The sequence below is a fragment of the Podarcis melisellensis genome (assembly GCF_964234715.1).
Source record: "Podarcis melisellensis genome assembly, chromosome: 6".
Classification (NCBI taxonomy): Eukaryota; Metazoa; Chordata; class Lepidosauria; order Squamata; family Lacertidae; genus Podarcis; species Podarcis melisellensis.
The window spans coordinates 93,178,018-93,299,913 of record NC_138538.1 but is presented as its reverse complement, the minus strand read 5'-3'; the positions used below and the strand labels follow the sequence as shown (position 1 = coordinate 93,299,913).

The following is a 121,896-nucleotide window of genomic DNA, read 5'->3' as shown; positions in this document are numbered from 1 at the left end:
GAGAGCAAGAACAACAAACAGACTGTGTTTTGTCCCTTGCAACCAAGAGACAGGTACTTTATACCTGCTTGGTTTTTATTCTGGAGCTGTGGACCAGTAAGGCAAGCACAGGAGATGACTATAGTTTGGCCTGCAACAGCATCAGTTAACCACACAGGTGCAGCTCAGGTAAGCTGTAGAAAAAGCTGGACAGGACTTGCAAAATAGCAAAAAGAAGAAAAGTAAAGGAAGCTGTTGGCACCTGTCTGTCTCAAGAGACAATACAGGTCACCTTTGGGGGTGAAGCATCAAAGTGACCTCCCTGGTGCAGAAGCATATGGAGGTCCTCCTGGGATGCCCAGACAACAAGACCTCTCGGCCTCACTGATGTGGTCCAACAGAAAGCAGAACAATAGGACTGGCACCATCTTGACTGCAGGAGTTGCAGGAAGTTGGCGTACAAGGCATCACTGAGCCATTTTAGGGACTCCACTCCAGACATGTGTTGTGTTTACTCCTTAGTATTTTCTTCTCCAGATATCCCACAAGGCAGCAGAGGTTTATGATCAGAGTTGTCCTTCTCCTAGATGGGCTGCCTTCCCAGGTGGAGCCCCACCTGCCCCCCACGTCCCTCTAGCAGCCAGATGTTTGGGGACTACAACTCCCATCACCCCTAGCTAGCAAGGCTAGAGCTCAGGGATGATGGAAGTTGTAGTCCAGCAACATCTGTGGACCCACAAGTTGAGAACCACTGCAAGGTCTACAGCATGTGCAGAAACTGCCCTCTTTACTGTTGAACCCTCTATTGGTCTTGCACACTCAATCTGCCCGGATCTGTCTTTGCATGCTGGTCAAGTCCATATCTCACGCTGGGTTTAATACCCATCGCTACCTACACCTACTTCATCTGGCCAGTTGAAGCTGTTTCCCAGTTCCTAGGAGCCACAGGAGCTGAGTGCAGGGTGGGGACCAAAGGTGGACAAAAACGACCCCACAAGGAGCCTAACGTGTCCCCCACTACCAGAGGAGCTACCCGTCCCATAAGTAATTGTTGTTGTTTAGTCGTGTCCGACTCTTCATGACGCCCTGGACCAGAGCACGCCAGGCACTCCTGTCTTCCACTGCCTCCCGCAGTTTGGTCAAACTCATGCTGGTAGCTTCGAGAACACTATCCAACCATCTCGTCCTCTGTCGTCCCCTTCTCCTTGTGCCCTCCATCTTTCCCAACATCAGGGTCTCTTCCAAGGAGTCTTCTCTTCTCATGAGGTGGCCAAAGTCTTGGAGCCTCAGCTTCAGGATCTGTCCTTCCAGTGAGCACTCAGGGCTGATTTCCTTCAGAATGGATAGGTTTGATCTTCTTGCAGTCCATGGGACTCTCAAGCGTCTCCTCCAGCACCATAATTCAAAACCCCATAAGTAATAGGGGGCCCTGAATTCTGCGTTTTCTCTCGTTTCTTCTCCAGCTCGCTTTCATTTCCCCTCCCCTCGCCAGTGCGATCACCCGCACGCTTTACGCGGGAGCCAGCCCGCTTTAGCCTATGGGATTTCTCTCCGCGCGCTTCGCCCCGGTCTCGCCTCGCAGGCGCGGAGAGGGAGGCGGCGCCGGAGGCCGGCCGTGCGCGCTGGGCCTCCGCACGTGCGCTGCGCCGGGGCGGTTCTCCGGGCGGTTGGGCGGCGCGGAGGCGGTGCTGGCTGGCCGTGCTCCGCCCGCGGCTCCTCCTCCTCCTGCGAGAGGCCGACGGACTTGTCGGCCGGGCGGCAGGCACTGGGCACTGGACGGGCTCCTGGCCGTGCGCCGCATCGTGCCCTTCGTCGCGTCTCGCTGCTCACCATGCCCAAGCGGCTCTCCCGGGCCCGGCCGGGGCTGCCCGCTGCCGGCGCCTTGTTCGCCGCCTCCTCCTTCCGGCTGCTCCTGCTCCTGCTGCTGCCCGTGCCCGGGGCGCTCGGCGTCGGCCTCTACACTCCCGACGACCCGCTGGTGGTGCTCTCGGCGGAGACCCTGGAGCGCAGCATCTTCAACTCCAGCAGCGCCTGGGTGGTGGAGTTTTACGCGTCCTGGTGCGGCCACTGCATCCACTTCGCCCCCACCTGGAAAGCGCTGGCCAACGACATCCAAGGTAAGGACCCGGAAGGGTGGTGGGACACCTGTCGGTGATGGCTGAGTGGGAAGGAAGGGCACTCTGCACGAGCTCAGAGGCGCGCTGTCTCTTGATGCGCGCTGCCCGGTGATGGTTCTTGGAGAGGACTTGGAGACGCCAAGAAGCTGCTTGCGGATGCCCCTCTCCCTGGGGGCGCCGGCCCGTCTCCCTGTGACGTGGGAACTTTTTATTTGCCTTTTTATTTGCATTAAAGCCTCCCCTGTTTGGGCAGTTAGCCCTCGAATCGGCTTGCGCCTCTTTGCAGCGCGCGCGCGCAAACCTCGCGGTGCCCAAGAGCGCCGACTTCCTGGTGCGCTTTTCCCCTTCCAGCGTTTCTGCCTCCCTGCTCACTTCTGATTCTCCCCTTCTGCGCCCACCCAGGATCGAACTGGCAACGTTGACTGGAGAGACACGGCTCTTCCAAAATATTCAAGGCTTCTCTCTTCTCTACCCCTGACGTGCTTGATAAAACTTTTTTTTAAAATATTTTTTTATTAGTTTTTTTTTAACATATCATTTTCAACAGTAATTAAACATACTTTTACATCTTATTCAAATTTTTGACTTCCATCAATCCTATCTGGAAATTTTCCAATCTAATCTCTTAGTATGCATTTCTTATTTTCCCTATTACATTTCAAACTCATAACCACTATCTCTATCTTTTTCTACTTTGTAACACTTTGTATATTTCTCCTTACAAAACTTCTTGTAGTCCTACTAGCGTAATTTGTTGGTTACAGTTGCTCTTCAAATAATTCATATACTTCTTCCAGTCTTCTGTAAATCTCTGGTCCTGCAGGTTTCGAATCCTTCCTGTCATTTTGTCCAATTCTGCATAGTCCATTAATTTAATCTGCCGTTCTTCTTTTGTTGGAATTTCTTCTTGTTCCCATTTCTGGGCTAACAATACTCTTGCCGTGCTTGATAAAACTTAAGCAAAGTAGAAACCCATAAGCCGTGGGGAGGGAAGTCGAGATTCACTTTTGGAGGGGAGCAAGGGAGAGCGAATGGTGAGGGCAGGCAGCCTTTTAATACGAATTGGGTCCCTCCACTTCCCCCAGCAGTTGGGGCAAAGCAGCTGTGGCAAAGGCCCTGTGTGTGTCCAGCTTTTCCCCTTTCTCTCTTTCCTGCTCCCTTGTTGTTCAGCAACTGTCCAGGCTAGCTCAGTTGGCAGAGAATGCGACTCTTAATCCCAGGGTTGTGGGTTTGAGCCCCACGTTCCTTGAAATATTCCCGCATTGCAGGGGGTTGGACTGGATCACCCTCGAGGTCCCTTGCAACTCTACAATTCTGTGAACATCTGGAAGGCCCAAGGTCCTGAGGAATAATCAGTAGAGGGCCTGAAACACATGGAGGAAGCAACTGCCCTGGGTCCCCACAATTACACCCTTGGCGTTACAGTGGTACCTCGGGTTACATACGCTTCAGGTTACAGACTCCACTAACCCAGAAATAGTGCTTCAGGTTAAGAACTTTGCTTCAGGATAAGAACAGAAATTGTGCTCCGGCGGCAGCAGCAGCAGCAGGAGGCCCCATTAGCTAAAGTGGTGCTTCAGGTTAAGAACAGTTTCAGGTTAAGTACGGACCTCCAGAACGAATTAAGTACTTAACACGAGGTACCACTGTATTCTGTATCGTGGGCTTGGGTGCTTTTATATCTAAGGCAGGGAGTTTGAGAGAGAGAAAGAGGATGTCACACGTTTTTTTCTTGCCTGTCAAGCGGGTTTCCTGTGCAAATGCTCTCTTCCTCTGTCTGCTCTTAGGAAGACTTTTTTGGGGGGGTCAACAGCTGTATCCCCACACCTCCCTCTGTTGTGTAGATTTCTGCCCTTGTGGGCATATGTCCCCACATAGGTGCCGACTCCATGGGCCCGAGCCCCCTCAAAAATTCGTTTGGGGGGGCTCTGCCCCCCCAATAATTTAAGAAAATTAATAGTTATATTATGCTTTGTAAAATCACAAAATTATGTTGGCATTTTTTATTTTCCTTGTTTGACGATAGTTACCTTTTAAAATACATTCAGTAATGAGTTAAAACAAAGCCACTCCCGATCTAGAGAGGGGGTGGGGTTGCGAGAAGCGGGGATACCCCCTAGCTCATTAATATTCACCACCCACGGCGGCAGCCAATCGGCTGCCGCAAAGGGCGGGCCCTCACAGGTTCACTTAAGGTTGGGGCAGCCCGGGGCTCGCCCCTTTCGTTCCCCCAGCAGCAGCGGTTTGGAGGTCTTGGGCCCCCCCAATATTTTTTATAAGTCGGCGCCCCTGTGTCCCCATGAACTTTGTGTTGCTATGCGGTACACTTCTGTTTTCCTTGGGGCTGATTCTGCTCTCCTCCTGGTGGCAGATAAGCTGCTTAGGTATTTCAGTGTTTCCTCCTCCTCCCATTGTCATGTCAGTTTCTGTGTATCTTTTTACATCTCTACAGAAAGCACAGGAGGAGGATGCGTTTAATTACCAGGATCTTATCAAAACTACCGCAAGGCCTCTTGCCGGCTGCTAGCCTAGCTTAGATGGCTTTCAACGGGTGTGAGACTAAATGTAGGGAGGACCAATGTGTCATGGGCTACATGGAGCGCCAAGGTTCCGGGTTCAAGTTCTGCTTGTGGACTTCCTGGAAGCGGCTGGTTGGCTTGCTGTAGGAAACAGGATGCTGAACCAGGTAGACCTTGGATCCAGCAGAGCTGTTTCTGCCCTGCCAGGGCTTACAGTTCATTTCTCTGCATCCCAGAACCGCTCTTGCTGTTCCTGTGTGCAACTAATGGCAACTGGGTCCTTCAGCAATAGCAGATTCAAGTCAGGCAGCTGTGAACATGTACCGGTGCTGGTGCTATTACTAGAAGTAAATATAAAGTTAAAGTTAAAGATGATGATGGACTTCAACTCCTAGCATCTCTTGTGCTTGTTCATGCTGGTTGGGCCTGGTGGGAGTTGGAGTTCTTTTAATTATTTTTTTAATATTTTTTTAAAAAAAATAAAAACTTTTTTTTTAATAATAAAAAGGTTTAACTGAACAACATACAATTAAAATAAAAAGTAGAAAACCCCCTAAAAGGTTTGTTATAACATTGTAAGAGTTAACAATTCCAATTCCATATATACTTATCTAATACATAGGTGTTATTCTTTTCCAAATACATATATATTTATAATCTATTGTATTTTGTATAAATACATTCCAGATATCATTATTTTTCTCCACGCAAAGTCTACGTTATCTACAAGCAATCCGTTCATAAGTTGCAAGTGTGGTCAGATCCATTGATTAAATGGAGCTGTGCCCATATCCCCCCAATCTTCATTATTATTTTATTTATGATTTTCAGTTTTATACATTTCAATGATTTTGCAATCATGTTAACATTTCAAAACTCAACTTCCTTCCTCCTTTCTGCGGTTCCTTTAAAAAAAAACCACTTTCTGCATATTCCAATTTAACTTAATTTATTCATCTACTTTAAATATATATGCTCTTATGAAACTGCAGGTTATTACAATAATCCTGCCAATGTTCTTATCTGTTTACAGTTTATTCGTAAATATTCAACAAACCATTTCCATTCTTTTATAAAAAGTTTATCTTGATTTCTATTTTTTTCGGTAAGTTTCGCCATTTCTGCATATTCCACAAGTTTTTGTATGCATTCTTCTTTCACCGGGACTTTTTCTTTCCATTTTTGGATAACGTTCTTGTCGCTATAGTTGCATACATGAATAAATTTCTATGCAGTTTGTGTAGTTCTGTCCCTATAATTCCCAAACGGAAAGCTTCAAGGTTGTTGTTTTTACAAACGTTACTTTAAACATCTTTTTCAATTCATTATATATCATTACCCAGTAAGTTTTAAGCTTACTACAAGACCACCACACATGATAAAAAGAACCTTCTTTCTCTTTACATTGGAGCTGTACCCTTATCTTTCCATCATTATCCGTCTAAGAAACCAGTTATGTTGTCAGCTTCCAAATAGTAGGTGTACAGTTCAAAAGAATTCTTCCCTCTGAAAAGACTCTTTTGAACTCTGAAAATACTCTGTTGAAAATATATCCCTCTGAAAACACTGACATGCAACATCTGGAGTTTAAAGTGAAAAGAAGCTATTAGAACCCTAACAAGGAGTGAATAAAAGCAATGCAGCTACCTGAATTTGGCAATTACCGTATTTTTCACCCCATAGGGCGCACCAAGTGTTTTTTCGGGGGGGGGGGGGGGAATAAAGAAAAAAAATTTTTTCCCCCCCAGGTGCGGGGCTGGGGGAAGCCCGAGCTTCCCCCGACCCCAGCCCCCAGAACAGGCTGCTATCCGCAAGCCTTGGGAGCCTGGCGGGAATTCCCATGGGCTCCCAAGGCTTGCGGATAGCTTCCTGAAGCATGGAGAAGGAGAGGGGTCGGTGCGCACCGACGCCTCTCGCTCTCCAGGCTTCAGCGAAAGCCTGCATTCGCCCCATAGGACGCACACACATTTCCTCTTCATTGGAGGGGGTAAAGTGCATCCTATAGGGCGAAAAATACGGTACCTTCTAGGTCAGGGGCCAGCAGCACCAATCGCGTGGTGGGCTGGAGGGTGGGGGAGCGCATGTCCATACACACTATTTCCTGTGCACTTCTGGGTCGGTGGAGCACCAGAAATAGCTTGTGCGCATGTGCACAGGCCTCCTCCAACCCGGCTGTGCACCGGAAATAACGCTTGCGCATGTACAAATAACGCATGCGCACAGGCTATTTCCGGTGCTCCTCCAACCCAGAAGTGGGCAGCCGCGCAGTGCCGGTAAGAGTGGGTGGCGGCAGTACTTTATTGGCAGGAGAAAAATAATCATTTCCTTAATAACAATTTAACTAAAGCAAATAACATTGTAGCATATGTATCAATGTTTGTTAACTGATGTGGTTAAACTTTTTTTTTTAAAAAAAACTACTTAGACTGAGTTTTAGCACACATGAAAAACTTAGAACAAATCCTTATCTCCTGATGAATAGCCTTTGGACTATAATGTAACTTAAATAGAAAACTATCTTTAGAAAGATTTTTCCTCCGAAAGCATTTTATTTTAAAAATCTGATTTAAAAAAACCCAAAAAACGATTTAAATCAAAAGAATCTGTTGGGGTTTTGTTTTTTTAAATCATTGATTTTTATCCACCCTTCTTTCCACAAACGATTCTCCTGAGCTGCTTGTACAGTGGTGCCCCGCAAGACGAATGCCTCGCAAGATGGAAAACCCGCTAGACGAAAGGGTTTGGGTTTTGGAGGTGCTTCGCAAAACGAATTTCCTATGGGCTTGCTTTGCAAGACGAAAATGTCTTGCGAGTTCCTGCGGGTTTTTTTTCCTCCCCCCCTTTTTCCCAAGCCGCTAAGCCGCTTAACAGCTGATCCGCTAAGCCGCTTATCAACTGATCCGCTAAGCCACTTATCAGCAGACCCGCTAAGCCGCTAATGGGCTTGCTTCGCAAGACGAAAAAACCGCAAGACGAAGAGACTCGCAGAACGGATTCTTTTCGTCTTGCGAGGCACCACTGTATAACATTTCTGCATCTAAAGAGATGTGGTATTTGTCTCAGGAAGCTGCAGCCAAGCAAGAGTTCCTGGGGAGGGGGGGAGCACATGCGTGTTTATTTATGATCAAGCACTGGCCATTGTCCACAAGCCCCATGGATATTCTCCAGTCTTGTGTTTCTTCCCTGCAGCTTCTTTGCCGTGCTTCTTGTGTTGTGTTGTGTTGTGTTGCTGTGTCCTTGTTCTGCTTTGCTGTGATTCAATATGGCTAGAGCAGGAGAGCTTTCAACATGTACATGTGTTTATTATTAGCATTATCCATATGCACAACTGCAATTTAAACCTAATGACGACACCTCATAACAAACGTAGCTAATTTAATTCATTCCAACAAATCAGAATATATACAGGCAACTCCCAGTTTACGTGGGGGTTACGTTCTGGGGCACCGTAAATTTACATTAAATCACATATATTTGAAACACGATCGGAGAAGCCTGTGAACACTCGCTAAAGCTCTGGAAACCCCTGAAAAGCCAGTTTAGGAAACCAGTGGCACAACAGTTAGTGCCGGGGGTCCTGGAGTTGCACTTGCAAAGGTTTGTGGGATTGCTAAGCACATTTTTCGCCTTTTCTGGGCTCTCTTAGGGCCGTTTTTGCTGTTTTAAAGGTCACTTCCAGGCTCGAGATGATGTGCGCATGTTCATCAGTTGGTCTTTGCCTCTTATATAGCCATAGCTATATTAAAATGGAAAGCGTAATGCTGGCGGTCAACAAAAGAGGTTTAAAGACTGTCTCAAGTCATATTTTTAAAAAATGTACTATAAGAACTGACAACTGGGAAACACTGGCCTGCGAGCGCTCCAATTGGAGAACAGCCTTTGCCAAAGGTGTCATGGGTTTTGAAGACACTTGAACTCAGGACACAAGGGAGAAACACACTTGGCAAACCCTCACCATGATCAACTCCCACCTGGAAACCTATGTCCCCACTGTGGAAGGACGTGTGGATCCAGAATTGGCCTCCACAGTCACTTACGGACTCACTGTTGAGACCGTGTTTATGGAAGACAATCTTACTTGGCAAAGAAAGAAGCAGATACATGTATATCAATGGACTGAGAACTTTTATAGTTGCCGTGCAATTATTTCTACAGGATAGGGCTAACTGCATCATAAATTCTCTTTGAGTTATGACTTCATTAATTTAATGCGCAACACTGGATCGTTCCTGCTGTACTATTTCTGTTTTTGACTGCCATTCCTTTCCCTAAACTAGTTGGGTGGTTCTTATTCGGTTTGCAGTCCATTGTGTCTCTTGTCATACCATATCAAGGTGTCTTCTCCACAATCCTTTTCCTCTTGTACTGAAATTCCTGTCTGGATTCAGCATGTATCTGGAGACAGTTGATGCTTGCAGGTTCTCTAGCGAATCGGTAGCCAAGGTGCAAGAAATGCATTTGGATGTGATTATATAATAATAATAATAATAATAATAATAATAATAATAATAATAATAATAATAATTTATTATTTGTACCCCGCCCATCTGGCTGGGTTTCCCCAGCCACTCTGGGCATCCGATAGTGATCTATGGAAGGGGTGTGCATTTCTGTCTATGTTAGTGTGCAAACCATTTTGGCTTCTGTGTGTCATTTGATTGAAACCGTGGTATCTGTTCATATCTCGAAACTTTTGGATCTAATGCCCTATGTGCCCTATACATTTAAAGCAGGATCCTACCTTTTTTCACGGGAACTGTAGTTTGTTCAGGATCTTAAACGTTGTTAGAAGACCCCTATTCAACTCGCAGAGCTACAATTCCCAGAGTTCCCTGTGAAGAGGGATTGATTCTTCAGCCACGCTGTTTAAAGTGGCATGATCCTGCCTTTAATGTATATTGCAGATGGGGCCCAATTGTCTTGTACAACGCCCAGAGAGGTATTGTTATTGGGCAGCTTGTGAACTGAATGAATGTGATCAGATCTTGAATTCGAATCTCTTCCCTGATATGATCTCACTCGCTGATCTCAGGCAAGCAGCTGTGTCTCAGCCTCAGTTTCCCCTCCACCACCCTGATTTCTGTATGGAGAAAATATTGACATACCATGCATTACTGAGATAAAAAAAATATGGCATATGCTTTGGACAAAAGCAATTGACTTCTCTGGTCAGTAGTGAGCGACCAGGGGCTAAAGTTTGCTATTGTTATGCACAAATTCTAAAAGTGAGAGGTGCAGGATTGTGTCTTGGGGCTGGGCTATTCCCTTATCTCTGCTAATCTGAGCTAGCAGAGATTCCAAACTAAAAGCAAATGGGAGATTATAGCCCCCCCAAAAAAGAGGGCAGTAGAAGGATGAAGGTTGAAAATAATAATGTAAGGCTGAGCAGAATTACCCCCCTCCCATTTTTAAATGGGGCTCCTTCTTCAGACTACAGATAGGTAGCCGTGTTGGTTTGCCATAGTCAAAACAAAAAAAATTCCTTCCAGTAGCACCTTAAAGACCAACTAAGTTAGTTCTTGGTATGAGCTTTCGTGTGCATGCACACTTCTTCAGATACAGAAGAAGTGTGCATGCACACGAAAGCTCATACCAAGAACTAACTTAGTTGGTCTTTAAGGTGCTACTGGAAGGAATTTTTTTTTGTTTTTTCTTCTTCAGACTGTTGAATGAAATAGATTGGTTGGTGTGACTTCTTGTTCAATCCCTTCCCATATGAAAATTAAAGGCCATATGATCGCATCTACTGTAAAGTCATATACATAGTTGCATGAAACGTATTATTGTTGCTTTAGGCTATCACAAAAAAAGACAACCACATTTCCTGTGGGATTTTTCTTGCTCTGTCTAAAGTGATTAACTGCTGTCATAAGACAGATGCGTCAACTCTTGCCAAAAAAACACCTATCTGGAAGTTTGTGAAATGTTTACAGTGACGATAGAAGTTAGATCAGCTGTTCTAACCTTACAGGTTAGATGATAGATCATCCACTGTTAACACGTAGTAAAGGTCAGAGCTGGACTTCTAGGAGCAACCTGTTCTTCTTGTTTGAGTAAAGTAAGCAGAAGATTCAGGTTCTCTAGAACACTGATTATTTAGGGCCAGTTTGCGCATTCACCCCTATCAAATGGGAATGGACTTCCTGAATTGAATTTCAGGCTGCAGATTAGGACATTTGATGTTTAACACACACACACACACGCACACGTGGGGGTTACCTTTGAAGGTGACCCGGAAACTACAACTAATCCAGAATGTGGCAGCTAGACTGGTGACTGGGAGCGGCCGCCAAGACCATATAACACCGGTCTTGAAAGACCTACATTGGCTCCCAGTACGTTTCCGAGCACAATTCAAAGTGTTGGTGTTGACCTTTAAAGCCCTAAACGGCCTCGGCCCAGTATACCTGAAGGAGCATCTCCACCCCCATTGTCCACTGAGGTCCTGCTCCGAGGGCCTTCTGGCGGTTCCCTCATTTCGAGAAGCTAAGCTATAGGGAACCAGGCAGAGGGCCTTCTCGGTGGTGGCACCTGCCCTGTGGAACGCCCTCCCATCAGATGTCAGGGAAATACAGTGGTACCTCGGGTTACATACGCTTCAGGTTACAGACTCCGCTAACCCAGAAATAGTGCTTCAGGTTAAGAACTTTGCTTCAGGATGAGAACAGAAATTGCGGCGCGGCAGCAGCAGGAGGCCCCATTAGCTAAAGTGGTGCTTCAGGTTAAGAACAGTTTCAGGTTAAGAACGGACCTCCGGAACGAATTAAGTACTTAACCTGAGGTACCACTGTAAACAACTATCTGACATTTAGAAGACATCTGAAGGCAACCTTGTTTAATGTGTGACATTTTAATGTATTTTTAATCTTTGTTGGAAGCCGCCCAGAGTGGCTGGGGAAACCCAGCCAGATGGGTGTGGCACAAATAATAAATTACTAGTACTAGTACTCTCTTCACATAAGGCTGCCTCCATATGTGATGTTTACTATACGCAGGCTGAATAGATCATATTTTCTAAAGGGGAACTAGGACGCTCACCAGAGGCCTGAATTGCTATAGTCCCCAAAAAACGTTTTTACTGTTGGACTCTGCAGAATGTATGAACCAGCTGGTGAAGGCCCTCTAAGGAGGCCTGGGAAGACTCCAGGACTAGAGGATTATTACTTCTGTATGATGCCGCCTTGTGTAGGGACCAGCAGGGTGGCTCCCATATTTCCCAGCGCCCCATTTAACTAGCCTATGAGGGCCAGTTTGTGTAGTGGCCTGGTGTGTTCAGTTCTGCCCATACTGTGTGTGCTAAACCTCTCTCTAACAAAATGGGCTTTGGCACACGGAAGTTTATGTTTCGATAAATGCATTAGCTTTCGCAATGTTGTGCAGCTCTCCTCGGGCTGACCTTAAAGGTTATTTAAGAGGGTCGACAGTTCTGAGCTAGGTGGCTCAATGGTCTGATTCGGTATAAGGCAGAATCTTAAGATGGAAGATTGGATGCATACACATTTCAAACCAAATTTAAGCTGAATTGGCAAACTTCCACCAGATTTCTACCCCAGTCTTGCAAATACCGGTAATTATTCCTAATGGTTCCCCTCCCTGCTCTCTTTGACGGTGCTGTTCTCTTGCTGCATTGACAGTAGCCATCCATACTATATTCCCAATTCCATCTGTACTGGTATAGCTGCTACCTTGGTTCTGTCTTTATTTGTGGTTTAAATAAACCACAATCAACCTCTCTGCCTTGTGGCCTAGAAGTCTTCCCTTGAACCACGATACTCTCATATAAATCAGTCTACTGTACTTGTGCTTCTAAGCTGAAAGTCCTGATTCAGTTCATTAATTTTAATCAATTCGACTTGTACCGCACTTAAATCTGAGCAGAACGACTCCGTCATGGACCGATGCTGCAATTAAAACACGTGCCATTAAAAACGTTGTATCCAGGCTGTTTCTTTTTACAAGGCCGCACTGCAACCACATTACTTTTTATCTGTGCAATCTCATAGCCTTCGGTTCTCTGCTTTATGATTAGTTATGTGTTTTTGGTATGCTGCAGCTAGCAGTTTTATGCACTCTTGGGATTAAAAAAAAAACCTTTTATAGAATTCCCTTGAAATTCTTACTTCCCTCTTCTCTATGCTCTCAGCAGGCCTCGAATCTGGTGGTGTTGCTGCCACCCAGGATATAGTTTGGAGTGTATTTCCAGGGTAAATGCATAAGTTTTTACTCTTTTCATGTTTGTTGTGTTTCAAAATGGAAGCAACCACCATGGCTATGAATTCCTGCAGCCAGGGAATATGTTGTGTGTGCAACATTAACACACCCTGTGTGCCCAGGACAGTCTCACACCCTTAATGCCTACATCCCCACTTCTTATCCTGCCATTCTTTGGTTTGGATATGTGCACAGAATACTTTCCACCCATATATACTTTTCTTACGGATTCGACTCTATTTCCAAGATTCGAATACATATATATTTTGGCTTTTAAATTCTTGTCAACTTGGTTTAAAGCAGTGATGACTGCGGTGCAGCCAAGTTTCAGTCATTTATCTTTATGCATTTTTACACACACACACACACACACACACACACACACACACACACACACACACACCGCTTTGCACAACAAGGATCTACCAATAAAAGAAATGGGATAGATTATTCATTGTGGACGAAAGAGAGCCTTTTCCTCTTGGACAATGAACATGCGTTTGAATGTTGCAGGCGGAGCCATTGTACTTTGCCGGTCAAAAACCACTTGCTCTCGGACGCATCTTTCCCCACTCTTCCTGTCCTTTATCTGTAACATCTGTGAAGTGTGGTGAACTTTTACCAGATGTTCAGAAACTCTCCATTTACACAGAAGCTACGCTGCCCATTTAAAAATGGCAAGCAGGCCTGTTTCCAAGGACATACCCACCCTGTGCCTGGAGACGGTTGTGGATTCCCTGTTTGAGACTTCAAGGTGATATGATGACACCTTTGCATTTGAGCGACAATGTCTCCACCCTGCTATTTTCAGCTTTCCTCAACTAATGCCTGATTCCACCCAGAGAGACAGTGAATCAAGACACACGTTTGCCCCAGTGCAGACATATCTCCTCCCTCTGCCAGCTGCAATTTGATTAGGGACCTACACAGAACAAGGTGCTGTAGCTTTTTTTCTCTTCCCGCAGCACCCACTCTTAGAAACTTCACACCTGAGCAGCATACCTGATATCGAGCTTATTCTTTGGGTGAATAAATGGCATTGTGGAGTCAAGGTGGTAGAGGGGCAACAAAAGGATTCTGTAATTATTATTTACGGGACCGCTTCTCCTGGTATGCCCTGCAGAGGACCTTAAGGTCCATGGATAACCATAGTTTAGAGGTCCTGGGCCTAAGGAAGTCAGATTATCCTCCACCAGGGCCAGGGCCTTCTCAGTGATGGCTCCGACCTGGTGGAATGCTCTGTCCCATGAGACTAGGACCCTGCAGGATTTACCATAAGCTCCTTCCATCGGACCTGTAAGACAGAGCTATTCCGCCTGGCCTTTAATTTGAATTCAGCCTGATCTTTTATTTCCCTTCCCTTCCCTTCTCTTCCCTCCCCCTCCCCTTTTATGAAGATTACCCGCTCTGTAAAAAATTTAATGAAAGGGAATTAAATAGATTATTGATCAGAGGAGTTGCTAAAGAATTGTAAAATAAGGATGCAGTGAAAGGGAAGTATGGGGAAGTCAGGGGAAAGAAGGTGCATGAAAATAAGATTATGAAACTATACATGTTTAAATGTTTTGTATGTTTTTGTTTTGTGTTTTGTTTGTCTCTTATTATGTATTTGGAAAATGAATAAAAATTATTTTAAAAAATAAATAAATAAAGGAAAAACTCAGACCATCTGTCTACTGGCAGAAAAAAAAAAATGAAGATTACCCGCTCTGAGACCCCAAAGCTAATTCTCCCTTGGCCTCTTCACTGGCCCAAGTAGGACTAATTCAGCTAGCTAGCCTTCGGGATTATTCATCTCGCTTTACTGGCCAAGGGAGCTGGCGTACAGCTTCCGGGTCATGTGGCCAGCATGACTAAGCCGCTTCTGGCGAACCAGAGCAGCGCACGGAAACGCTGTTTATCTTCCCACCAGAGTGGTACCTATTTATCTACTTGCACTTTGACGTGCTTTTGAACTGCTAGGTTGGCAGGAGCAGGGACCGAGCAACGGGAGCTCACCCCGTCACAGGGATTCGAACCACCGACCTTCTGATCAGTAAGTCCTAGGCTCTGCGGTTTAACCCACAGTGCCACCTGCGTCCCTTGCCATAGAGTATAGTTTGCTATTTTTCACCCTGCATGCAATGAGGCACCTGGTGCCCTGCTCTTTAGGAATATATTGTAAGCGTATGTCTTCTCTTTTGTTTATTTCTATGTAAGTGGGTGTAGCTTTCTTGCATTTCCCCTCTTCCATACTACAGGTTTGTTTCCCCAAAGGAGGAACGCATCTGTCCAAAACATGGTGGAGGAATTTGGGTTGCTGATGTATGGCTACATTATCATTTACCTCTTCCATTATTGTCTAAATTAAGAGATGGCCTGGTGTGGCCTCAAATCTCGAGGCTCCTTGCTTTATGGCCTAATAGCAGGGGTCAGCAAACTTTTTCAGCAGGGGGCCGGTCCACTGTCCCTCAGACCTTCTGGGAGGCCAGACTATATTTTGGAGGAAAAAATGAACGAATTCCTATGCCCCACAAATAACCCAGAGATGCATTTTAAATAAAAGGACACATTCTACTTATGTAAAAACACACTGTCTGCGGGCCAGATTTGGAAAGCAGTTGGGCTGGATCCGGCCCCCGGGCCTTAGTTTGCCTACCCATGCCTAATAGGTCTGTGCGTCCTCCAGAAATGTGTTGCCAATCACTTTGTTATTTGATTGCCTCAATTAGGGCTGTCTGAACCACTTTGCAGCCGTGGACGTTTCGCCATCTCTGGGGTGGAGTGCATCGGCTGATCAAAAAGGTCCACTTCATTGCTGCTGTGCTGGGTCAGGGCAGGAAGTGAAGAATATTTCCATCCCTTTGAGGTGGCGAGAGGAAATTGTAAACACGGTGACTTGATTCTGCCTTCGAGTGGACTGAGTCAGCCCTCTTCCCTTTACGGGAAGAGATCCTGCAGCTTGGCAGTACAGTGGCACCTCAGGTTACATACACTTCAGGCTACAGACTCCGCTAACCCAGAAATATTACCTCGGGTTAAGAACTTTGCTTCAGGATGAGAACAGAAATCGTGCTCCGGCAGTGAAGCGGCAGCTGGAAACCCCATTAGCTAAATTGGTGCTTCAGGTTAAGAACGGACCTCCGGAACGAATTAAGTACTTAACCTGACTCTTGTCTCGATCAGGTTTGTAATGCTGATTCTAAAGCCAGTGCTGGCCAGAACGTGGGTTTTACAGAGGCCTCCTCTGCTGTCCCTTCTGCATAAACCAGGGGTCAGCAACCTTTTTCAGCCGTGGGCCGGTCCACCATGTGGTGGGCCGGACTATATTTTGGAAAAAAATAATGAACAAATTCCTGTGCTCCACAAATAACCCAGAGATGTATTTTACATAAAAGCACACATTCTACTCATATAAAAACACCAGGCAGGCCCCACAAATAACCCAGAGATGCATTTTAAATAAAAGGACACCTTCTACTCAAGTAAAAACACAATGATTCCCGGATCGTCCACAGGCTGAATTGAGAGGGTGATTGGGTCGCATCTGGCCCACGGACCTTAGGTTGCCTCTCCTTGGCATAAACCATGATCAAAACTCAACATAGATTAGCACCCAGTGGTACGTTGGGAAAAGGTGTTAATTATCACAATTCCTGCTGCCTACTTTAAGGAAGTGTCTGCTGTGTTGACTTCCTGCTAAAACAGGTGTGTGTGTGTGTGTGTGTGTGTGTGTGTGTGTGTGTGTGTAATATGCCAGCTTCTTTCAGTCCCAGCCAGCATGGCTCATGGTCAAGAATGGTGGAAGTTGTAGTCCAATCACATCTTGAGGGCAACAGCAAGATGCCCCCCCCCCCCAGTGCTAAAGGACTTAGCTTATCCCGTCTTTACAAAGCCCCTGAGGGGATTGTATGAGTGAATGGGTTGCCTCAAAGAAGGGAAACAAAAAAAATTCCTTCCAGTAGCACCTTAAAGACCAACTAAGTTAGTTCTTGGTATGAGCTTTCGTGTGCATGCACACTTCTTCAGATACACACGAAAGCTCATACCAAGAACTAACTTAGTTGGTCTTTAAGGTGCTACTGGAAGGAATTTTTTTTGTTTTGACTATGACAGACCAACACGGCTACCTATCTGTAATTCAAAGAAGGGAGACAGGTTTTTCTCCCATTTTGCAGAACCGAGGGAGAATTAGGCATGGCCAACCCCCAGACTTTGAGGAAGACATATCTCTCTGCTCAGCATTCCTTGTTCCACAGGGAGATGGGAAATTGCTGCTTGAGGTTAGCATAGCTGTGGGTAAATGCAAATGAGTGTTGCTCTGGGCACCAGGAAGTTTGTTGTCTTTGGTAAGAGATAGTTAACCTGCGGAACTTGCTGCCAGGGGATGTTGTGATGGCTGTAATTATACTGTATGGCTGGGTTTCTTTTCTGTTTCTTTGCAATGTTGACATACATTTGTACGTTAATGGTTTTGAAAGCCAGGATGACCAGGGACTAGATTTCTGCTTTATGGTGTTCCTGAGGGTTAGAATATGAGGAGAAGACATTCACCCTAGAGCAGGCTTCCTCAACCTCGGCCCTCCAGATGTTTTCAGCCTACAACTCCCATGATCCCTAGCTAGCAGGACCAGTGGTCAGGGATGATGGGAATTGTAGTCTCAAAAACATCTAGAGGGCCGAGGTTGAGGAAGCCTTTCCTAGAACGCTGAATCTGTATTTTACAGCTGGAGAATTGTGCCAGTGCTTGTCTTAAGATGATGAGCCCAAACATTTCCCAAACATTTCCTTTTAGGCTTAGACCTCCTAATCTCACCCATCAGGAGTCTACACAGTAGTTTTTGTAGCCTATACATTTCTGCTTCCAGTTGGCTTGTCAGTCAGCATAGATGGTCATGTCTCTTTCCTCCCACACTCTAATAACCAGTTTTAAATGTTATCTGCCAGACGTACCATGATTTTGGACTTCAGGAGTCCACATCGTTACAGACACAGGCTGCTGGGAGCCTGCTGTGATAAGGCAGGAATGGGATTGTCTCAGCAGCTTGGAACTGCTTTGCAGTGTTTTGGAATGATGAGATAAATTAGTTATGAGTGTTGTCAGCTTCAGCCAATTTATAATCGGGCAGCAGATTTTTAAGAATAAAAGTTAATTGCATTTAAGTATTCAATGTATGACCAGTGGCAATTGTATTCATCCAGGGGGCAATGCTTGCTTTAAGATCATGGATGTTTTAGGACAGAATTCCGCATTGCAGGGGGTTGTGTTAAATGACCCTAATGAATAGCCTTCCAACTCTGCTATTCCTGTTATATGATTCTATAAATCATATTGACTAATATGTGGGTTCAATCAGTCAATCAAAACTCACAGTACGAATCTCCAGGTATAAGTTGTCGTGCACAAAAATGCTGCAATAAATGTGTTAGTCTCAAGACGTGGGTGGTGCCGTGGTCTAAACCACTGAGCCTCTTGGGCTTGCCGATCGGAAGGTTGGCGGTTTGAATCCCCGCGATGGAGTGAGCTCCCGTTGCTGTGTCCCAGCTCCTGCCAACCTAGCAGTTCGAAAGCACACCGGTGCAAGTAGATAAATAGGTACCACTCTTGCAGGAAGGTAAACAGCGTTTCCGTGTGCTCTGGTTTCCATCATGGTGTCCCGTTGTGCCAGAAGCGGTTTAGTCATGCTGGCGACATGACCCGGAAAGCTGTCTGTGGACAAATGCTGGCTCCCTTGGCCTGAAAGCGAAATGAGCGGTGCAACTCCAGAGTCACCTTTGACTGGACTTAACCGTCCAGGGGTCCTTTACCTTTACCTTTTTACCTTTGCAAGACTCTTCATTGCTCCAGCTTTCCAAAGTTTCTGTGGCTTGGACTTTGAGATCACAAGGAGAGGGTGTTCTTCAACTACAGAGGAGTCTCTGGCCTGGTTCACACACCTCCCTAAGCCAAAGTTGAACCATAATTTAACTTTATTAAACCATAGTTTATTAAGCTAACCATGCTTAAGCCACAAGACAAACAGTTTTTCTTGTCCCCCTCCCACCCCAGAAGCCCTTTGCAGCGCCCCCCCCTTTGCCATGCCCCTTCCCATTGGCTGAATGAAAGAGCAAGGGGATAGGAATCTTCTCATATTTTCTTTTCCCATGGCCATTCGCAGTCCATTCCCTTCCTCCATTAAAGAAACACTCAAAAATCTTAGCAGTCTAGACCACAAAACATGATCCAACCAAAACTGAGCAAGGGGTCCCATTGATTCCAGTGATCTCACCCTCCCATTGAAATGAATGGGACCAGTGACTGCTTGTGCCTTTAGTTTTTAAGAGATAGATTTAAAAATCTCAGTGTTTTGGTAGCAGATTATGGTCCCCACAAGTGGCTTTAATTTCCTGACCTTTATCTCTCTCCATTGATGTCCTGGTGGTGTTCATTCTTATTCATGTGGGCCATACCTTTTCAGTCTTGCATTCATTAGTAACGATTTGTGCTACATAAACCTTTTATTTGCCTCAGGGATAACAGGTGGAGAAATAATCTTTTTTCTCTGCTCTATTGATGTGTGTCTCATCTGTGTTTTGGGGAAAGCATAATCTCTTGTCAAGGAAGTCAATCAATCGGTTCAGTGAAGACAAACAGGTACAATTAGTTGCCTTCCTTGTAGGGCAGGGGTCGGCAACCTAAGGCCGATGGGTCACAAGCAGCCCACAGAGGTCATTTAACCGGCCCACGAGCCACTCCCGAACTGAGCCGCCCACTCAGCGAGTCCCCCTGTGCTGCGCTAAACTGGCATGGGGACTCACTTCCGCGGTGCTGGAAATTGCATCTGCGCAGACGCAGACACCGAAAATTGCATCTATGCAGACGCCAGAAATTGCGGGCACGCACACTATCCGGCCCATGGAGGGATCTCCACTGGAGTGAACCGGTCCAGGCGAGGTAAACCTTGCCGCCCCCTGTTGTCGGGAATCCCCTTTTCAGTTTCCTTCCAACAGAGGGATTGGGGTGCTGCCGAAACACCCTGGACTTCTCCCCTGATCATGCCTTGCCCTACAGATTCGATTTCCACTCCGCGCTTCAGAATCTATGTTTCTGTGTGCGTGTTCCGAAAGAATCCATTGGTTAATTGCTTCTCCATTCAGGTCCCACAAATCTAACTCTTGCGAATGCTGACAACTGTTAGTTTTTAAGTGATACTGTAGTGGAAGAGGGGAGCTGCGCCTCTCAAGCTTCTCTCTCATCTGTGCATTTCATGGAGAAATGACTTTTAAAGTGACTTTAAAACCCAGAGTTTACTCAGAGTGCGCCTACTGCCAAACATCTCTGGTGTGAGCGGGCTGACCTGTAGTGTTTATTCTCCAACCCAGAATCTCTAAGGTCAGTTGGAGCTGGAGCTGGACTCGAGGTGCTAAGAGACTGGGGGCTCCATGTACATTTAAGGTTTGAAGCACACCATACTACTTTGAACAGTTGTGGCCTCCCCCAAAGAATCCTGGGAAATGGAGTTTTTTCAGGGTGCTGAGAGTTATTAGGAGACTCCCTGAGCTACAGTTTGCAGAGTGATTTAACACCCCAGGGAACTCTGGAAATGGTAGCTCTGTGAGGGGAGTTGAGGTCCCCTAAAACCTCTCAGCACCCTTTAAACAAACCACAGTTTCCAGGATCCCTTGGCGAAAGGCACGCCTGGTTAAAAGGGTATGACATTGTTTTCAATGCGTAGTGCAGATTGTGGCTGGTGTTTTACAGGCAGAATACGTATACTGCCTTGCCTAGACAAGGTTGTGCTCCTATTATTTACTCTTCATAACTCTTTCAGTGTGGCGTCAGCTGTTGACACAAGGCAGAGGGAACCTTCGCCGCCTTGTTTGCTTGCAGCAAACCTTTTTATTTCAGCAAGACTACACAGCCATAAAATTTAGTTATTTATGTTTGCGTTTAAAGTATTATCTATGTTTTTATTTAAAGTATTATCTATGTTTTTATGTCCCAGCTCCTGCCCACCTAGCAGTTAGAAAGCACCCTTAAGTGCAAGTAGATAAATAGGTACCACTTTATAGCGGGAAGGTAAACGGCATTTCCGTGTGCTTTGTCACGCTGGCCACGTGACCCGGAAGTGTCTGCGGACAGCGCTGGCTCCCGGCCTCTAGAGTGAGATGAGCGCACAACCCTAGAGTCTGGCAAGGGGTACGAGCAGGGGTACCTTTACCTTTACCTTTTATGTTTTTATTGATAATTATTTTACGTGTGTGCATTTTTCAGTTTTGGGGGATTAAAAATCTGCTTTATCAATAATTTTATTGTGTACAGTCATACCTCGGGTTACACACACTTCGAGTTGCGCGATTTCGGGTTGCGCACTGCACCGAACCTGGAAGTACCGGAACTGGTTACTTCTGGGTTTCGGTGCTTGCGCATGCGCAAAAGCACTAAATTGCACTTTGCGCAGAAGCGCCAAATTGCGGTGTGTGCACACGTGGCACGGCGGGTTGCAAACGCTGTGGGTTGCGAACGTGCTTCCGGGAAGGATCATGTTCGCAACCCGAGCATCCACTGTCCTCAGCTTAAAAGTGCTTTGTGATTTAGCATCCTCTCAGTCTTTCTAAATTGACAAATACAGTGGTGCCCCGCAAGACGAACGCCTCGCAAGACGGAAAACCCGCTAGACGAAAGGGTTTTCCGTTTTGGAGGCGCTTCGCAAAACGAATTTCCCTATGGGGTTGCTTCGCAAGACGAAAAAATCTTGCATCCCCCCGCGGGCTTTTTTCGCTTTTTTCGCCCTTTTCCTAAGCCGCTTATCAGCTGTTCCGCTGATAAGCCGTTTAACAGCTGATCGCTAGAAGCCGCTAGACAGCTGTAGCGCTAATCCGCTAAGCTGTCAATGGGCTTGCTTCGCAAGACGAAAAAACCGCTAGACAAAGAGAATCGCGGAACAGATTCTTTTCGTCTAGCGAGGCACCACTGTACCCAGTCTGTCCAATCCAGGGGCTTCATTTTGCCTTCCAGTTGTAGGGGACAATGTTGCATTCACCTATTTCAGGTAGCTGATCTGGACTTGACTGCTTCTTTGGAATTTCCCCAGCATTAATAAAGCTTCCGATTGCCTATGCACCCCTACATCCCCCTGCCAGCCGCCCCCCACACCAATTGGGCCCACCTAATTTCCACAGCTGCAGAGTATAAAATGTGCAGGTCTTGCTTCAAGGGGGAAGCTGGGACAAACCTTCCGGGTTTGTTTGTTTTTAAAGAGATGTTGCCTTATTAGGTAAATTATCTTTGTGGCCCTGAAGGTCTTCACGAAAGCACATTTGGCATTTTGCCACTTTCCTACAATTTCTCTTTTCCTGTACAGTGGTACCTCGGGTTAGGTACTTAATTCGTTCTGGAGGTCCATTCTTAACCTGAAACTGTTCTTAACCTGAAGCACCGCTTTAGCTAATGGGGCCTCCTGCTGCTGCTGCGCTGCCGGAGCACGATTTCTGTTCTCATCCTGAAGCAAAGTTCTTAACCCGAGGTAATATTTCTGGGTTAGCGGAGTCTGTAACCTGAAGCGGATGTAACCCAAGGTACCACTGTACCGCGCTGATGCTTTGCCTTTCTTCTCGCTTTCCTCGTTCTTGCGTTGTCCATCAGGAACTGCCTTGTTAAAATTAATACCGTAATCTCTGGGAACCCCTCAAGTTGGGGACGATTCGGGGAAGGCTGAGTAATGTGTTGTGTTCAGAATGGCGCACGTCCGTGGTATGTTTCAAAGTCCTTTTTTACCGGCATCAGGTCATTATGATTACCCCTATTAGGTTAAATGAGGAAATGGAGATCAAGAGAGTTGCCTAACGTCTTGCTGAGTCAGTGGCAGAGATGGAAACGCAAATACTTCTCCCGTAGGAAGTGATAATTGGCATGTTCTTAGTCCCAGGCTACAGCTCTCGTCATCTGTGGGAAGGACAGCTTGTATTCTGCATGGAATCTGAGGGAACAGAAGCGAAGCAAAATGACTCACGGTGGACGTTGCAATCTCCCTTGCCTCTCTGTTGTCTTGGTGTTCTGCCACTCTTGCCTTCTACTGCTCTCCTGGATGTTTCTCTCATCCCCTGGTCAAAATTTGGATTGTAAGCACCTGGAGAACAAACACCGTTCTTCCGTGTATGTTTATTGTGGACACCGAGGCTGTATAATAATAATAATAATAATAATAATAATAATAATAATAATAATAATAATAATAATAATTATTATTATTATTATTATTATTTATTTGTACTCTGCTCATCTGGTTGGGTTTCCCCAGCCACTCTGGGCGGCTTCCAACAAAGATTAATAATACATTAACATGTCACACATTCAAAACTTCCCTAAACAGGGCTGCCTTGAGATGTCTTCTAAATGTCAGGTAGTTGTTTGTCTCTTTGACATCTGGTGGGAGGGCATTCCACAGGGCGGGCGCCACCACCGAGAAGGCCCTCTGCCTGGTTCCCTGTAGCTTTGCTTCTTGCGGTGAGGGAACTGCCAGAAGGCCCTCGGCACTGGACCTCAGTGTCTGGGCTGAACGATGGGGGTAGAGACGCTCCTTCAGGTATACTGGGCCGAGGAGTGTGCCTTCAGGGCTGAAGTCAAATTGCTGCATGGCCGCACTGAAGTGACCACCCCAGGGCACAAGCCTGGGCAGCGTGTATGGAGGTCCTGGGCAGCCCAGGCAACAAGCCTCACTGTGGATGTGGTCCAGAGGAAAGCACTAGCTTGGCTGCAAGTGTACAAGGCACAATCTAACCATCTTAGGGATGCCATTCCGGAATTGTGTAGGGTTTACTGCTTAGCCTTCTCTTCTCCTGAAGATAACCCACAAGGCAGTGGAGATTTAGGATCAGAGTATTCCTTCTCCTAGATGGGCTCCTTTCCCAGGAGGACAAGCCCCATCTGCCCCTCACTTCCCTCTACAGCACATGCAGAAACCAACTTTTTGACCATTGGATCCGCCACTGGTCTTGTCCGCTCAACCACCAGAACTGCAGGAAGTCCCTAACTCACTGAGGGTTTGAGTTCCATCGGCTGCCTTCACCTGGTTTAGCAGACCAGGTTGGGTCAGGGCCAGGCCGCCTCATGTGTCACCACTGAGGGGGGTGACAAAATGCTTGGCGTCACTCACCACGGGGCCTGCAGCACGCCTGAGCCACATGTCTCTCCTGGGAGTGGCGTGGTGGCTTGGGCGTGCGCAGGCGCCACTCTGCCCCGAATGGTCTGCCCGCTGTCTGCCCCTCAGCTATAGGGCGGCTGAGTGGAGGAGGCAGGCAGACTCCTGGAGGTCCCACGGAGTGTCCTGCCCCGGCTTGCTCCGCCGCTGGGTCGGGTCCTGCACAGTAGCCGGCCCTGCTCCTGTCAAAGTTGGCAGAAGTAAAATATGCACATCAGAGGTGCTACAAGGAGAGGCTCCTGCTTCTCACAGTACCAAACAAGTCTGACCTGGCAGAATTAGTGGTATCGCTTGACCCTGCTCCATTGGCGCATGGAAACTTCCTTGACTGGGTGTGGCCAATCCCTTTCAGCAGTTCCTCTCAGTCCATCCAGAGCTTTGCTGGGGGAAAGGGGTAGAGTTCCTGCCTGAGGTCAAGGGTTTGAGAACTTTGGCTGCCTTTAGTTGGGCCACATGCCGAGTTAATTCCTCCTCCTCGTCCTCTGTGGCCAGGCTGTACTTCTGTACATTTCCGAGCACAATTCAAAGTGTTGGTGCTGACCTTTAAAGCCCTAAACGGCCTTGGTTCAGTATACCTGAAGGAGCGTCTCCACCCCCATTGTTCTGCCCGGACACTGAGGCCCAGCACCGAGGGCCTTCTGGTGGTTCCCTCACTGTGAGACGCCAAGCTACAGGGAACCAGGCAGAGGGCCTTCTTGGTAGTGGCACCCGCCCTGTGGAACACCCTCCCACCAGATGTCAAAGAGAACAACTACCAAACTTTTAGAAGACATCTGAAGGCAGCCCTGTTTAGGGAAGCTTTTGATGTTTGATTGCTGTATTTTAATATTTGGTTGGAAGCCGCCCAGAGTGGCTGGGGATGCCCAGCCAGATGTGCAGGTTATAAATAAATTATTATTATTATTATTATTATTATTATTATTATTATTATTATTATTTTCTTTAACTCTCTTTCCTCTGCTCTCCAGCTGCTGCTGCTTCCTTTCCCACCTGAACGCTCCAAATTACACAAAAACCTAAGTGGGGAGAGGGGGAATTGGCCTTTTTGCTTAGGGATAATGCAAAGCGAGCAGTTCTGTTTATTTACATTAGAGCACCAGTACCCTGCTCCTCAGCCAGAAAGGCTCCCGGGGCAGCAATAAATTAAAACAGCACAGTCCCTGCCCACAGGCTTGCAAACTGAAATGACACAGAAGGGAAAGCGGATATCAAACCCGGACACCAGTTCTTAAAACTGTTGGCAAACTGGCACGTTTAAGGGGGAAGGAGGAGCCTGACAAAGCTGATGGAGTGATCCCTCCTTCCCTTAGGACAGCTGAAGGGGCAGCCATCAACTTCTGTAATTTATTTTGGTTACAGTTTTGGACTGTACCTGAGTTGCCTTTCATTTCCTACACTCCTGGGCCTTTCCTGGAGACTGCCTGTTTGAAAATGAGCATGCCGCCAAAACAAGTAATTAGCGTAAAGACCCTTCACAAAATGCACAGTTTTGTATGAAGAGGAAAAATTTATCTAGGTCGCGAGGGTCGTCCAACCCCTTGTAATGCAGGAATCTCAACTTGGGAACCTTGAATGTGAGGTTCCAAAATCTCTGCACATACATTAGGTCATTTGATGGGTGTGGTAGGTAGGTAGGTAGGTAGATGGATAATTTATTATGGTCAGAGACCAGCTTATAAAACACACTTGGGGGTACAGTCACAGAAGGAAAACAAACAATTAAAACATTGTACAACAATGAATTTAAAAACAATGTACAGTGGTGCCTCACAAGACGAAATTAAGTCGTTCCGTGAGGCTCTTCGTGTAGTGGTTTTTTCGTCTTGCGAAGCAAGCCCATTGACAGCTTAGCGGATTAGCGCTATTAGCGGTTTAGCGGCTTTTAGCGATCAGCTGATAAGCGGCTTAGCGGCTTAGGAAAAGGGGGGGAAAGGGAAAAAACCCCGAAGGAACTCGCAAGACTTTTTCGTCTTGCGAAGCAAGCCCATGGGGAAATTCGTTTTGCGAAGCGCCTCCAAAACAGAAAACCCTTTCGTCTAGCGGGTTTTCCATCTGCGAGGTGTTCGTCTTGCGGGGCACCACTGTACAACAGTAAACTACCGGATCTGACCCAGAGTCACCCATAGAACCGAGTTTGGGGATTTTCTTAACAAACTAGTTTGAGTTGGGAGATGCTCTGCGCCTACAGATCTGTATACAGAATCTGGCGACCATGTGGGTTGCCTTCTGATCTTTGCCTAACAGGAAAACGTCGAATTTTTGCTTTTCTGGGAGGTCAGCAAGCCTCACCAGCAGGGGACCAATGGTCTTACTACAGGCCTCTTCATAAAAGGGACATCTAAAGAACAAGTGTTCTGGGCTCCCTACCTCCCCCAATAAACAGGCGCAAAGTCTCTGAGCGCATGGGACTTTTTAAAAGGCTCCTTCCAGGACTGGTGAGGGCAGGGCTGAGCTTCTGGCGAGTGTAAAGGCTCTTCTTGCATTTTTAGATACGAGGAAGAAGAGATATGCTGCCGGTGCAGCTATATATATCTCAATTTCTCCAATTTTATAGTCGGGGCCATAGCTGTCAACCGTCCCTTATTTGGTGGGAAAGTCCCTTATCCCAGCGCCGTGTCCCGCTGCTGTCCCTTATTGAGGATGTCCCTTAAATTTCCCGGGTTTCAAAGGAAGCAGCTCCTCTCCCTCCTTCCCTGCCAGCCAGGGAGGAGGGAGGCTCCAACCGTGTTGCTTGGCTGCGTTGCTCACCCAATAAGGAGTCTAAGAACGACTGGGGGGTGGAGCTTGCCTGGGGACTCGCCTTTGCTCAGCGCTTCCCAGCGGAGAGGTGACGGTGGTTTTCCTTGCTGCATCCCCTTTGCCGGGTTGCTGCGCTGTGGGAACCACCGCTTGAGGCTTCGTTTGGCTGCTGGTTGACTAAAATCCCTTATTTTGGCTGCTGATCCCTTATTTTTGAGACTGCTGGCCCCTTATTTTCAAATCTGTAAGTTGACAGCTATGGTCGGGGCACCTTGAGCAGTCCCATTGTCTCTCGGTGTCTATGATTCTTTGCCTGACCGTAGCTTTTGCCTGGCCCAACCCCAGGCTTAGAAAGGCTTGAGAGGCAATGGGTGTGGTAACTGAGGCCAAGTTCCGATGAGTTCAGCAAAGCAATTCCAGTAAATCTGTGCCTGAGCTGGGATTTGACCTCCGGCCTTGTAGGTCCACGTGCAGCCTCTGTCTTCAAGGTTGTCTGGGCCATGTAGTTTGGCCACGGATCAAGCATGTGGATGGGCGAGCATCTTTGCCACTCCCATGAAACAAGAGTAAGGCGTGGCAAGGAATGGGAATTTTAACAAGGGCTTCCTTAATCTCCAAGACAGTTGGGACCAAAAGCCTAGGGTGGAGCAGCTGGGATTTGGGCTGCTGTTGTGACTCCCTGCTAGGGTGGCGACTGAGAGTGTCTCCTGATGCAGAGGGTTCGCAATGTGCCATCTTGAAATAGCTCTCTTGGTTAACACCTTCTGCTGTTCCCTGTAGGAACATGTACTGAGCCTGAATTTGCGTTCCTTGGATTTGCTCAACACAATGTTTTGACTGATGTCGAGGGAATACAATGGTACCTCGGGTTACAGACGCTTCAGGTTGCATACGCTTCAGGTTACAGACTCCGCTAACCCAGAAATAGTACCTCGGGTTAAGAACTTTGCTTCAGGATGAGAACAGAAATCATGCAGCGGTGGCAGCGGGAGGCCCCATTAGCTAAAGTGGTGCTTCAGGTTAAGAACAGTTTCAGGTTAAGAACGGACCTCCAGAATGAATTAAGTACTTAACCCGAGGTACCACTGTATTGGAATGAGACTAAAGATGGTAAGGTCAAGACTGGAGGCCCAGAGCAAGCAAGATGTTGAGCAAACTTGTGGGGTTGTGGGGGGAAGCAGTTCAGTCTGTGCCTGAGGAACCAGCTCAGAGTCAGCTCTTCTGGTCAGGGGTACTCCTGGTAGATGCAATATGGCACATGTGGCTCCTACGATTTTATTCTTACAACATCCCTGCAAGGTAGGCAGATTATGACTGGTCTGAGGTTGCCCACTGGACTTCATGGTCCAAGCTGCAACTTGAATCCAGGTTTCCCTGGCCTTAGTCTAACATTTTAGTAACACATGAAATGAGCCTTATCTGGGTCATGCCAACTGTCTGTCTGGACCAATATTCTTCCTCTGTCAGGCCCAAATCCTGATACTTTAGGATTTTTTAAAGTGCTAAGCAGGTATGGAGCACCACTGTATTTCTTGCCGTTCTTCTTAAGCCTCTTGCAAGTATAAGATATGGGGACAGTGAAACCTCATGAAAATCCAGGTCAAATAATCCCTGCAGTAATGTCCAAATTAACATATTTTCTAACAGATCGAGAAAGAAGACAATTTCTTGGCAAAACAGCAGAAGCGTATTGATTATAGGAAGAGATATGGTTTTGAGCCGAATAAGATTTATGGATTTATGATGTGCTAATATTTGTGAAGGAGCGTTATGGAATATATATCATTTCTGACGAGGTAGATCAAGGGCCTTATGAGAATGCTGCTTTAGAATTATTTTAACATGGGATCACTGCCGGTAGGAAGATTGAAGCATATCTTTTGGGTAAGCGTTTGGTTAGTAACCTTATTGTTAAGTGGTTATTCAGAGATCATGGTTTTGTTGTCCAGTTATGATTAAGAATCTTATTCATTTTGTGTTATAATTACATATGCTGCTATGATAAGAAATAAATAAGAATAAATAAATAAATAAATAAATAAATAAATAAATAAATAAATAAGAAAATGGGAGGGACCCATTTGTTGGCAGAAGCCAACAAAGTTCCAATCCCCACAGATTTTTGTTCTTTTCAAAAAGTGTATTTATGTTGCCCTTCATCAGGGATTTTCTGGGTTGTTGGTACTTCCTAAAATGTGGTCTTTGATGGTTTGAAACTTTTCTATGCATTAGAATGGGGTTCTTGACCAACTTTATAAATAAGTTGATTCCATCTTACACAACTCCTTATTAAATTGCCACACACACAAACACACACGTCTGTTCATAGAGAGCGACAATCTCAATGTCTAGATAAATATATAGAGTTGTATAGTCTGTATGTGAACTTCAGCCTTTCCGGCCATTAAAAGTTCTCCAGTCGCCTCCCAGGTCATGGTCTCCTCCTCCTCTTTGATTTCATTCTTCTCCTTACTCCTCTTTCAACCTTCACCTCAGTTGGCCTGCAGGGCTCCTCCTCCTCTTCACTGCTTCTCCTCCTACCTTTTGTTCCCATGATCTTTCTTCCTATCCAACTCTCTGCCTCTCTGGGACATTAGGGAGGCTCAGCCAGTCTCCGTCATAAGCTAAAAACCACACGGAAGATAAAACTAGTCAACTTTGTTCTGGTAATTTTTCTGTACTGTGGAAGAATGTGCAGAGGAAAGGAAATAACGCCTGCTGTCTGTCTGTCTGTCTGTCTGTCTCTATCTATCTATCTATCTATCTATCTATCTATCTATCTATCTGTATCTATCTATCTATCATCTATCTATCTATCATCTATCTATCTATCTATCTATCTATCTATCTATCATCTATGTATCTATCATCTATCTATCTATCTATCATCTATCTATCTATCATCTACCTATCATCTATCAATCATCTATCCATCTATCTATATATCATCTACAACTAATCCAGAATACTACAACTAATCCAGAATGTGGCAGCTAGACTGGTGACTGGGAGCAGCTGCCGAGACCATATAACACCGGTCTTGAAAGACCTACATTGGCTCCCAGTACGTTTCCGAGCACAATTCAAAGTGTTGGTGCTGACCTTTAAAGCCCTAAACGGCCTCGGTCCAGTATATCTGAAAGAGCGTCTCCTCCCCCATCGTTCTGCCCGGACACTGAGGTCCAGCTCCGAGAGCCTTCTGGCGGTTCCCTCACTGCGAGAGGCCAAGTTACAGGGAACCAGGCAGAGGGCCTTCTCGGTAGTGGCCCCCGCCCTGTGGAACACCCTCCCACCAGATGTCAAAGCGATAAACCACTACCTGACATTCAGAAGACATCTGAAGGCAGCCCTGTTCAGGGAAGTTTTTAATATGTGACATCTTAGTGTATCTTTCATCTTTGTTGGAAGCCGCCCAGAGTGGCTGGGGAGACCCAGCCAGATGGGCAGGGTACAAATAATAAATTATTATTATTATTATCATCTATCTAAAATACAGTGGACGCTCGGGTTGCGAATGTGATCCGTGTGGGATGCACGTTTGCAACCCGCAGCCCCGTTGCAATTCGGCACTTCTGCGCATGTGCAAAGTGCGATTTAGCACTTGTGAGCATGCGTGACCACCAAAACACGGAAGTAACCCGTTCTGGTACTTCCGGGTTTCGGTGTGTCCATAACCTGAAAAAACGCAACCTGAAGCGTCTGTAACCTGAGATATGACTGTAATAATTTTTATTCTCCTGTCTGTATCTTATTCCCCCTCCAGATTGGAGACCTGCTGTGACTCTGGGGGTCCTAGACTGTGCTGAGGCCAGCAACCAGAAAATCTGCTCGGATTTCGGGATCACCGGCTACCCAACACTGAAGGTAAAGTTGCCTTTGGGGTAGGTGAGGGCAAGTTCAAGGGTGACGGCGCTGCAGCTAGTTCAGCTGGATCCTCCTATTGCGTTTAGGGTTGATGCTGAATGCCCTATGCCTTTGCAGAAGGGTAGCAGGAGAGCAGGAGCCCCCAAACTGAAGGAGAGGGCCCTTTCTGTAAAACCAGGCCTTTGTTCAGAAAGCAAAGCAGGAAAATCTGGTTTGCCTGTTTAAACGGAAAGATTTGATGGATCATAGTTCTATGCTGCTTTCTCAAATCGGCTTACAAACAGTAAATAACAGCCGCATAACAAAACACAAAAGAACACCTAAAATACAATGTAAATACAGTGGTAGCTTGGGTTACATACGCTTCAGGTTACACACTCCGCTAACCCAGAAATAGTGCTTCAGGTTAAGAACTTTGCTTCAGGATGAGAACAGAAATTGTGCTCCGGCGGTGCGGCAGCAGCAGGAGGCCCCATTAGCTAAAGTGGTGCTTCAGGTTAAGAACAGTTTCAGGTTAAGTACAGACCTCCGGAACGAATTAAGTACTTAACCTGAGGTACCACTGTAATACAAAACAATGAACAAATCATCAATAAAATAACTGCAATCTATAAAGCGAAACAGCAACTAAAAAATAAGCCAAACATCACAATTACAGCAAGTCATGTTATATGATTAACAAATCATTTTATAATCTATAAAACAATGTTAACAGCATCAACAAAATAGCAACCGGGGGCAAAAGCTAATTGCTGTTAAGTTCATACATACACTTCCCATGCCCCCATGCTTCATAATCTTTCACTCTGTTCAGTTCATTAAAATATGCGTAGAATACACACAACGGCCATTGCTAAGCCTTCTCAGTCTAGCGCTGCTCCTCCTGGGGTCCTCAGGCCATGGGGCAGACTGTGGGGCAGGGCTGGTGGGAGCCAGTGAGCTTGTAGGCACTGGGCGCTGGTTGAAGGTCCTGCTCACCTATCTCATCTCAGTAATAGAGATTACTGAGCAAGGATGGACGGAGCAAATAGAGTTACCTGTGCGTACCTGCAGGAACCCTTCCTAAACAAAAGATCTCCCTTGCACCGATGTCGTCAGAAGCGCCTATAAACTTTTACTAGCCTACCTGCCCTCACATACCTGTGTTAGCCAATTGTGGTGATGGTGGCAGGGAGGAGAACCGTGGCTCTTCTGGTTTCCAAAAGCTTCCCCACCTAGCTATCTGGAGAGGTTTCTGACTCACCTGCTTTGCCAGGCAAGCAGAGTGGATTTATTTTTATTTTTAGCAAGCATTTTTATTAAGAGGATAGAAGCTGAAAAACAGCCTTGTTTAATAGAAAGCAACTGAACTGATTTTGAAGTTTAAGCACTTTGCTTGTATGCAAAATATTTTTTGAAATTGTTGCTGCTTCCAAAAATTTTTTATTAGTTTTCCAGATTTAAAACAAACAAATAGAATCAAAAAACAAACAAACGTTTATCCTAATTGTAATAGTTCCACTTTTTTTAACATTGTTGGGTGACTTCCTCGAATCCCCCTGGCTGAGTTTCCTTATAGATCATTGTAGCAGTTTTCCGAAACTATTTTCACTAAAATTTACTTAGTCAATTAACATCTTTCTTTCTTTTCATTTTAACTTAACATAGTATTCTACAACATCACATATTTAAATCCTAGGCCTATCTGATACTCACAAGTAAGTCTATTTAATTTATTTTAACATATTTAGCTAAGTAGTCTTTGAATTTCTTCCATTCCTCTTGGTACTCCTCCTCCTTCCGGTTGTGGACTCTTCTGGTCAGGTCGTCTAGCTCCCAAAAGTCCATCACCTTCATCTGCCATTCTTCCACTGTTGGCACTTCTTGTGATTAAAATTGTTGTTGTTAATATACCGCCCTCCATCTGAAAATCACAGGGTGGTTTACAACATAAAAATGCAAAATGAAAACGCAAAATACATAACATAATAACAAAACAAAAAAATTACACACACACACCCAAAGTTGTTGCGTATAGGTAATCCTGTGTTTGCCTTCGTTCCCATGGTCTAGGAATGCAGTAAGCATCAGGGCTGGTTCATACGTGCAAATTGGCTTGTTTTCTGTTTCTTCCTCTGACCATAGCCTGACCATAGCACTGGGCTTGAGAAACTCCCCCATTCCCTTACTTCCACCTGCATAACAACAACAACAACAACAACAACAATTGGACTCACAGCTGTCCATGGAGGCACAGGTCAAATCTGTATCCAGGGCAGCTGTTTACCAGCTCCATCTGGTACGTAGGCTGAGACCCTATCTGCCTGCGGACTGTCTTGCCAGAGTGGTACATGCTCTGGTTATCTCCCGCTTGGACTACTGCAATGCGCTCTACGTGGGGCTACCTTTGAAGGTGACTCGGAAACTACAACTAATCCAGAATGCGGCAGCTAGACTGGTGACTGGGAGCGGCTGCCGAGACCATATAACACCGGTCTTGAAAGACCTACATTGGCTCCCAGTATGTTTCCAAGCACAATTCAAAGTGTTGGTGCTCACATTCAGAAGACATCTTAAGGCAGCCCTGTTCAGGGAAGTTTTTAACGTGCGATATTTTACTGTATTTTTTGTTTTTATGGAAGCCGCCCAGAGTGGCTGGGGAGGCCCAGCCAGATGGGCGGGGTATAAATAATAAATTATTATGATTATTATTATTATTTTATACCCCGCCCATCTGGCTGGGTTTCCCCAGCCACTTTGGGCGGCTTCCGACAAAATATTAAAATACAATGGTCTGTTAAACATTAAAAGCTTCCCTAAACAGGGCTGCCTTCAGATGACTTCTAAAAGTCTGGTAATTGTTTTTCTCTTTGACATCTGGTGGGAAGGCGTTCCACAGGGCGGGCGCCACAACCGAGAAGGCCCTCTGCCTGGTTCCCTGTAACCTCACTTCTCGCAGTGAGGGAACCGCCAGAAGGCCCTCGGAGCTGGACCTCAGTGTCCGGGCAGAACGATGGGGGTGGAGAAGCTCCTTCAGGTATACTGGACCGAGGCCGTTTAGGGCTTTAAAGGTCAGCACCAACACTGAATTGTGCTCAGAAACGTACTGAGAGCTGGGAGGAGGATTTGTCCTTCTAAATGGACATTCATTTGCTGCCCCTACTGCTTCCAGATAATGTACTCAGATGTAGGGAAGCTGCTACAGCAGTTCCACAGGAACGATTGTGCGAGTGTTTTGTGTGTTAGAAGTTAGAACTGGGAACCGGACACGGCCTTAAAAATCCTGATGCAATTGCACCAACAATGTCTGGTCTCCTTTTGTGCAGTACCTCGCCTCTGACCCTCTTTCTGTGTTTATTGTCAAGCCCCCATGACTGGTTTGTAGGAAGAAGCCAGGCCCATTCCTGTGGGGACCTTGGCTACACTGCTGGGTAGGAATAATTAGTGTCTTTAGAAAACCTTGGGATATGTGCCAAAACATCACCAGAAAATGGTTAGGCTTGAAATGAATTGTTCCCAGCTCTCCTAGGGGAAGAATGTTCCTCAGATGCACACTCATTAGCATTTATATGGTCCTTTTCCTCGGGGCATGAAGATTTTCACAGTATTTCAGCTGCTCTTGCAACATTATTGTAAGGTAAGGTAAGGTAAGCCGTAGCGCATTTGGAGTAAGCTTTCGGGAACAATGGCTTGCATAGTTAAAGCTGTTTTCAAGAATGAGGTGAGATTTGAACTGGGAACTTTCCAGTTCTGGACTCGTGCTCATAACTGCTATGATGATTTGATGGAGCTGTGTGATCTATCCCGGAGGCATGTACTGGAATCCGTTGAAAGGAAAGTTAGGGCAGCCCCAAGGAATTCAGGCACAGAGAAACCATGGCTAGTCTAATGGCATACTAAGATGGATGCATTGCATCAAGAAACAGATGCAATGCATCCATCTTAGTGCGCCATTAGAATAGCCATAGTTTCTCTCCGCCCAGAAACTCTCCTTTCTACATGGGCTGTGTGGGGTAGCAATTCCTTCCCTAACCTTCCGGCAACATTATATGACACACGCCAGGGATGTGTGTCAATAGGTAGGGTTGTTCTGTATTAAACCTGGACTGCATTGGTGCACAAAAACGCAACCGTTGGCCTTCAGAGAAGAACCCGAGAACCTCCATTTCCATCTACAGCATGTAAAATACAGTCATACCTTGGGTTGAAGTAACTTCAGGTTAAGCATTTTTGGGTTGCGCTCCGCGGTGACCCGGAAGTAACGGAGCGCGTTATTTCCGGGTTTCGCCGCTCATGCATGCGCAGACGCTCAAAATGATGTCACGCGCATGCGCAGAAGTGGCAAATCGCGACCCGTGGACGCAGGTTGCATTCGCTTCAGGATGCGAACGGGGCTCTGGAACGGATCCCGTTCGCAACCAGAGGTACCACTGTAAACCATGAGCCCTCAGCCCTCGCGATTACGGAACAGAACCTTAAAAATTCCTGGGAATTTCTGCTCCTCGACTCCAATGTAAAGCTCACCCCCTCCATTCCCACAGTGTGGGGTGCAACTTGCCGCATGTCTTGACATTATAAAGCTGCTTTGTTTTCTAGCCAGCAGGAGCCAATGTTTCTGTCTGGGGCCGCAGCAGTCAGTGAGAAAAGGGACCCATCGCCCAGTGTGACCTGGGAGGGTGATGGTGGGGGCTTGACAGGTCTTCTATAAACCTGCCACTTTAGCACGATTTTAATCTAATGACACATTACATTCCCTGGGAGAGGGTTAGGGCCAAACTAGATATAGCTCAGGACATAGGCGCCAATTCCTGGGGGCCAAGGCAGTCTCGCGCCCCCCCCCCAATGTATTTTTTTAGGGACCAGAGGCAAATGGCAATTTAGGAGGGTGGGGACTGATAATAAGAGGGGGGAAGACACTCGTCCCCCAGTGCTGGGACCTAGACCCATCAGAGGAGTGTTAAATGATTAAATTCAACATCTTTTAAGTTATATACATTTTTTTAAAGTGCAGGAGACCCTGTTCAGAGATCTCCAGCATTAGTTTTCCAGACATGCCTCCCTCCCTCTCTCCCACTTGGAAATGCTTTTATTCTGCCGCTTGCTAGAAGCCTTCTAAGATCTCCGGGGAAACCTGCTGATGTGGCACTGACCTCCGCTTTCCCTTTCGCTCACGCACTGTCTAATCCTGCAAACAGATTTCAGGGCCAGCCCATTAAACAAACATTGGCTTGGATACCTTGAGGCAGGTAGGAAGTAAACGCACAGCTGGCAGGGAAAGCTTGAGGATGGAGCGAAAGCTGAACGAACCACATAACAGACAGCAATCAGGGAGCAGAACAACCTGTCACCCAGGGAGGGCAGTCAAGGAGACCTCACTGAGCTGACAATATTTCCCACAAAACAAACCATTTTCTGTAAGGGAAGAGCTAGCAAATGTAACGATTACCTTCCTCGATCGGACCAAAGCATTTCGTTTCCAAGGTAATCGCTTGGAGCGTGGGCTGTAGCGTCTGCTTTCGATGCTGCAGGTAAGGTCCAGGTAGAACCTCTACCTGAAGCCCTGGAAAGAGCTGCTGCTTGTCAGTCTAGCCCAGAGGTCGCTAGCCTCCTGCTCTCCAAATGCTGTTGAACTACTACTCCCATCAGGCCCTGCCAGCATAGCCCAATGGCCAGGGTTGCTCGTCAGCAACACCTGGGAGGGCTGCAGGTTAGACCACAGTACTGGTCCAGACAGCAGTGAGATGGATGGGTTGGGAAGGAAGGATCTTCCTGTGTTCCTAGGCCTAATAGGGCAGGAGCAGATAACCTGTGGCCTCAGGCCTAAGTTAATGAGGCTGTGCTCATTAATGAGGCAGTTGCTCGTCAGCAACACCTGGGAGGGCTGCAGGTTAGACCACCGTACTGGTCCGGACAGCAGTGAGATGGATGGGTTGGGAAGGAAGGATCTTCCTGTGTTCCTAGGCCTAATAGGGCAGGAGCAGATAACCTGTGGCCTCAGGCCTAATTCAGTAGGGGCATGGAGGGAAGCCCAAATGCAAGCAAGCAGTTTGGGCAACTGCCAAGAGCAGCCGGCCCTTTCCCCGGAAGCCTGAGTATGAGAGAAGTGGGTTGCAGAAAAGGTTCTGGTCCTCTCTGCTGCTACCACCAGGCCCATCGATAGCTCGCCCCTCGACAGATAACATGCCCCACATCAGCACTTTACCCACTCGCAGCTCCCAGCAAATGTCACTAACTGCCTTCAGCAGTTTAGGCAGAAGGCTCAGGTTTGTGTGTAATCCTAGTACAGTGGTACCTCGGGTTACAGACTCTTCAGGTTACAGACTCCGCTAACCCAGAAATAGTACCTCGGGTTAAGAACTTTGCTTCAGGATGAGAACAGAAATTGTGCTCCGTTGGTGCAGCAGCAGCAGGAGGCCCCATTAGCTAAAGTGGTGCTTCAGGTTAAGAACAGTTTCAGGTTAAGAAAGGAGCTCCAGAACCAATTAAGTACTTAACCCGAGGTACCACTGTAATCCTGGAAGGGAGAAAAGCGAAGGCAAGCAGTATTGTTAAAATTCTTTATGTATGGTTTCAATATGTAGGGGCTGCAATATTCTGCCCCTTATTGTTGTTGTTGTTGTTGTTGTTGTTGTTATGCTTTAACAGAGTTCTTTGGATATTCTCTCCCCCCATTATTATTATTATTATTATTATTATTATTATTATTATTATGCTTTAACAGAGGTTCTTTGGAGATGAAGGTTTCTCAAAATGTGCTTTGTTTAAAAATTGGACTGGGGAGATGAATAGGCAAAGAAGCCCCCTTTCAAGCTTCTCTGTCTTTCTGGGGCTGCCACTGAGCACTCAGACAGGATCTGTGAGGGCTCCTCTCAGCTTGCGCTGCTGCTTAAATATGTGGGGAGAAAGGAACTCAGTTTTGGAGTTCATTCGATTGTGTGCCTCTAGACGTGCAGTGTTTGCAGCTACAAGCTCTGTTTGTTCACTGGGACCTTTGCCAGGAGTTAGACCGCCAAGCGGATTTATTTCCCTCCGCCTCCCTTTTGGCTCTGAGAGTTTTTGTTCTCTCTCTTTCTCTTTATTGTTTGTTTTCCCCCTTTTCCTGACGCCTAATCAGCCTGTGCCTAGAACCTCCCAGGCAGGATTCCTGCAGCGCTGGAGGAGTGTACAAAAAAAGAAAGGAAGATCTCCCTTATCTCGGACTGCTTGTTCCTTTCTGAAGGTCTGGGAGCACTGGCTGTCCTAGATTAGCCCCACTTGACAAAATTCCCACAGCGAGGCTGAGGGCAAAGGCTGGTCAACAGCCCATGCCTTTCGCATGAGGTTGCTTGCTCACAGCTCAGAGCTTGCAGGATTTTACTGTGGCCAAAGAGTGTGGCCCAGGCTACTTATTGCCTGTGGGCTTTGTTGGGCTTGGTCTCGGTCCAGTATACCTGAAGGAGCGTCTTGACCTCCATCGTTCTGCCCGGACACTGAGGTCCAGCTCTGAGGGCCTTTTGGCGGTTCCCTCACTGCGAGAAGCGAAGTTACAGGGAACTAGGCAGAGGGCCTTCTCGGTAGTGGCCCCCGCCCTGTGGAACGCCTTCCCACCAGATGTCAAAGAGAAAAATAACTACCAAACTTTTAGAAGACATCTGAAGGCAGCCCTGTTTAGGGAAGCTATTAATGTTTAACAGACCATTGTATTTTAATATTTTGTTGGAAGCTGCCCAGAGTGGCTGGGGAAACCCAGCCAGATAGGCGGGGTATAAATAATAAATTGTTGTTGTTGTTGTTGTTGTTGTTGTTGTTGTTGTTGTTCTTGTTGTGGTTGCCAGCCCTTCCACATTTAGGTAAAAAGGTAACCTCTGGATGGTTATGTTATAAGAAAAATACCTCTAATTCCCTTGTGGGGTATCCAGAGCTCCTATAGAGACCCTCAGGAGATCTCTGTCGGTCAGAGAGAAAGCAAAGGCCAACCAGAGTATATTGAAAGCAAAGTGGCTAGTAAGCTTGATCTTTATTAAAGGAAATAAACTGTTGCAACAGGGTCCCAGCTCATGTGATAGGAATTTTGAGGTCTTAGATATATGCTAAATGTTCATAAGTGTACCAACCAAGCACGTACATAGATCAGCACAGGAAGACCGAACTGAAACCATTTTGATTCCAAAAATGACCAAATGTTTTCTCTGCAAGGTCAAAGGAAAATGGAAAAGCCTCCCCATTGTCTTTTCCTTTACAAATCCTGTCTTAAGGGCACATTTAAGATATGAATAGGGTGTGAGCCTGTGACCTGGCTCAGGAACTAAGTATTTATCATTACAAAAGACTGGCCAGGCTCCCCAGGCAATCCAATCAAGCGACCATTAAATAGATAACCTGGCAGACAGGAGGTAAACAAAGCACTCAGATTTCTGCTGTAGACCGCCCTTTCTGTGATGTAGGTATGATGTATCTGGGGTGGTGGTCTTGAGATACACCCCTTCTGTGATGTAAGTATGATGTTTCTGGGGGTGGTCTTGGACTCCAGGGAGGGAATTTAAAATGTCTGTATAAGGGCAGGCACACTTTTGTTCTGGGTTCTTCCTCCCTCCTGCGTGTGAGGGGAGTACCTTGTTGCAACAGATCAATAAAGATCAGGCTTACTAGCTGCTTTGCTTCTCAATATACTCTGGTTGGCCTCTGTTATTTTCTCCTACCAATACGGAACCTACGTAAGGACTCTATATCGGCTCTTGGATACCCCATAAGGGAAAAGGGGCAGATTTATTTGTTTACAGCACTCACCACATGCAGGAGGGAGGAGAACACCTAACAATGGTGCACAAGCCCTTATAAAGACTTTTTAAATTGCCCACCCTGTAGCCCAAGGACCCCCCCTCCCCAAACATACGTCACAGAAGGAGAGGCCTCCAGCAGATTCTCCTGTCTGCCTGCTAATGCCTTACTTGATTGCATTTTCTGGGTAGGCTGGCCATTCCTTTGAGAAGGTAAATACTTTAGTTCCTGAATCTCTTACGCATATTGATAGTTTGCTCAGCTTAACATATACTTGCCAGACTGTATTTGAAAAGGGAGAAAAACTCTGTCCCAGCTCCTGCCACCCTAGGAAGTTTAAAAGCACGTCACTGCAAATAGATAAATAGGTACTGTTGCAGCGGGAAGGTACATGGCATTTCCATCGTAGTGTTCTGCTGTACCAGAAGCAGTTTAGTCCTGCTGGCCACATGACCCAGAAAGCTGTCTGTGGACAAACGCCGGCTCCCTCAGCCTGAAAGCGAGATGAGCGCCACAACCCATAGTCGCCTTTGACTGGACTTAACCATCCAGGGGTCCTTTACCTTTTTGAAAAGTGAGGTGTAAGATGTCAGCATTGCCCTTGAGCCAGTGCCACTAACTGGACTCATCTACTTCAACCCCGACTGGGCTAGGCGAGCTGGGTAGCACTTCCAGAGACCACCTTCTGCACAGGAACAGGTCAAAGTGCTGTGGACTCACAGCTTAGAGTTGTGAGCACCGGATTCACTCCCACAAGAAGACAGTCGTCGCACAGCCGAGTATAGCAGAGCATAAACGACTCGGAGAGCAGCTCTGTAGAATATCTTTATTCTATCTACAACTATAATATACAACTATATACAGAGCTAAATGAGGTCTAAACTAAAAAACTGAACTGAACTGAGTGTCTGCAGCTGCTCTTAGCAGCAACCTTATCTATACACACAATCTCTAACACTCAGTCTCTCTCTCTCCGACACACTGACTGACTGACTGATGTTAGGCTGGAGCGGAATAAGTAGAGAGCAGAACACCGTCCCTCCTCTCTGGAAAATCACCAGACTCATCAGCAGATTCTTGGATATGGGAGGGGTGAAATCTCCTCATAAGCCCCTACAGTCCAAAGACAATCAGAAAGCTTTTTCCCATTTCCTTCCTCCTTGCAGAGAAATATTTGAGGTCAATTTGGCAGAGTCAAAATGGCTTCAGGATTGTTCTGTACTATTTCAGACAGGTGGTTTATATACTTATGTATGAGTTTGCCTTGTACATTTATGAACATTTGTTCTATATTTGAGACCTTAGACTTATTATAAAAGTTAAGTCCCATCAAAGGTGACTATGGGGTTGTGGCGCTCATCTCACTTTTCGGGCCAAGGGAGCCGGCGTTTATTCGCAGACAGCTTTCCGGGTTGTGTAGCCAGCGTGACTAAACCGCTTCTGGCGCAACGGGACACCCTGACAAGTGTCAGAGCACACGGAAACGGCATTAGGTTTCCTGAGGCCCTGCTTGGCTTGGCGGGTTGAGCTGGTCTGCTTTAACGGATCCGCTGCAGCTGCAGAACAGGATGGGCTCAGTTCCTCGCACCCTTGCTCCTTCTCTTTCCCTTTGCCAATCCTTCCCTCCCATTTGCCAAAGCAAACTGTGTGCTCTTGCTCAGTGGCAGTTGGAGCAGGGTTTTGGAAAGCAGGAGTTTCACCATCTCATTTTGCAACGCTTGATATTTCGTTCTGTATTCAGTGGTTTTGCAAAACCAATCGCTAGCAGTCAAACGGCATACCACAAATTGCTATCTAAGCTCTACCCAACCCCAGCCACCAACCTACTGGCATGTACAAACAGCAGCATAATGTATCCACATTAAATACCGTATTTTTCGCTCTATAAGATGCACCAGACCACAAGACGCACCTAGTTTTTGGAGGAGGAAAACAAGGAAAAAAATATTCTGAATCTCAGAAGCCAGAACAGCAAGAGGGATCGCTGCGCAGTGAAAGCAGCAATCCCTCTTGCTGTTCTGGCTTCTGGGATAGCTGCGCAGCCTGCATTCGCTCCATAAGATGCACACACATTTCCCCTTACTTTTTAGGAGGGAAAAAGTGAGTCTTATAGAGCAAAAAATACGCTACTATACTCATACCGTACTCCAACATGCAGTGCTCTTGCAGAAAAAGTGAAATGGAGGCAGGCGAACTTGAGGAACTTCCCTTTTCTGGGGAAAAGGAATCGGGACCCAATTTGCTGTTCTCAGGGGTGGAATCTGATAGTCTTTCATAATACAGCTCCTTGTGCGAGGCCAAAATTTGGCGACCCCAAATGGATCTTCTCAATTACGGACCTTCTCCATTTTGCACCCCCTTGGCTTGGCACCCTGTGGGGGGCAAGGAACGCCTGCCCCACGTTGCTATTCTTCTCCAAAATGTCCAGGGATTGGCTGCACTCATCCTCTTTTTCCAGCTCCATATCTGCTTAAGAGGCGGGTGATCTCACCGGGTTTCAACCTTACAACTCAGCCGCTTAGGCAATTGGAGGCACAGTAACAGACTTGACAGAAGCGAGTCTTTAAAAGCAAAACCTAACCGTAGGGTCTCTTTCCTTCCAGTTTTTCAAGGCGTTCTCCACGAAGCCCGAGGATGGCGTCAGACTTCACCGTACGTATCCTGAAGTCAATTCCTACCTAAGCTAGAAGTTATGGCTGGAGTTTAGTTTACTAGGCTGGGCCTGCCTAGAGAGGGGTACCCACTTACCAGCCTCCAAGCTCATGAATCAGAATCAGGAATTATAGGGTAATCAAAGCTGGTGGTCACCCTCCATAAAATGTCCCCTAGGTCGTTGATGGGTGTGGCACAATCCCTTTGAACTTTCCCCCCTCCGCGATGTCTCTTAATTTGACCAGGAAATGTCAACATGTCCCTCATCTCACAATCAGCAGCGTGAGACCAATTCCACGCTTTCATTTTCATTCTCATTTTTGTCTCAGGATTCATATTCCCCCCCCCAAATCAAACGTGCCCCCCTATGTTTCTAGGAAGATTAATGGCTTTCCTGGAAGTCCTTCACTCTCGTACTGGGCCTGTGTGTCTGAAGGAACACACATAATCATAACCAAGAATCCCATAATCAAGAAAAGAAAAGCGCCCAATAGGCCTTGGCTGCTTCCATTTGAACCGAAGGGAGGGTCCTGCTCCTGTTCTTCCTCACCTGCAGAAGGTTCATTACTGCAGAGTTTGAGAAATTCTGCATGAGGAAAGTCTCCAAAATGATTCATGCTTTCCGAAAAGGGAATCCCCATTCAGGCATGAAGACTGAAGATTGGAGAAAAGATAGTATCTGTCTGACATGAACCACGTAGGAGTTAAGTTGGGAGTGGTTCCCTGGCTGTGTTTAGGTCTAAGCGTAGGGTTGTGTGTATGGGTGGCAGCCTGGCACAATGTTTATCTCATATCCAGGCAGCATTTATTTTGTCTCGAGATTCCCAGGCCCAGGTTGCTTCCTGCCACCGAAAGGTAGAGTAAGGAGAACGCCTGACTTTGAGTAACACCATCCCATAATGATCCCAAGGAATCCGACATGAGAGAAGCTGCTGTTGTGCATTTCCTAGGATGTGGCAGGTGCGGGGGCATGTAGGCTGGTGCAGAGCTCCTGGCCGGAATTGTGACCCTGATATGCTTTCTTCCTTGTACAGATAAAGGAGACGACATTCGGAGCCTCACAGAGTCCATCATCACCTCAATAGAGAGCCATAGAGACCTGTGGCCTCCCGCCTGCCCACCGCTAGAGCCAATTAGGTAATTTGGGTGGAGAATGCATCATAGCATGAGAAACAATTATAGCAATGCAAAGCCTAGCATGGGCTTTCCCAGACTTGTGAGTTCACTCACCCTTTGCAAAATTTCCATTGACTCCCTCTTAGAGGGGTAAACGGAATAAAGTCAAGAAATATCAGTATCCAATTGGCGTTTATTACCGTATTTTTCGCCCCATAGGACGCACCTAGTTTTTTGGGGGGGAGGGAATAAAGGGAAAAAAAATTATTTCCCCCCGAGGCGCGGGGGCTGGAGCGGGGGAAGCCTGAGCTTCCCCCAACCCCAGCCCCCAGAACAGGCTGCCGCCCCAAGCCTTGCGTGCCCGGCGGGAGTTCCCGCGGGCTGGCAAGGCTTTCGGACACCTGCGCAAAGCACGGGGCGCCCTCCGGAGGGTGCCCTGTGCTTCGGGCTGCAGGGTGCTGCCCGCAAGCCTTGCGAGCTTGGCAGCAACCCCCTTCCGCGCTTGCAAGGCTTGCGGATAGCTTCCTGAAGCCTGGAGAGAGAGGGGGGTCAGTGCGCACCAACACCTCTCGCTCTCCAGGCTTCAGCGAAAGCCTGCATTCGCCCCATAGGACGCACACACATTTCCCCTTCATTTTTTGGATGGGAAAAAGTGCGTCCTACAGGGCGAAAAATACGGTAAGCCCTATTATTAGGAATCATAAAATGTAAAAAGTAAGGGAGGCAGCTCTAATGATACCATGCTTCTTCACCTCTGTGCTGAGATGGCTGCACCTGATGCACTTTAACAAGTGTATAAGGACTGGGCTTGTGACTTTGAGAATATTGTTGTATTGTGGGATCTTAGGATCAAATACAGAGGTTCCTCATTGACAAGGGAGGTCCAGTCTGGACACCCATGCCCCTTAATTCTGAAGCTTATCGTTTCTATTTTTTTTTTACATGCTATACCTTGTAAACTTATTTCCACCCCAGGTACTTTTTACCCCCTTTCAGACCCCCTAGGTCTCCATTCACCCCCTGCACAGTCCCAGCGACCCCAGGGGGTCAATAAGCACGTTGGGAAACCTTGTCCTGGTATGTTTAACAGCAGCAGCAGCAGCAAGGCTCCACTATCTGGGATGCTTCTAACATTTCTATGTCAAGCAGGCTTTTATACCTTAAGAAGAAAGAGAATCAATTTCAGATTCAAGACTTTGAGGCAAGGGGATTACATCTGTTAAACCCGCCCCCCACAAAGCTCCCAAATTTCAACCCATTTATCTTGACTCACCCATGTGGGGAAAGAAGCAGTAACGGGAGCTATGACACAGATTTCTGTATATTTAGGTCCTTGAACTATACCTTTTCCCACATGAGGACAATAACTGTCTCAGAAACTGCTGTTTACCAGAGGCCTATGTGCCTTTTGAATACAGCTGGAAACGGGAGGTGTAGATTGGTGCGTATTCCACATGTGAGCTGAAGTAACAACTAGGAGGAGAGTTGTTGTTCTTTTCCATCCAAACTATTTCCCACCTTATTCCCAGACAGGGACTCAAAGCAGCTTGGCAGCTTGCAGCTATAAACATAGAAATAAAAAAATCTTTAAGAACCATAAGTGAAACACTTATGGAATCAAAATGCTATATGAATATATATGAGCTATTAGAAATATACAGATAATTGCAATAACAACAGTGCCAGCCCTTTCATTAAAAGGAGTTAGTTCTCAAAAGACTTCCTGCTTGGTGTGTGGGACTGAATGTTAGACATAGGTGTTGCTGCAATTTAGGGTTGGCTTCCGGGTAGATGGTGTTTTGAATTGCGCGCGCACACACACACACACACACACACACACAGAGGGATATGTAGATATAGATAGCTTACGTACCGTATATACTCGAGTATAAGCCGACTTTTTCAGCACATTTTTTATGCTGGAAAAGCCCCCCTCGGCTTATACTCAAGTGAGGGTCCCTGATGGTGGCGGCAGAGGAACGAGCAACCTGAAAGCAGCCCTTTCGGCAGCACCCTAGGTAAGCAGGGGGATGGGAGGGGCTGGGGGGGGAGAGAGAAACCCCCTCTGTCGTGTGCACATGTGCGCGCGCGCACACACACACACACACACACTCCAGCCCACCAGGAGGTTTGTGGTGTGGTGAACCAGCTTATATTCGAGTCAATAAGTTTCCCCAGTTTTTTGTGGTAAAATTACCGTATTTTTCGCACCATAGGACGCACTTTTTCCCCTCCAAAAATGAAGGGGAAATGTGTGTGCGTCCTATGGTGCGAATGCAGGCTTTCGCTGAAGCCTGGAGAGCGAGAGGGGTCGGTGTGCACTGACCCCTCTCGCTCTCCAGGCTTCAGGAGAGCCCCACCGCCAGCCCCACAAGCTCAGGGGACAGTGGGGAGGCGGAACGGCGCCATCCTGCTGTCCCCCAACTTGGTTAGAAGGCTGGCGGGGGAGAAGCCTGCTCCTCCCCGTCGCCAGCCCCGCAAACTCGGGGGACAGCGCTGGGCTCCCGCTGCTTGCGGAGAGTTGCCTGCATGCTGAAGCCTGCGCGCGCTGAGCTCTGCGCGTCCAGGCTTCGCGGACCTCTCCGCAAGCAGCGGGAGCGCTCCCACGGCTTGCGGAGACTTGCCTGTTTGGGGGCTGGGGTCAGGGGAAGCTTGAGCTTCCCCGTCCCAGCCCCGCGCCTGGGGGGGAAATAATTTCCCCCTCCTTTATTTCCCCCCCAAAAAACTGGGTGCGCCCTATGGCCCGGTGCGCCCTATGGTGCGAAAAATACGAAGAAACCGAAAACAACACACATAGCATATAAACAAGCAATTCAACGCTAAAACACTAATTGACTTCCCTCCATCTCGGTTTGGGCTATGTAAACACAATACCTTTCTGCAGTTTTATTTGACCAAATCTGTACGTCGCAGGTTTTATATTTCACCTACTGTGATTTTAATGTTTCCTAGATTTGCTTCGATGTATGTTACAAATTTATTCCAGTCATTAATAAACTTTATACCAGATAAAGGAAAGAGCAGGAAATATTTCAAAGCGGAATCAAGTGTCCACATACTGAAAGCCACACAGAACAGAAGTGGGCTTCACTGGCGTGGGAAAGTAAACGGCATTTGTTCATCCATGACTGTCAAGCCTTTGTTTAAGTGTTACCTGCTGGAGACTGTTGAACTGCAAATAGCAGCTGAGCAGTTCAGTTCCAGAATGCAGCAGCTTCCTGTTCCAGTCCTCCTTTGTGCATCTTAAGTGATTAGTCTTCAGTCCAAGTTTATGCGTTTGGTCTGGAGATACAATTATCCACTCAGCATACATGCGCTGATGTTCCATTCATCTCCTGCAAGGAAATGGGTGATTAGAGGAACTGACCTGTTAACAGAGCGGAGCTATGCATGTTTCAGAAGGCTTATGGCTCACAAACTCAGAGCATGATTCTAACTTGCCCAGGCTGTATAGAGCGTTTGGAGAGGCTGGCTTCTAACAATTATTTACCATTTACCGAAGCATCTAATAACTACCTGGTTTTCAGAAAATGGTCGGTTTCTTTTTTTAAAATTTTTTTAATTTTATTTATTTATTTATACAACAAAGAAAAAACACACAAAAAACACAAATACCAAATTACACACAGATTACAAAAATAACCATAGACACATAATTTTCTTGGCAAACAATAAAACATCTATTGGTCTTAACACTAAAGACCCAACTTCCCGTCTGTTCCATATTTCAAAATCATATTACATATTCCCAAAACACATTTTTTTCATAATTAAACTTATTCTCAATAAATCTAAGTTCTTCTATCTACCTAGCAACTATTACTGAAGTTCCTCAAATGCTGCAGCAGAATTTAAACTACTATATTTATTTTTCAGATATCCTTTGAAAACCTCCCATTTAGAAACAAATTCCTGTTTTGATTTATTCTTTATTTTTTCTGATAAACCATCTAATTCGGCATATTCTGTCAGCTTTTGGATCCAATCTTGTATAGAGGGGATTTCATTACTCTTCCATTTTGCTGCGATCAAAACTCTTGCTGCCGCCGTCGCATATAAAAAGATACCCTTCCTCTTTTGTGGAATATCCAAATCTGTTATTCCCAGGAGGTAGGCCTCTGGTTTTTTATTGAAGAAAATGTAAGCAGACCAGAATCGCCACCACCTGGGGCTAATTTTATTTATTTTAATAAAGTATTCGTAATCTGCCAATCTCATAAAAAGATCAGGGTGCCACAACACAACTCTCTCTCACACAAATACAGCGGTACCTTGGGTTACATACGCTTCAGGTTACATATGCTTCAGGTTACAGACTCCGCTAACCCAGAAATAGTACCTCGGGTTAAGAACTTTGCTTCAGGATGAGAACAGAAATCATGCTCCGGTGGCGCGGCAGCAGCAAGAGGCCCCATTAGCTAAAGTGGTGCTTCAGGTTAAGAACAGTTTCAGGTTAAGAACGGACCTCCGGAACAAATTAAGTACTTAATCTGCGGTACCACTGTAAAACATAAAGCACCATTAACAACAGTGCAAAGTAATCATTAAAAGGACTTAAATTATAAAAAATGTCCCCAAGAGATGCCCAAAAATCAGTATCAGGGGTACAATATCAGGGTCTTTTTGTGGCTTTAGAAATCAAAGCACTGACAGGCAATGGAGATGTAAGAGGGTGCATTCCTGCATTGCAGTGGGTTGGACAAGATGATCCTCAGGTTCCCTTCCAACTCTACGATTCGATGAATCTATGACATTATGGAGGAGGAGAATTCTGCACTATTTTGGGCTGCAGCTCCATATCTCTTGTAATGTATAATTCCACCCTGGCATGCACAGGGCAACAGCTGTGAAGCCTTTTGCACCGCTGATCTCCATGCCAAGAAAACAACAACGAACCACCTGCTAGATTTCTGTATTGGGCTGCTCTCCCAAGAACACAAAAATAGGATGGGTAAAGAAAAGGTGTCAACCCAACCATCCCATAATAATCCCTCACAGGGCCATAGATCCAGCTAGATTAAAGGATAGGTACTGTTCCATACTGTGCCCAAAGGGGAAAATATGAGAATCCGGGAGGATTTCCTCCAACGGCGGGGAAGTTGAGATGTCTGAATCTGTGTGAAATAATTGTTTGCCCTGTACTTAAAGCAGAGTTGCTCAGCGTGTGTGTTCCTCTTTGTCTTTTGCAGTACGGCAGAACTTCACGACTTCTTCCACACCAACAACGTGACTTATTTGGCCCTGATATTTGAAAAGGAGGACTCCTTTTTGGGCAGAGAGGTGACTCTTAATTGACTGGTTGACAATCTATGTATGCATTGCAGCAGCCTAGCTTTAGAGAAGAGGGTCCTTCGCTCTTTTCTGTTGCAAATGGGCCCCTGCAGGTCTGGGGTGACTTTTTCTCTTTAAAAAAGTTGTTTATTAATTATATGGAACTACACAAGATGTCCCTTATCGCAGAGCCTCTGGGAATGTTTCATGCCTTTTCCTGCACAGGCATCATTGGGAAGTGGAGCCAACGTAAAACCAACTGGATCTTCTCCCCCTTTTGTAACAGAATGGAAAAGTGGAGATAACTGCATTCAATGGGCATGCTTGGCACAAAATAGTCTAGGTGTCACTGTACCCCCAAAGCCCTGAATCTAACTCTCCTTTTTTGTTGAGCCTTCCCTTGTGGGTTTTCCACCTTTCCCCCATTATGTTTTCTGCCTCTTTGGGGTCCAGGTCCCTCACCTAGTTACACACACAAACACACACATTCCCTCCTTTACAATCAGAGGTATACCTAGTGGTTGGTGTTGCGGTAAAGTGGTGTGTGTGTGTGTGTGTGTGTGTGTGTGTGTGACAGTGTGTAACAAATGCACAAGGGACACCTTTGTCTGCAACTGACAAATGGGAAAGATACAAATGGGAAAAGAAACAATGCTTTCTTTTGGCCAGCATATTTCACTCCATGCTAGAAGGATGTGTTTTGGTTGCTTCACAATATTTCTTCTTTCTTCAAGAGCATTAAGAGTAATCCCCTTTGCAAACTGTACGATTAGCAAAAACAAACATGGATTAAGCAAAACAACAGGGTCTTGTGCTATCACAAGGAGCTGCTTCAGCATCCTTTTCCTGACAGGCTAAGCTAGAACTTCTGGCTTCAGGTCAGACCCAGGCAAGCCAAGTCACACAGGCCTTTTATACCAAAATAATATAAATATAGAACTATGCAGGTGGCACTGTGGTCTAAACCACTGAGCCTTGGGCTTGCAAACGGAAGGTCAGTGGTTCGAATCCCCACGACGGCGTGAGCTCCCACTGCTCGGTCCCTGCTCCTGCCAACCTAGCAGTTCGAAAGCACGTCAAAGTTCAAGTAGATAAATAGGTACCACTCTGGCAGGAAGGTAAACAGCTTTTCTGTGCTCTGCTCTGATTCGCTAGAAGCGGCTTAGTCATGCTGGCCACATGACCCAGTAAAACTGCCTGCGGACAAATGCCGGCTCCCTTGGCCAGTAAAGTTAGATGGCGCCGCAACCCCAGAGTCGTCCGTGACTGAACTTAACAGTCGGGTCCCTTTACCTTTTTAATATAAATACATGACAAAAGAACCTATCCTTCTACAACACTCCCAAGTGTGGTGGCCAGGACCATGATGTGAGACCTCTGCCTTTTGACTCAAGTCAGCAAGCAGAGAAAAGTACAGAAAATTCACCTGCGTGTGCGCACAACACACACAAATATGCACACACACACAGCCTCCACTCACCCTGGCTCACTTTCTGAGTCTGTTGATCTCTCCCTTATTTCTCTCTTTTGCAGCCAACATCCTTGAAGACTAGGGAACGCGGGTGGCGCTGTGGGTAAAACCTCAGCGCCTAGGGCTTGCCGATCGCATGGTCGGTGGTTCGAATCCCCGCAGCGGGGTGAGCTCCCATTGCTCAGTCCCAGCTCCTGCCCACCTAGCAGTTCGAAAGCACCCCTAAGTGCAAGTAGATAAATAGGTACCGCTTTATAGCGGGAAGGTAAACGGCGTTTCCGTGTGCTGCGCTGGTGCCGGCTTGCCAGAGCAGCTTCGTCACGCTGGCCACGTGACCCGGAAGTGTCTTCAGACAGCGCTGGCCCCCGGCCTCTTAAGTGAGATGGGTGCACAACCCTAGAGTCGGACACGACTGGCCCGCAAGGGCAGGGGTACCTTTACCTTCCCTGAAGACTTGGGAGTGGGGGAGGATGAGGAACAGATAAAGTTAGAAAAGAGATCAGTAAGGGGTGTTTGGAGAGACCCCCTTTCATTGTGCATGCACACGGTTTTCAGTGCATGCCAGCTTTCTCTGCCTGCTGGCAGGAGAGCCTTCCAAATTTTGCCCAGGCAGAGTTCTCGCAAGGTAGGTGTAACCTGTAGCCGGGCTGTCAACAGAGCAGTTTTCCATGACTAAGGCATTGGGAGTGTTGTACATACAGTACTGGTAAAGCCGGGCAAATCCCTGGAAAAGAGGTGGGAAGCAAGCATATGGCAAGGAGAATTTCTCATTCCTTTTGTGGATGTACTTAACATTGTTGACTCGCCAGTCCTTTTAGCAGTTTGAAATTCAGCAAAATTACTCACACTGGGCAACTGGTTTCGGAGGCAGCTGGAGTTCCACCCAGTTTGGTTCATGGTTCTGTTGGAGAAGGGCAGGGAAAAAGTGATTCTTCAGCTGGCATTCCTGCTTCACCTATACTGTATCAGGCATGTCACCTATACCGGTAGATCACTGGACATCTGTGGTAGATCACTGGCTTCCCCCCCCCCCAAGAAGCTCAACAATTTGGCTCCCCCCAAAAAAGTTCAACCACAACTGGACTTAACTGTCAGGGATCCCTTTACCTTTACTAATCTTGCAGTAATTGTATTAAGATGACTTCCAGTTAACAATGCCGTTGTAGAGCATGGGTGGAGGCCAGAGTATGGTAGCAGCCCTGCCCTTTTCCTTTTAAAAAAAAAAATTTATTGAAGTTTTAAAGGTTACAAAAAGAAAAGAAGGGAAAACACCAAATTAAACAAAAACAAGGCAACACTTCACAATAAAAAAACAGAAAAATAGAAACAATTAAAAAACAAATCGAACCTTCCCATACCTTATCTTTCATTTGCTTGTTTTCTTGACTTCCTCACACCTCCCTTTTTTGTATTCTAGTTCGGTTAGCTCTTTCAGCAAATCCTTCCCATCTTTTCCAATTTTTGTCCTGTAATTTATCTTAATATTAATGTAGCTTTACTTTCCCTCCTTTCATCAATTAACAGTCTGTTTTTTCCTAAACCTTTGTAACATTTCTGCTAAAATCACATAAATTCATTCCAACATCATTCTAACATTCATGCCCTTTTCCAAAGCCCTATTCAAATGGCACATCTCCTGCACATGCTCTCATTGCATGGTGGCAGGAGTGGGCCTGCAGCCCCTACTCGCCCCAACACTGGCAAGTTTGGCGGGGCATTTGCAAAATTGAGCCTTCGCGTATAGTCTCTCCACGCAATAGGAAGCCTTGTACGGTGAGGTTTCCCAAATGTTGAACGTGGACGTAGACTTCGCTTTGCAGATATCCTGCCAAGTGCTCAAGATCTGGGGTGGTGCAGGTCACAAGCGCCTCTGTTTCCCATTCCACATCTTCTGTGTGTGGAATGCCCTTCCATCAGATGTCAAGGAAATAAACAGCTATCTGACTTTTAGAAGACATCTAAAAGCAGCCCTGTTTAGGGAAGTTTTTAATGTTTGATGTTTTATCACTTTATTATTATTATTATTATTATTATTATTATTATTATTATTATTATTATTACGTTGGGTGCCGCCCAGAGTGGCGGGGGAAACACAGCCAGATGGGCAGGGTATAAATAAATTATTATTATTAGTAGTAGTAGTAGTAGTAGTATTTGTATGGGCGGGGCGCGAGAGGATGCCGTACAGCCAGGGTTTTGGTAAAATGTCAACAGCAGAGAAGAGTCCAGCAACACTTCTGGAAGAAACAGATTTTTGAGATGGAGGGTTTAGAGGCAGAGGAGAAAAATAGATTGTTGCGTCCCTCTATTAAAGTCCAACTCTATTCACAACACTAACTAAATGTGGTATCTGGTTTTAGGTCACACTGGACATGCTCCAGTTTGAGAACATTGCAGTGAGGCGAGTCGCAAAGAGCAACGAAGAGCTCGTGAGGAGCTTCAACATTACCACCTTCCCTTCTGGCCTCCTACTTGTCAAGAACGGCTCGTGTAACAGCATCCCTGTGTGAGTTGCCACTCTTACTGTACCTCCTTATCTGGCAACTCTCTTACGATCCCTATTCATTTTCTTTAAGACTCCTAATTTGACAACAACCTGGTTCACCATACAGTCGCGGATCTTGGGAGGGAGTCCAAAGAAATATGTACTTATTTGTACCAGTTGTACAACCTGGGAACGCTCTGCATTAATGGTTCTCAAAAGACCAGTGCAAAAGAGTCGGCTGCTCCACAAGCCCCATAGCAATGATTTTGGGTTCTGCTTTAGTAGGTTGAAAGTTTTGTGTCGGAGGGACTCGGGATTTCTGAACAGTTCTGAATTCAATCATCAGGGTAAGGCCCAGTTCTGCCATTGCAATCAATGATGCGTGCGGGACAAATTTGCATAAATGTGACTAACATGTTGTGAGCTGCACTGCTTGTTCGTTGGTGTGTGTTTTGAGGGCATGCAGTGATTATGGGGGGAGGGAGTGCAAGCACTGGAGATGATAGGAGATACAGTAGGGTTACTGGGCATGTTCTTGTGGTCCAGATGGTTGTGTGCTGCCTGTCCTGGCCTTAAAAAGGTAAAGGGACCCCCTGACCGTTAGGTCCAGTTGCGAATGACTCTGGCGTTGGAGCGCTCATCTTGCTTTACTGGCCGAGGAAGCTAACGTTTGTCCGCAGACAATTTTACTGGGTCATGTTGCCAACATGACTAAGCTGCTTCTGGCGTAACCAGAGCAGCGCATGGAAACGCCGTTTAGCTCCCTGCCAGAGCGGTACCTATTTATCTACTTGCACTTTGACGTGCTTTCAAACTGCCAGGTTGGCAGGAGCTGGGACTGAGCAACAGGAGCTCAATGGGATTCGAACCGCCGACCTTCCAATTGGCAAGCCCAAGAGGCTCAGTGGTTTAGACCAGAGCGCCACCCGCGTTCCCTGTCCTGGTCTTACCCTTCTGCAGTCAATGAAAGTACCAGCTTCTTTGATCGTGAGCCTCAGCTCTGGCTTTTATGCTTGGGACTAAAGTTGGTGTGGGTGGCTGTCCACGGAATGGATGACCCAGGCTTTCAAGGCATCCCAGTTAACCCCTCTGGGATATTTCCACTCAGTTGCTACCTAGTTTGAATTACGCTGGAGGAAAACTATTCCCTGTCAGGGCCATAGCTGGGGTGTGTGAGCAAAATCGGCTAAAATATGTCCATAAATTAAAAAATTGATTATTGCCTCATAAGAAAATTTTAAATAGAGGGCGAATTGAATGGGTGGGTGGGTGGGGGTTGGAGGAGAGGCAGAAATAATTTGTCCATGACTAGGGGGCGCAATCTGGACAGTTCTGCAAGGGGCGCAAGATCACCTAGCTATGGCTCTGTTCCCTGTCCTCCTAGGTTTTGCTCTGTAACAATGATGGTTAGAAATTTGCCAGAGTTCCCCCTGCCACAGGATTCTTTCCCCGGTTTTAATAACTTTCTTTGTGGGATGTCACATTTGGTCAACCCGCAAAACAAGAAAAGCTATCCAGATTCCTAGATATCCCCTCTTCTGGTCGATCTTTGTGGTAGGACATTGGTTCTGAAGCTCCATCTGTGCAGATGGGCAGGACTCTGGCAACTGCATTGTTCTTAGCCAGGTGCTTGGGCATGTGAGCGCTTGTTGGGAAAAACATGGGCCGTCCTGCGCTCTGCATGACAGACTCTCCACTGGAGGGAGGATCCTGTTGCATCTGAAGCCAGGAACGGGAATGTCTCTTTAGGTGTTTCTCAAGCATGGATGTCTCCTAGCGATGAAACCAATGAGCAAGGAGGCCTCTCGCTTTATGGAGGGTGTGGAATGTGTCTTGGAATGTTCCTATGGGAAGCACCAGTAGAGCAGCCATTATGGATAGGCAGTTGGACCAGATAATTGCATGCCTGTCCTTCTCTTGCTGTTTTGTCCCACAACCTCCTACACTAAAACCTACAGAGTCCTCTAAAGTATTTGTCTGCAAGCTTGAGACCTTAGAAAAGCTGGACTATTTGGGCGGAGGAAGCTGGCAGCACCTCACAAGGTTTTTCCAGCCCTACGCTGAGATACCAGTGATGGAACCTAGGACCTTCTGCATGCAAAATACACATTTTTGTCACTTAGCTATAGTCCCACCTGAACTGGAAGGCTCTGTGATAAGGCAGTATATTGTAATACGCTTGTTGTCCCAGTGGCCTTGGTAGCTGACACCTGTAGCCAAGGAACTCTCATTTTCTGTTGTGGATTTCTGTCTTTTTCTCCTTAATGAATTGCAGATTATAAGACTCCACCTAGACTGTGAAGAGGAGCTTTTACTTGATTTAGTTTTTGAAGCTTTGAATATAATCAAGCACGGTGTTCCAAGTCTGGCAAGCGACCGGCTCTCGTTTCCTGACCCTCCTCTCACCCAGCTGCTCTGCTCCTCTGCCTGCTTTTCTTGTTGCGGAAAAGTTCATTAGGAGCCACACAATGGCTGGTTCGGAGATGCTGGCGGAGAACAATAGGACCTGGGCTTGGACCCTCTAGTGGATTCTTGCTGCTGAATAGGGCATGAAAATAACAAGCAGATGGTCTCTCCCTCCCTCCCTCCCAGCCCCCCAACTTCCGTGCAGTTTGATTGATGTCCACCTGGCAGCGAAGGCATTAGTGCGGCAGGCAAAGGGGCACATGGGCACTGTGTCTTCCTCAGGAATGGGGCTCGGAGAGGAGACGGTTCTGCTCGCCCCCTTGCCAAAGAGGGGGGAGCCTCTTCCACGCTCGTTGTAGCTGGCTTCATAGCTGGTGCACATGGGATTTGCAAGAACGAATCAGGGAGGCGGTGAGCCATGCCGCAGGAGGCTGCCTTTGTTCTTCCATGCCAGCTTCACCCAACAGGAGAGCCATTGTTTTCCTTGCTGGTAGAGGAGAAAATTGTTTGCCTGATGTTGACGTCTCCTGACCATCTGCTTGCAGAGAGGCACGCGGCTGAGAAAGTAGAGTGGCTGCTGTTGCCTTCTGGGCTTTGTTGCCACTGTCATCGCCTCCCCCCACACGGGTGGGCAGCTTTCCTTTTTTTATAATAATAATTTTTTTAAAAAAATTTCTGAATATTTTTAAAACATGACACCCATCTTATATATAGTACATAAAAACCGATTGGCCATCTCGGCCTGTGACTTCCCTCTTCCTTGGCTCATGGTTTTCTTATTTATACTCTAATATTGCATTTTGTTATTATTATTATTATTACCTTTATATCCTATTCTTAAATAAATATTCAATTAAAAATCACCCTTAATAATAAGTGATAAATTTAACCTTACAAAACTTATTGTAACCCTACTAACATTATTATTATTATTATTATTATTATTATTATTATTATTATTATTATTTTATTTTATTATTTATTTGTACCCCGCTCCCATCTGGCTGGGTTTCCCCAGCCACTCTGGGTGGCTTCCAACAAAGATTAAAAATACATTAAAATGTCACACATTAAAAAATTCCCTGAACATGGCTGCCTTCAGATGTCTTCTAAATGTCAGGTACTTGTTTATCTCTTTGACATCTGATGGGAGGGCGTTTCACAGGGCAGGTGCCACTACCAAGAAGACCCTTTGCCGGGTTCCTTGTAGCTTTGCTTCTCACAGTGAGGGAACCTCCAGAAGGCTCTTGGCACTGGACCTCAGCGTCCGGGCTGAACGATGGGGGTGGAGATGCTCCTTCAGGTATACTGGACCGAGGCCGTTTAGGGCTTTCAAGGTCAGCACCAACACTTTGAATTGTGCTCGGAAATGTACTGGGAGCCAATGCAGGTCTTTCAAGACGATGTTAATTGTTTACAACTGTCTTTCAAAGAGAATGGGCGGGCAGCTTTCCTGCTCATTTTGTTCCACTTTCGGGCAGAGTCGGGTTTTCTCATCAGGATATTCAGAGCCACCTCCTGCTCTGTGCCACTTTGCCTGAAAATGGCTGGCTGGCTGACACGGAGCTTGCTCCCTCTTGCATCCTACAGGGAGGGTGAGATTTATTCCATGGGGAATTCAGTCATAGGGAGAGAGGCAGGGAGACACAGAAAACCTAAGACGGTGGGAAAGAAGTCTAGGCTACAGCTTCTATCGTCTCTGACCATTGGCCAGGGCTGATGTGAGCTAGAGTCAAACAATTCAGGGCCGGGGGGGGGGTGCACGCAGCTTTCAGCGCATAAGGGCACATGGGAGACAGCATGGGAGGTGAAAGTCAGGTTTGATGTTGCAGAACTGCACTATCACAACCACGGTTATTGTTCCAAGCTCATAGCAACAGCACCTTCTCCTTCTCTCTCTCTTTAAAATAATAATTGTTACTAGTTTTCAGTTACAATCCAATAATAGCCTCATTATAACAATACCAATTTATAATATAATTATTAAGACCAAATTATATAATTTAGACAAAGTGTGCTAGAATTTATGTTTGATGATATTCTTTACTTCTGCCTTCCAAAGTCTTATTAATTTCAATTATATTCCAGGCCTTATCCCTTATACAACAACTGCAATATTAGTAACTTCTATTTGTAGTGACACATTAAATGATTTATAAAACTACAAGTGAGGCACTCAGAATTATATCCTTGTTCTTCCTGTGTGTGGCAATTATTCTGTCTGTTGTGTTTCTTCCTGTCCTTGTGAAATGTTATGTCTGTCTTTTCCCTGGTTGTTGCTGTTACCCATCATGCCTTGGGCGGAGCTGATATCCCATTGTGGCTCCAGAAATTTCTCCCTCATTCTGTCCCAGATTCCTTGGCCCAACATCTGAAATTTACTTCTGGTAGTGATGTGGAAAAGTTGCAGCTGTGCATGTGTGTGGATTAATGATTCAAGGGGGAGCGGTCAGATTGGTTCGCCTTTGCGTGCAAGTTAAGCTGACTTTCTGAAACCCGGACGGCTGTGTGATGCCAGGTAGAAGGGTGAAAGTACCCAGGATCTCAGTTGGTCTCTCAAGGTCTGCCCTCCTTCCCACACATGACTATAAGTAACCAAACAATTAAACCCCTGTGTTGCAAACAATTATCAGTAATATCCAAAGCAACACGATGACCAAGTACAACAATGCAATATCAGTATAAACTCTTTATATAATCTATACGGAACAGAAATCTTATAAATCTCTGAAAGTCACAAAATGTGCACTCTTGGTGGATTCTCTTGAAAACATAGAACCAAATAAGTAAAGGTAAAGGGACCCCTGACCATTAGGTCCAGTCGTGGCCGACTCTGGGGTTGCAGTGCTCATCTCGCTTTATTGGCCGAGGGAGCTGGCGTACAGTGTCTGGGTCATGTGGCCAGCATGACTAAGCCGCTTCTGGTGAACCAGAGCAGTGCACGGAAACGCTGTTTACCTTCCTGCAGGAGTGGTACCTATTTATCTACTTGCACTTGACGTGCTTTCGAACTGCTAGGTTGGCAGGAGCAGGGACTGAGCAACGGGAGCTCACCCCATCACGGGGATTCGAACCGCCAACCTTCTGATCAGCAAGTCCTAGGCTCTGTGGTTTAACCCACAGCGCCACCCGCGTCCCTTGTGAGAACCAAATAAGTCTTATAAGTCTTTGTAGGCTATGCAAGTCTCTGAAAGAAGCAATGGGTCAGATACTTATCTGGTGAAAACAAGCCGTAAAACTTTGTTTTATGATGTCCAACGCTGCCAAAGTGGTCCGCAAACAGAGGTAGTGAACAGTGATTCTGGATATACCCACTGTTTCGTGGAATTCTTCTTCAGCACAACAGAAGGATACAGAAATGCTGCGTGATGCCAGGTGGAAGGGTGAAAGCACCCATGATCTCAGTTGGTATCTCAAGGTCTGCTTTCCTTTCCACGCAGGCATGTTGACTCGAGACCACTTTACACAGACTTCCTGAAGAAACTGCCTGGGGTTGTTAGAGGAGACACCTTCAAGCCCACTGTGCTGCCACCTGTACCACCTACTACACCTGCGCCCTGGAAGGTGATAGACAGGTGAGAACCACCTTTCATGCTTCCAGTTCTTCTGCTCTTTCTTCTCGCTCAGCACTGCTTTGTTTTTGCAGCACCTCCATCACTTCGTGGCTTATGAAGGCCCTGTCAGGGTTCGACATCACAAGCTCATTAGCCGAGGGCCCTTCCTTTACAACACTGTAGCTCTGCTGAATACAGTGGTGCCCCGCAAGACGAACGCCTCGCAAGACGAAAAACCCGCTAGACGAAAGGGTTTTCCGTTTTGGAGGCGCTTCGCAAAACGAATTCCCCTATGGGGTTGCTTCGCAAGACGAAAAAAATCTTGCATCCCCCTGCGGGTTTCCCCCCGCTTTTTCCGCCCTTTTCTTAAGCCGCTTATCAGCTGTTCCGCTGATAAGCCGCTTAACAGCTGATCGCTGGAAGCCGCTTGACAGCTGTAGCGCTAATCCGCTAAGCTGTCAATGGGCTTGCTTCGCAAGACAAAAAAACCGCTATACGAAGAGCTTCACGGAACGGATTAATTTCGTCTTGCGAGGCACCACTGTACAGTGGATGCTCAGGTTGCAAACGTAATCTGTGCGGGATGTACGTTCGCAACCCACACAATTCGCAACCTGCAGCATTCGCAACCCGCAGCTGCATGTCTGCGCACGTGCGGGTTGCGATTCGGTGCTTCTGCGCATGCGCGAAGTGCGATTTAGCGCTTCTGCGCATGTGTGACCCCCGAAACCCAGAGGTAACCCATTCCGGTACAGTGGTGCCCCGCAAGACGAACGCCTCGCAAGACGGAAAACCCGCTAGACGAAAGGGTTTTCCGTTTTGGAGGTGCTTCGCAAAACGAATTTCCCTATGGGGTTGCTTCGCAAGGCGAAAAAATTTTGCGACTTCCCGTGGTTTTTCCCGCTTTCCCCCCCTTTTCCTAAGCCGCTAAGCCGCTTATCAGCTGATCCGCTGATAAGCCACTTAACAGCTGATCGCGAAAAGCCGCTAGACCGCTAATAGCGCTAATCCGCTAAGCTGTCAATGGGCTTGCTTCGCAAGACGAAAAAACCGCTAGACGAAGAGAATCGCGGAACGGATTCTTTTCGTCTTCCGAGGCACCACTGTACTTCCGGGTTTCAGCAGTCCATAACCCGAAAAAAAATGCAACTTGAAGCATCTGTAACCCGAGGTATGACTGTACTACAAAACAGATAAAGTAGCCTTGCGGTGCCCCTAATTTTTGAAAACTCCCTTCAGAAAATGCTAATTAAGTTGGGAAAGGTGATCAAATTCATTCCTTTAAAATGAAAAAAGAAAAACAGAAAAACCAACCCTTTAGGCCAAGGGAAAAGAGCATTTTTCTTCACTCCGGACATGAGAGAATTGGGATAAGCTGCAAAGGCAACAAGCAAGTCTTGCGCCATTCTGAAAACCAAGAGATTCATTATGAATTCAGGCGTTTGTGTTCTAGGGCCAACTTTCTTGGGACGCAGGAGGCTTTTGATGAGCCCTGTCCCACAAAAATGCAAGCCGCAATACAGCTGCTAGTTGTTGAGGTGCTTCCTTCTTCGTTTTTGCTACAGCAAATGGATAGGGGCTGCCTCCTCTGCAGAGACTGTGGATGACTCTCTGGTGTCAGCCACCAGCTCTACTGAAGGCTCACTCCAAAGAGGTAATGGGAGATGTTGGGCAAAGTTCCCCATTTCCCCTTCTCCAAAGTGGATTGTTGCAAATCCTGTGGCTACAGCTGGGCTGAAGGAGGAGCTGGATTTAGCTTTAAGGTTGATGCTTCCTATGTAAGTTATGTACCTTGGTTTTCAAACAGCTTAGTTCTCAAATGTTTTGGCTTCCGAACGATCGAAACCCGGAAGTGACTGTTCCGGTTTTTGAATGTTCTTTTGGAAGCCGAACATCTGACGGGGTTTCTGCAGCTTCTGATTGGCTGCTGGAACTTCCCGCAGCCAATCGGAAGCCATACTTTGGTTTTTGAATGGTTTGGAAGTCGAACGGAATGGATTACTTTCAACTTCCAAGGTACGAATGTAGCTGCCATGTTGAACTCTTTCTTTCTTTCTTTCTTTCTTTCTTTCTTTCTTTCTTTCTTTCTTTCTTTCTTTCTTTCTTTCTTTCTTTCTTTCTTTCTTTCTTTCTTTCTCTCTCTCTCTCTCTCTCTCTCTCTCTCTCTCTCTCTCTCTCTCTGCCACAGGAGAAAATTGTACATGGCTGACGTGGAATCGGCAGTGCTTTACACGCTAAGGAGAGAGGCAACACGATACGATTTCCTCGAGAAAGAGCAACTCTCCGCAATGAAGCAGTATGTGGCTGTATTGGTCAAGGTGAGCTCTGATTAATTCTTTTCCTTCCTCTCCTCCTCCTTCCTCAAGAATCTTAGCTTCTGCATATATACAGACTTGCCTCCCTGTTATCTCGGTAGTGACTTTGTTTTTAAATGATATGTGAGAGCTACTAATCTTGTTCTGGGTTTCTTTCTTTTATTCTTTAAAAATCACATGTCAAATGTCCTCTTTTCTCAAAAACAATAACTTCTCAGTTATCATTATTATTTTGTAAAGTCTTTCTGAGGGGGGTGTGGACTTTGACCTGCGAGTTTGCTTAATATGTCGGTGGTGGTTGAACCTACAGAGCGGAAGCGAGGTAGAGGGGCGACAAAGGTCTTAAACCAGATTGGGTGAGTCTTACCAATCTAGTCTGTGGTTGAGGGAAATCTGAGACATGGGATGTGTATGTTTCTGTTGAAAACAAAACCACAAAAAAAGGAAAGTAGAAGTAATATGAAACGATTTCCTCAAGCCTCTGAGAATTTGTAAGGAATATTTTGAGGGTGGGATTAAGGCGAGGGAAATTCCTTGCCTATCCACAGAACTGCTTGCTATACAATATTTTTATAGCTATAACATCTTCAAATTTAGGGTTGGCAAACTTCTAGCGCATTACAGCACAGCAGAGGCAGCAGCATATAGCTGTGAGTTCTTTAACTCGTCCTCTTTCCTGAAACTCCCCCTTCAGGAGGCCTGAACTGGGAACAAGATGCACTGCAACATTTTGATGCAGATCCCATTTGTTTGTTTGTAGTCATGATTGTTCCATCTCCGTGGTTCCAAACACGGAGAGAATCGTATCAGCTTTGTTTTACAGCACAGAATCTGGAGTTTTGAAAACTTTAGCTTCCATTCCTTTTTAAAAAGAAAAAGAAAAAAGGCTTCTAGACCTTGTATTCCATGGGCTTCAACATTTAGAGAGTAGAGTTTCTGCTATACATTTTCTTCCCCGGCCTTCAGTCTTGTCGCGTTACCCAAAGTTCTCTACAGTCTCTCAGTTACCCTCTTTGCCACCGAAGCCTCTTCCATTGAGATTATCACACAGGGGGTTGCTCTGGTTGTGAGAAGAGTGGCGTAATAACAAAGCCACGGAAGAGTTAACATGGCTTCTGAAAGGCACTTTTTGGTTTTGTTTCTTTTGCTACAATAAATCTTTTAAACCCTGGTATCGAAAGGCCATAAAGCGCAAGAGGGTACAGTCTGTGACATTTATTTTGAAAGCTCTTAAGTTATAGCTCAGATACATATCATTTCTGTTTGACCTTTGCATATGAATGTTGCAGACTGCATGCTCTTTTGCTCTGAGTGCTTTCTTCAGTTTCTCTCTCTCTCTTTGTGCCTGTGTTATATGAGTATTTTGACATACTAGCCAGAGCCAGCCCACTGATGAGGCAGGGTGAAGCACCTGCCTCAGGCGGCAGAAGCACAAAGTCAAATCATTTATTGATTGATTTAAATAAGGCAATAATAATCTTAAGACTTGAGACAGAGAATCTACCTGCAGAGGAGGATAAGGGGTCCAAACACCAGAGGTGAGATGGTGAAAAAAAAGATGAGTTAAAGCCACACCCTGTGTCCCTGTTTTTGCCAACCCGAAATGTGATCTCATTCTCTCCTTCCCTCCGGAAGGGAAGGGAAATATCTTCTATCGGATATTTCTGGGATATCGCAGCGGTCTCCCTCTCTGCAATTTGGTGGCAATACATCGCCTGTGTCTGAAGTTGTGAGGTTTCAAAGCTGAAATCATAAATCACGCGAGGCCAAATAGTACACCGCATGCCTCTTTTCTGGTTACGAAGCAAAACGGGGAGAGGAGGGGAATTGGTGGCAAGGCTTTGGCTGGCTGGAGCCTTGTCCCAGAAGTTAAATGCCTGTCACCAGCCTAAGTAGTCTCTTACGGAAAACGTGGCGTACGTGTTGAGAGAAGGAGGGATGGTGCCAAGGGAATGGAGATGGGAAAGGATGGGGCTGGGATGCATTAAGAGACAGGTGGTGTTGGGAGGAAAAATAGGTGCAGAAAAAGAATTTACATCCATCATGTCAGGGAACTGCCATCGGAGCCAGAAGTGGAGGCAGGGCTCCCACGCGATGCCGGAGAAGGGCCCAGCAGGGAGAGAGGGGACTCATCGGCTGGGGAAGGAAATCAGCGTAACACCAGGGATAAAGGGGGGCGGATGGGGGAATCGGCGAGGGGGCTCCAGGACCAGCGGGGAGAGCACGGGTCCTCCGCTACCCACACCCACCCTGCGCAGAAGGCTTCCGCGCAGGGAAAGTAGGCGTAGACTTGGCGTCAAAGAACTTCTTTGCTGGAAGAAGTTCAAGAAACGCCCACTGACGGATTCTGCTAGCGACTGAGACAGCCACGAAGTGAAGGGCTGTCCAGCCAGGAAAAGGTTTAACCAGGCAACCTAGCCAGGGGTGGCGGCAACTTACGCACGAGCAACCCCATATAACCATTACACATCAAGTTATCTGTGTGTCCGTTCTCCCCTGCGCACACCATCTCTACAAATGAATGCCATTCTCTCTAACCCAAATAAAAGCAGGAATGGAAACAAGGGGCCTCTGTAGTGCCCTGCGCATCAGTGTGTCCCTCTCCCCCCCCCCCACCATCTGCAGAGTAAGGGGACAGAGGGTGAAAGATGGAAGGGAGGGCATGGAAGCAAAGTTGCAGGTGTTCACGATATGTGAGGCCGCAGCACACGGTTTGCTGCTTATTGTTATTTACTGAAGTTCTCACCCTGGGCCAGCAGGGGGTTACTGTAGATAGTTTCCACTCAGGTCCACATATGCAAATAAGGGATTGAAAGTGACGTTCATTGATTGGATAGTTACAGAAAGTTGTTACAGTTGCGTTGTAGTGGAGCTCTATATAAGCAGGCTGGTTGAACCCTTCAGTTCAGTTCTGTTCTGGCCTGTGAATAAACAAGAGCTGTTTGAAGAATCGCTGTGTCGTCTGATATGTTCACCCACAACTTAACACTTACCGTATTTTTCGCACCATAGGGCGCACCGGACCATAGGGTGCACCCAATTTTTTGGGGGGGAAATAAAGGGGGGGAAATTATTTTTCCCCCAGGCGCGGGGCTGGGGCGGGGGAAGCTCGAGCTTCCCCCGACCCCAGCCCCCAAACAGGCAAGTCTCTGCAAGCAGCGGGAGCGCTCCCGCTGCTTGCGGAGAGGTGTGCGAAGCCTGGAGAGCGTGAGGAGTCGGTGCGCACCGACCCCTCTCACTCTCCAGGCTTCAGCGAAAGCCTGCATTCGCACCATAGGACGCGCACACATTTCCCCTTCATTTTTGGAGGGGAAAAAGTGCGTCCTATGGTGCGAAAAATACGGTACGTTGTGTGGAAGGTGCAAGCAGGTGCCCTAGTGTATGACTTTGACGCTTTTTAGTGGGTGGGGGAAGTTGTAAGACTGTTAAGTCTTACCTTAAGCAAGGGATGGCAAACCTGTGGCTCTCTCTCCTGCTCTCCACATATTGCTAGACTTCCTTCCCCATCACCCCCGACCACTGACTGTTCTGGCTGGTGTCTGAAATCCATCGACAATTGGAAGGTAACAGATTCTGCATTCCCTGTCTTAAATTAAGGGGTTTTTTTGGCCCTAGAATGAAAATACGCCTGTGCACCTACCAGCTGTGGATTTATATCAACTTTGTTCTTCTGACAAGGAAAGCTGGAGTCCACCAAAGTTTATGCAGCAAACAGATCTTGTAGACAATAAAGTGCTACAAGATTCTTGCATGGATTTATGCACACACACACAGACACACACAACCTATATAAGATCACGTACAGATTGTTACCATAAAAACATCACGGCACCAGCCCTTTCCTTAAAAGTAACTGGCCCTAACAGGGAAGAAGGAAGTCCCAAAGGGCTGATTGCAGCAACATGCCGATTCTGTAGATTCCCCCTCTCCGTACTTGAAAACAGTCATAAATACAGGAAGAATAAAATTGCGAGAGAATAAAATAGCAACTATAATAATCTTAGGAAGCTTTTTTAAAAAATGAATGGCATAAAATAAATTCCATTGTGGAATACAAGGTTCATACCAAATAGTCACATATGCCGCCAAGTAAACTCATATTTAGTGGGCCATGAAATTGTCGGGTCATATAAATCGCAAAATAAATAAATATCTATTTATTTAGTAACAGGCTCTTTAGCTACCCTTCCGGAAAAGCGCAACAGGGATAAAAGCAACAGTTTTGTGCCCGATGCAACGTGTGCTGCAAGATCTGGCCACTAGATGGAGCAGTCTTACTAGGATCCAACTATTAAACTAATTATTGCTCTCGGATTTTCTCTCATCCAATAGTCGTGTTTCTCTCTCCCACCCGCCCCAATGCACCCAGCCACTGTACACGCTTGAAAAATCTAAAGCCATAGCTTTGCATCTATAACATCCTAGGTTCGGGCCCCAACATTGCTGCTTCAAAAGACTTTTGGGTAGCAGGGTGGGAAAGAGCCGAGCCTGAGACCCTAAGACAGCTGCTGCCCACATCTGGCCCCACTTCAGTCTGATTCTGCATGGGGCAACTTTGCATGAATGGAGGAAGCGCTGTAGCCCCACGGCAAGTGCTTGATCCTTCTATTCTTCCTGCAGACTACTTAGGAAAGGTAGGAATCAAGGGAAAAGGAGTATTTCCCTAGGTTGGTTGGTTGGTTTTTAAACCCACTGTAAAGGCAAAGGGACCCTTGACCATTAGGTCCAGTCATGGCCGACTCTGGGGTTGCGGCACTCATCTCGCTTTATTGGCCGAGGGAGCCAGCATACAGCTTCCGGGTCATGTGGCCAGCATGACTAAGCCGCTTCTGGCGAACCAGAGCAGCGCACGGAAACGCTGTTTACCTTCCCACCAGAGTGGTACCTATTTATCTACTTGCACTCTGATGTGCATTTGAACTGCTAGGTGGGGAGGAGCAGGGACCGAGCAACAGGAGCTCACCCCGTCGGGGGATTCGAACCGCCGACCTTCTGATCGGCAAGTCCTAGGCTCTGTGGTTTAACCCCCAGCGCCACCCTAAACCTACTGTATTTGGAAGTTAATGGCTGCTCTCCCATTTAGAGCAAGTTGCACCCCATGATTGGGTAGCAGAGCAGGTATATCGGCAGAGCTTTCATGAATAGCAACATAGGGTTCTTAATATCCTTTTATTCATCCTCCCAATCAATTTTCCTGGTTCCTTCCCTCCCCCCATCTCCTCCCCTGTTCAACCTGTCAATTTCCCACTTGTCTGTCTGCCTTCCTGTGACATGCCCCCCCAATCTCTCTCTCTCCCCCTCTCTATCGCCTCTTTGAACGTATGTAGCTCTTTGGCCCCCTCTCCCTGGAGTGCTTGTGGTTTTAAAGTGCTGATGCTAATCGGATTTGAGTTGACTTATTGTCAAAGTAGCTTTGCGTGTTCCTTGGAGACTATTTTGGAGTTACGAGCAAGATTTGGATCTTGGCCGTTGGCCCGCAGGGGCCGGCTTCTTTGCTTATTGCAGCATCTAAGGATACAGTATAAACAAAAGGATCTCTCGGTATTAGCAGTGGCTAAGATGAATTCGGACAGGGAATTCCCACATCGCCCACAGGAAAGCAGAAGGAGACCTGGATGCAAGCAGAGAGCAGCTCCATGCCTTCTGCCGCACCAAGTTTGAGGAATTCCAGCTTCCAACAGTCGGACAGGGAGGAAGGACTTGGAGCAGAGTGATCAGCAGGCAGGCAGAAGGGAAAACCCAAGGATAGGTTTGTGGCTTCCATTGGTTAAAGGTAAAGGGACCCCTGACCATTAGGTCCAGTCGTGGCCGACTCTGGGGTTGCGGCGCTCATCTTGCTTTATTTGCCGAGGGAGCTGGCGTACAGCTTCCGGGTCATGTGGCCAGCATGACTAAGCCGCTTCTGGTGAACCAGAGCAGTGCATGGAAACGCCGTTTACCTTCCCACCAAAGTGGTACCTATTTATCTACTTTCACTTTGAGGTGCTTTTGAACTGCTAGGTTGGCAGGAGCAGGGACTGAGCAATGGGAGCTCACCCCGTTGCGGGGATTCAAACCGCTGACCTTCTGATTGGCAAGTTTAACTCACAGCGCCACCCGCATCCTTGCCACTGGTAATAAGTTGCAGCAAATATTGGAACTATTCCAATTGGAAGGGTCTCCTTCGAGACAGAAGCGTAGGAAGGTCAGGTGGTACCCGGTGCGGAACATTTCTTGTCACCCATCCTCAGAAACATTGGTTATTATTATTTGCCTGCAAAAATGATTTTACGTTATTTCATATTTTCTTACAAAGGAATGTGGATTCTGAGCCTCTGATAACAAGAAGGCGGCTATGGACAGATACTTAAATCTACAGGATGGGTTATGTTTTGGCTTGTGTTATTTTATTTATATTTATTTAATAAAATTTATTTTTTTAAAAACCTGCCAAGTGGTTTACCAAAACAAAAACAACAACAACACAGCAGTAAAATCAAGAAACCCTACTTTAAAACATACAAAATCTAAAATGTTAAGATTAAAATGACTTCAACTTCCTAAGCATCTAGGTATGCTTAAAGAAGAATGCTTTTAGCAGGTGCCCAAAAAGTGTCTAGCAAAGGCACGTGCTTTGTTGAAATTTCAGCCTTCACGACAAAGGAAAACAGCTAAGTAAACAGCTGTTTTCGTGGAGGAGGGTCAAGATATTAACTGATATGCATGAAATTTCATATGTAGCTCTATAATCCCTAGTGTAGTAAGATAAGACCTTTGGAGCAGGCATTTTCTTTAAAAAGCTTTTTTTTAAGAACCGCCCTAGTAGGGCAGTATTTGTTCCTTGATAATTTGTCACCCCCCTCCATGATGGTTCGTGCCCCCACCCACCCTTTCCTGCACTCCTGCCTGGAGAGATGGTGGACTCTCCTTCTTTGGAGGCTTTTAAGCAGAGGTTGGATGGCTGTCCATCATGGATGCTTTAGCTGAGATTCCTGCTTTGCAGGGGGTTAGACTAGGTGACTCTTCACGCATGCACACAAGCGCCAAATCGCACTGTGCACCTGGGCAGATACGGTGCTTCATTTTATTTTATTTTTTTGAATAATATTTATTAAAGTTTCAAAGAAGTTACAAAAATAAAAAGAAGAAAAGAGAAGGGAAAAAAACAAAATACAGAAAAATAAAAAACAGTTAAAAACAAATCAGTCTTTCCATGTCTTGTCTTTCATTTGCTTGTTTCCCTGGCCTCCTCACACCTCCCTTTTTTGTATTCTAGTTCAGTAGTTGTTTCAGCAAGTCCTTACCCTTTTTGCTTTTATCTTTATATTTTATCTTAATATATTGTAATTTTACATTTTCACCTGTTAACAATCCATTTTTACATACCCCTTTATAACATTATTGCTAAAACCACATAACTTCATTCCAGCATCCCTCTAACATTCCTTAATTTTACAGTGTTTCTGTAGATAGTCTTTAAATTTCTTCCAATCTTCTTCTACCGACTCTTCTCCCTGGTCTCGGATTCTGCCAGTCATTTCCGCCACTTCCATGTAGTCCATCAACTTCATCTGCCATTCTTCCCGGGTGGGTAGATCTTGTGTCTTCCAATACTTTGCGATGAGTATTCTTGCTGCTGTTGTTGCATACATAAAAAAAGTTCTATCCTTCTTTGGCAGGCAGATACGGTACTTCAGGTTGCGGGCTTTTCATGTTGCAAACAGGCCTCTGGAACGGATCCTGTTCGCAACCAGATGTACCAGTGTAGAGACTTGCCCTGAGAGGAATTACCATCTTGAAGCAAACTACATGAATAATCCATTCCTCCTCTGTACCTGTGCATATAATTCTGTCAGTGGTGTAGCGTGGGGGGTGCAGGAGGGGCCGGGCACAACATCTGGGGGTTAGGGTGCGCAAATCCACAGGTTAGGGGGCACAAATCCACGGGCTAGGGGGCACAAATTACTTGCCTTGCCCCGGGTGCTGACAACCCACGCTACACCACTGAATTCTGTACCTGAGGATAGAGGAAGTTTGATCCAATTTTTTTTGTCTGTGAAAAAGAAGACTTCACAAGAGTTGAATTCTCTCCCCCATACTATTTATTCTGCACTACCACATGATTGGTATTATACACTTTTGGCCCCTGGAGTGTCATGGTCTGCGGCCACCCCCTTCGTAGACATTAGTTGGCTTCTGTTACTTATCCTTCCTGTTTCCTGTCTGCATTTTTCTTCTTCTTTACACCAGTACTTTCCTGGACGCCTGCCGATCATGAACTATCTTCGCAACCTGGACTATTGGCTGAGGACAAAGACAAACGTTTCCAAGAGCGAATGGGAGGAAGCGCTGAGGAATAAAAACGAGGTATATTTCACCGGCCTTCCTTCTGCCTCAAAAGCATGGGTGGTCTCTTCCATTTTCTGCTCAGGTGGTTTTGAAATGCTCTGTCTTTTGGGAACTTTGTCCACGCTAAGCTGTGGAAAAAACCCCGGGTCTGCCATGGAATACCCCGGGGGCAGGCTCTGAGGTGCCTTTAGTTCATGCTTGTGGGGGGGGGGGAGAGCTCAAATCCATTGGGCCTGGCCATTGCCCTGAGTGGCTTGAATGTGCATCTAGAATAGCCCCAATGCCTTTGGACCTGTGGGCACCACCACAAAATGGCTCAATTATTTTTTAAAATAATATATTATTATTTATACCCTGCCCATCTGGCTGGTTTTCCCCAGTCACTCTGGGCGACTTACAGCACATAAAAAATTGTAAAACATCAGAGATAAAAACTTCCCTAAACAGAGCTGCCTTCAGATGTCTTCTTAAAGTCAGAAAGTTGCTTATTTCCTTGACATCTGATGGAAGGGCATTCCACAGAGTGGGCACCACTACCGAGAAGGCCCTCTGCCTGGTTCCTTGAAACCACACTTCTCGCAGTGAGGGAACTGCCAGAAGGCCCTCGGCGCTGGACCTCAGTGTCCGGGCTGAACAATGGGGGTGGAGATGCTCCTTCAGGTATACTGGGCTGAGGCCGTTTAGGGCTTGAAGAACACTTTGAATTGTGCTCGGAAACATACTGGGAGCCAATGTAGGTCTTTCAGGACCGGTGTTACATAGTCTTGGTGGCCACTCCCAGTCACCAGTCTAGCTGCCACATTCTGGATTTAAGTCAACCTCTTTTTCTTATTATTTCTGGTTACAATCAAGGAGATTTAAATGTTTGGTTTTTTTTTTAATATCACTTTGATTTAAACTTAGCTGCTGCCAAAGGTAAAAGAGAGAGGGAAATGTTATAGACAAATTGGGTGGGCGTCGAGGGAGATGCATTGGTGCCCACAGGCATCACTTTGGGGAACTCATATCTAGAAGCTTCCCAGAGATTTAGCTTTTTTTAAAAAAATGACCTACTGGTAGTGGTGCAGCAGTAAAACTGCTGACACATTTGCAAAGCTAAGCAGGGTCCAATATGGTTTCTAATTGGATGGGAGACCACAGGTTGAGATTCCTGCATTGCGGAGGGTTGGACCAGATAACCCTCAGGGTCCCTTCTAACTACAATTCTGTGAGCACTAAGTGGTATCTCTTTCCTCATAGATTAGGCATAGGCAAACTCGGCCCTCCAGATGTTTTGGGACTACAGCTCCCATGATCCCTAGGACTAACAGGACCAGTGGTCAGGGATGATGGGAATTGTAGTCCCAAAACATTGGAGGGCTGAATTTGCCTATGCCTGTCAAAGATTAAAGTATACATACACTGTCAATGTAACTCATGTTTCTTTTTAGCACTTTTGGGGAGAGCAGGTCTTAGGATTAAAATTCATTGGGCAACTTTTTAAAATCTCAATGAATGTATGGCTAGCTTAGATATTCTCTGTGATCCATAGATTGTCCTATTTAAAAGGGGTTACTGAAACATTGGGTGTTAAATTAAGTTTGTTAGCCTCAAAATTAAACATAGCCTCCATTTGGACTGTCTGGGGCGGGCAAAGTTGGCTTTATTATTTTTGAAAAGTGTAGAAACTATGGAATATATCATTTATGGTGAAGATAAACATTGGTTTGTTTCCAGTTGTGTCCGTCTGCTGGTGGGGGGGGGGCTTTTTGATCCAGCAGAGGCACCTGTGATAGGGGAGAGATGGTTTGTGCCACTGCTGCTACCCCTCACTCGGGGTAGAGTAGAGGGAAGGGAGAATCTTCAGAAATTGTGCTTCTCCCAAAACCTGTGCTGGATCAAAGAGCCCTTCCATCAGGGGAGGGACAAAATTGGACGCATTATGTAAAACAGTCTCTAAATCCTGCATAGGGGATTAAATAACTAATATTTCTTTTCCAGGAGCTAGTCAGTGGTCAATAATGGGTTAGAATTAGAAGACAGGGATTGCCTTGTTCTGTATTAGTTTTGCATAATCTTAGTATGGGATATATTTTTTTACTGTGTGTGTGTATGTACACATGTGTACTCTCTCTCTCTCTCTCTCCTCTTCTTCTTCTTCTTGTTAGCCTCAAAATTAAACATAGCCTCCATTTGGACTGTCTGGGGCAGGCAAAGTTGGCTTTATTATTTTTGAAAAGTGTAGAAACTATGGAATATATCATTTATGGTGAAGATAAACATTGGTTCATAGATAATGAAGATATGTATGAAGATAATGAAGATAAGCATTGTTCGACAGTGGAATTTGCTGCCCAGGAGTGTGGTGGAGTCTCCTTCTTTGGAGGTCTTTAAGCAGAGGCTTGACAACCATATGTCAGGAGTGCTCTGATGGTGTTTCCTGCTTGGCAGGGGGTTGGACTCAATGGCCCTTGTGTGGTCTCTTCCAACTCTTCTATGATTCTATGATTCTTCATATGACACAAAACACATTAAGCATAGCAGAACAACATTGAAAACTTCCCTATACATATTCACACACACACACACACACACACACACACACACAGATGTCTAATATTCACCTTCTTTTTGCATTCTCTCTTTCAGCTTCCAAATGCCTGGCTGCCAGAGAATCCAACCTGGGTTGGGTGTCAAGGGAGCAAGAGAGGTTTCCCCTGTGGCCTCTGGACTCTCTTCCATCTTCTGACGGTGCAAGAAGCACTGCTTAGCCCTCAACATCACAGTGAGTAATGCAGCCCCTGCTCAGTGGTCTGTAGTAAACCCACAGCCCAAGTCATGTCCAGGGGAATTCAGGTACCGTTTTCTTCCCCCAAAGCACATACAACATGGCAGTTTATCATCTGTATTGCCCTCTAATCCCCAGCCAATGTGTTAGGCTAATGGACTTGGCAGTGGAAGGCCTGGATTCACACCCCGGCTTGGCTATCTTTGGTTTCTCTTGGGTCAGTCCATAGAATCATAGAAATCACAGGTGGAAGGGACCCAAGGATCATCTAGTCCAACCCGCTGAACTGCAGGGGTCTCAGCATCCATGATAGATAGCCATCCAAAGTCTGCTTAAAAAGCTCCAAGGAAGGAGAGTCTGCCACCTCTCGTGGGAGTCTCTTTATCCGCCCCATTGTTGGTTGGCTGGTCTTTTGCCAAAAATTACAGCAATGAAATGGGTATTTAAAATTGAGTGTCGTTGCCCATATTCAGTTATACAGTCATACCTTGGAAGTCGAACAGAATCCGTTCCAGAAGTCCGTTCGACTTCCAAAGCGTTCAACTTCCAAATCGCAGCTTCTGATTGGCTGCAAGAAGCTCCCTTCGGATGTTCAGGTTCCAAAAGAACATTCACAAACCGGAACACTCACTTCCGGGTTTTGATTGATCGGGAGCCAAAACGTCTGAGTTCCAGAGCATTCGACAACCAAGGTACAGCTGTACCTCGGGTTACAGACACTTCAGGTTGTGCGTTTTTGGGTGGCGCACTGCGCCAAATCCAGAATTACCGGAACAGGTTACTAAATTGCTCTTTGTGCATGCGCCGAATCGTGACCTGCCTGTGCACAGACGCGGTGCTGCGGGTTACGAACCCTGTGGGTTGTGAACGTGCCTCCCGCACGGATCACGTTCGCAACCCGAGCATCCACTGTATATATTTTAAGAACTTCAGAGGAAGAAATATGTACACATATGGGAAGCATTCAGAGAGGTCACACCAAAGTGAAAATAAATGTAACTAGGGATGCTGGTTCAGAACTGTATTTTTGTTACATCTGCGAATTTTAATTTAAAAAAACCACAGGATTTTCGCATTTACGCTCTGAAACCATGATAGTTGACTGAGTAAAGTGCATTCCTGTGCTATCTATGCTGCCAAATTTCTTTGCTCCCTACTTAATGCCAGAAATATGTGCAGAGTAGAAGGTAAAGGCATTGATTTAAGAATGTAAAAGGCTGGATGGATCAGAACCCGAGCAAAATCACATTTTCCCAACTTGTGATTCCCAGCAACTAGTATTCAGAGGTAGACTGCCCCTGACTCTGGAGGCAAAACATAGCCATCATGGTTGAGCCATTTTTAGCCTTATCCTCCATCACTTTGTCTAAACTGCAATACCTCAAGGTATCGAGAGGTCCAGAGGACGGCAACACGAGAAAGTGCCTTTTCTGCAGTGGCTCCCTGTTTGTGGAATGCTCTCCCCAGGGAAGCTCGCCTGGTGCCATCATTATATATCTTGTAAGCACCAGGCAAAAACATTCCTCTCCTCCCAGGCCTCTCCCAGGCCTCTTGCTGATTAAACAATGAATGGCCTTTTAAACTTTGTGGAGGGCATTGATTTTGTTTGTTACTGTACTGGAATGTATTTTTGTGTTTTTATATTGTAAACTGCCCTGTGGTCCTTGGATGAAGGGCAGTTAATAATAATAATTGTCAGGGAACTGCCGTCAGCTCAGAGGCGAGAGATGGAAGGGCAGTTGTGTTATAGGGAGCCTGTGAAAATCTTGCAAAGCAGTTCCTCTTCCGGCCAGGAGGGAAGCCCCATCTCCAGTGGAGAAGAGGGGCAGGGACCAGGGGATGCTAAGGGAGAGCCTCAACAGTGAGCCTGAGCAAACCGGAGAGGCGGGAAGTATGCCCCTACCAGTGCCCATTCTGCGCAGTAGGTTTCGGCGCAGGGAGGGGCGGCAAAGGTTGGGGGTGACGCGACTTTTATGCTGGGGGAGGTACAAAAAACGACCACTCCTGGATTCTGCTAGCGACTGAGCCAGACATGAACTTACGACGCTCTTCACTGTAAATAGTTTGCACCAAGAATAAAGCCTGGAAAAGACAGGTCGGAGTCTTGCCTGTTTACTCTCGAGCAACCACACCAGCACCTGACAACAACAACAACAACAACAACAACAACAACAACACTCTCATATAAGAACATAATATTTGCAGTAGAGAAGAACCTGGAGAGAAAGCTGTGCCAAATCCTTACCCCCACATTCTGCTTTTCTCCTATAGCACTCCCCCCAAAACGCCACTTTCCTTCTGGCAAAGGTTTGCCTAGAACCCCAGCGGCCGGGGGCTGGGGGGGAGAAGTAGTACACAAGTGAAATATTAAGCATCTCCTTATTTCGCCTTGAAAAAAATGGCCTTTCCTCCCAACACTTTGCAATTTGGCAACTGAGGTTTGCTTGCAAACATTTAGGTTTGACTTGAATTTACAGCGTGGACGGTATGGAAGTGAAGTACCGTATTTTTCGCTCTATAGGACGCACTTTCCGCCCTCCAAAAATTAAGGGGAAATGTGTGTGCATCCTATGGAGCGAATGCAGGCTCCTTGGCTTCAGCGATAGCAACGCAAAGCCTCCGGAGCGCAGAGGGAGTGCTTCCTCTGCGCTCCAGAGGCTTTGCGTTGCTTTTGCTGAAGCCTAGAGAGCGAGAGGGGTCAGTGCGCACCGACCCCTCTCACTCTCCAGGCTTCAGTGATAGCCGCCTGAAGGCTTTGGAGTGCAGTGGGACCTTGCGCTGCGCTCCAAAGGCTTCGGGGTCCTTTTGCGGAAGCTGGGAGAACAAGACTCTCCTGGCTTCAGCAGAGAGGGAGAGCTGCGCAGCACCCCTTCAGCGAAGCGGGAGAAGAAATGGAAGGGGCTCCGTTTCTCCTGCCGCTCGAGAGGGCTCAGGGTGCATGCGGTTGGTCTGGGTGTTTTGCCCATTCGCATTTTAACGGGTCTACCCTTCCCCTCCCTTCTCTCCCCCCCCAGCACCACCAGAAGTCCTCCCTACAATGAGAGGGTACATCCACTACTTCTTTGGCTGCCGGCAGTGCGCAGACCACTTCGAGGCCATGGCAGCAGAGTCCATGAACAAAGTGAGGAACAAAGATGGCAGTATTCTCTGGCTTTGGTCAAGACACAACAGAGTCAATGCTCGCTTGGCAGGTAAGGGGACTTCTGCTGGTTGGCTGCAGGTAGATGGCTGTCTGTCTGTCTCAGGGCAACATGGAAGAGTGCTCCCTATTGGCAGACTAACAGAAACCTGCTATTTCATTATTATCATTCTTTCTTCTTTGGCGATCCCTCGTAGCCAAGTAAAATTGTCTTCCATGAACACGGTCTTAACAGTGAGTCCGTAAGTGACTGTGGAGGCCAATTCTGGATCCACACGTCCTTCCACAGTGGGGACATAGGTTTCCGGGCGGAAGTTGATCATGGTGAGGGTTTGCCAAGTGTGCCTTCCTCTTAGCACATTTCTCCCTTGCGTCCTGAGTTCGAGTGTCTTCAAAGCCCATGACACCTTTGGTAAAAGCTGTTCTCCAATTGGAGCACTCGCAGGCCAGTGTTTCCCAATTGTCAGTGTTTAAACTAATTTTTTTAACATTTGCCTTGAGAGAGTCTTTAAACCTCTTTTGTTGACCACCAGCATTACGCTTTCCATTTTTAAGTTTGGAATAGAGTAGCTGCTTTGAAAGACGATACTCAGGCATCTGCACAACATGACCAGTCCAACGAAGTTGATGTTGAAGAATCATTGTTTCAACACTGGTGATCTGTGCTTCTTCCAGTACACTGGCATTACTTTGGCTGTCTTCCCAAGTGATGTGTAACATTTTTCAGAGACACCGTTGATGGAATCTTTTGAGGAGTTGGAGATGGCGTTTATAAGTGGGCCATGTTTCACAAGCATGGAAACCTGAAAATGAAATCGAAACCTGCTATTTCATTAAGTCACTCCTGAGTGGGCACTGAGAAACAGGAAGATGTGGCTGTCTGAAAATGCTCAACCTACGAATGTTCAGAATCTCGGTATTCTGGTTGAATTCCATCTTCCACAGCTTATCTCAGAGTAAATGAACTTGTCAACAGTTTGCAGGTTTCCTGCGTTACAGAAAAGCTGCTCTGTCTCCACATTTGATGAGTAGCTTTCCTTTACCGCAATACTTCAAGGACTGCATATGAACCTACTGGAACCCTTCTTTGTGTGCCTCCTCCATGAGAGGTCCAGAGGGTGGCAACATGAGGGTGGGCCTTCACTTGTGGTGGCTCCCCACTTGTGGAATGCTCTCCTCAGAGAGGTTCAGCTGGTGCCTTCATCACACACCTTTAGGCGCCAGTCGAAAACATTCCTTTTCAAGTAGGTCTCTGGTTATTTAATATCTAACACTTCTAAATAAGTTGGTGGGGGCATTTATTGGTTTGTTTTTGTTCTTATTTTTATTATGTACCCTGTATTTTTTATATTGTATTTTTATGTCATGAACTGCCCTGAGATCCATGGATAAAGGGTGGAATGCAGATATAATAAATAAAGTAAATAAAAATAATATACTTGGGAACCTTGAATGCAGCTGACAGGTTCAGAACTGTTGAAGGTGGAAACTTCCCATAAACAGATAGTGTATTAAGTAGCTTCTTTTTCAGAAAGAACATTTATGTTCAAAACTTGCTGATAAATTTGGACTGTAGCTTAGGTTTATAAACCTACCTTGCACCCACAGATTTGCCAGATTCTTTGCCTCAGAGAGCGGGGAGTGGTCAGCTGGAGAAAGTAAAAAGAAGGAGCCTTTTTTTTAAAATATAAGATACCCTCATCTTCTCTGTTGTGTTGCAGTCAGTGACTGATTGAGGGAGAAAGTGTTCCTGAATTAAGATAAATCGCCCCTCATTGATGGAAGCAAATTAGCCTTTCTTTCTCTCAGTAGTTTGCCCTGTACTCTGTCGTGCTTTGGAGACACCCAGCAATGTGCCATATTTCTGGTTCTGGTGTCCCTATAACTCCCTGCGTGTTAACCAGCCTGGAGGCCCTTGCAGTTTAGAGCCTTACCACCCTCCATTCTGGAGAGAGCTGCCCGCCCGCCTCCTGGAAAGGGAGGGATTGAAGCAATGTAATGCAGCCAAATGCATCACTAATACGGTAGTTAACCCCCTGCCGTACGCACAAGTTCAGTTGTGAGGCAGAAATGCGGGCCAACCGCAGCCCTTGAACAAGCAGCTGGTGGCGATGTACCTACTAAATCTTCTCTGCCTTTCCTGCTGCGGGGGGCTTCTAAAGGCCGACACGTGCCCTGGGAGGACCCTCCTCCCGAGACGGCTGCCCACATGTTCAGTTTTTTGCAGACAGATGCAATCCCTTGTTCCCCGGGCCTGTTTCCTTTGACATGGGGAGGAGGGGATGATTCCTGCTGACAGATGATTGTGGCAGAGGGGAGGGGCACATTGGCCCAGCCAAGGAATCAAAGGAATTATTCCTTCTTTGTCCCTCTTGGGCTTTCATACCTTCTCTTCCCTCCCCCTGGGACATAATCTCCCTTTTTCTAAAGCATGTACTCCAACTTCACAATGCCTCTGACGTTTGTTTATCCGATATGGTTCTCTCCTAACGCCCCTCCCAAACCTATTTATTTCTTCAAGCCCACGGTAGGTAACGGCCACTTGAAACGTGCTAAATCCTCTTCAGAATTTCGCCACGGCATTCGGTGGCTGCGTGTTTTGGTTAATCTTCTAAATGCTGGGACTGTCAACAAGTGCAAAGGCGCATCTGTCTAAAAATATAAAGACAACGCAGCGAACACGGGCAAATCGCCATTGTCAACATTCACTACTGCGGTAACACCGTAGTCTCAGACATTCCCTTCAGACTGCTGGCGTTCCTTTGTAGTTGTCAACGGATTCCACATTTAGGATACAACTTGTAACACAGCCATGCAATGCATGTAAAGCATACCAGCCTCCATACTTTCGCGCTAGCCTTCCACTTGGTTCAGAAAATTGGACGCACCTAGAAGGCAAATTCCCTGCCTCTCCTAGCGTAGTCTTGGCAGTGTTTGTGCTAAGGATTTAAATGCTGACTTGGTATACCTGGATGCACAGTCTGCTTATGAATATCAGCTGTGTGGGGACCAATGACAAGAGCTGGCCATCTCCTGCATGGCCTGGGCTTGTGATTTTTCAGAGGCATTTGACTGATTGGAAACAAAATACTGGGCTCAGTGGTCCTTGGTGATCAAGCAAACATGAGGTGCGTCATTCATAACTAAAACTGCAATCCAGTGCATAATTCCCTGGGAGTAAGACCTGATGAACTGAATAGTACCTAATTTTGAGTAGACACGGCTAGGAGTGCACTATGGGGTACTGCTCACATGCACATATAGAATTCTGGTCATTGTACTATGATTTGCTGAATAATTTCTGGCATTGTTTCCAATGAACTTTAAAAAACTGAGCTGAACCTTTTTTCCTCTTCTGCGGAGCCTAGGCAACTAATGATTTGATTTTCAAAAATTGCTGCCCTCCTTTTGCCCTAAGAGCAAAATTGCTTATAGATACTGCTAGTTTCCAATATAGTTTACTGGTAATATGCACAGATGGTAGTATCTAAGACTTCCCTTGTTATCTTCCTTGTTTAGGCACTGCAAGTGAGGACCCCAAATTCCCCAAGATCCAGTGGCCTCCCAAAAATTTGTGTTGGTCATGCCAGATCACCATCAACGGAAGGCTCATGTGGGACGAGAGGGCCATCCTGAGATTCTTCAAGAGTCATTTCTCGCGAGGCAACATTTACCTGGACTTCCTGAAAGTTGAGAAAGGGCTCCGGGTCAGACAGGGCCGAGATGTTGAGGAGAGAGACTATGAAGCTGACAGGAAGCTGGAAGGAGGAGGACAAGAGACTGGCAGAGGAGATGGAGAGGCCTCTGAGGAAGAGAAGAAGAGGACAGAAAGGAAGAAATCTGGCTTCGAACGGTCAGGCTCCCTGGAGGCACACAAACCCTCTATCGTCAAGATGAACACCAAGACCAAAGAGCTGGAGGAAAACATTGTCGATCTGGATACCTTCAGCGAGCAACACTTCAAGAGCAAGGCGCTGAAGATGGCAGGCCAGGCCGGCTTCAGGCACAGCCGCAGTAAGAGGGACGTTGGGCTGGTACGGATGGAGGACCGGGGCCACCAGTCTCTTGATTATGATGCCGCCTGGCGGCTCCTGCAGCAGAAGGGCTTGGGAGCCCAGCACATTGTGGGCATCATGGAGGAGTCTGAGAAGGAGGGAGGGGTCATCCAGAGGAGGAGCCAGTGGTTCTACATCCTGGGGGCGGGCTTCTCCAGGTTGGACGTCAGCTTGTGCATTGTCTTGTACTTCCTCTCCTCCATGTGCCTGTTGGGCATGTACACTTTCTTCCGCATGCGCATGAGGTACCGCAAGGGCCGCCCAGGCTTCCTCCAAGCCTGAGAGAGACAAGCAGAGCGTCAGCAGATAGCGGGTTGGAGAAGGGGTGTGTGTGTTTGTGCGCATGCGCTGCATGCCCACAATGCTTGTTCCTCGGCAACAATTCCTACTCTGGTTTATGGATGCACAAATGCAAAAAACATGCAGGTATCTCAGTTGTAAAAGCACATACATGTGGTGTGGTGTTTGACCCGACTGAGTGTGCAACAGTGGCAACAGGCAGGTAAGGAATCAGCAAGCCTGTGTGTGGAGGGAAGTAAGGGGTGGTATTCAATTGAAGTTTTTCTCAGACAAAACCTGTTGAAATGAATGGGCTTGACTTAGTTCTGTTCATTAATTTAAATGGGTCTGTTCTGAGTAAAACTTAGTTGAACGCCACCCACGGCAAGTGCTCATTATGCCACCATTTCCGCAGTGTGTCTGTGTGTGGGTGTTTCATTTCTGTATCTATTAACGGAGTACGAATTGTTGAGCAACATGTTGACTTTGTTGTTGAAAGGGGTGTTGGTTTCCATTTCAGACCACGTATGGATAGTGTGATTGTCTGGGGAGTGAATGGGCTTAAAAAATAAAAACGTCCTCGCCTTGTGGGATCTTTAGCTGAACACATTCTGACCCCACCATGGAAATGTAGCATATTCCTTCTTCAGAATATCAGAGTGTGTAACAAGGTTCTTGCAGAGCTTTTATGTGGATGGTTTGGGAGCAGCGGCAAAATGACTATTTTCAAATATGAATCGGAGACCTGTATAATTTGTAAAAGCTGGTTTGTTCCAGGTTAAAGTGACATGATGGACTTTGCGGATACGAAGCTGAACTTTTTGTGCCTGGTGTCTTGAGGTATATCTGAGCCCTTTCCTACCTGGAAGAAAACTCAGTCCTGATTTCTTGAATTTAGGCGTAGAAGCGCAGTTCCACGATAGCCCGCCGGAGATACTTTGATTTCTTTTTACTAAACTGGATTCCAAAGCTTCTGAGCCATTGTGAAATTACCTTCAATAAAGCCAATGTTTGCATCTGTTTTAAAAAAAAGAGAGAGTAAGAACTCTTATCTCCACCAACAACCTCACCTGTACTTTTGGGTATATGTGAGTGGCACAGGATTGGATTGGATTGATCTTTATTACAGCCATTGGCCCGTCACACGACAGTTTCCCATACCACCATAATGTACTTGAATCTCCAAATTTAAAACCGCCAAAACTTACAAAAAACAGACAAGAACCAAAGCAAAACAAAAACAAAAGACCAACATCATACATTACAATAAATTTCTAACATAAACATCGCCCTCTGCTCATAAATTAATAGAAGACATCAATGGTGATATCACCTAATTACATCCTAAAACATAGATCATGGTTTAAAGGGATTATCCGAGCCACACAGGAGTCCGTTTCTCTTCTTTAGGGATAGGACGCTGATCAAGAATCTGGCAACCATGAGTGATCTTAGGGGGTCATCATCATTTAATAGATATCTCAGTTTGGCTTCAGTCGTATCATAGTGGCACAGGCATTTTAAAGGTTTGTCTCCTTCTTCTGCAGTCCTTGCTATGAGCCTGGCGGTAGGGCATAGTCAGGCCTTGTTGCCTGCCTCACCCACGTGGCACCACCTCCTGCTCCCTAAATTAGGAGATCAAAGGCTAAAAACTGCCCCATACGGTCTTGGACTTGAACGATGTTGTAAAGAAATGGAAGGGTGCTGGGGATGGAAACAGACACAAATGCTATTCCTAACAGTCATGGCTGAGCAATGGAGAATGCAGATCCCACGCCAAAGAACCTCACAGCAAGCATTTGCCTGTTTTCCCACCAGCCAGCCTGCCCGCTACCTCCCTTTCCTCTTCTTTCCAAGCCAGCTTGTGACGTGCAACCCTCACCTTCACCCCAAAGGGACACCCCATCTTCCATGCTGCCCTTGTCACTATCAACACCCAGCGGCCTACGATTTCCTTGCCAATAAAAGAGAAAAGATTTGCATGTGCAAATCTGGTCCTGAGACGCAGGTTAACTATCTCCATTTGTTCAGAAGGGAAGAGACTTCAAACATAGGAGGGCTGTTGACTGAACAGACCATTCCTGAACTCAGGAGCCCACCAGTTCTGGTCCACGTCATCCCTTTTGGGTAACTAGCATGCCTTAGCTGCTTAGGCTTCTGAACGCAGAGGAAAACAGCTAGGTTTCAGTTTTAGAGACTGGAAGAGATCCCTGACACGTATATTATTGGTGGTTTTAACACCTAGAGTGGAAGCGTAACAAGTGAATGAGCCTAGCTCTTCACTAAGAATACGAAGCAAAGTTAATGATAGCAGCTCTGTCATCCCTATAATGGAACCTATTTTTCAAATAGAACCTATTTTTCAAATAAGACATGGTAAATATGCAGTTTTTTAAAGGTGAGAATAGCAGGTAGCTGTGCTCTGGAGAAGTATGGAAATAGAGCCATGTTGAAATAAAGCACAGGCAGATAATTGAAGAAGACTCATTCCTCAAAAGATCCGCGATCCGCCAACCCCCCACCCCAGGTTGCATTACTGCCACCACTCCCTTTCATTGCTATCTCCCCGCTCTCCCTTGAAAGTTAAGCTGCTTGTTTTTTGCACAAGGGCCTTGCACGATCTCATCCTGCCTTTGAGTAGCCCCATTGGCCTGGGGTTAAATGGTGGCTTCAGTGGCAAGGGGTGAGCTTGGAAGTCCATGATTCACATCTTGCCTCTGTCCAGAACTTACAAGCTGGCCTTAAGCAAACCATCTTCTCAAAACCTCAACCCCACACCTGCAGCTAGGGAATGGTAATACTGTTTTACAAAACTAGTCAGGATTACTGAGGTGCTTAACGTATGTGAAATGCTTTGAACACTTGAAACCCACTTAGATAGATGTGCATTAATATGATTGGGACTGACCTATTTTTCCAGACGCATCTAAATGCTTTTGTTCATGGCTGGGAGACATCCTCCTGTTACCTGTTTGGCTTGGCCCCTTCTCCTTTGTTCCTCTCTTGACTCCAGAGAGATGCTGGCAATTTTATTCAGCCACATTGTGTTCAGTTATGGCATCTAAATGCTTTGGAAAAAGTTAGGAAAGGAGGGATATTCTGACAAAACACCTGAAGGGGGTAAATCACCACTAGCTTTCCCTAGATGTGGGGACTGGACTGGTCTAACCCCTTTCTGGATAATACGTTAGCTAAAATTATACGAAACCTTTGGAGCAGTGAGTGTGCATCTCAAGGAACAAATGTGCTTCTTTCAAACTCCCTTGAAAAAGGCTGGCCATTCCTGCAGTCATTTGCCTTTCCAGAGGATGCTTGAGATCATAGAATCATAGAGTTGGAAGAGACCACAAGGGCCATCGAGTCCAACCCCCTGCCAAGCAGGAAACACCATCAGAGCACTCCTGACATATGGTTGTCAAGCCTCTGCTTAAAGACCTCCAAAGAAGGAGACTCCACCACACTCCTTGGCAGCAAATTCCACTGTCGAACAGCTCTTACTGTCAGGAAGTTCTTCCTAATGTTTAGGTGGAATCTTCTTTCTTGTAGTTTGGAACCATTGCTCCGTGTCCGCTTCTCTGGAGCAGCAGAAAACAACCTTTCTCCCTCCTCTATGTGACATCCTTTTATATATTTGAACATGGCTATCATATCACCCCTTGACCTCCTCTTCTCCAGGCTAAACATGCCCAACTCCCTTAGCCGTTCCTCATAAGGCATCGTTTCCAGGCCTTTGACCATTTTGGTTGCCCTCCTCTGGACACGTTCCAGTTTGTCAGTGTCCTTCTTGAACTGTGGTGCCCAGAACTGGACACAGTACTCCAGGTGAGGTCTGACCAGAGCAGAATACAGTGGCACTATTACTTCCCTTGATCTAGATGCTATACTCCTATTGATGCAGCCCAGAAATGCATTGGCTTTTTTAGCTTCCATGTCACACTGTTGGCTCATGTCAAGTTTGTGGTCAACCAAGACTCCTAGATCCTTTTCGCATGTACTGCTCTCAAGCCAGGTGTCACCCATCTTGTATTTGTGCCTCTCATTTTTTTTGCCCAGGTGCAATACTTTACATTTTTCCCTGTTAAAATTCATCTTGTTTGTTTTGGCCCAGTTAACAACATTGACCCAGATAACAACATAGCTGTCAACTTTTCCCTTTTCTTGCGAGGAATCCTATTTGGAATAAGGGAATTTCCCTTTTAAAAAGGGAAGCGACAGCTATGGATTACAATGCAGTAAAAAAAGAAAGAAAGGAAAAGGAGAGCTCTGTGGAACAAATAACCCTGTTGAGCGTTAACTGAATCATATTTAGTCACTAAGCAGAATGCGAACATAGGCCTTCTGGGCTGCAGATTGTTGAGAGAAGTTTTCTGTGTAGTTGGGAAAACAGCTACATTTGTGTGTAAAAGAACAGGATTGTCTATCCCTGCCTGTGGGCTGCTCTTAGGTTCTCTCACGTTTAAGTATGCTTATCGATGACCCTGAAAGCCTTAGATCAGTGTTTTTCAACCTTTTTTGGGCAAAGGCACTCTTGTTTCATGAAAAAAATCACGAGGCACCACCATTAGAAAATGTTAAAAAATTTAACTCTGTGCCTATATTGACTATATATAAAGTAATTCTCTTGAATAGGAATCAAACAAACACAAAGAAAGTATTTTATAGTTACTTTATTATGAAATAGTAAGTAAACAGAAATATGAAAAATTATAAAATACTTTATTTTTAAATCTTTCGAATTTTTCAATTTTTCCCACGGCACACCAGGCAACATCTTGCGGCACACTAGTGTGCCGCGGAACAGTGGTTGAAAAACACTGCCTTAGATTACTTTTTCTCTCTTCAAAAGGGCCTGGGGTTTTCTTTCATATGGTATGAATGTCTCTGTGTGCCCAAGCCCTATTGCTACAAGCATCTCTGCACCCCACCCCCCAAAATGTACTTGTATGTCTTTTAACAGCAATTGCAGGGCCTTAAGTATTAAGTTGCTTGTGTTTAAATGGCAGCTTTGAGAAGCTGTCGATCCTTCTCAGGTATCCCTATTGAGGAGACTATGGCATTAACAAGGAGTGTCTTTCGGCCATATTTTCTTAGTAGTAGTTTGCAAAGGAATTGCATGTGGGGTGTTCTGCTAAGAGACTAGAAATGTGTTTCACAGCACAAACTGACATCATAGTTGCTCGGATTCTGTAATAAAGTTGGCAGAATTTAGGAGACAGCTGCATATTCCTGCATTGTGAAGGATTGAGCTTGATGACCTCCAGGGTCCCTTTCCAGTTTGGCATGATTCGATTGTTACAATATGTACAAAATCTGATGATATAAAGTGTGGGACTTGCTTCCATCTCCCACTGAACTGCTTGAAGGTGGTGGGCTGGTTCTTGTCCTTACGAGTGAAACCGGAGGCATTTTCCCTCCAGATGAGTTTGAAATCTGGTTTAATGCCACTACAGGCCTGATAAATACTATTTCTTTTTTTATAATATTTCTTATTAATTTTAACATATGAATTATAAAATGTACCACAAAACTTATCACTTATACAATCTTTTTAGACTTCCATCAGCACCTCTGATGATCCACCGTTTTAATCACTGCTTTATGCATTTCTTAACTTTATATTGCCTTTACATCTCTTAACAAATCATCCTCCCCTTATCCATTTTTACAATACTTCTAATAATACTCCTCACAAAACTTCTTGCAACCCTACAAACGTCATCTGTTCTTCACAATTACTTTTCAAATAGTCCGTAAATTTACTCCAGTCTTCGGTGAATTTCTGGTCTCGCCGGTCTAATTCTGCATAGTTCATTAACTTCATCCTCCATTCTTCAATCGTCGGTAACTCTTCTTGCTTCCATTTTTGGGCCAATAATATTCTTGCTGCTGTTATTGCATATAAAAAGAGCTTACATTCCTTTCCATTTATGTCACCCCCCACAATGCCCAATAAAAATGCTTCTGGTTTCTTTATAAATGTATATTTCAACATTTCAACAATACTCTGGTTTCTCTTCAGATTGTATAAATATTTCGCCTGGTAAATACTATTTCAGTGGACCTTCCAGTTGGCCATCCTTGAGGGAGGAGATTCGTGCCTTTTCGACCCCATCATGAAGAAAAATAATTTAGTTAAGAGTAGGAACGTAGTCCCATCTCCACGCTCAATCTTCTTTTGCCATATCTGCCCAAACGACTGGCTAGTAACTCCACAATTCATTTGGGGCAAGTCTGACCCACTTCGTTACCATAATACTACATGAGAGAAACAGGCCTGTTGGTGATCTCCTTTGGACATACTGTTCATGTGCAGACTTCTAACAAAAAGTGTGGGGTGGGGGGGAGAAGGAGAAAACCCAGACCTATATACTGTATTTGGACCACACTCTGAACTGGGGAAAGGGAGGGTATGAACTGGTGACTTGTAGCTAGAGCAGGTCACCGGTAAGTATGTGGTTTGTGTTTCTCAAAACCCTGTTTTTACAGCAGTTTACCTGGAAGCGATTTTGGAAACAGGCCACCCCTCCTTGTTTTACACCAGACTAATAAATGCATATGCTACTTATTCTGTACCCCCCTTCTCTCTGCACTCCCAGACCCCTGAAGCATTTTATAATGGAAGAGTGAAGAACCAGCTTCTTTAAATAAATGAAAGGAAAGTTTGCTGTCACTTCTTTAGATCCAAATGAGTTTGGCACACTGCCTTTCCTCCATCTTTCTCCATTTCTGCTGCTGCACAGGAATGATCCAAGGAGCACCTGATCTCTCCTGCTGTCATTGTGTCTAACTACATTAGTGGAATAAATTTATTTTTGCTAATAAATATTGGTGTGCGTCTGACCAAAGTTTTTGTTTCTAAGTATGCATTGCAGAGGTGGCGGGGGCAGGGGGGGCAGCTCACAAAACTGTTCAAATAAATTTGGAATAGCCTTGGAATTTCTCCTAAAATGAATTTGCTCCTATGAAACCTTTGTAGGAATTTTGGGGAACACAAAGAGGATTCCAGCAAGATTGGTAAAATATATTGGAAGCGTTCTTGCGGGGGGGGGGGGCATGTCACATCCTGTTTCGAATATTTTTGCCTTTCTCATAGCAGGCTTCAACTGCCAAGTGTTGGTTTGCTTTCTGGACCCTTTTTGGGGAAATTCCTCACCACTAAAGCCATTTTTCAGCCAATACTCTAGGCACTCCTGAAATATCTTTGCCATATTTCCAGCAGCAGGAGAACACTTTGCCCCCTTTTCTTGACATGTTAAGAATTGGGGTTGTTTGTTTGTTTTTTATAATTATATTTTATTAATTTTTCCATACAATCGTACCACATTACAATTTCTGTTAAACTTTTCGATTTTTTGACTTCCTTCGGCTTCTCTGCCCATCATTCGAAATTTAATTTCTTTAAATACACATTTCCAAATTTTGATATTGCCTTTATATCTACCCCCTCTTATATTTTACTTTTTTACTATATTTCTTATTTTATCACAGAGCTTCTCTAAATGCCACTAACGTTGTTTCGTTATCACTTATACATTCCCAGTAATCTGTTAATTTCCCCCAGTCCTCGATGAATTTTTGATCTCGTTGATATCTAATCTTCCCAGTCAGTTTATCAAGTTCTGCATAGTCCATCAGCTTCGTTCTCCATTCCTCCAACGTTGGTAATTGTTCTTGTTTCCATTTCTGAGCCAGTAATATTCTTGCCGCTGTTACTGCATATTGGAAAATTTTATGATCCTTTCTATTTATTTCATTGCCAACAATTCCTAAGAGAAAAGCCTCTGGTTTCTTAACAAATGTATATTTCAACATTTTTTTCCCCAATTCATTGTATATCAACTCCCAGAAGCTTTTCACTTTCTTGCATTCCCACCACATATGAAAAAATGTAAAACAAGTGGCCAGGGGGACGGACCATTTCAGTTTGTGCCACGTGGCGCTTCTGACCACAGGATTAGACAATGGGGATGAAGGAGGTGAGGACAGGTGACCCCATCTAGGCCCGAAGTCACCCCCCCAACCAGGCCTCAAAACTGTCCGAAATTCATTTTGTCTTCTAAAAATCCAAAACAGCTTTTCTCTGCTCTTCTCTGCTTTTCTCACAAGTTGCTGTGGCAAGGGCAAACCGTTACTTTTTATCATTAGCTTCGAAAAGCTAATGAATAGACTCTGTCAGAGCAGGCCTGAGAACTGAATCTTATCTCATTTGGTTGCAACATTATTATTTTTAATAAATATTTATTAAACTTTTTCAAAAGAAATACATTGTAAAACAAAAAGAAAAAACAACAAAAATATACATAAAGTACAAAAACAGAAAAAATAAAAACACATAAAATTTCCATTTACTTATTTTCTTTTAACTTCTTTTCCAGACCTCCTCATACCTCCCTTCCTTATATTCCAGTTCAAATTATTAACTCATCAAATTATTAGTCCTCACCTTTAATTTTGCTTATTTCAAAATCTTATTTTTCATATCTCTTAAAACATTACAGCTGGAAACCACTTAATTTCTATCCAACATCATTCTAGCATTCCTTAATTTTGCAATATTTCTGAAGATAATCTTTAAATTTCTTCCAATCTTCTTCCGCCGACTCTTTTCCCTGGTCTCGGATTCTGCCGGTCATTTCTGCCAGTCCCATATAGTCTATCACCTTCATCTGCCATTCTTCCAGAGTGGGTAGATCTTGTTTCTTCCAATACTTTGTAATGAGTATTCTTGCTGCTGTTGTAGCATACATAAAAAAAGTTCTGTCCTTCTTTAGCACCAATTGGCCGACCATGCCCAGGAGAAAGGCCTCTGGTTTCTTCAGGAAGGTATATTTAAATACCTTTTTCATTTCATTATAGATCATTTCCCAGAAAGCCTTAATCCTTGGGCACGTCCACCAAAGGTGAAAGAATGTACCCTCAGTTTCTTTACATTTCCATGGTTGCAACATCTTGGACATGCTGAACCACCAGGGCTCCTCGACCCCTTGGCTCTCACCCCCCTTTCCTGGGAAGGGCGCCAAGAGTCCAAAAGAGTCCCAAGACAGGGGAGCTTTCTGTTCATGCTCAGGGGAACTCAAGGCAGGATTCCTGAGGGAGGAGAAAGGGGGAGGGAACTGGAAGGGGAATATATGCTCTGCGCACATGACTGTGAACCCGTGCATGTTTTTTGTGAGTTATCACACTTGCTCCTTCTACCAGTTCATGGATGGGAGAAAAAAAAGCCTTTTCTCCGAAACTATTCCTTGAGTGTCTGTTGACTCCCACTTCCCTTTCCCGGGCGCAATATTTTTCCCACCCGAGGGCAAAGCCTCATAAGGCTACAGGGACGTTACTCCCTTGTATTTAAAAAGCTTGCCTCACCCGTTTTAAGACCAAATTTACGGTATATTCCCCCCCCACACCACACCACCACCATTAGGAAAAAACAAATTCCTAATAAGGTGAAAAATAACAGCAGCAGTTGACATGCCTTGGAACATTTCTCCCTCATAGGATGGTTCTTTTGCTTGCACTGTGCATTTCACTCAGAGGATTATATTCACAAATGCCGACTTCCACTACTGGTTCAGGATTGTGCCAGCTCCGTTTGCTATATTTTGTGCGCCAAACTCAAGGTACAAATGCAGGTTCTTCCACGGGCATTCAGATTCTTGGCGACAAGCAACCTTTTCTCCACCTTTTCTTGTGTTCGGCCGGGCCCTTCTCCCTTCAGGCTATTGCAAAGCCAAGCATGAACCCTGTCCATTGCCCTCAAACTTCTGACAGGAATATGACCGACTTCCAGGGGGTGCACCCATGTCCAGGTCTTTGCACCCCCTGGAAGTAGGCCATATTCCTATCAAATGGAAGGCCCAAAATAATTTTATCCATAGAGAGAGGTAGAATATTAAGGAAGATCAGGGCCTGCCCAAGACATTTTGGCACCTGAGGCAGACCCCAAAATGGCACGCGCACACACCCCACACTCCACCAGGGAAGAAGGGGTTAGGGGTGATCTACATCAGGAATAGGGGCGAATAGGGATCTACATCAGGATCTGCTGCCCCTGTGGATCCTGCCGCCTGAGGCATATGCCTCACTTTGCCTTTTGTGAATGGGTGAGCCAGCTGTGGGGAATAATAATAATAATAATAATAATAATAATAATAATAATAATAATTGTTGTTGTTGTTGTTATTATTATTATTATTATTATTATTATTATTATTATTATTATTATTATTATTTTATTTATACCCCGCCCATCTGGCTGGGTTTCCCCAGCCACTCTGGGCAGCTTCCAAATGAATATTAAAAACAGTACAGCATCAGACCTTAAAACGTAGCACTGAGCTCTTCTCCCTAACCAGTTTTGTGTGGGTGGATTTTCTCTCTCCCCAGTGGCGTAGCGTGGGTTGTCAGCACCCGGGGCAAGGCAAGTAATTTGCACCCCCTAACCCGTGGATTTGCGCCCCCTAACCCGTGGATTTGCGCCCCCTAACCCGTGGATTTGCGCCCCCTAACCCTAACCCCCAGATGTTGCGCCCGGTGCGGCCGGCCCCCCCTGCACCCCCCACGCTACGCCACTGTCTCTCCCCAGCCCCAGCAAAGGCACTTTGGATCATAAGAACCCCCCACACTTACAAGGGGGCAGGAGTGGCATATGTTTGATGCCAGGGTGAGAAGTACAGTAGACCAAAATCCCATTTTACAAGAACGATGCAAAGGTTAGAACCTGCGAGGCTTCCATTCTGAGTGTCAAGGGTTGCTTTTTATTTTACTTTTTCCTCTTTTTATTTTTTTTGAGGATATGGCAAAAGCTTGCTTCCTTTCATTCAATCCCCCACGCCCCCCCAAAACAAAATCCAGAACCGCTGCTCCCATTTCTCTTGTCCTTTTATCCTTGTTACAAATCATTAAAGAAAATGGTTGTTTTCCATAGCTGGGACTTTGGCCATCTGCTCCCCTGGCACTAGCTAAATCCTCCTGTAACCAATTCATTGGGATTACATTGACCTCCCCTAATCCCAGCCCTTCCCCCGCTGCAGGGGATTTAAAGGGATTACAGACCGCTGATAATAAACTTTATTAAGGGGGGGAGTGGGTGTCAATCCGATTTGGACTCTTCCCCCCCCACCCCCACCTTACATCTTCACTTTACAGGATGGAGTTGGGGAGGGGGCCATCGGGAGACCCAGATGTACCAAGACAACAAGGGAGATCTCGCTGCCCCTGTTTAGAGGGATCTATTTTGATGCATTTCAGCCATCACATGCTAGAAAGAAAGAAAGAAAGAAAGAAAGAAAGAAAGAAAGAAAGAAAGAAAGAAAGAAAGAAAGAAAGAAAGAAAGAAAGAAAGAGAAAAGAAAACAAATGTGTCAATGAAAGGTTTAGATGTTTTCCCCATTCCCTTCCTTCTAAAAGCTGCCACCAAATTTCTCCTAAGGCAATTAAATTGGTTTCAGTAAAGTTTTGGCGCATCTCAGAGGGGTGCTATTATGTAATTATGCAACTGGGTTTTTATTTCTCTTTCCCTTGTTATATTTTCCTGCATCCTCCTCATCTCCTTTATGTTCTGTCTCTGACTCACCCTTATTTATTTATTTTTTTGACCTTTCTAACTAACATACTTAAAAATCCCACATAGCTCTCTGCCACAGACTTGTTTGTTTGGAGCGGGGAGGCATGACAAATTTCAGAATATGGCCTGACATAGGATAGGATACAAAGAGGATCTTACCATATATTTTGACCACACCCATGTACTACATCAAATCAAACGTGTGTGTGTGTATCAGGATTTAGTCAATTCCAGTTTATGCTATTCATAATCCTAAAAACAATTGCTTAACAGTGCTGTGGTTCAGACTCCTATCGGTAAAACCTTTCTAGGTATTAATGTAATTTCGATGTCTTCCTTTTCTCCATTTCACAGTGGGAATACTGACAGCAGCACTAAGAGGTAGCTTACACTAAGGAGTAACAGCAAAAAAAAAAAACAAAACCACATTTGTGGCTGAGCAGGCATTTGACCATAGGTCTCTCAAACCATGACAGAACCCAAAGCAGCACGGAAGAGAGACATTTCAACTCATCTGTTTGACAACAGGCCAACTCATCTGTTTGACAGGGGCAGTATTTTCTCCCTCTTGGTGACACTGAAAAACTATGCTGCTGTTGTGGCTTCCGTTTTTATCAGCAAGATGGCAACAAGGGCACACAAGAGATAATATTGGGATGGGGGAGCAGTTATTGAAAGCCAACATGTCTAAATCCAAGCCAGATGTGCGAGGAGGAAGGGGACAGCCCTGGGCCATGGAGAAGTTCATATCAAACATCTTAACTCCGACCTACCCATAGTGGTGACGCAGGTGGCGCTGTGGGTTAAACCACAGGGCCTAGGACTTGCCGATCAGAAGGTCGGCAGTTCGAATCCCCACGACGGGGTGAGCTCCCATTGCTCGGTCCCTGCTCCTGCCAACCTAGCAGTTCGAAAGCACGTCAAAGTGCAAGTAGATAAATAGGTACCGCTCTGGTAGGAAGGTAAACGGCGTTTCCGTGCGCTGCTCTGGTTCGCCAGAAGCGGCTTAGTCCTGCTGGCCACATGACCCAGAAGCTGTATGCCGGCTCCCTCGGCCAATAAAGCGAGATGAGCGCCGCAACCCCAGAGTCGGCCACTACTGGACCTAATGGTCAGGGGACCCTTTACCTTTTTTACCCAAAGTGGTAAGTAATAACTTAGGACTTTTGTGCATTTTGTAAGAGTTCTGTGTTCTGTAAGGTGATCTTTTATTTTTTTACAGCAATGTAAAGATTTGCACCATGGCTTTCCCCCCTAAGTCTCTGCAAAAGTAATCGCATTCTGTATCTCATTAATCACCCCTGCAACACTATGAGGGTAGGTGACATATTATTCACATTTTACAGGCTCGCAGAATGAGAGGTTGAGGGAGACAGCATCAAGCCGCTCCCTGAGTCTGTGGCCAATTTGGGATTTGAGTTTGCCCAACTCCAAAATATCAAGAGGTGATGATGCACACACTATCTTGAAATCAAATCGTTAAGGGCCTTATGGCAGCCTAAAACTATAAAAATTCATTAAAGCGTAGCTAAGCAGAAACCTTGAACACTCTGTGGAGATGTGTGATTTCCTCCCCTTACAACTTTGTCCCTTGCCTTAGATCTTGAAGGAGCTTTAAGAGAGAGACGAATTCTTGTGTAGGTGGCAGAAGGAGAAGCTTTGGCCAGGCTTTTGACCTGAGTTTATCTGTGCCAAAGAAGGGACTGTGTAATGATGGAAGCTTGTTGGAAGCCAACAGCTGAAATTCTGCACCAGTAGGAAGAAGCTGAGATGTACATTTTCCTTGCCCAGAACTGTTGCCACTGCCTCTTTCTCTGGAATAGATCCCTTCCATAATTTTGCCTCTTACAACCTGAAAATGTGCCTCCACCACAAACATACACCCTTTCTCACCCCCCTGCTTCCTCTGTAGTGTTATGACTTGGGTTACTCATATGGGATCATTTGATCTGATATCACCCTCTGCAATACCGAGGCCTGGCTTTTATAAACTGGACAGTTAAGTCCAGTCATAAGCAACTACAGTGGTACCTCGGGTTAAGTACTTAATTCGTTCCGGAGGTCCGTTCTTAACCTGAAACTGTTCTTAACCTGAAGCACCACTTTAGCTAATGGGGCCTCCTCCTGCTGCTGCGCCGCCGGAGCACGATTTCTGTTCTCATCCTGAAGCAAAGTTCTTAACCTGAAGCACTATTTCTGGGTTAGCAGAGTCTGTAACCTGAAGCGTATGTAACCTGAAGCGTATGTAACCCGAGGTACCACTGTACGGGGTGGTGCTCCTCTCGCTTTTCAGACCAAGGAAGCTAGTGTTTGTCCACAGACAGCTTTCCGGGTCATGTGGCCAGAATGACTAAACTGCTTCTGGCGCAACGGAACACCGTGACAGAAACCAGAGCGCATGGAAACACCGTTTACTTTCCCGCCACAGCAGTACCTATTTATCTACTCACGCTGGTGTGCTTTCAAACTGCTAGGTTGGCAGAAGCTGGGACAGAGCAACGGGAGCTCACCAACAGTCAAGCAGATCCGAACCGCTGACCTTCCAATCAGCAAGCCCAAGAGGCTCGGTGGTTTAAACCACAGTGCTACCTGCATCCCCCAAAAATAAACTGAGGAAAGTATAAACTGATGCTGTATGGGTCTGGGCATTTTGACAGTTGGGTTGGAAGGTCCCTTTTTGTACTTTCCAGCCCTATGATTCTATGAATTATTTCCAGCATCCCTTTTGATGTATTTTTCTAAAATGGGATGCATTGTGCTGCAGACTTACCAGGAAGCCTCATCTGTGGGTTTCCAGCTAGGGAGCAATTTGCCAAGTCTGGTGTTAAATGCCACAGCAGCTTTTGTTGTAGCTTGAGAATCTTCGAATCATAGAGATGGAAGGGCCCCCCAAAGGTCATCCAGTCTAGCTCGCTGCAGTGCAGGAATCCTGCCCATGGCCTGAGCAGCCTCAAACCACCAACCTTCCAGTTAACAGCCAGAGGCACTGACCCGTTGCGCCACAGTCTAGCCAGCTCTGCATATTTTCTCTCCAAGGCAGTGGCGTAGCGTGGGGGGTGCCGGGGTGCCGGCCGCACCAGGCGCAACATCGGGGGGGGGGCGCGCTCGCACTCAAGTGCTAAAATCCACGGGTTAGGGGGCGCAAATTACTTGCCTTGCCCCGGGTGTTGACAACCCACGCTACGCCACTGCTCCAAGGTTGCCTATACAGACACAGAGACTCTGGCTCACAAAAAATTAGCAGATGAAGGTGTCTGCTTTTTTCCCTGGCACAAAGGGTAAGTAGTGGGGAAAGCTTCACTTGCTTAATGTCTTGTGTTGACCTGACTAGTGGAAAGAAGGTACAGTGGCACCTCTAGTTACGAACTTAATTCATTCTGGAGGTCAGTTCTTAACCTGAAACTGTTCTTAACTTGTTGTTGTTGTTTAGTCATTTAGTCATGTCTGACTCTTTGTGACCCCATGGACCAGAGCATGCCAGGCACTCCTGTCTTCCACTGCCTCCCGCAGTTTGGTCAAAATCTTGTTGGTAGTTTCGAGAACACTGTCCAACCATCTGTCGTCCCCTTCTCCTCGTGCCCTCCATCTTTCCCAACATCAGGGTCTTTTCCAGGGAGTCTTCTCTTCTCATGAGGTGGCCAAAGTATTGGAGCCTCAGCTTCAGGATCTGTCCTTCCAGTGAGCACTCAGGGCTGATTTCCTTCAGAATGGATAGGTTGATCTTCTTGCAGTCCATGGGACTCTCAAGAGTCTTCTCCAGCACCATAATTCAAAAGCATCAATTCTTTGGCGATCAGCCTTCTTTATGGTCCAGCTCTCACTTCCATACATCACTACTGGGAAAACCATAGCTTTAACTATACGGACCTTTGTTGGCAAGGTTCTTAACTAGAGAGGTGCTTTCGCTAATGGGGCCTCTTGCTCCTGCTGCGCTGCCAGCACACAATTTCCGTTCTCATCCTGGGGCAAAGTTCTCAACTTGAGGTAACTCTTCCAGGTTAGTGGAGTTTGTAACCTGAAGCGTTTGTAACCTGAGGTGTTTGTAACTCGAGGTACCACTCTTGCTCCTGCTGCGCTGCCAGCACACAATTTCCGTTCTCATCCTGGGGCAAAGTTCTCAACTTGAGGTAACTCTTCCAGGTTAGTGGAGTTTGTAACCTGAAGCGTTTGTAACCTGAGGTGTTTGTAACTCGAGGTACCACTCTATTCCTTTTAAAAAAGAAAGCTGAGTTTGTGGCTGGCCGGTCCTAGTAATTTTGGCACTCAGAACTGCCCTCCCTTTAGACAAGTCCCTCCCCTGCCTGAGGGTATGTGGTGGGCGCCCAAAATCTTTGTGACAATTCCCATTGTACAACCGGTTGTTCTGCGGACTCTGAAGTGCCCTGTCCCCTCCTCAACCCTTAGATTGATAAATGGTGTGTGTTTGTTCCTCCTTCTCATTAGCAAAGCTCCGCTGCTGCCTTTCACCTTGATTTCCCTTGGGCACACGCTAGAAATTGTAATAATGAGCCTAAGGTTTTACATGCCCATCCAACTGTCCTCCTTTCAGCAAACTGGTCTCCTCCCCTACCCGACCCAGCTCTTCATAAAAAAAAAATGGGGCGGGGGGAGAATTCTCTCAATTATAATACCCCCACTTTAGCTGTATGTGGTTTTAGTTTCCTTATGTCCTACAAACTTACATTGTCTGCCACCAGCAGTGAAGTTTACAACAACAACAACAACAACAACAGCAACCCCTGGCAATGCAAAGGTGGAGAATATTTGCTAGAAAGTCTTTTTTTGCACAATCCACATCATAAAAGGGATTACACTGGCCTTTTTGACAACTGAGAGGCATATGATCAAATCTTTATTTATACAGCTATTAGTCCATAAAGACCAATACATCTAACAACTGAAGGTGAACACCACGATGCAAGGGTGGGTCATTGAGCAGTGACAAATACAGCTTGGGGCCCGGAAAGATCCAAGGGACGGTTCACAGAAAAAGGAGAACTGGAGACGAGATCCGTCATGCACTCTCATCGTAACTGTCCGATTAGTTTTTGTTGTTGTTGTTGTTGTTTTTTGGTGGTTTTTGTGTGTGAGACAACCGCATTCAGGAATCTCGCCACCTGCAGAGTTACAGAAGGATCTGTATCCTGCAAAAGCAGTGCGGCATGTGACTCAACAGGCCTGCCAACCAAGCGCAGTAAAGCAGTACCCAGGAATTTAGTCCTGGCTATGCTATGTAAGGGACAGTTGAACATTATATGTGAGTCCTACAAACTTACATTGTCTGCCACCAGCAGTGAAGTTTACAACAACAACAACAACAAACCCCACCCACCCCTGGCAATGCAAAGGTGGAGAATATTTGCTAGAAAGTCTTTTTTTTTGCACAATCCACATTCTAAAAGGGATTACACTGGTCTTTTTGACAACTGAGAGACGTATGTATTGTTTCTAATGCTGCATTTTAAATTGTTGTAATTTGCTCTGGGACTGAAGAGTGGGTAATAAAACAACAACATTTTTTTTAAAAAAACAACTAAATATAATAAATAATAATCAATTTTTATTTATACCCTGCCCTTCCCGGTTTAAAAACCTGGCTCAGGGCGGCTAACATTTTAATATTTTAATGTTTCAATATTTTAATGTTGTATTTTAATTTTGTTTTTAAGTTGTAATCATTTAACTTGTTTTTATTATTGCTTGTGAGCCGCTCTGAGCCCGGCCTTGGCTGGGGAGGGCGGAGTATAAATAAAAATTTTTATTATTATTATTAACAGCAAATATAAAACATTGATTAAAATGCGACTTGAAAACAGCATAAAATACAACAAAATGCAGCATCAATATCAATAAAGTTCAAAAATTCATGGGTCATTTTTTTGGGGGGGGGGGGGAGAAAGAAAGGAAAAGGAAAAAAGGAAAAGGAAAAACCCAGTCAGTAGACATCAAATGATCACCACGGCTAACTGGCCAACTTGGTCCTACTAGGGCCAGCAAGGAGACCAGGGAAGAATTTAAATAAAGAATGCTTGACTGCTATGGATTGAGATCCCAGAATTCCCTGGGAAGAGGAATTGGCTGTTAAAGCACTCTGAGCATTGCAGCCCTGTGAGGGGAACAGGGAGTCTCCTAAAAACTCCCAGCACACTTAGGTCATGAGTTGGTAGGACATCAGGGAAGGGGAGAAGGATCCTAGCAAGGGGGTAGCCGTGATTGGTACACTGGGACAAGTTCAAGATATGGGACTTGGGAGTTACAGGGGCAGGGGGCAGTTCATTGAGGCAGGCAAGGGAACACAGCCCAGCTCAGTAGCACACCAGATGAAGGTAATGAGGCTCATTAGGTCTTGGTGGAGATCATGAGGCTCAGGGCAGGTGAGGATCCCAGGCTTCATCAAGTAGAGAGGCACAGCTGGAGCAAACTCAGGTGCATCATTCCAGACTGGGAAGGGTAAAAGGGGAGCAAGACAGAGAGACACTCTCTCTGCTCCACTTCCTGCTTCAGGAACAGCCCTGGACGGTGACTTTAGGACTGGCCCCCAGGTGTTCCAACCCTGGATCTTCTGACCTTACAGATTGACTTTGGAACTTGCTCTTTGGATTAGACCTGAATTTGACCATTTGGACCGTCTGACTACAGGTAAAAACCGCTTTCCGTGGGGGTTGCTTTCCTGAGCCCCACACCTGTCGACAGAGGCCATGTAAGCCTGCCCCACTTCCTTTTCCAGCCACTTATTGGGTTGGCCCAATGCACACATGTATGGTCACATGTCAACTGGACGCGCCTAAAACAGTCGTTGCCTGTACCCTCTAGCGGTGCTCTTGGGACTGTGTATACCAGGCATCCCCAAACTCAGCCCTCCAGATGTTTTTTCCAGAATGCGGCAGCTAGACTGGTGGCTGAGAGTGGCTGCCGGGACCACATAACACCGGTCCTGAGAGATCTGCATTGGCTCCCAGTACATTTTCGAGCATAATTCAAAGTGTTGGTGCTGACATTTAAAGCCCTAAACAGCCTCGGTCCTGTATACCTGAAGGAGCATCTCCACCCCCGTCATCCAGCACAGACACTGAGGTCCAGCTCCGAGGGCCTTCTGGCGGTTCCCTCATTGCGAGAAGTGAGGTTACAGGGAACCAGACAGAGGGCCTTCTTGGTAGTGGCGCCCACCCTGTGGAACACCCTCCCTTCAGATGTGAAGGAAATAAGCAGCTATCCTATCTTTAAATGAAATCTGAAGGCAGCCCTGTTTAGGGAAGTTTTTAATATTTAATGCTGTATTGTTTTTAACACTCGATTGGGAGCCGCCCAGAGTGGCTGGGGAAATTCAGCCAGATGGGCGGGGTATAAATTTATTATTATTATTATTATTATTATTATTATTATTTGGCTTACAACTCTCATCATCCCTAGCTAACAGGACCAGTGGTCAGGGATGATGGGAATTGTAGTCCCAAAACATTTGGAGGGCTGAGTTCGGGGATGCCTGGTGTATACTAACAGGACTTACCTCTGGGTATGCTGGGATTCAGGACCCCTTTGCAGATTCCAGTTCTCAACACTCTGTGGGGAAGCAGGATACTGCTTTAAATGTGCAGTATAATGGGGCCTTAAGAGTATTGGTGGAGAACTTTTGGCCCTCCAGATATTGCTAGTCTGTAATTGCCATCCTCCCTGACAATTGGCTATACTGGGTGGGTCTGATAGAAGTTGGAACTCCAGCCACATCTAGAGGGCCACAGGTCAGCCACCCTTGGATTAGAGATTAAATGAGGAGAATATACCGTATTTTTCGCTCTATAGGATGTACCAGACCATAGGATGCACCTTGTTTTAGAGGGGGAGAACAAGAAAAAAAAATCTCCCCCTCTCTGCTCAGTGCCCCTTCAGTGAAGTGGCAGGAGAAACGGAGCCCCTTCCATTTCTCCTCCTGCTTGGCTGAAGGGGTGCTGCGCAGCTCTCCCTCTCTGCTGAAGCCAGGAGAGTCTTGCTCTTCCGGCTTCAGCAAAAGGAACCCGAAGCCTGCGGAGCACAGCGGGAACTCGCGCTGCACTTCGAAGGCTTCAGGTGGCTATACCTGAAGCCTGGAGAGCGAGAGGGCCTGGAGAGCCCTCCAGGCTTCAGCGAAAGCAACGCGAAGCCTCTGAAGCCAAGGAGCCTGCATTCACTCCATAGGACGCACACACATTTCCCCTTAATTTTTGGAGGGGGAAAAGTGCGTCCTATAGAGCGAAAAATACGGTAGATGTTGTCAGGTGCTTTCTGTTTATAAGCATCTGTGGGGGGGGGAAGGTCTGTGTATGTATGTGTTTCAGCTGGTAATGACTTCAGATAAAAGGTTAGGAAAAGAGAAAAGGTGGCATCGTGTAACTGGAGTAGCAATTTTAGTTTTAGATCGGAAAAGAGTATCTATCAAGAAAGCAGAGACAATACAAGCAACTTTGCAAATAAGAGGACGTAGTCCCTGAGGCTTGTCATGAACGCACAATAAATAAGAAAGATGTCTGACAATGGTCAGAATTATTGCAAAAAGGCTTTAGCCAAAGGAAGTAAAGAGCAACTGCTTTTAGTGCAGATATTTGGAGACCTTTGTAAAATAATTACAAAATATTCCTGCACACCTTCCCCCCCCCCCAATTATTGTTTAAGGCATGTTTCATTCTTATATCCCAAAAGGATTATCTACCCGCAATGGGTAATAAATCTGGGTGCATCACGTGAGCAGATGGAGACAAGCCTAGAGCAGAGATTCACAAAGAGGTGCAGTGACAGCCCCTTTTGAGGGTGAGTAATTCTGCTGCAACTCTGCATTGAGAGTGATTGAATGATCTGATCATTCCCAGTGGCTGATTCAGAGACTCAGCGCAATTTCCCCCTTGTGCAGAATCTGATTGGAAAGAGTCAAGGCCAGACTAATAAATCTTACAGAGACACAGTGGGCAATCTCCTCCGTGGGTGGGGAATTGGGCTGACAGAAGCCTTTAATTATTTCATTCATGGACACCTTACAGCATGCAGTTCTTCTACAGCCCACTAATGTTACCCTGCGTCATGTGATAATTCCGGAAATGTATTGCATATTACATGTATATCTTGCCGTTCCTCCAAGGAACTCCAAACAGTGTACATACCTCGCTCCTCCTTTCCATTTTAGCCTCGCAACAACCCTATATTGCTTCCATCAAGATAGAGCAACTGGCCTAGAGTCAGCTTGTGAGCTTCATGGCTGAGTTCTCGCCAGTAGCGGCCCAGTATGCCCAGTGGCGTAGCGTGGGTTGTCAGCACCCGGGGCAAGGCAAGTAATTTGCGCCCCCTAACCCGTGGATTTTAGCAAGGGGCAGAGAGCTGCGAGTGCGAGCACACGCCCCCAGATGTTGCGCCCGGTGCGGCTGGCCCCCCCTGCACCCCCCACGCTACTCCACTGAGTATGCCACACCGGCCCATAATCGCTTCGCTGCCCTCTTTCCTCCGAGGCCCTGCCCATCTTAACAGTGCTGCTTCATTCTTTCTGCTCAGTTATGCACTTTTTCACCCTTACAGAGCCCAACATCACACTGGTTCATGCAAAAAAGAAAGAAAGAAATTGAAAACCAGCTGCTACTTTTTTCTAGAAATGGAGTACAGTGGTACCTCGGGTTACAGACGCTTCAGGTTACATACGCTTCAGGTTACAGACTCCGCTAACCCAGAAATAGTACCTCGGGTTAAGAACTTTGCTTCAGGATGAGAACAAAAAATCGTGCTCTGGCGGCGCGGCGGCAGCAGGAGGCCCCATTAGCTAAAGTGGTGCTTCAGGTTAAGAACAGTTTCTGGTTAAGAACAGACCTCCGGAACGAATTAAGTACTTAACGCGAGGTACCACTGTAATCAATTGCATCATTGTAGGTTCACAGAATGTGGGTTTTTCTTCAACCCGCTCCCCTCTCTCTCTCTCTCTCTCTCTCTCTCTCTCTCTCTCTCTCTCTCTCTCTCTCTCTCTCTCTCTTTATCACACACACACACACACACACACACACACACAGACCCTCTGCTGCTGCCTTCACAAATAACTTTCTGAGGCCACAGTCCATGCCTGTCCCTGAGAAGTCTTACTGCCCTTTCAATGGTGTTCTTAATTGTCTTTTATTTTTTCTCTCCTTGTCACATTCACAGCACAGGCCCATACACAGTACAGTGGTACCTAGGGTTACATACGCTCCAGGTTACATACGCTTCAGGTTACAGACTCTGCTAACCCAGAAATAGTGCTTCAGGTTAAGAACTTTGCTTCAGGATAAGAACAGAAATTGTGCTCCAGCGGCGTGGCAGCAGCGGGAGGCCCCATTAGCTAAAGTGGTGCTTCAGGTTAAGAACAGTTTCAGGTTAAGTACGGACCTCCGGAACGAATTAAGTACTTAACCCGAGGTACCGCTGTACCCCATCACTCCCTTCTTGATCTCTTGACCCTAACATCCAGGTCCTCCTGAAAACCTGACTACCCCCCATCTCTCTCTCTCTCTCTCTCTCTCTCTCTCTCTCTCTCTCTCTCTCTCTCTCTCTCTCACACACACACACACACACACACACACACCCTTTTGTGGGCCAAATGCAACACATTCCCCCTGACTGAGTCCTGTGTTTTCCCCACAGCTGTCCTGCCATTTAACCCCCATCAATCTTTGTCCAGCTCTGCAACCCTACCCAACAGACTGCTGCTTTTACTTTGGCCTGTCCCTCTTGGACCCTTTCACAATTGCCTGCCCTGCTCTATATTTGCATCCTGCCCCTTGCCCTGCCCTGCCCCACCCCCAGACTGAACGCCTCTCACTTGCAGAAACCCAGAGAGGCATCTGCCCTTTTTGACCAAATATTAAAATGGATGTGCAAAGCAGAGAGGAAGGACCAGGAGGAACGCAGAAGGAAATGGTGAGAGCGACTGAGTTGGCAATACGCAGATGTCTCCTGTACCTTTAACAATTATTTAGAAGAGAGCGTTTTGGCAGGTACAGCTTGTCACGCAGGGATGAGAACAGCCATAGTTGCAGGAATGGCCTCTTTTGCCAAACTACTGAAAGTACAGGGTCCCTGCTCTCTTTTGCATCCTGTTTCTGGTTTTTGAGGATTGAGGGAGGGAGGGAGGGAGGGAGGGAGAGAACACACAGCACTGAGAATCCTGGGACATTTTGTCGATGGTGATCACCTTGTTGGATAAAGCATGCAATGTGTTTTCAGGTAGTAAGTAGAATTGTTGATTGGCAGGGTGTTGGCGGCTGACCTGAGTTGCTCATGTGCCTTCAACAGCATCTTGAAGGCAACAAGCAGCAGATGACGATTGTCTTGGCAAGGAGATAAAAACCACTGTCTCTTAAATGAGAGAGTGACCTATTCAAACGGCAACCCTGTTGATGGAAGTAGTAGATGAGGATCTTGTCCCTTTCATAGCTGGGTAGGAAATTTGGCAACTGCTGCTTAGGGAGAGAGAGGTTGGAAAAAACAAAACCTACACCTGCCAATATTATCTCTTCTGCACAACCATGAATTATCAATTGGGGGGGGTGCTATTGGTCCAAGTCAGTAAGTGTTATGTACTGAGTTGAATAGAATCCAAAATGCAGCAGTCTGATTGGCCCTAGAACAATAGGATCCAGAATGCAGCAGTCTGATTGGTCGTAGAACAATAGGATCCAGAATGTAGAATAGAATCATAGAATCATAGAGTTGGAAGAGACCACAAGGGCCATTGAGTCCAACCCCCTGCCAAGCAGGAAACACCATCAGAGCACTCCTGACATATGGTTGTCAAGCCTCTGCTTAAAGACCTCCAAAGAAGGAGACTCCACCACACTCCTTGGCAGCAAATTCCACTGTCGAACAGCTCTTACTGTCAGGAAGTTCTTCCTAATGTTTAGGTGGAATCTTCTTTCTTGTAGTTTGGATCCATTGCTCCGTGTCCGCTTCTCTGGAGCAGCAGAAAACAACCTTTCTCCCTCCTCTCTGTGACATCCTTTTATATATTTGAACATGGCTATCATATCACCCCTTAACCTCCTCTTCTCCAGGCTAAACATGCCCAGCTCCCTTAGCAGTCTGATTGGTCCTAGAACAATAGGATCCAGAATGCAGCAGTCTGATTGGTCCGCAGGAGCCACCCAATGCAGCTCCAGGTGGAAGTGAATCCACGACCTGATTGGCCTACAGGAGAATCCTGGAATTAGCCAATCACATGGGGCCCATTGTGTAAATAATGTATATAAAGCAGACATTCTGGGGGAACTTCCATTCCTCCTCACTACTATGAGCTGAATAAAGAGCATGAAACCCACACTTGACTCCAAGTATATTTCAGTAAGATAATCCAACTCCTCCCCCCTCTATCCCCAGATTCTTAAGCCTTTGCCAAGAGTTTGGCACACAAACATTTCTTCAGGAGATGGTTAAAAGCATGGAAACATGTAACCTGCTAAATTCATGTATGTTGGGTGGTTGGAAGCACATAGGGGAGCTGGTTTTTTAAAAAAAGTTTCATAACAGTGACATTATTGTCAAAGTATTGTTTCTACATTTTTGTGCTGGTGTGTAGGGTGGCTTGCGGGGGGGGAGAGAGGAGTGGGCAAGAGAGAAATAATGAATGGGCAAGTACCCCTTTTGCCCCACCCCCACCCGGCTACTTTTCTTAGGAGGTGCTGTGTGGATATAATTAAGAGCTACAAAATGGTACATAGAGTCATTTGTGCTCCCTAGGGCCCTCTCCACCAGTTCTCTCCCCTAGAGATAGAGAGGCTTATGGTACACAATTAGCACAGTGTAACCTGACCCAAGGGTGGCGCTGTGGGTTAAACCACAGAGCCTAGGACTTGCCGATCAGAAGGTCGGAGGTTTGAATCCCGGCGACGGGGTGAGCTCCTGTTGCTCGGTCCCAGCTCCTGCCAACCTAGCAGTTCAAAAGCACGTCAAAGTGCAAGTAGATAAATAGGTACCACTCCAGCGGAAAGGTAAACGGCGTTTCCGTGCGCTGCTCTGTTTTGCCAGAATTGGCTTAGTCATGCTGGCCACATGACCCAGAAGCTGTACGCCGGCTCCCTCGGCCAATAAAGCAAGATGAGTGTCGCAACCCCAGAGTCGGCCACAACTGGACCTAAAGGTCAGGGGTCCCTTTACCTTTTTAACCTGACCCAAGTCCTCAGGATGAGACAGGCTATGTAAAAAAAATAAAATTGAATAAGTTCATTCTATTGTTGAAATCCTTCTCAGAGTAAGTTTGGACTTGCATTTACTTCCAGGAAGTTTAAATGTGTACTTTCTGTTCTAACTTGCAGTGAGCAATTTCCCCTCCTCTTCCTTGCATTTTAAAAAAACTATTTTAATTATGTCAACATATCTCCCCCATGACCTTCCTTCCTCTAGCAAAGCATATTTCTTTCAGTTCTTTTCTTTGTGCTACATCTTTTAAAACCCCCTTCTTCTTACACCTCACATCTGAGCCTTTTTTTCCAGTGTTCCTGCAACCCCCTCGAAGTATGTGGTGCCCAGAACCAGACTTCGTATCTTCAGAATGAGGGTTTTCCAATTACTGTTCTGTTACAACAAGGCTGTGCTTCTAATCACACGTATCGGGGAGTAAGCCCCGTTAAATTAAATTGCCTTACTTCTGAGTAGATATGTACCGTATTTTTTGCTCTATAAGACTCCCTTTTTCCCTCCTAAAAAGTAAGGGGAAATGTGTGTGCGTCTTATGGAGCGAATGCAAGCTGCGCAGCTATCCCAGAAGCCAGAACAGCAAGAGGGATTGCTGTTTTCACTGCACAGCGATCCCTCTTGCTGTTCTGGCTTCTGAGATTCACAATATTTTTTTCTTGTTTTCCTCCTCCAAAAACTAGATGTGTCTTGTGGTCTGGTGCGTCTTATAGAGCGAAAAATACGGTATATATCTGTGCTGCATTAGGAATGATGATAGGAGGCTGCTGCCTATTTGGGGGGGGGCACATCCTGTGAAGATCTGGACACTTGTCAACTAGGAAATGACCAAATAACAAAAGACAACCTTCTTTTTTTATTATTTTCCCCATCTCCCTACCCCCAGACCATCAGACACCTGCCAAACGACAGTTTGCATTCAGTAATAACCCAGCTTGGCTCTCAGCCAGCAACCTAAAAGGTCCAGGAACTAGATCTCATTACCAAACCTCTCTGATCTATCCAGTCTATCCCCCTTTAACTCTGCCCCCCTCTCCAAATATTGAGCTGCTTCCCCCTTCTTTTCCTGTCACCAATGGCGGAGGACTGCAGATCCACACATTCCAGTCAGTGCAGTAAAACACTGGTGTTTCCTGCAGTAATAATAATAATAATAATAATAATAATAATAATAATAATAATAATTTATTATTATTTATACCCCGCCCATCTGGCTGAGTCTCCCCAGCCACTCTGGGCAGCTCCCAATCAAGTGTTAAAAACAGTACAGCATTAAATATTAAAAACTTCCCTAAACAGGGCTGCCTTCAGATGTCTTTTAAAGAGGATAGCTGCTTATTTCCTTCACATCTGAAGAGAGGGCGTTCCACAGGGCGGGCGCCACTACCAAGAAGGCCCTCTGCCTGGTTTCCTGTAACTTGGCTTCTCTCAGGGAACTGCCAGAACGCCCTCGGCACTGGATCTCAGTGTCCGGGCTGAACGATGGGGGTGGAGACGCTCCTTCAGGTATACAGGACCGAGGCAGTAAACTTGCAAAGTTTGTTCCCCACATGTGTGTGGATATTTATTTATATAAATTTTAAATCAAGCAAAAATTATTGGATTTAGTTGAGATGGCAAAGTTGAGAAAAATCATTGGTAATAGAGTGGTACCTCAGGTTAAGAACTTAATTCGTTCCGGAGGTCCGTTCTTAACCTGAAACTGTTCTTAACCTGAGGTACCACTTTAGCTAATAGGGCCTCCCACCGCCGCTGCCACACAATATCTGTTCTCATCCTGAAGCAAAGTTCTTAACCCGAGGTACTATTTCTGGGTTAGCGGAGTCTGTAACCTGAAGCGTCTGTAACCCGAGGTACCACTGTATTTTCTAAAGATTGGAAACGCCTTATAGACTTTTTGCTTAAAAAAGAAAATGAACTTAGAATGTCTGGGTTTGAGAATTGAAGGAAATACTGGTTTTATAGAAAGTGGAATTGTTGGGTGTTATTTTGGAGTGGATGTTTTGAAAAATTTTGTATATATAACTGACAAACGAAGAATCAGAAGTTCTGGGGAGGGTTGCTTTTTTTCTTCCTTTTGGTTTGTGTTTTTATTTATATTAGTTTCTTTTATCTTTGATTATATTTGATGTTAACCTTTCCTTTCAAACTTTAATTACTTTTTCCCAATAGATTTTAAGCGCAATCGCAAGACGATTTACACACAGGATAACTAAGAACAATTAAAAACGCTAAACCAGTACATTTAAAACATGACTTAGAACCCTAACAACAAGCTTGTAGAAAAAAACCATTTATCCAACTGGGAAAGCCTGTCGGAAAACAAAAACATCTTCAGCTGTTTCCGGAAAGTACAGATAGTGGACGCCTGTTGTTTTTCGACAGGAATTCTATTCCACCGAACAGAGGCAGCCACACCAAAAGCCCTGCTCTGAATTCCTTTGGAGCATCCATCCGAGATCTTTGGAACTTGAAGAAGATACTGTCCTTTCAGTCCACAGTGAATTTGGGTGTATTTGTGATGAGGTGTCTCTCAAATAACCTAGTCCTGAGCTGTATCAGGACTTATATTCTTTTGTGATCGCTCGTAGCCAAGTAAGATTGTCTTCCATGAACACGGTCTTAAAAGTGAGTCCATAAGTGACTGTGGAGGCCAATTCTGGATCCACACGTCCTTCCACAGTGGGGACATAGGTTTCCGGGCAGGAGTTGATCATGCCAATCAGAAGGTCAGCAGTTCGAATCCTCGTGACGGGGTGAGATCCTATTGTTCGGTCCCAGCTCCTGCCCACCTAGCAGTTCAAAAGCACATCAAGTGCAAGTAGATAAATAGGTACCACTCTGGCGGGAAGGTAAACGGTGTTTCCGTGTGCTGCTCTGGTTTGCCAGAAGTGGTTTAGTCATGCTGGCCACATGACCTGGAAGCTGTCTGCGGACAAACGCCGGCTCCCTTGGCCTATAGAGCGAGATGAGCATGCAACTCCAGAGTCGTCCGTGACTGGACCTAATGGTCAGGGGTACCTTTATCTTTACCTTTATTCTCCAATTGGAGTGCTCGCAGGCCATTGTTTTCCAATTATTTGTGCTTATACTGCATAGATTGGCCTTGAGGGTGTCTTTAAACTGGCATTTTGCTTTCCATTCTAAAGTTGGGAGTAGAGTAGTTTCTTAGTACTAGCACCTTGAACTAGGTCCAGTTGCAAACTGGCAGCCAGCACCAATGCTGCAAGCAAGGTGTTAAATGCTGGTGTTAGTTCTCCCCCCAACCCACCCCCAAGCAACCTAGTTTCCACGTTCTGCACCAGCTTCAGCCTCTGGATCAACCCTAAGGGCAGCGCCACATAAGATGCATTGCAGTTATCCAACCGTGCAGTTCCCACTGCATGAACCATTGCGGCCAAGCTATCCCAATCCAGATTAATAGAGGGGTGGCCCTGCTTAGCGAAAGGGTGGGGTGAGCCAAGCAGTGAGCAGCAGCAGGGCAAAGCAGCTAAGTTGAATCATCTGGCAAGGTGGCTTGGATTAGTATTTTACTATCAGGCAGAGTATAGAGATTTAACAGAGTGCGGGAGATGCAGCTGGCGGGAAAGGCAGGAGAAGGAGTGTCCCGTAAGTGGCCTTTCTGTAATCCTGTTTGGTACGTTCATTCCCAATCCTCTGGAACACCTGGTCTGCGTGGTAGGGGCTGGTCCAAGAACGTTTTCAGATCCAGCCACATGCATGTCTCTTCTCTTTGGTGCAGATCGTGCCCCCTGTGACCCTTTGCTGCCATAGCTCTATCGGTAAGGGCTGTTCCTCCCTGCCCCCCCCCCCCGCCAGCAGCGGGCTTTTCCTATGCCAGGCTCAAGAGCTGACCAGGATGTTGTTTTCCCATTTATTTTCATTTCAAACAACTGTTGTGTCTTTATTTCCAGCCCTCTAGGGTGGCGCTGTGGTCTAAACCACAGAGCCTAGGACTTGCCGATCAGAAGGTCGGCGGTTCAAATCCCCGTGACGGGGTGAGCTCCTGTTGCTCAGTCCCTGCTCCTGCCAAACTAGCAGTTCGAAAGCACATCAAGTGCAAGTAGATAAATAGGTACCACTCCGGCGGGAAGGTAAACGGCGTTTCCGTGTGCTGCTCTGGTTCGCCAGAAGCTGCTTAGTCATGCTGGCCACATGACCTGGAAAAACTGTCTGTGGACAAGCGCTGGCTCCCTCAGCCTGTAAAGCGAGATGAGCACCGCAACCCCAGAGTCGTCCGCAACTGGACTTAATTGTCAGGGGTCCCTTTACCTTTTTTGATAGGCTGCTCCAGTGGCGTAGCGTGGGTTGTCAGCACCCGGGGCAAGGCAAGTAATTTGCACCCCCTAACCCGTGGATTTGCGCCCCCTAACCCTAACCCCCAGATGTTGCTCCCGGTGCGGCCAGCCCCCCCTGCACCCCCCACGCTACGCCACTGGGCTGCTCATCTATGTCATGACAATCACTGCAGCCCCAGTTGGAATGCAGGGTGTATCCCTTCGCCCCCACCCCAAAATCTGCAAAGATGCTTCTGTGCACCTCCGCAAATTGTCTCTTTCCCCAGTACATCGGCCTAGGATTTTGCGGTTCCAGGTGATGGTGCTCTTTTGTTACCTTTATATGGCTGGGTTGGCTGTTGAAAAAATATGCTTTGATGTGATGTTTTAATTTTTTTAAGAAAGTGTCAAATGTGTGCCCTTCCAACACCCACCCACCCACCCACCATGAAGCATATTTTCCCATGTAACGTTTTGAGAGATCCTAATAACGGTGAGAATAAAAAATATCCAGTGCTGGGCAAGGGGAGCTCGTAAAAGCAGGAAGGATGCTTGCTGCTGCTTACTACAGCAGGAAGAATCGATACTATATTTAAAATAAAACAGGATGGAGTTCAAAGAAGTGGCCCCTCCCACCCAACACTCTCAGAGCTGTCATTCATTTTAATACTTCTTACATTAAAGAACAGCAAGCTCAGGCTCAGCATCACTGCCATGCCCATTTTGCAACTTGGGGGCATTGTATTATTATTATTATTATTTCTGTCAGGGTCTCTGCTCCCAGCATATTAGTGCACAAGCACTGACAGTCCCTTCTTTATTTTGCATATTAGTATTTCAATTATTATCCATGCTGCATTGAATCGGGCTCTGATGACCACAAACCACAGCTGTTCCGACTTCATTCCACCCACTAGTGGTGCTCTTCAGCGTGTAAAGCAGTGGTTTTCTAACATTCCGCCTTCAGGGAATATTTTTCATTGTTGAACTGTCTGCCAAGGAACCCTGGGACCTTTCGGGATTCAATCTCTCCTCTTCCGGATTCGGTCTTCACCTGTGATGGAGGATTGTAGCAGATCAGGAGGCTGTAGACAAACTTACTTCCGGAAAGCTTATCCAGAATTACTGATCTTCTCATTAAGACAACATCTATAAGGGTAGTCGAATTCAGCAAGGACAACAAAGTCTTATGGTAGCTTAAAAGGTAAAGGCACCCCTGACCATTAGGTCCAGTCATAGACGACTCTAGGGTTGCGGCGCTCATCTCGCTTTATTGGCCAAGGGAGCCGGCGTTCGTCCGCAGACAGTTTTTCCGGGTCATGTGGCCAGCATGACTAAGCCGCTTCTGGCGAAACCAGAGCAGTGCACAGAAACGCCATTTACCTCCCTCCTGGAGCGGTACCTATTTATCTACTTGCACTTTGACGTGCTTTCGAACTGCTAGGTGGGCAGGAGTTGGGACCGAACAATAGGAGCTCACCCTGTTGTGGGGATTCGAACTGCCAACCTTCCGATCGGCAAGCTCTAGGCTCTGTGGTTTAGACTACAGCGCCACCCTGCGTCCCTTAAACACACACAAACACACACACTGGGGAATATATATATACAGTGGTACCTCAGGTTACATACACTTCAGGTTACATAGGCTTCAGGTCACAGATTCCGCTAACCCAGAACTTTGCTTCAGGATGAGAACAGAAATCATGCTCAGGCGGCGTGGCAGCAGCAGGAGGTCCCATTAGCTAAAGTGGTGCTTCAGGTTAAGAACAGTTTCAGGCTAAGAACGAACCTCCAGAACTTAACCTGAGGAACTACTGTGTGTGTGTGTGTGTGTGTGTCTGTATACCTGTAACTCAATATAATTCTTAAAGCATCTGTTGAAGGGGACTGTATTCCATAAAGCCTCATGCCGTAATAAAAGTGTTAGTCTTTGAGGTACCACAATATCCCATTGTTTTTGTTTCATACTGAAGCGTTGCTGAGACTCTTCTGAGGAACCTCAGGCCCCCATGACAGTTTGAAAGGTCAACATTGAGATGTGCAGAGAGAACAGTGGTCTGTTTATTATGGAGTAATAAGCAGTATTTCATGCAATAATGAATTTGGCAATCTTCAAGGTGCTGCAAGACTCTTTGCTGTTTTCAAATATGAAATGGCAGATTCCTCCGCTTTCTCAGATTGTCAGGATGCAGCTCTCCAAAGATATGTTTGCAGGATTTTTCTATTTGCAGTCAATAGCGCTTTGGGGAGCAAATAGCAGCTGGCGAAGAGCATTTTTGGCCAGGAACTGGCATAGGGACCTGATCTGGGTCCGGAGAACAGGGCCAGATCACCCTCCATCGACAACAGGAAGTGGTACAGTCAGTGGCGTAGCGTGGGGGTGCATGGGGGGCTGGCTGCACCGGGCGCAACATCTGGGGGTTAGGGTTAGGGGGCGCAAATTACTTGCCTTGCCCCGGGTGCTGACAACCCACGCTATGCCACTGGGTACAGTCCAGACATGGCATCACTTTGGTATGAACAAGGTCCTGCACTTTTGAATAGTGACACAGCAGAGGAAATATCAGCCAGGATAGCTCACGTGACAGGAGCCCCTTTCCCTTCTCAGTAGTTCATGGGGAACTGCAGTTCAGCTTAGGGAGTAGGAAGGAAAGTAAGAGAAAGGACACAGTGGTTGGCAAAGCCATGGAGTCACCAGGGCAAGCTACAGTCAAGCTTCATTTAGCACTGGAGCACCTGCTGTTTTATTACCCTGTGAAGGCTCCTGAGTCCTTAAAAACTTTGTGACTGGTAGGAATGTTACAGGTGGTGCTGCTCCCAGTATGTTTCCAAGCACAATTCAAAGTTTTGGTGCTGACCTTTAAAGCCCTAAATGGCCTCGGTCCAGTATATCTGAAGGAGCGTCTCCACCCCCATCATCCAGCCCGGACACTGAGGTCCAGCTCCGAGGGCCTTCTGGTGGTTCCCTCCCTGCGAGAAGTGAGGTTACAGGGGACCAGGCAGAGGGCCTTCTCAGTGGTGGCACCCGAACCTGTGGAACGCCCTCCCACCAGATGTCAAAACAACAACAACAACAACAACAACAACTGTACCAGACTTTTAGAAGACATCTGAAGGCAGCCCTGTTTAGGGAAGCTTTTAATGTTTGATGTATTACAGTATTTTAATATTTTTTTTTGGAAACCGCCCAGAGTGGCTGGGAAAGCCCAGCCAGATGGGATGGGTACAAATAATAAATTATTATTATTATTATTATTATTATTATTATTATTATTATTATTATTTATTTCACCATTACTGCTTCTCTGTACTGGTAGAGAGAGCTGTTACTTACAATCATAGAGTTGGAGGGGACCCCAGGGGTCATTCAGTCCAGCCCCCTGAAATGCCGGAATCTTGGCTAAAGCATCCATGACAGATGGCCATCCAACCTCTGCTTTAAAACCTCCAAGTAGGAGAGTCCACCACCTCTCATGGGATCTTGTTCCATTTGCGAACAGCTCTTACTGTCAGAAGCCTTTTCCTGACCTTTAGTCGGAATCTCCTTCCTTGTAACTTGAAGCCATGGGTTCAAGTCCTGCCCTCCGGAACAGGAGAAAACCAGCTTGTTCCCACTTCCGTATGACAGCCCTGAAGATATTTGAAGATGCCTGTCTTTCTTACTTTCCCACCAGGAGTGTCGCATTCCCCGATAATCCCTGTGGCTCAATGGGTCAGTGCGTCTGGTTGTTAACTGGAAGGTTGGTGGTTCATGCCCACTCAGGGACAGCCATAGGCAGGTTGGACTAGATCATAGCTGTCAAGTGTCCCTTATTTGGTGGGACAGTCCCTTATCCCAACGCCATGTCCCACTGCTGTCCCTTATTGATGGATGTCCCTTAAATTCCGGGGGTTTCAAAGGAAGCAGCTCCTCTCCCTCCCTCTCTGCTGGCCAGGGAGGAGGGAGGCTCCAACTGTGTTGCTTGGCTGCCCGGCCCACCCCCCTCCAGCCTCCTCTCACCAGCCTCAGCCCCTGGGAGCCCCTCCCCACCGGGACTGGCAGGAGCCTTGGGCCCTTCTGCCGCCATCCTCCTTGCGGCCGCCAAACTAAGCGTCTCTGCCTGGGGCCTCCCCTCTGCCCCTCACTGCCGCTCCCACTCCCGCTAGGCCGTATTGCGGCTGTGCCACCGAAGGACCCGGATGAGATGGGCAGCCTGGCATGGCCTATGAATTGCTCAGGAGTCTCGAGAGGAGAGCGAGGGTAACCATAGAGAAAGCAGTTCAGAGAGAGGAGGAAGAGGAGGAGGCGGAGGCGTGGGCAGGTGTTCCAAGGGCTACAAGGGAAGGACTGCAAGCACTTCTCCTATAGATTTGTAGTGGTAGACTAGCATAGATGGGCTGATCTGCGGGTTTACTTCGGGCGCTATTTCCCCCCTTCCTCCCACCCCACCTGATGGAACTGAGAGCTGCAGATGGAGCACGAGAGAAAAGATACAGAACTGCAGCAGCATCTTCGTAGCTTGGACTTCGTTTTGCGCAAAAAGTGGTTGCTGCTTGTAGTTATTGAATTGCAGTTTCATCGGCTGGTGTCTTGAGCAGCAACCTCTGAAAATGAAGGGCTAAAAATTAGCGCTGCTCTCCAAAATTATCTGGTCCCTTTTAACTTCGTATTTCAGCTGGTTGACTAAAATCCCTTATTTTGGCTGCTGGTCCCTTATTTTCAAGGCTGTTGGTCCCTTATTTTCAAATCTGTAAGTTGACAGCTATGGACTAGATGATCCTTGGCATCTCTTCCAACTTGACAATTCTGTGCTTCTAAGCCTTTCCCATTTAATGCTGACATGGCCACCAGTGGCATAGCGTGGGGGGTGCAGGGGGGGCCGGCCGCACCCGGTGCAACATCTGGGGGTTAGGGTTAGGGGGCGCACATCCACGGGTTAGGGGGCGCAAATCCATGGGTTAGGGGGCGCAAATTACTTGCCTTGCCCCGGGTGCTGACAACCCACCCTACGCCACTGATGGCCACACCTGACTCCCCGAGCCAACTTTTATCTGGTGCCCTCCAGATGTTTTGGACTTCAACTCCCAGCAGCAGCACACAAGATCTGGAGGGCATCCTGCGGGCAAAGACCACCTTAAACCAGAGCCACCTGGGCCCTCCCTATGTGAGGAGCCTCTGGAGGAAGCCTAGTTCTGCCGTCTGCAGTAGGAAAGGCGGTGGGTCAAAGCAGACCTGCAGGAAGTCCTGCTCCAGCATGGCGATTCCTATCCTGCAGCTTAATTACCTAAATGGACGCAGGCTGTTGAGAGACAGTTGCTATTCCCTAATAGAATTTGCCCTCAAGTGCAATTTAATTTTCTCTGAGGTTGTTTTCCACCATCACCCCCTCCTCCCCTGACCCACAGACGGAGTCACTTTCTCGGCTTCACATTGTGGAGATCGCAGTACCTTCTCTGCTCAGAGATCTGGCACCCTTAGCCTCTTCCCCTTTCACTGCTGCTCTTTTCAGTTCCTCTTTCCTTTTCCATTTGGGAATCTCCTTTCTGCGTTTATTTTACTTTCCATTCTTTCTCCCGTCGGACGCAGGCCCTGCCCAGGGGATGAAGGGGAATTAGATGCCAGATAGTGGGGGCAGCTGGTTACAAATGGCTTTCATTGTTTTCAGGTCAGGTTAACTTCCTCTCCATGACTTGAAATGAGAGACCCACCTTGCTTTTGCCTCTGGTAAGTACAGCCATTCTTATTTATGTGTCAATATTTATGGACAAAATCTGCCAAGAGGTCCCTGCGTGCACAAGCCCCCTTTAAAATGAATTGAAGTTGCTATTGAGTTCAGCACAATCACGCAATTGCACTCTTACACAGCTCCTGTGCATTTTGAGGGGACTTGTGCTGCTGAACTTTCTGGTGGATTGTGTCCCGTCTTTCCATCAGCTTATAACTGCACATCTGGTATAATCCTCTCTTACGAAGAAAGACGGAGGCTGCATTAAGTTAGTGATATATAATTCCTGGATGCATTGCGAGTGTGCAACTACTGTATTGCTTCCTGTTTTGCAAAATAAAATCCCCTAACATATTCTCACAAGAGCAGAATGAAAAAGGGCAAGGCGGTGGATCGGGGTTCCTTGATTTTTGTACAGCTGTTGATAACTGGGCATGGAATGCACAGTGTTGGGCGGTTTTGATTTTTCCTAACAGCCGGGATTTATCATTTTCTGTTTCTCTACACCAGACCTCACAACTTGCATCCTGTATACTCTACTTGGTTTATTTGTTTCCCCTGCTTAAGAGCAAAAGAAAAGGTCATCTCTTCAACTGAAGTGCTGGAATGATCCCACTGGCTACAAGGCCTTTGTACCAAGTTCTTCTAAATTCTCTCTTGGTGTTGATCAGTGGCGTAGCGTGGGGGTGCAGGGGGGCCCGGCCGCACCGGGCGCAACATCTGGGGGTTAGGGTTTGGGGCGCAAATCCACGGGTTAGGGGGTGCAAATTACTTGCCTTGCCCCGGGTGCTGACAACCCACGCTATGCCACTGGTGTTGATAATCAGTGTTCTTTTGGCAGATGTCATAAAGTCAGAGGAGATTTCAAGGGGTGTAGCTTGCATGAGAAGCCACACCTGTGGGGATTCTCCCTGACTTCAGTTCAGCTGTCAAAGATTGCCCAGACCCCTCCTCCACTGGCCCATCCTTGTGCCCCCAGATAAGGCAGAAGGGGCTTTCTCATTAGAACTGAAAAGGCCCTTTCTGTGTCCAGTGTGGATTTGGCAAGTGAGACACAGTGCTTTTGATAATGAGACCAAGTGAAAAATATTGTCCGATGTTGCTGCTTCTCCTGCCACAGGACTGCAGGAGTGGGAAAAGCATTGCCTACCAACCTTTCCTCTTCTGTGAAGCTGTTAAAAGACCAGGAACTCCTGTCCTATAGTCAGTTCAGGACTTGCTCCCTCTGTTAGGTGTGGGAGATTCTTCCGCAACCCCAGTAGAATCTAGGTATGTGTTGGTTTGATTTCTCAGTGTGTACACATTGTTAGTTCCCATGCTTTGATTACAAGTTTTAAATTGTAATCCCAGATCCTTAGCACCCCAAGTTCTAAAAAGGCGACAGCTTCACTTTTTAACTCCTTTTTTAAATTAAAAAAAAAATACTTTCTAGTTACGAGAGAGGGGGAAATTAAGATTGGCACCCTTAAATAAATAAACTATGGGATTTATAGTTGGCCCCAACAGGGTTTATATATGGTTTTTGAAATTTACTGATTATTTTGAACATGGGTGTATATAAATGATATAAGACTGTGGCCAGATATTGGGGGGAGGGGATGAGCAATGATGAATAAATTAGACATTTGAACTTTAATTCCTGCTGGATCTCTAGGTAAAATAGACAAGAGTCTATCATGTCCCTGGCTCAGAATTTACCGTATTTTTCGCTCTATAAGACGCACCAGACCACAAGACGCACATAGTTTTTGGAGGAGGAAAACAAGAAAAAAAATATTCTGAATCTCAGAAGCCAGAACAGCAAGAGGGATTGCTGCGCAGTGAAAGCAGCAATCCCTCTTGCTGTCCTGGCTTCTGGGATAGCTGCGCAGCTTGCATTCGCTCCATAAGACGCACACACATTTCCCCTTACTTTTTAGGAGGGGAAAAGTGAGTCTTATAGAGCAAAAAATATGGTAGATTCTTCAGGAAGTAGTGCATGCAAATTGTGATTGGGGAGATTCCTTTTACATCATCTAACCAGGGCTTTTTTTAGCTGGAACTTGCCAAAACTCAGTACTGGCCCCTCAGGTGGGGGCCATTGCAATTATAACAAGAGAGGCATTCACAGTGAGTTCTAGCACCTCTTTTGCTAAAAAAACAGCGCTGTATGTAACCGATGCTTGCAAAAGATTCCAGTGGTTTTTAGAGTTCATGTGTGCATTCCATTCTGGCCCTCGGTCATGTGCCCCTACTCAAACTTCTGCAATTCCCATTACCTTCCTGAACAGTTAATATTTGTTTTTAGAAAGAAGCACAAATAATACAAAACAACATTGCTTACAAATACGTCATTGTCTGCATGATTTCTGCTTAGCCAAGAGCTCCGATTCCTTTTAGGAACTAGAGAACAGCTTTGCTTAATCAGACCCAGGGCCTGTTTAAGCCAGCATTCAGTTTCCAGACAGTTGTGCAGAAGAGGAAATTCCAGCAGGTGTAACGTATTGTGTTTCCTTTTTCACCGGGCCAAATACCTCAGCTCACAAAAACAGGGCAACTCTTTTATTATTTTATTTTATTTTAAGCATCTGGTAAACTGCCTCTGGTTATGGAGGTTTCCTTTTTCACTAACATGGCAAATAGCCAGTGACTGACTGACTATCATGGATTCCTGTTGTCTTACGTAGCTGCCATTAACATACATTGTGGAAGTGAGCTCTCCCAGTGTAACAATGGCATAGAACCTGATTTTTTCCAGGAGCAGCATTTGAGTACCGTATTTTTCGCTCTATAAGACACACCAGACCACAAGACGCACCTAGTTTTTGGAAGAGGAAAACAAGAAAAAAAATATTCTGAATCTCAGAAGCCAGAACAGCAAGAGGGATCACTACACAGTGAAAGCAGCAATCCCTCTTGCTGTTCTGGCTTCTGTGATAGCTGCGCAGCCTGCATTCACTCCATAAGACGCACACACATTTCCCCTTACTTTTTAGGAGGGAAAAAGTGAGTCTTATAGAGCAAAAAATACGGTAATTCTGTTTTGTCGTACACTCCTTGTTATGTCTGTGGTTTCCCCTTTCATCCTGATTCCTGTAGCCAAATTAGAGCTTGCTTTGCCTTCGTTTATGGTGAAAGCGTTGGCAGAAAATGAGAGACATTGTTGAAAGACCAACGTATTAGTATTCTTCTCTTTACCTCTGTGGGGGCAAAACCCTCCTCCAGTAGAAGTGAGAGAAGTTCTAGATTCCCCCCTCAAAGTACATTTCTTACTTCTCAGCCTAAGAGTGAGAACAGAAACATAACATCAAGACAGGCCTTAATAAATGCGCATTTATTGCACACATATGCAAACTAGACTGGGAGTCCCTTATTCTCTGGGATCAGCCCAGAAACAAAGCGATCAACATGTATGGAGAATGCCTTTCTTTTCAGTCTTTCCCCTCCATAATATAACGGGGGGCGGGGCAGAGTGTGTGCCATGGTACACATTACCTGTTTATTTGGGGAATCGCTTCCTGTGGGTCTAATAAGTGCTAATAACAGGGCTTCTGGAATCTCCTGGGTAAATATTCTTTGCTCTTCTGTGGCACACGGATAAGCTGTCCTCCCAATCTCTCCACTTTCCTTTGCCTTTGCAACCTGTTCCCCTAATTATTCCATTCTGACGGAGAGCTGGTTCATCACTCTTCTTCCACCCCAGCATCCTTTGATTTATCTTTCTGTCTGGAGCACAGCTTTCCCTCCCTCCCTCACCCCCTCCCAAGGGAATTCAATTTTCATTCATTTTTCTGCCTTGCTAGATTGATATAGACCCTCTGCCCTGGTCCATATTACTCAGTGCTGCGATGCAGCAGCAAGGAGAGCAACACAGAAGCCATCTCCGAAGGGAGCTTTTTCCCATACAAAAGAAAACAGCAGGAACATTCCCTGCAGAAAGAACAGGGAAACTGCTGTGAAACCCCCTTCCCTGCCCATTTCTGCTCTGCTTACCCAACCTGTCACCTCCTTCACAAGGTAATTTTTTGGGTCCTGTTCATAGGGTGGTTTTGTTTTAAAAATGTGAAGTTTTAAAAAAGGAGACTTTGGTCTGGGTAAAATAAAAAAATAAAGAATTCCAAGAACTACATTTCCCCAATGTCACTTTTAGGCCTAGGACAACACACACACACACACACACACACACACGCGCGCGCACACACACACACACACACACGGTCCTAGCACCAAGATCTCACCTCAAGTTATGTGGGGTAAATAGGCAAAGAAGCTCAAAATGTAAAATGCATTACCTCTTCATGGACTCCTTTGGATTACTGTAGTTTAAACAAAAAACTGAGGCAGGTCAAGAGTGATTATATATATTTACAAACCGCTGTGCTGCTGTGAGATCTGGTCTGTCACTCATAAAGGCTACTCTGTCTAATGGTCAGGCTAAAAACAGCTAATTATTCAACAGTTGAAAGTACATTTTCCATGTTAAGAGATTGCACAGACACTAGCTAAAAAGTTTAAACACAGGTTGCTGTGACTGGCCTGTTACCCGGTCGTTCATTTGCTTCTTTTGAAGACTATATTATTATTTCAAACTGGAAATGAAAATTCTGCATAACTGGATCTTCTTATAGGAATCGTAAATATACCATATTGCTTTGTTCTCTTCTGACCTGGGGTACAGTACTTGTATGTAAAGTTAGATATGCCTCTCCAAACTTCCTCTGGAGAATTCATGGAAGTTTGAAAGCGCAGTTGCCGTCCTTCACAAAGTGTTCATGGTTGTGAGCTCAGTTTGGAGGGAAACTTAGGAGCCTCGGACATATGGGGGAACCCTTTTTAAAAACAAAACAAAATTCAGAAGCCCGGAAAAAGAGGTAGCTTCCTCTTCAGTTCATTGCTCCTCCTTGCAGCTAGCAGAATAAAATAAGCTGCATAAGCACATATATGCAAATGTTCTTAATTCATATGATTTGTTTTAGTCATGGCCTTGGGTGTAGAATTTTGGTTTAACTTCTTATTTTTAAGCAATTGTATATAGTGGCTTGGCATATCCTCATATGCCAACAATGGCTCTGGAGTGGCTGTCTGATTCTCACAGCTGTTGCTTGCATTGCTTTTTGGTGATTGATTTGCAGATCTGCTGCCAAGATGCAGCTGCATTAGAAAGACCTCGTTGCAGGTAGCATGTGCATGCGAGCGAGCGAGAAAGAGATAAATTAAAATTATATAATATGTCTTAATGCACTTAAGGGAGGGCTGGATGCTTCTTCTTGCCAAACAGGAGAGACACTGTGGTTTTGCTTTTCCCTGGAGAGGCGACTTCTAGATCTCTCCATGCTTGGAAAGGCTGCAGGTCGATTCCCAGTGGATCAGTGTTTCAATCTCTGGGTGATCTGCTGCCATGCTTTAACCCTCAGGCTGACTGGAGCAAAGAGTTGTGAGCTTTGACACTCTTGTGAGCTTTGACGCTGATTGTCCTACCCAATAAGTACAGTGGTACCTTGGGTTACAGACGCTTCAGGTTACAGATGCTTCAGGTTACAGACTCCGCTAACCCAGAAATGGTACCTCGGGTTAAGAACTTTGCTTCAGGATGAGAACAGAAATTGTGCAGCGGCGGTGTAGCAGCAGTGGGAGGCCCCATTAGCTAAAGTGGTACCTCAGGTTAAGAACACTTTCAGGTTAAGAACAGACCTCCAGAACGAATTAAATACTTAACCCGAGGTACCACTGTACATTAAAAGGTCACACATTAAAAACTTCCCTGAACAGGGCTGCCTTCAGATGTCTTCTAAATGTCAGGTAGTTGTTTATCTCTTTGACATCTGGTGGGAGGGCGTTCCACAGGGCGGGCGCCACTACCGAAAAGGCCCTCTGCCTGGTTCCCTGTAGCTTTGCTTCTTGCAATGAGGAAACTGCCAGAAGGCCCTCAGAGCTGGACCTCAGCATCTGGGCAGAACAATGGGGGTGGAGACGCTCCTTCAGGTATTCTGGGACGAGGCCATTTAGGGCTTTCAAGGTCAGCACCAACACTTTGAATTGTGCTCGGAAAGAGCGAAGGTCTCCAGCCCAGTAAGGAGGAGGCCCACAGCATAAAGGTGACTAAAGCACCTTCCCATGGAAATCGAAATCAATTTCAGAATAATTTGAACACAGAGAGATAATGGCAAAGAAGCTATACAAACCTGTGCGACTCCACACCTAAACAATTTTGCATGCAATTTGACATCTGATAGGAAAGATTGATTCCTGCACTTCTCAGTTTTTAATGGTAATGTTTCAAGTACCGCTGCATTGTGCAGATGTATTCAAAACAATGCCTTTCTTGTGGCCTTCAGTTACGTTTCCCTGCCCATAAGCCCAGCTGCAAAAGAAGGAAAAGAGAGCTTTTATTCTTAATCCAAACAATGCATTGCCATCTAAAATCATGCATGGATGTAAATGTACAGGATACAAATAAGCACACCGTTTATCATAATAGTTGGCAGATTCTAATGCCCATAATCATCCGGACCATTAACCTTTGTAGCCCTAACAGAGGGCAAATTACTAACCAGGAAATGCACTGAGATGGTCAGGGACATGTTGTAATCAGATTAGATAATTTCAGGGTCTGCAGCCACACTGGGATTTACTAGGAGCAGATCTGAAGCCTTGTTCTTTCCCTGAAAACCATGGATCTCTGAATCTTCAGGAAACTCTACTGCACGGGGTCTAATCCTACTGTGATTTGACATTTATTTTCAACTATGCTGAATGCAGCCATTTGGGTGGTTACCCGTGCCAGGCAAGTAAGGTTTGCTCCATGGATGTGCAGGCGTAGAAAACGAATTTAAAAGGCTTTTACAAGGATTAGACAAATTCAGGAAGGTTCAATCTATCAGGAACTGCTAGCCGTGATACCTAAGTGGAACACCAAACAAGGTGGACATCACAATTCTGCCTTCCGTTCTAGATTCATAGGGCAACTGGATTTTCCCAGTAGTGATGCATGGAAGTGAGAGCTGGACCATAAAGAAGGCTGATTGCCGAAGAATTGATGCTTTTGAATTATGGTGCTGGAGGAGACTCTTGAGAGTCCCGTGGACTGCAAGAAGGTCAAACCTATCCATTCTGAAGGAAATCAGCCCTGAGTGCTCACTGGAAGGACAGATTGTGAAGCTGAGGCTCCAATACCTTGGCCACCTCATGAGAAGAGAAGACTCCCTGGAAAAGACCCTGATGTTGGGAAAGATTGAGGGTGCAAGGAGAAGGGGATGACAGAGGATGAGATGGCTGGACAGTGTTCTCGAAGCTACCAGCATGAGTCTGACCAAACTGCGGGAGGCAGTGGAAGACAGGAGTGCCTGGCGTGCTCTGGTCCAGGGGGTCACAAAGAGTCGGACACGACTAAAAGACTAAACAACAACAAGGGCATCTGGAATATTCTGTTGGAGATGGAGTGCTGGGTTAGATGGACTTTGGTCTTATGCTGAAAGGCCAATTCTCATGTTCTGTGCAGAATATAAGAACTGTAGAATATAAAGAATATTCAGGTTGTTATATTAATAATAATACTTATGATGATGATGCCCCACTTCTTTCCCTGATGGGACTCAGTACTCGATTGGAAGCCACCCAGAGTGGCTGGGGAAACTCATCCAGATGGGTGGGGTATGTATATATATATATATATATAAAATTAATACTGGGGCTCAGTAACCTACCTGCAATGGGCCATAGCTTGCAGCTGCTTTTTAATGTTCTTGGGACCTTAAAGCTCCTCCTCCAACACCACTTACTGTAGTTATAGAAAGGTAAAAGTAAAGGGACCCCTGACCGTTACGTCCAGTCGCGGATGACTCTGGGCTTGCGGTGCCCATCTTGCTTTACTGGCCGAGGGAGATGCTGTTTGTCCGCAGACAGTTTTTCCGGGACATGTGGCCAGCATGACTAAGCCGCTTCTGGCGAACCAGAGCATTGCACGGAAACACTGTTTACCTTCCCGCCGGAGCGGTACCTATTTATCTACTTGCACTTTGACGTGCTTTCGAACTGCTAGGTTGG

General features: G+C 46.1%; 1 protein-coding gene across 1 annotated transcript; it reads left to right on the top strand.

Annotated features, from left to right (window-relative positions):
• Positions 1-1,742: 1,742 nt before the first annotated feature.
• On the top strand, positions 1,743-80,194 carry QSOX1 (quiescin sulfhydryl oxidase 1). The gene is made up of 12 exons (XM_081915085.1): positions 1,743-2,096; positions 30,488-30,588; positions 41,928-41,976; positions 43,011-43,113; positions 48,282-48,372; positions 52,195-52,340; positions 58,166-58,300; positions 60,468-60,597; positions 68,824-68,940; positions 71,551-71,686; positions 74,704-74,880; positions 78,348-80,194. The coding sequence occupies exons 1-12, from the start codon at positions 1,811-1,813 to the stop codon at positions 79,163-79,165; spliced, it is 2,289 nt and encodes a 762-aa protein (XP_081771211.1). The 5' UTR covers positions 1,743-1,810; the 3' UTR covers positions 79,166-80,194.
• Positions 80,195-121,896: the final 41,702 nt, after the last annotated feature.

Coding starts and splice junctions, on each gene's coding strand:
- QSOX1 (XM_081915085.1), top strand. CDS start 1,811: ATGCCCAAGCGGCTCTCCCGGGCCCGGCCGGGGCTGCCCGCTGCCGGC. Junction 48,373..52,194: donor ACTCCTTTTTGGGCAGAGAG/GTGACTCTTAAT, acceptor ATCTGGTTTTAG/GTCACACTGGACATGCTCCA. Junction 74,881..78,347: donor AGTCAATGCTCGCTTGGCAG/GTAAGGGGACTT, acceptor TTCCTTGTTTAG/GCACTGCAAGTGAGGACCCC.